This window comes from Mustelus asterias, chromosome 3 (genome assembly GCF_964213995.1).
Source record: "Mustelus asterias chromosome 3, sMusAst1.hap1.1, whole genome shotgun sequence".
Classification (NCBI taxonomy): domain Eukaryota; kingdom Metazoa; phylum Chordata; class Chondrichthyes; order Carcharhiniformes; family Triakidae; genus Mustelus; species Mustelus asterias.
Window position 1 is genome coordinate 48,183,233 of NC_135803.1, and position 121,896 is coordinate 48,305,128.

The following is a 121,896-nucleotide window of genomic DNA, read 5'->3' on the forward strand; positions in this document are numbered from 1 at the left end:
GTAAATGTTCCCGATCCCACGAGTTTTAATCTTGTGTGCTTTATTGAATGTGTTCTGAAAGAACAAATATATTACATCCATTGATTCCTCTTTACTCACCTTGTTAGATACAACTTTTTAAAACTCTAATAGATACCATTTCATGAAATCATGGGCTGGATTTTTCAAGACAGCTGTGTTCACCATTCCCCCATCTGAAAAATCCCTTGGGAAACTGCAGAAGAAAAGGCCGACAGCCCCACAGTTATTTTAGAGTTAGCAGAGTGCTCATTGGCTCAGGGTGAGACTTCTGCCCTAATCTGGGGAGCAATTCCCACTTTAGAGGGTTGCCAGCCAACCCAATTGGCAGATATCTCTGCCGTCCCAGCAACAGCAGGTCCAAGTGGTGGCTGCACTGCTCACACCACACGCAGTCCCTGAAAAAGAAGAGGTTATGGAGATCAGATTAATGTTAAGGCAAAGGTACCAACAGTGTCTGGCTGGCAGGCTCCCATCAGGGAGCTGAGGGGGTGGAGAGGCTGAGGTCTGGGTTTGAGAGGCTGGGGAAGGAGGGTCAAAGGGGGGGATGCCTCTGATGGGCATATGAGATCCTCAAAGAACCATCTGCCCATATGATGCACGTCAATCGAGCACAAGACACAAGGCTTCGGTAACTGAAGGCTTTTATTGTCTAACAATGGAACTATTAGAACACAAGTACACCACTCCAGACTGAAGGGGTCCCGCCCGAGCAGAGGGTCTTATACCTCTCCCAGGAGGCGGGGCCCGACTGGGATGTGCCACAACAGCAACAACCACAGGTGTATTAATCCCACCGTGTAAACCCCCTAGCCCAACAACAACATTAGAACAATCCCACAGTGTGAACACCCTAGCCCAACAACAACATTAGAACAACCCCACAGTGGTAACCAACGATGGTTCACCACATTCACCCCTCCTTTGAGAACAAAGGCCGGCGGGGTGCGAAAACAGACTATATAAAAAAAGTCAACAATCTACAAGTCCAGACGGTCTGGAGGACCGCACCGTCGTTGTGACCTCCTCAATACCGGCGGTGACACCGGAGCAGGTGCTTGCGGTGGCGTTCTCTCCAAAACAGCGTCCGGCTGTCCTCTCGCGGACTCACGGGTCGGTTGACCCTGATGAAGCGGTAGTGCAGGGAATCCCGGTACATTCTGCGATGGCGCCGATCTCCGAGTCTCAGGCAAGCTGTACAGTGGGGTATAACTGTTATGCACTGGTCCCGGTGCTGACCGCGCCACGTCCGGGGGAGAAATAAGAGATAGGGGATTCGTGACTGGGGGTATGGGAGCGACAGGAGTTGCTACGTCCCCTGCGGGCGCCAGGTCTCGGATCGAGACTGTGTCCTCTCGCCCGTCAGGATATGCCACATAGGCATACTGAGGGTTGGCGTGGAGGAGGTGGACCGGTTCGACCAAGGGGTCGGACTTGCGGGCCCTTACATGTCGCCGCAGAAGGACGGGTCCTGGGTACGTCAACCAGGCTGGTAAAGATATCCCCGAGGACGACTTCCGAGGGAATGAGAACATCCTCTCGTGGGGAGTAGCATTGGTTGCCGTACACAGGAGGGAGCGAATGGAGTGAAGCGCATTTGGGAGGACCTCCTGCCAATGGGAGACTGGAAGACCTTTGGACTTCAGCGCCAATAGGACAGCCTTCCAGACTGTAGCATTCTCTCTTTCCACCTGTCCATTGCCCCTAGGGTTGTAACTCGTGGTCCTACTAGAGGCAATCCCGTATGAGAGCAGGAATTGCCTCAAGTCATTACTCATGAACGATGAGCCCCTGTCGCTATGTATATAGCTGGGGTACCCGAACAGGGTAAAAAGATCACGGAATGCCTTGATCACCGTGGCAGTCGACGTGTCTGCACAGGGGACAACAAACGGGAACCGGGAGTACTCGTCTATGATGTTAAGAAAGTACACGTTCCGGTCTGTTGAGGGAAGGGGGCCCTTAAAATCCACACTCAGCCTCTCGAAGGGGCGAGTGGCCTTGACCAAATGTGCCCGGTCAGGTCGATAAAAGTGCGGTTTGCATTCCGCGCAAATCCGACAGCTCCTTGTCACTGACCTGACGTCCTCCACCGAGTAAGGCAGGTTGCGGGCTTTGATAAAGTGGTAGAGCCGAGTGACCCCAGGATGGCACAGGTCATTATGGAGGGCGTTCAAGCGGTCCTCCTGCATAGTAGCGCATGTTCCACGCGAGAGGGCATCCGAGGGCTCATTGAGTTTCCCTGGACGATACATAATATCGTAATTATAGGTGGAGAGCTCAATTCTCCACCGCAAGATCTTGTCATTCTTGATCTTGCCCCTCTGCGTGTTATTGAACATAAACGCCACGGACCGCTGGTCCGTGATCAGGGTGAACCGCTTCCCCGCCAGATAATGGCGCCAGTGTCTGACGGCCTCCACAATGGCCTGGGCCTCCTTTTCCACCGCTGAATGCCGAATTTCGGGACCTTGAAGGGTGCGGGAAAAAAACGCGACGGGCCTGCCTGCCTGGTTTAGTGTGGCGGCCAGGGCGAAATCAGATGCATCACTTTCCACCTGAAAAGGGATGGATTCGTCCACCGCGTGCATCGTGGCTTTCGCAATGTCGCGTTTCAAAGCCTTGAAGGCCAATTGGGCCTCTGGCGTGAGTGGGAAAGTCGTGGACTTAATAAGCGGACGGGCTTTGTCCGCGTAGTTGGGGACCCACTGCGCATAATAGGAGAAGAAGCCGAGGCATCTCCTCAGTGCTTTTGCGCTAGCGGGCAAGGGAAGTTCAGCAAGGGGGCGCATACGGTCGGGATCAGGGCCAATGACCCCGTTTTCCACTACGTATCCCAGGATGGCTAACCGGCGCGTACGGAATACACACTTCTCCCTGTTGTAGGTCAGATTCAGGCGAGATGCAGTGCGCAAAAAGTTCTGGAGATTTGTGTCATGGTCCTGCTGATCACGGCCGCAGATGGTGACATTATCCAGGTACGGGAAGGTAGCCCACAGCCCGTTCTGGTCCACCATTCGGTCCATAGCACGCTGGAAGACCGAGACCCCATTGGTGACACCAAATGGAACCCTAAGAAACTGATACAGACGACCATCCGCCTCAAAAGCCGAGTAATGTCGGTCCTCTGGGCGGATGGGGAGTTGGTGGTAGGCGGACTTAAGGTCTATGGTGGAGAACACCCGGTACTGCGCAATCTGATTGACCATATCAGATATGCACGGGAGAGGATACGCATCCAGCTGCGTATATCGATTAATGGTCTGACTGTAATCAATGACCATCCGGGGTTTGTTCCCGCTCTTAACCACCACGACCTGTGCTCTCCACGGACTAACGCTGGGCTGTATGATCCCTTCTTTGAGGAGCCGCTGAACCTCAGATCTGATGAAGATCCGATCTTCAGCGCTGTAACGCCTACTTTTAGTAGCGATGGGCTTGCAGCCTGGTACCAGATTCTTAAATAAAGAGGGTGTGGTGATCTTTAATGTGGAAAGATTGCATGCGGGGCGCTTTGGACAATTTGGAGGCTGCAGCTGGTCCCCTACTGTCAGCGAAGGGAGTGGCCCACCGTACTGTAGGATCACACTCTTCATGTGGGCCATAAAGTTTAGTCCGAGGAGAATTGGTGCGCAAAGATGCGGCAACACAAGGAGCCTGTATCGCTCGTAAATTGTGCCCTGCACTTTCAGAGTTACCACACAACGTCCTTGGATCGGTACAGATCGGGACCGTGATGCCATAGAAATTGTCTGTTTGGCAGGTAGAACCTGGAGTCCACACCTCTTTACAGTGTCAGGGTGAATAAAGCTCTCAGTGCTCCCGCTGTCAAACAGACAATAAACAGTACGACCATTTACCTTAATGTTCATCATTGAACAGTCAAGCCTGTGATGCTTAGCCTGGTTCAGGGTGATCGACGCCACCATTGGCCCTTGGACGTCACTGCAGGCAGCTGAGGTCGATGCTGAGGACCCCTGCTGGTCGCTCCTGGTCGTCATCGACCAAAATGGCCGCCCCCATGAATCGCACATGGTTGAGGGCGCCAAGTGTAGCGACTCCTGGTGGTCATCTCCCTTCGACTCCGCCGACCACAATGGCGTCGTCCTGGACTCGCACGTGGACGGACCTCGTGGGTACTTCGACGTCGATGGTGATGATCCCCGTTTTGGAGGGTCACAGGCTGCACTGCCGTTCTTGGGCTTCGATCTGCAGACTTTCGCGTAGTGCCCCTTTTTACCGCATTGATTACAGACCACCGCTTTAGCAGGACACTTTTGCCGTGGATGCTTGGCTCCTCCGCAGAAGTAGCACCACGGGCCGCCTGGGGCTGCCGCCGTCGTCGGGTCTATATGGGAGCACGAGCCCGTGGGGCGAGGAGGGATTTGTGACTGCTCCTGCCACGTTGTCTCCACGTGGTCCTCTGGACACAGGGCCAAGCTTTTCGACGCCGCCTCCAGCATTTCAGCCATCTCCATAGCTTGGGTCAGGTTGAGATTCCCCTTCTCCAACAGCTTGAGCCGGATGTACGAAGACCCTACCCCTGCCACAAACGCATCTCGGGCGAGGTCGTACATGTACTGCTCAGCCGACACAGCTTTGCAGTCACAGCCCCTGGCAAGCTGCAAGAGCTCATTGGCGTAATCCTCCATGGTTTCGCCCGACTGCCGACGTCGTGTAGCGAGGAGGTAACGAGCGTGGATCTCGTTGGGAGGTCTCGTGTAGCGCCTTTTTAAAAGCTCGAGGGCCCTCGGGTAAGTGGTGGCCGCACGGATCGCGAGGTAGACCGTGTCGCTTACCCTCACATGGAGGACCTGGAGTCTGTCGTCATCCGTGGTGACCGCTGCAGAGGCTGCCAGGTAGTCCTCGAAACACTTCAGCCAGTGGTCGAAGGTGTTAGAGGCGCCGACCGCACGTGGATCCAGCGTCAGACGCTCTGGCTTTAGCATTTGTTCCATACTCTCCTTTCCGTCGAGAGCTTAGTGTTAGACAATAAAATTGATGCACGTCAATCGAGCACAAGACGCAAGGCTTCGGTAACTGAAGGCTTTTATTGTCTAACAATGGAACTATTAGAACACAAGTACACCACTCCAGACTGAAGGGGTCCCGCCCAAGCAGAGGGTCTTATACCTCTCCCAGGAGGCGGGGCCCGACTGGGATGTGCCACAACAGCAACAACCACAGGTGTATTAATCCCACCGTGTAAACCCCCTAGCCCAACAACAACATTAGAACAATCCCACAGTGTGAACACCCTAGCCCAACAACAACATTAGAACAACCCCAAAGTGGTAACCAACGATGGTTCACCACACCATACCCCACATCAACCCATGCAGTAAAAGCTGTTGAGTTACTTGCTTGCTCCCTGCCACAGGTAAAATAGCAGTGGAGACAGGATAAAGCACTTAAGTGGCCATTTACTATTGACGCTGCCTAATTTTATTATGGTTTTCAAAATGCCTTATTACCACATCCTTAATAACTAGCATTTTCCCTACTACTGGTGTCAGCCTATCTGATCTATAGTTCCTTGATATCATTCTCCCTCCTTTCTTGAACATTAGTGTTACATTTGATACCTTCCTAACCATGGGGCGCATTGTTGAATGGAAGGAATTCAGAAAGAGCAAAAACCAATTCATCTGCTGTCTTTCCAAAGACCTGATAATCAGGTCTAGGGATTTGTTAACTTTTTGTTCTACTCGCTTCTCCAGTATTTTTCTTTTCACTTTAAGTTTCTCGTTATCTCTGGACCTTGGCTTGCCTGCAAATTCAAATATATTCTTTGTGTCTTCTACTGTGAAGATAAGCGCAAAATGCCTATTTTTCTTTGCAGGGTTGGGAAATTGATGCCAGGACAGTTTTTGGGTCCTGATCGCATTATACAGGGAATGCAGACATAGCCCTTGATTTCCAAGGAGGTGACCTGCTAATTGCCTGGAGAGCTGGTTCGATGCTCAATTAGTGGCCACAGAGTGGGGCAGGAGGAAAATAGGACAACAGTGCTTAACTCTCTCTCTCTTGTCCTTGCAGGATGCCATGAATATTTTTTTGAAAAAATATTTTTCAAAATCTTTAACTGAAATTCTGCAATTTGAAATGAGTCAGAACAAATTGCTTTTAAAACAAGGCCGACTTCCAAGGTGAAAGTGAGAAAGCCAAACAAGAACTGATAAAAATGGAGTGTAAAGAAAGACATTTCACATCTCAGTCAAAACCCATCTCCTGCTGATCGATATCTGAGAATGTGAAAATGGCCTGAGTTCAAATAAATCTAACTCTGGGACAAGAGACATTTCACTTGTTCCCTTTCAGAATACACAGGGAACTGGGATTAAAAAGCTCGCTGCAGCCCTGATCTGTGTGTCATTGTCTTGAATGTAATCATTAACTGAGAATCCACAGCTTTCTAGGGTAGAGAATTCTGAAGATTCACAACTTCACTCTAAGACAAGTATATCCTTAGGTAAAGAGACCAAAAGTGTGTACAGTAATCTAGGCATGATCTCACCAAACCCTATATAATTGCAGTAAGGTTTCCTTATACTTAAACTGCAATCCCTTTGCAATAAAGGATAACATACCATTTACCTTCCTAATTGCTTGTTGTGAGGGGGTGGAGGGGCTGAGGTCTGGGTTTGAGAGGCTGGGGAAGGAGGGTCAAAGGGGGAGATGCCTCTGATGGGCAGATGAGATCCTCAAAGAACCATCTGCCCATACCCCACATCAACCCATGCAGTAAAAGCTGTTGAGTTACTTGCTTGCTCTCTGCCACAGGTAAATCATGTTCATGATTTCTCTCTTAGTGTTGGACAGAAATGCCTACCCTGATGAAATTCAGCTTTTCTAGAATTGCCCAACTTAACAGAAGTAAGAAGAGACAGAAGACAGCCACCCCTGCAAGGGCAGCTTGCAGACAAAAAGGATCTCTCTCTCCCTCTGGTTCCAGAAGAAAGCTCAGCAAAAGCCAGAAGCTAAAGGAAATGAGAGAGCTTTTCAGCCATCCTGCAGACTGTCTCCAAACTAACTGCTCACCTGCCAAAGTCAACTCTACGAGTACCAAAAGAGAAAATGCTGGAAAATGGCCTACCCTGAAGACATACTGCTCTTCTCTCCAACAGGATTTCCGAATGTCCCCTCGCCCCCTCCTCCACCCTGCCCGTTCACCTTCACTGCTTTCCATTTCTCTCTTAGTGTTGGACCAGGAATGCCTTCCCTGAAGAAGTACTGCACTTCTCTCCGACAGGATTTCCATATCTCTCTACCCCTCTGTTCACCTTCACTGCTTTCCATTTCTTTTGATTTTGATTTGATTTATTATTGTCACATGTATTAGTACACAGTGAAAAGTATTGTTTCTTGTGCACTATACAGACAAAATATACCGTTCATAGAGAAGGAAAGGAGAGGGTGCAGAGTGTTACCATCATAGCTAGGGTGTAGAGAAAGATCAACATAGTGTGAGGTAGGTCCATTCAAAAGTCTAAAGGCAGCAGGGAAGAAGCTGTTCTTGAGTCGGTTGGTACCAGACCTCAGACTTTTGTATCTTTTTCCCAACAGAAGAAGGTGGAAGAGAGAATGTCCGGAGTGCGTAGGGTCCTTAATTATGCTGGCTGCTTTTCCAAGGCAGTGGGAAGTGTAGACAGAGTCATAAGAACATAAGAACATAAGAAATAGGAGCAGGAGTAGGCCATCTAGCCCCTCGAGCCTGCCCCCCCATTCAATAAGATCATGGCTGATCTGAAGTGGATCAGTTCCACTTACCCGTCTGATCCCTATAACCCCTAATTCCCTTACCGATCAGGAATCCATCTATCCGTGATTTAAACATATTCAACGAGGTAGCCTCCACCACTTCAGTGGGCAGAGAATTCCAGAGATTCACCACCCTCTGAGAGAAGAAGTTCCTCCTCAACTCTGTCCTAAACTGACCCCCCTTTATTTTGAGGCTGTGCCCTCTAGTTCTAGTTTCCTTTCCAAGTGGAAAGAATCTCTCCATCTCTACCCTATCCAGCCCCTTCATTATCTTATAGGTCTCTATAAGATCCCCCCTCAGCCTTCTAAATTCCAACGAATACAAACCCAATCTGTTCAGTCTCTCCTCATAATCAACACCCCTCATCTCTGGTATCAACCTGGTGAACCTTCTCTGCACTCCCTCCAAGGCCAATATATCCTTCCGCAAATAAGGGGACCAATACTGCACACAGTATTCCAGCTGCGGCCTCACCAATGCCCTGTACAGATGCAGCAAGACATCTCTGTTTTTATATTCTATCCCCCTTGCGATATAGGCCAACATCCCATTTGCCTTCTTGATCACCTGTTGCACCTGCAGACTGGGTTTTTGCGTCTCATGCACAAGGACCCCCAGGTCCCTCTGCACAGCAGCATGTTGTAATTTTTTTCCATTTAGATAATAATCCAATTTGCTATTATTTCTTCCAAAGTGAATAACCTCGCATTTGTTAACGTTATACTCCATCTGCCAGATCCTCGCCCACTCACTCAGCCTGTCCAAATCTCTCTGCAGACCTTCTACGCCGTCCACACGATTCACTTTTCCACTTATCTTTGTGTCGTCTGCAATGGATGGGAGTCAATGGATGGGAGGCTGGTTTGCGTGATGTATTGGGCTATGTTCATGATTTCTGTCTTAGTGTTGGACAGAAATGCCTACCCTGATGAAATTCAGCTTTTCTAGAATTGCCCAACTTAACAGCTGCAACATATCACCATCTGTGCTCACGGGCAATCCAAAGACTGATTCAATTAGTTTTTTACTTCTTGCTGAGCTTATAACTTCTCATCTAATCATTGCGTGAATGTGTGTTTTGCCTTTTTAAATTGTTTTTGGAATTTTTTTTAACTAATGAACTTACGTTGTCTTTGACTCAGAAGCTCTGATTAAATTGGCTCCTTCTAAAAAGTAAATACATTTGGATTGGGAAAAGGTAACCACAGGGGAAGGGTTTCCTCTTAAATTAACCTTATTGCAACCACTCAAGGGATTTTGAATAAAGAAAGGAGTCAGCTCATTCCTCCTCACCTGAGAGCACAACAAAATTGGGATCCAATTCGGGAAGTTAACAAATTAGGGGACCTCACCAAGGGACTGGTCGTAACAAGGAGGAAAGAGGTCTTAATGCCTGAGGAAAAGCAGACTGGAGCCATGTCTCATCTGTACATCATAATTGCCATGAACAATGGAGCCATAGAAATTGCCAGGGTGCCTGACCAGGAGCCAGTCAGGCAAAAAGAATTGGGCATTCCTTATGGAGACAGTGACTAGATATTACAATTTGCAGTTTCGGGACCGGAGGCTTCTGATCGCAAAGATTAGTCCTCATTATCTCTTCTTGTGTTTCCCAGAGGCCCACTTCATTTGGCACGCCTTGTAGTTCACTTACACCCTGCTCAGCGCGTTCAGTCACCTGGGCCATCTTTGTGGCTTTTTCCAAAGAGATTTTAGTCTCAGTGAGCAACTTTTTTTGTATTGTGAGGCTGTTGGTCTCAAAGACTAACTAGTCTCTTAATAATTCCCCTAAAGTTGGGTCGAATTTGCAGTGCTCTGCTAAACCTCTCAATCTGGCCCTGAGCCCCGAGACAGCCTACCTGGCTCCCTGACAGCAGGATGAAATTTATACTTCAACATTATGACTAAATGCTGGAGGTTAAAATTATCTTTGACTATTTCCACTATCTGGTCGAATAACATTGTGTCTGGAGCATCAGACAATGTTAGATTCCTCACTAGGCTGTAAGATTGTGGGCCACAGACTGTGAGTAATAAGACCTCTCATTTTTCCTCCGCTGTGATCTCATTAGCTATAAAGAAGAAATGCAGCTTTTCGATACATTGCCCCAGCTCTCAATTTCTGCATCCAATGGCACAATCTTCCCAATGAAAAGCATTTAAAGGCTTTTGTACCAGCCTCATCTTAGCTTCAATAATCACACTTCTCCCCCTCTAACAGCGCATTGTAATCTCTTGATGACTGATGTAGATTTTCCTCATTGCCAGTGTAGTAAGATCTTAGGTGATTCATTGTGGCTTCAACAATGAACAATTTATATATATATATATATTATATACAAGATAAGGGTCTGACAGAATGAATACACGTGTCTATTCTCTTCTCCTCCTTGCTTCCAATTGAGATCCCTCCCTGTTTCAGGATGCACAGCTTTGCTCCCAAGTGGCTTGGCTTCCTGTGCAGCCTCTCCATAGGGTCCAGCCTGATCACATGGCCCTCAATGGATCACTCCTTTAAAGGGGCCACATTTCAATAGTGTCCTTTTGACATTTATTTTAGTTACAATGTCTATCAGGGGCTGTCACGCCTGTCATTTTTGTTTAATTTATTGATTAAAGTATTGTGAGGTTGTTGATACCCCAGACCAAAAAGTCTCTTGACATTTCCTCGAAGGCTGGGCCGAATTTGCAATGCTCTGCTAATTCTCTCAATCTGGTTATGAACCCAGAAACGGTCACCCTTGGCTCCCTGATAGCAGTGCATGTGTGCGAGAGCATTCCCAAGAAACTTGCCAGTGCAGAAATTATGTATGTTTCCATTGTAAGAGGAAGTGTCATTTACAAGCATTTACAAGAATGAAGTAGGCAGGACAAAATGCACAAAAAAAACAGTTAGTTTAACACCATCCGCTAGTCTGCCTGTGTCTGCAAAGTTTTACCACATGTAAATCTAAGAATTCCTCACATTCCCCTTCCTATACTTGTGTTTTCATAGAATCATAGAATCCCTAGAGTGCAAAAGAAGGCCATTTGGCCCTTCGAGTCTGCACCAACCCACTTTTTATCTTACCCAGGCCCTATCCCCATAAACTCACATATTTACCCCACTAATCCCCTTAACCTACACATTTTGGTGTCCTAAGGGACAATTTAGCATGGCCAATCCACCTAACCTGCAATCTTCGGACTGTGGGAGGAAACCAGAGCACCTGGAGGAAACCCATGCAAACACAGGGAGAATGTGCAAACTGCACACAGAAGGTTATGTGAGGCTGGAATTGAACCCAGGTCGCTGGTGCTGTGAGGCAGCAGTGCTAAGCACTGTGCCACTATGCTGCTGTGCCACCCTTTCCTTCGAGGTGCCATTGTACCATGGAGAAAAAATTAGAACTCTTTGACACCATCTTCTAAACCTGTGGCCTTCACCATCAATGGTGATACATGGAGGCACCACCAGCTGCAAAAGTTCTCTCCAAGTTGTACACATCACCCTGACTTGGAAATGTGTTGCTGTTCATTGTTGTTGAGTCAAAATCCAGCACTTGCTCCCTAGCAACATTGTGAGTACACCTATATCATATAGACTTCAGCAGTTCAAAATGACAGCTCACCACTACTTTCTCTGGGGCAATTAGGGATTGATAATAAGTGATGACCTTACCAGTTATGCATACATCCTATGACTCACCTGATGAAGGAGTAGCGCTCCGAAAACTCATGCTACCAAATAAACTTATGTTGTGAGACTTCTTACTGTGCCCACCCCAGTCCAACGCTGGCATCTCCACATCATTACATCCTATGGATACATTAAAAAATAAATTCTTCTCCCTCTGTTATGTGTCAGAGTGTCACCAACTCACTCTTCAACTCAAACACTCTGAGCTAAGTTGGTTCAAGAAGCAAACATTTCCTATAGATTTATTAACTAGCACATTGGTCCCTGTCCACAAGCAATTACAGTCCCACCACATAACCAGCACTGCCATTCCTAGATTTTATTTATTATATTGATACTTACTTATTGATATAATAGAATTACTTGAAATATAAATTATATGCAGTCGAGGAATTTAATTTAATTTCAGGTTAATATGTAATTAATTTATTTTGTTTATTAACTCTGAGGAGACCAACCTGTTCTTCTTCAAAATACAGGTCAGTGCCAAGAGATCTTACACATCCTCCTGAGAGAACAGTTAGTGCCTGGATTGAACAACTCATCCAAAAATACAACTACCAAAAGGCAATGTTGCTCAATGCTACTCTGAAATGTCAGCCTAAGATAGGACTTAATTCAACCACACTGCACCACCATGGGGCCAAGGTTAATAACCAGTGTTGTCAAAACATTTTAAAATGGATCATTATCAGCATTAAAATGGCAACCAAGGCCAGAATTCTAACTCCCAAAAACACTTGGATTGGGGTTCTTCTTTGAGGTTAAATTGACAAAACTCTGAGACAGAAACTCAACGGGTCAGAATTCCACCCACTTCCAGTGTTAATGCAGGCAGATGAGGTGTAGGATTGGTCATCTAAAATCATTTGAAATGGTTGATCATTTAAAAATTATATTGAAGTTGTGTGCTTTCAGGTTAAAGGCATTTGGTTAAATAGGGCGGCAGGGTGGCACAGTGGCTAATACTGCTACCTCACAGCGCCAGGGACCTTGGTTCGATTCCCGGCTTGGGTCACTGCCTATGCGGAGTCTGCAGGTTCTCCCCGTGTCTGTGTGTGTTTCCTCCGGGTGCTCCAGTTTTCTTCCGCAGTCCGAAAGATGTGCAGGCTAGATAGATTGGCCATGCTAAATTGCCCCTTAGTGTCAGAGGGATTAGCTAGAGTAAATGCATGGGGTTGTGGAGATAGACCCTGGGTGGGATTGTGGTCAGTGCAGACTCGATGGGCCGAATGGCCTCCTTCTGCACTGCAGGATTCTATGACCTGAGTTAGTGAAATAGCAGACAGGCCTCCTTTGTTCTGCCTTTCCCAGCTGCATGTAATATTATGGTGGAGACAGCAGAAACAGACCCTTAGTGGGTCATCAATAGGGATAGGGGTAGATGGACTGGCTGGCACCTAACCTGCCTCCTGTATTAAGAGGCACAGCTTGTGGTTGGGCAGAAAGACAAGCCACTATTCTAAGTGGTCCTCCACCTGTAAATAGGTCAGCTTGGTGGCCATAAAGTCCAACCCATGAGTTAAGTGCTTTTACTGCACTGCTTGTGGGCAAGGAAGAGCAGAAGTGGTTCCTTCAGGTTCAATAAGCAACACAATTAAGACCCCGTCCTGGCAATCTGTCCACCTCTTTCCCATCCCCATTGCACTCCCTTAATCATCTTTGGACACTGACGTAGGGGGGCTAAATTAGGCTAATAAAACACATAGTCATGGTTTAAGAACACTAACACAATACTGACTTAAGAATGAATGATTTTAGACTACAGAGGGAGTGCTGACAAGAGTTGTCACTGTAAAAGTTAGTTCTAACTGAATAACATGTATTTCTCATTTAAAACATGGATTTTGAATTTATAAAGTGGATGCAGTTTGCTTTTAGAATACATTTTGTGAAACTTCAGCCAACAGCAAGATACAGCAGGGTTTGATGGGATGAGATAGTAGACAGAGCCTGCATTCTGTAGGACAATGGTTTTACTAACCACTTTATCAGCAGTTGTCAGGAACAAATTGGCTACCAATGCAAGTTTGATGAATAGAACTATACAGCTCAAAACTGATAACACAGGTGCAAGGCAGACATAAGGATTTTCTCAGGGTCGGACGCGTGTCACGTGGGTTTGAGTCTGTGGGACTCATTCTCCCATTTCACTGTCCAGTGTCCAGTTTTGCTGGGCAATCGAGGTAGGTAATATCTGAAATTAAAGACAAATAAGATCCCATGAGGTCAGGATGTAAATTGTTATTGGCTGGACTTGGTGACAGTGATGATAATTGACTGATCTATATTAATGTTTACTGGATTATGCCTACCTTATGGAAAAGTGGGAAATATGATTTTGAAAATGTATAATTGCCCTCGCGGAGGCATTGTTTTTCAGAGTGATATTGGGCTGCTTGCATTCTCTACCTGCAGACTTCTTTATATCATTCTCCCATTGTTTGGTCAATAAAGATCTTAAAATCAGTACACTGAGTTCATGAGTCTCTGTGTTTAGCTTAAATTTTAGCAATACACAGCTTCAAAAGAGAACCCCCATCAATCGACACCCCACAATTGTTTTCACCAAATTACCATCCACCCCTTCCCCACTTAAATACCCAACATAGCCCCAAGCCTGGCCTCCCTGGGATCAGTACTTCCCCCTTTCTCAATACCATGATTTCTCCTACTCCTTCAATGCACCCTACATGCTTTCTTGAGCTTTGACCCTGTGAAGTGGTGCTCCAACCAGAAGGCATCCAACCTATCAACCAGATTGCTTGCGGGCAGGAACCCCACAGAATAAAATGCAGTCCAGCTAAATTCAGAAGGTTTATTTGGGAAATCATTCATCAAGAGTTAACATACATATGAACGTACTAAGTAGGAGTAGGGGTAGGCCATCTCAAGCCTGCTTCACCATTCATTAAAAGCATAGCTATTCTGATTGTAACATCAACTTCGCATTCCTTCTGATCCCTGATAACTTTATATACCCTTAATTATTAAGAATCTATCCAGCTCTGCCTTGACAATGTTCAAAGAATCTGCTTCCACCACCTTTTGAGGAAGAATTCCAAAGACTCTGAGCCCTCTAAGAGAAATAAATTCTCCTAATCTCTGTCCTAAATGGACAACCCAACCTCACAGCAACTTCTCTCTCACCACCTCCACTCCACAACGCAGACAATACACATCCAGGCTTAAGTCCACAGGCCCAAGTTTCAAAATGCTATTTACACCTGGTACTGGTTGTTTTAGCTCAATTGGTTGGACAGTTGGTTAGTAATACAGAGCGAAGTTCAAACAGCATGGGTTCAGTTCCTGTACTGGTTGATGTTATTCATGAAGGCCCATCTTTGATTTGATTTGATTTATTATTGTCACATGTATTAACATACAGTGAAAAGTATTGTTTCTTGCGCGCTATACAGACAAAACATACCGTACATAGAGAAGGAAACAAGAGAGTGCAGAATGTAGTGTTACAGTCATAGCTAGGGCATAGAGAACAATCAACTTAATGCAAGGTAAGTCCATTCAAAAGTCTGATAGCAGCAGGGAAGAAGCTGCTCTTGAGTCGGTTGGTACGTGACCTCAGATTTTTGTATCTTTTTCCCGAAGGAAGAAGGTGGAAGAGAGAATGTCCGGGGTGCGTGGGGTCCTTAATTATGCTGGCTGCTTTGCCGAGGCAGCGGGAAGTGTAGACAGAGTCAATGGATGGGAGGCTGGTTTGCGTGATGGATTGGGCTACATTCATGACCTTTTGTAGTTCCTTGCGGTCTTGGGCAGAGTAGGAGCCATACCAAGCTGTGATACAACCAGAAAGAATGCTTTCCATGGTGCATCTGTAAAGGTTGGCGCGAGTCGTAGCTGACATGCCAAATTTCCTTAGTCTTCTGAGAAAGTAGAGGCATTGGTGGGCTTTCTTAACTGTAGTGTCAGCATGGGGCGACCAGGACAGGTTGTTGATGATCTGAACACCTAAAAACTTGAAGCTCTTGACCCTTTCTACTTTGTCCCCATTGATGTAGACAGGGGCATGTTCTCCTTTACACTTCCTGAAGTCGATGACAATCTCCTTCGTTTTGTTGACATTGAGGGAGAGATTATTGTTGCCGCACCAGTTCACCAGATTCTCTCTCTCATTCCTGTACTCTGTCTCGTCATTATTTGAGATCCGACCCACTATGGTGGTGTCATCAGCAAACTTGAAAATCGAATTGGATTGTCCCTTGCCTGAGGTGTGGTGATCCTCAGGTAAAATCATCACCAGTCAGTTCTCTGTCAAAGGGGAGAGCAGCCTCTGGTCATCAGTGACTTTACCTTTCATACCCAAATATAATCCTCCTCTCTCCTTACAGACACACATCTACATTTTCCAGCAGGGGTCACTGGAGGACAATAGTCAAGATGGAAAGTCTGGTAGTCAGGTGCAAGACTTCAGCTTGGGGATCAATTAGCCCAGCACAGAGGGATTAAAGGTGGGACTTCCCAGCTCTGTGTGAGTCACAAGGTAGCTTCATTCACCAACGCTAAGGCGCAATGCCCTTTTCACTATTTTTAAATGCTTTTCAAATAAAACGCCAACGATCAAGGGGAAATACGAGCAAATAAAAAAAAAATCTTTCCCACACTGCTACGAGAAGCAGCTGTTTCCTCAACACTTGAATAAGATTTTGCTTCAATGTCACTTTGACTCTGAGATGGCACAGGATGTGGTTGATGCTCTGAACCCCTGCCAATCACCAAAACTACAAGGAAGAATTAGCAGTCACTGCTGCTTGTAATCCAGGGCTTTGAGTTCATTTTGATGAAATAGGAACGTTTCTGGAATTGTGTGAGAGAGACAGAAAAACGACAAGTTTAACCATAAAGGAAAGGTTAGTGAACAGTATTCGGAGCGTTCTTCGGGTGCAGTGTACCGAAGCACGTTTCTTCCAGCTTCTGCTGACAGCAAACATGAGCAACATGACTAACTTCAATGAATCTCAATTCGTGAAGACATTTCAGTATGTGGTGCACATACCAACATTCATCCTGGGACTGATCATTAATTCGGTTGCCCTCTGGATTCTCTGCATCCGAATAAAGAAGTGGATGGAATCTACGATCTACATGACAAACCTGATTGTTTCTGACATATTTCTGCTGTTCTCCCTGCCTTTCAAGATCCACGCCTTCAAAGAGGGTGGAAAGTGGTACCTGGGACCAATATTCTGCAGGTTTGTGGAGTCTCTGTACTTTGTGAATACTTATGGGACAATCCTGTTAATAATGATGATCTCGTTGGATCGGTACATCGCTATCAAACATCCTTTCCTGGCAAGAACCTTCAGATCTCCAAAGAAAGCCACCATCGCCTGTACTGTGATGTGGGTTTGCATCTGGGCTGCCAGCATTCCAAACTACATCGAGGATGATAAACATGAAAACAATTGTTTCATACATTTTGAGAAGTTTTGGGTCAGAGGTATAATTCCCCTGACAATGGAAATAATCTTTGTAATCTCTGCCATTACTGTGATGTTCTGTAGTGTTCAGACAGTCAGAATACTACGAAGAGTGGAGGAAGAGAGAGGCGGTATGAGCATGAGGACGTCTATGAACATTATTTCTTCAAATCTGGTGACCTTCCTTCTCTGCTTTACACCATATCATGTGGCCATGCTGCTGTACCTTTTAGCAAGGCAGGGCTGCATAACAACTGATTACTGGGGACCCCTGCGAACCTTTCTCCAGATTTCTCAGTGTTTGGCAAATATAAACTGTTGTCTGGATGGAATGTATTACTATTCGATCATTAAGGAGTTTTGGAAAACAAAGATCAAGAAAACATACAGTTTGAACACATATTAGATGACCAGCAGAATCCATCTGGAGAACATAAGCCTGGATCAGATTCTAGTCATCCATTCTGACCTGAAGTGAAGAACACAGCATGTTGGTAATGAAACTAATCTCATGATGTGATTTCATAGAATGAAAATTGGCTTTCCAATACTTTGGATACATAATTTTAACCTTTGGAAAAGATTACTTTTACATTTGGGCAGTTACCCAAAGGTGACAGATTTATTTCATTGGGATCTTTAAAAAAAGTTAAAGTTTATTTATTAGTCACAAGTAGCCTCACATTCACACTGCAATGAAGTTACTGTGAAAATCCCCTAGTTGCCACACAAGAGCAACCCAAAGGAGATATTAACATTTGACAGCAACAGTCTAAATTATTTAGTCTAGGTTGACTGGAAATCCAAGCTTTGGACATGATTTTAGAGGTCATAGTGGTCATGGAGGTTTACAGCATGGAAACAGGCCCTTCGGCCCAACTTGTCTATGCCACCCAGTTTTTACCACTCAGCTAGTCCCAATTGCCCACATTTGGCCCATATCCCTCTATATCCATCTTACCCATGTAACTATCTAAATGCTTTTTAAAAGACAAAATTGTACCCGCCTCTACTACTGCCTCTGGCAGCTCTTTCCAGACACTCAACACCCTCTGTGTGAAAAAATTGCCTCTCTGGACCGTTTTGAATCTCTCCTCTTTCACCTTAAACCTATGCCTTCTAGTTTTAGACACCCCTACCTTTGGGAAAAGATGTTGACTATCTACATTATCTATGCCACTCATTATTTTATAGACCTCTATAAGATCACCTCTAGGCCTCCTATGCTCCAGGGGAAAAAAGTCTTAGTCTATCCAGCCTCTCCTTATAACTCAAACCATCAAGTCCTGGTAGCATCTTTCTTTGATTTACAGGTGGGATTTAGGCTGCATTTATACCGACGGTTCTATATTGTTACAAATTGTTTTGAAATGTGCATAAAGTCAAATATTGCCATACAACTGAAAACAGACAAGCCCATTTCATAATCAGTTTTATTTCACAAAAAATGTAGCCTAGATCTATGCGATGTAGATTAGATGCCCCAGAATGGAGGACATGTCAAAAGAGATACAAAACAAAAGGAAGTTTTAATTTAAAATAACAAATAATGCAATGTAAGAACTTTTTTAAAAATGGTAAGCAGAAGAAATTATACAAAACAAAAGATCAGATGGTCCGGTTTCCTCCCACAGTCCAAAGATGTGCGGGTTAGGTTGATTGGCCATGCTAAAATTGCCCCTTAGTGTCCTGGGATGCGTAGATTAGAGGGATTAGTGGGTAAAATATGTAGGGATATGGGGGTAGAGCCTGGGTGGGATTGTGGTCGGTGCAGACTCGATGGGCCGAATGGCCTCTTTCTGTACTGTAGGGTTTCTATGAAACAGATGGGGCAGCATGGTGGCACAGTAGTTAGCACTGCTGTCTCACAGCACCAGGGACCCAATTCCCAACTTGGGTCACTGTCTGTGCAGAATTTGCACATTCTCCCCATGTCTGCGTGGGTTTCCTCCAGGTGCTCTGGTTGAATGAGGGAAATGAAAGGAAATAACAAATTAAAACTTTTCATTCAAATTCTTCACAAAATATATTTTATATATTCATTCATTGAATCTTTGCTAAATTGTCTTGCGGGTTTGCAGGTAATTGCTGTCCTTGTTCATGGACACCAACTTACATTTATATAGCACCTTATTAGCACAGTGAAAGACCCTAACAGGCTTCACTGGAGTAATATGAAACAAAATTCACCACTGACATAAGAAAATAATGGGGAGGTATTAGGATAGTAAGAAAGGATAGATAAAACAGGGGAATTAAAGCAGAGTTTATCTAACCTTATCTGTAGGTGAACTCTTAGAATCCATCATTTAAAGACATAATTAGTAAACATTTAGAAATGCATAGGTTGATAGTGTTCATCATCTAATCTCCTTGCTGCTGTAGGCATTGCAAAAAAATGCCACTGCTATTCCAGTGGGGGCTCCTCATCCCATTATGACTTCAGATAAAATTACAGTTCATGCCATTTCTCTTGAGCATCTTCTAATCTTCCACCGAAGTTGTAGCAGGAGGGATTCATTATGGAAAATTGAAACAAAAGTGAAACCAAACAATGATGACAAGCAAGTTTTCATGGTCAGGAATTGCACACAGGTGTGAGATTATAAATGGATTTGTAACAACGCTGATTTTGTGGTGCCATTGACACTGAAACAGTTAGCATTCACTGTCATTATGTTGAACTGAAACTGACAGCAACTTGTGGAGTCTGCACATCTCCAGAAGAACAGTGCAATCCAGAAATTGATGTCAATGATTCTGGACTCATCTAAAGGATAGTGAAGGTCGACTGCAATCAATGGAAATCAATGAAATGACAAGAACACCCACTATTACATGTTAGTATCACTTTAAATACCCTTGAAAACTTACATCTTGTTGAATGAAGTGTGACTGAGGTTTTAAACAGCATAATAACTTCATAATTGCTGCTAGCTATCCTCACTAGCATCTGACAACCTTAATTTATAATTATTGAATATCACATTTCTTCAAAATGAAAAAACATTCCACGTATTATGTTCTTCTAACATTTGTTTTTTAGTTTAGATTACATCTTAATTCAATCAGAATCATATATTTAGCTATCTGGAATCTTAATTAACTACTTTCAACTTCTTGGTGCCTACCCACATGCTGATATCCCTGCTGCACATCAAGACATCCCCTTGACATGGTGCCAGACTTAAACTAGCATCAGGAAAGGGGATTTCCACACCATCGAGATTGCTAGATCTTAGTTTTCTTCAAGGTCATAGGAATCTGTCACTGTCTGCTCTACTTTTCAACAGCGATAAAGTGCACAGAAAATAGTAAACTCTTTTTTAAATTGGGCCTTTAAGTTACTTGCTCCACCGTTGCAGTATGTTTTGATGGAGATGCTTCTGTTATTGTGGTAGGTGGCGCAGGGCTAGCTGAGCAAAACAGCTGGGTGGGGGGTGAGTTAAAGAGGTTAAAGTGTCAGACAACCCAAACCCACCTCCAACTCTTCGGTGTCTAGTTTCAGCTGAAGTCGAACAGTGGAGAAGTAACAAACCCAATACAAAGATGCTGATAGCACAGTAAATTGCCAAATTAGATTTAACCTATTACTTTATGGATAGATTATACCTGGAAGGTCATCTGCCTTGTTCATGCGATGGCTATACTGAAAGAGTTTAAATAGAGTTATAGCTAGCTTTGGTGTGTGTAAGTTTGTTTTGTTTAATACGTTCAGCCAATTCTTAATGTCATGTGGAATGAATTGAATGGCTGGATATTGGCAATTATGTTGGTGGGAACTTGGAATGAAGCCAAAAATGATCACTTGGTAACTAACAATACAGGACAATCAATTGGATAAATAGGCCTTTTACCAAGCATTTGTTACCAGTATGATAAAAAGATAACATTCTAAGTTAAGACTGTGTACATATTTATATTTTGATTAGAGACAAGGTGGTTATTTTGGTAAGCGATCACTTTAAGTATGAGACAAAGTAAGTTATATTCCTGATCACACCCCCTGTTAATCAGACTATAGGATTTTTTAATGTTAGATCTTACCTCCATTTTGAAATAGTAAATGCCTCCGTTTTCAATCTCTTGTTGATAGCAGTTTGATGTGGTTCCTAATTCTTCACAAAATATACATTTTTCAAGCAATTACAATTAATCCAAGAAAGTAAACATGTACTTTTTAACTTTTACTTATTACATGACAGTGTTTTCACAAACATATTTTGCAAGGTATTAAGACAGTGTGTATTGATGTATATCATGATGAATATAATATTTTGTTCCCCTATTGTGTTTTGTGAATAACTTGAGTTGTAACATTTATGAAATAAAATTTAAATCCATCTTCCCACATGGTAAAAGATTTTGACATTGATCTTTAGTAAAATTGTATTTAAAATAACCAAAATGAGGGGCTTGCTTTCTATCAATGGGTATTCATAACCATCAGGTATCTAAATGGTCTTTGTGGGCTTTTAAAGCAACTGCCCAATGAGATGAGCCATCTTTTCTTCCCTGCTGCCTACTTTATATTCTTTTGTCCAGCTTTTATTCACTGCATCTTATTTATTGATTCCATTTTTGGGATTGTGGTCGGTGCAGACTCGATGGGCCGAATGGCCTCCTTCTGCACTGTAGGGTTTCTATGATTCTATGATTTATAGCTGAACTACTTTAAGAGTGGAACAGTTTCAAGATTTCGTCTTTCAACAGTATTCCCTGGTACTAAAAAGAGTTGGGGCGGGGTGGTATTACTACTGCACTCCACAATTCTTCAGAAACAAGAAGGAATGGATGACCTTGAAGTGTAAGCAGTGGAAAGGAAAATTTAAGATGTGTTTGGATATGGCAAAGAGGATGAATGCCTTGGAGTCTTTTAGGAAGTCTGGTACAGTCATGAAGAGAGATTAATAAATTGAAGGAAACTGCATTTACAGATTGGCAGTTAGAGGGGGTTGGGGTCAGGGTAAATGTGTCAGATATGCTGCACTAATGTGAGTAATGGCCAAAGTTAATATTAAGGCTAAACTTTTCAGAATGTTACTTACACCAACAATCAGGCAAGATTTATTAGCCTTCCTCTAAATCATTTTGAACTAACTGCAGTTTGCTCTTAATGACAGGAGTTAAAACTGACATTCTGAAGGTAAATTTATACATCTTCGCCCTGCTCAACTGAAGGAGCTAACTCTGTGATGCAGTACATTAAATTTCTAACTTGTGATTGAATCAGAAAAAAGATGGGTCTTTCTACACGAATGTCAGTGGGGTCATTTTATAACTTTGTGCTGGTGGTGGATGTGACTCATTGGATATTAATCAAGAGTAGCGACCTTGACTGAATCTGTTGTTTCCCTTATCGGAGGAACTGAGGTCAGTCATAAAGCCCTAGTACTGCAACTTCTGAAAATGCCTAATTCCAGGAAGGCTGGCAGCTCATTCTGGCAGTGAGTTTGGCCCCATTTACGTCCATGGAAAAGCAGTTGCACCCACTGGTGACAATCTGTTTGCATAATGAGTCAACTTATCTGCATTGGTGTCACTAGTTCTGTCCATATGCCAATTAGTGCCTGTAATGAGGCCTGTAAGGTCCAGCAACAGGGACAAGAACAAAATGAGCAGAGTGATAATCATGCTTCCTCTCAGGACCCCGCACCCCTTCTCAATCTCAGTGGTTCCATCTAATGAACAACATAAATTTAATGGAGTGCAACCACAATATTGGGAATGTAGAAGGTTATAAAAACAGCATAGCAATGGTTCTTCTCATCTTTCCTTCCACTGTGATGAAGGACCAATACTAAGCTCAGCATCTCCCCACATTGAGCAGCCGAGAACTGGGGAGCAAGAAATCAGAGGAAGACAGAAACAAACTTGATCTTTGCACTATCCCACAGATTGATGCTTCAATTAATCTGCTGCACCACCATACTGACCAACAGCATCACAGATGAAGACATCCACCTCATCCAGATAAATGAGAGGAGCAAAATTGAGGGGCGAATTTTCCCATTCCGCCCGCCACGGGAATTGTAGTGGGCAAAGGGCAGACCATGGAAAGGTCCATTGGCCCTGGGTTGGATTTTCCAGTTTTGGGGTGAATGTGGCTGGAAAATCCTGCCCTTGTGTTTGATTTCCTTCAATGTTGTAGTAATGAAAAAATACACTTTCTTTCTTTAACAGGATCATAAAATCCCTACAATGCAGATGGTGGCCAGTTGGCCCATCGAGCCTGCACCGACAACAATCCCACCCAGACCCTATCCCCATAACCACACGTTTTTAATCTGCTAATCCCCCTGACGTTAAGGGGAAATTTACCATGGCCATTCAACATAACCCGTACACCTTTCAGACTGTTTGGAGGAAACCGGGGCACCCGGATGAAACCCACGCAGACACGAGGAGAACGTGCAAACTCCACACTGCCACATGTGGCCAGAATTGAACCTAGGTCCTGGCACTGTCCAAAGATGTGCAAACCACTGTGCCACCCTGCCACCATGGTCATGTCAAGTATCCAAAAGTCAATACGTTAAAACATTATTTCCAACAGTAACCATGGCTATAAACTTTTTAAGTTCTTTATTGCTGAATATAGCCATCATCATGTTTGAAGTATGTTCTTAAGTCGGCACTGTGTATTTGGAAGCAGTTGTATGAAATTGCATTGGATAAACATGACTAACACTTTTTAGTTTTATTTTAGAATCCCTAAAGTGCAGAAAGAGGCTATTTGGCCCATTGAATCTGCACCCACCTTCCGAAAAACCATCCCACCCAGGCTCTCCCCTCTGCCCTATTACCGTAACCCCGTGCATTTAGCATGACCAATCCACCTAACCTTCATATCTTTGGACTGTGGGAGGAAACCAAAAATCCACAGGAAATCCACACAGAGAGAACAAGCAAACTTCACACAGACAGTCATCCAAGGCCAGAATCAAACCCCCGTCCCTGGCGCTGTGAGGCAACAGTGCTAACCAATGTGCCAGCGTGCCGCCCTAATGTCTAATATACTACAGTCTGAAATCTCTAATTAGATATGTCAATTCCTCCTTCATATCTCTTTGCACACTTTGACACCCCTTGGATGACCATTGATGTGAAGGGATTGATACCTCTGCTGAGTTCCGTCATAGCTGTGGCTTTATGCGATTATATTTTACAAGCACTTGTTTTCAAATTACTTCAGATGCTAATAATAAATGATGTGTAGTTCCACAATTCTTTCTAAAGGAGAGAACTTGATTACAGCTTTACATATTGCAGTCAGCTCTCTAAAACTCTATTCCTTTGCACGTAGAAGATCACTGTTTCAACCAGAACCCACATGCATCAGCAGCTAGGCTTTGACTAATGTTTGGCTGTTATGATAATAATGCAATATTAGTAACAGGAAAAAAAAGACCTCATTTTAATTTAACCTTGACACAGCACCTTGAAAACATAGTTTGATAAATTATCCACAATGGAATCGATCCATTTTGTAAAGGAAACAGGAAACGCTGGTTATGTTCCCTTTTGAACACGCAGTGCACAGCAAGCAACAGTCTGAAAATAGCTGGAGGAAGATGTTTCACGTGTGGTTCATGTGGGGCCAAGTCCTACTCGAACTTGAATAGAGAATGCAGACAGACACTGCAGTGTAATATTCAGGGGCGAGGCATTATTGCAGGTGCTGTCTTTCATCTGAGACATTAAAGCAAGGCACCACCTGTTCTCTTAGTTCAATGCAAATAACTAAATGGAGTATTTTGAAGCAGAGGAATTTAAGATATGCTTTCTTAAAAGCATTCATTTACATCATATCACAATATCCCTCACTAAAGGTTTACCCTTAGAGAATTAAAGTATTTTACATGACAGCAAACAAAAATGACATTGTGCAGCCAAATTTTCCAATCCCATTGGCAGCGGGTTTGTTCAAAGGCATGAGGAGAAAATATGGCGAGAAGACCAAAAATCAGTTTTACACTATCATGAAACCAGTTTGCGATTGTCTGCTTCACCCATCAATGGTGGGCTGCGTTTCCCTCTGTCCAACTTTAATGCATTTGCACCTGATCATTGTGCCTGCATGCTAAAATCTTCTCCCCATGTCACATTTACATCCCACAAAGCTACCACCAATCGGTCATTAAGAGTGCAGTGGAGAGGGGTGGGGTTTCAGGCAGCCATGAAGAGCACTACACACTGGCCCACACATTGGCCAGCACTCTCTGGTATGTGTGAAAGGCATGATGTGGAGATTCCGGCGTTGGACTGGGGTAAGCACAGTAAGAAGTCTCACAACACCAGGTTAAAGTCCAACAGGTTTATTTGGCAGCACTAGCTTTCGGAGCCTCAAGCTCCTTCTTCAGGTGGGTGAGGAATTGTGTTCACAAACAGGGCATATAAAGACTCAAACTCAATTTACAAGATAATGGTTGGAATGCGAGTCTTTACAGGTAATCAAGTCTTAAAGGTATAGACAATGTGAGTGGAGAGAGGGTTAAGCACAGGTTAAAGAGATGTGTGTTGTCTCCAGCCAGGACAGTTAGTGAGATTTTGCAAGCCCAGGCAAGTCGTGGGAGTTACAGATAGTCTACAGCAAACGCCGCAACCTGGAAACCAAGATAGAGTCCATATTCTCAACTTGTGCTCAGGACGCAGACCAGCTGCAAAATATTGCCAAGCAGACGGAACTACGCCATCTACATGCATACCAAGAACAGGAAACTTGAGAAACTCAGCATCATCACCAGCAGCAACCAAGCCTCCCCCGGTACCACAGTAGAAAACAGTACCACTACAGGGAAGTCCATTGTCAACTTGTCGGACTACACACTTCAACCAGATGAAATCGAAGTTCTCGGCCGAGGGCTCAATTTCTGCACCACCACTAAAATGGACCACATCGGTCTTGCAGCAGACACAGAGGAATTCATCAGGCAAATGAGGCTGCGGGAGTTCTTCCACAAACCCCAAGAGGCCAACAGCGAACACAATGAGACAGCCAATGAACCGGAACAGCCAACAGAGAGATCCGCAGTGCAACGACCGAAGAGGAAAGAGTCGAGTTGGCCTCCTCCGGAAGGCCGCTGCCCTCGACTCGACATGTATGCCCAAGCCATCAGGAGGTGCGTCAATGCCAGATTGGTTGGCCGCACTCACAAGACAGCCCCGAACGTCACCCAAGCACAACGCAACGCCATCCGCGCTCTCAAGACCAACCGCAACATTGTCATCAAACCAGCAGACAAAGGAGGGGCCATCGTCATACTGAACAGAATGGATTACTGCAAAGAAGTGTACCGACAACTGAACAACCAGGAACACTACAGACGGTTACCCGCAGATCCAACCAAGGAACACACCTGTCAACTCAACAGGCTGATCAAGACCTTTGATCAGGACCTTCAGAGCACCCTCGGTGCTCTCATCCCACGTGCTCCCCGTGTTGGAGATCTCTACTGCCTCCCGAAGATACACAAGGCCAATACACCCAGCTGTCCCATCGTATCAGGCAATGGGACCCTGTGCGAGAACCTCTCTGGCGACATCGAGGGCATCCTGAAACCCATTGTACAAAGAGCTTCTGTCGTGACACTACGGAATTCCTACAGAAACTCAGCACACATGGAGCAGTTGAACCAGGAGCACTCCTCGTCACAATGGATGTCTCGGGCACTCAACACCAGCATCCCCCACGACGACGGCATTGCTGCAGTTGCCTCAATACTCAACGCCGACAACTGCCAATCTCCAGATGCAATTCTACAACTCATCTGCTTCATCCTGGACCACAACGTCTTCACCTTCAACAACCAGTTCTTCACCCAGACACACGGAACAGTCATGGGGACCAAATTCGCACCTCAATATGCCAACATCTTTATGCACAGGTTCGAATAAGACCTCTTCACCGCACAGGACCTTCAACCAATGCTATACACTAGATACATGGATGACATTTTCTTCCTTTGGACTCATGGCGAACAATCATTGAAACAACTATATGATGACATCAACAAGTTCCATGCCACCATCAGACTCACCATGGACTGCTCTCTGGAATCAGTTGCATTCTTGGACACACGCATCTCCATCAAGGATGGTCACCTCAGCACTTCACTTTACCGCAAGCCCACAGATAACCTCACGATGCTCCACTTCTCCAGCTTCCACCCTAAACACGTTAAAGAAGCCATCCCCTATGGACAAGCCCTCCGTATACACAGGATCTGCTCAGATGAGGAGGATCGCAACAGACATCTACAGATGCTGAAAGATGCCCTCATAAGAACAGGATATGGGGTTCGACTCATCGATCGACAGTTCCGACGTGCCACAGCGAAAAACCGCACCGATCTCCTCAGAAGACAAACACGGGACACAGTGGACAGAGTACCCTTCCTTGTCCAGTACTTCCCCGGAGCGGAGAAGCTACGACATCTTTTCCGGAGCCTTCAACATGTCATTGATGAAGACAAACATCTCACCAAGGCCATCCCCACACCCCCACTTCTTGCCTTCAAACAACTGCACAACCTCAAACAGACCATTGTCCGCAGCAAACTACCCAGCCTTCAGGAGAACAGTGACCACGACATCACACAACACTGCCACAGCAACCTCTGCAAGACGTGCCGGATCATCGACATGGATGCCATCATCTCACGTGAGAACACCATCCACCAGGTACACGGTACATACTCTTGCGACTCGGCCAACGTTGTCTACCTGAAACGCTGCAGGAAAGGATGTCCCAAGGCATGGTACATTGGGGAAACCATGCAGACGCTACGACAACGAATGAATGAACACCACTCAACAATCACCAGGCAGGAGTGTTCCCTTCCAGTCGGGGAACACTTCAGCAGTCACGGGCATTCAGCCTTTGATCTTCGGGTAAGCGTTCTCCAAGGCGGCCTTCACGACACACGACAACGCAGAATCGCTGAGCAGAAACTGATAGCCAAGTTCTGCACATGTGAGGATGGCCTCAACCGGGATCTTGGGTTCATGTCACATTATCTGTAACCCCCACGACCTGCCTGGGCTTGCAAAATCTCACTAACTGTCCTGGCTGGAGACAATGCACATCTCTTTAACCTGTGCTTAACCCTCTCTCCACTCACATTGTCTGTACCTTTAAGACTTGATTACCTGTAAAGACTCGCATTCCAACCATTATCTTGTAAATTGAGTTTGTGTCTTTATATGCCCTGTTTGTGAACACAAGTCCTCACTCAGCTGAAGAAGGAGCTTGAGGCTCAGAAAGCTAGTGCTGCCAAATAAACCTGTTGGACTTTAACCTGGTGTCGTGAGACTTCTTAATGTGTGAAAGGGCCATGAGGCACAGCTGGTGCCAGAGAATTAACCAAAAGAGAAGCTTAGGAGGCATATTCGCTGGAATTCTACCGTTCGCCCACCACGGGAATCGGAGCAGGCGAGGGAAGGACAATGGGAAGGTCCATTGATCTCAAGAGGGATTTTCCAGCCTTCGATCGAGAGAGGCTGTAAAATCCCACCCCTTCTCACCCGCACATCTCTTTCTTTGGTCCTGCAGGAGGAGAACATTAGGTTTATGGAGCTTTATGGCTGATAGGGGGCAGAGAAGAAGGAGAAGAGTGTGATGGAGGCACCTGGCTTGCCAAAAGGAAGAGTATGGCTCTTAATGTGGAGGAGAGGCAGGGCCTCCAGCACATGGAGCTGAAAATCCACAGCGAGCTGCCATTCGTAGGCATATCGTAAACCCAGACAGCACTTGTCATTCCTGCAGATGACTGAAAATGGGTGTCACTGAAGACTGTGTCTAGGGAACTGGTGGTCAGATATACCATCTGCTGCTGGATTTGGTGCCACAGAAACTTGGAGGGCATCCACTGCCAGTGACCGTGAAGAGACCATGGTGCTCAAATTTAAAGCAGCGGCTCCTTCCAGTGCTCCATAGGTGACAAGCTTCCAGACACAAGTGCATCCAGGAGCTAATGGACGCCATCTTCATGGAGGTACACAATGTTCTGCTTTTTGACTGGTTCAGGCAATCCAAGAAGCACTATGATTTGGGCAGATTTCTAGTTTTCCACTGGGGTGCCATCGACTGAACTCATGTGGCACTTAGATCTCTGTGGCAACAAGCAGTCCAGTGTGTGAATCACAAGTGCTTCCATTTGCTACAAGTCCAGCTTGTCTGTGACTACCTCAAATGCATCCTGCAGGTCTGTACATGATGCCCAAGGAGAATCCACCAATCTTATATTCTCAGGAGGTCTCAGGGTCTTGCAGGGTCCACAGAGGCAGTAGGGTTGGCTTCTTCGGGACAAGACATACCCATGGAGAATGTGGCTGATGATGATCGCAGCAGCCTCACAATGCTAAAGAACAACAGTATAACAAAGCTTATGCCATGATCCGGATTTTGGTGGAGCAAACAACGTCTGGTGCCTCAACAAGTTTGGCAGAGCACTGCAATATAGCCCCCAGAGGGTGTCACTCATCAACATAACTTGCTGCACCCTACACAAACTGGCACTGTAACGGGGGAGGAACTGCCTGAGGAGGCGATGGAAGAGCTGCACCTCTCCTTTTTTGAGGAAGACATCGAAAAGGACGAGGGCGATGAGGTTCTCGAAGGTGAGTATGCCGGCCCTCGCAATGTCCAGATGAAGCAGGCACACTCCGGAGGCTCTAATATCCACAATTTATGCACAGGATGATGATGAGATGACGAGATGCAACAGTCCTGATATCTTCACAATATATCGGTGAATGTTTGACTCCATAGAATCCTTACAGTGCAGAATGTGGCCATTCAGCCCATCGGGCCTGCACAGACTCTCTGAAAGAACATCTTACCACGCCCATGGTCCACCCCCCTCCCCCCACTCCATCCTTTCCCCGTAACCCCACATATTTTACCAAGGCTCCTGTATTGCTGATGGCAGCATACATACCCTCAGTGCTCAGCCTCATGCCAAGATGACACAGCAGAGGCCCTAATAGTCTCAAGATTCCTGGAGGATGATGATGAAATGCAGTGAGAACAATCCATAGATCCTTACATTGCATTTGTAAACGTCTAAGTCCTGTGTGGCTGACGGCAGCTCACTTGTAGTCTGTGAACACGGTCATATCATGGAGATGCAACCGTGAAACTTAAAGTGCACCTGATCCTTTGGCAACCATCATCACCTGTACCCTTCAGAGTCACACGATGACCGCACACAGATGCTGAAGAAATGGGTGCCAGCCCCTAGATTCCATGTGTCATCAGCTGGGTGTTATGCTCAAAATCCCATCTGACGACATTCAGGTGGGCTAATTCATTACCTGCATACTGGTTATGGGCATCTTTTCTGAGCAGTGCATTAGCTACTCCTGGGAACATCGACAAGTGATGATTGGGCAGGTTTGACTGAGCTTCTCTGCCAAACTGTAATTCAGTATTGGCTATGAAATATGGCAAAAATGATGTACATTCCAAATGGGTGCCACTCAGCCTCTTAACTAATGATCTGCATTGCACAGTTAGGTGACCTTCTCCCAGCGTAGGCACAGGGTCTGCCATACCAAAACAACATCTACAAAATGTCTTAGCAGTGTCAGTGCAAAATTCCTTTCATGTCAATCACTGAAATGTCCTTGCAAACTGCTGGACCTGGGATCGCTGGAGCCACAAAGTTCACAACATAAAATATCTGGACCAGTTTGCATTGTTGCAATGACATTTGAATGCAATCAATCCTAGGGATTGTCATTCTATGCAATGAATTTGGCATTGGTTGAACCATCACATGCCACTTCTGTGGGTACACATATTTCAGTGACTGAGGTAGAAGGGTGTTTGCACCGACACTGGTAAGGCATTTTGCGGATCTTGTCTTGACACTGTTTGGTATGTTCTCCTGATTGGTTGCAATGCTGTACCTGTGTGGCATTTGTTTGTGGCTTCTTATGAGGTCAAACTACTGACTTTTCCCAGGTTAAGAATGGCCTGCTCCTGATCCTAATTCTTATGTTCCCAACTGGCGAAAGTCAGAAGGAGCTCAACAGCACCATCATGCAGTAACCTGTGACCAGCTAAGGCAGTGGCCACGAATGAAGTTGAAACTCATAACTAAATTTAGCTTAGTAGAGAGTTTAAAAAAAACTTGGATAGTTGTTCTGTTTCCTGTCCTAACCCAAATCTTTGTACATCAAAGCAGTGGATTTGGTGTGAAAATGACTGCAGGCCTTCAAAGATTAAAGCAAACTGTGAAAAATACCTTTTCTTTACTACAGAATTCTTCTGGCTGTTGTGAGTTATTAATTGATGGATTTTTCTTCCCAGCCCAGTTTTTTAACTTCCCCTGACCTCCTAAAGGGACAGCAATTAGCAGTAATGGAGTCTCACTCCACTAGGCACGTCGTAGCCTTCCGGTCTCAACATCAAAGTCAACATCTTCATATGATTAGCTCTACCCCTTTGTTTTCATTTTATTTAATTTTTGACTGTTCTCTACCTTTTATTTCTTTATTTTCTTTCTTTATTTTTCTTCCCCCACTCTTTCCCCCTATTTTATCCCCCCTTTCTTACCTTTTCTCCCCCTTTGCTTCTCCTTCTCCCCCATTTTTCTCAATTTTACCTCCTCCCACCCATCTCCCCCTTCCCCTCACATCTTTATCTGTCACATCTTACCCTTTGATTTCAGCTTCACTGCTGCTTGGCCATTCACACCTTCTCTCTATGGACAACCATTAGCCCCCTTTCCCTTTGTTTTTGTGGCTATGACTCATCTTTCATTCCCTCACACTGCAGTATAAATATCTCCCACTTTCTATGCCTTTTAGCTTTGACAAAGGGTCACCTGGACTTGAAACGTCAGCTCTTTTCTCTCCTTACAGATGCTGCCGGACTTGCTGAGATTTTCCAGCATTTTCTCTTTTGATAATGGAGTCTCATTAAGAGTTCTGCTTAAATTTAGACTTTCCAGAGTCTGCTATTTAATCTTGGTTCTTGCTTAAATTTCACAGCACGTAGGGTTAAAATGATTAAGCGCTCCCAAATTTAAACAACTTTATAGGGACCTGATGCTTGCTGGCTGGAGTGAGCTGAGCTGAGAATGAAGGTATAGTTTATAGGATTCCTTTGTAGCTACAGAATCACTTACACGCTGTGAGACTTGATAGTTGTTTGAATTATTTTCTTCCATTTGTGAAAGGTTGAGGCTTGTATATTTCTCAGTCAAATTTTCAACATTATGATGCCACAATGTTACATTCTTCTTTTTGATGTCAACATACCAATCATATGACATGGATTAGTAAAACAATAAATGGGATCCTTATTTTAAAATTGGGCTGTGTCCATACAGGGTTGACTGGGAGGCTACGTATAATATATCCGACTCCAACTCCTTCTGGTTATAGACTGAACACAAGTCATGGGACTTGATCAGTCACAGTCACAGATTGGGTCTGTACTCGTTGGAGTTTAGAAGGATGAGGGGTGATCTTATAGAGACATATAAGATAATGAAGGGGCTGGATAGGGTAGAGGTGGAGAGATTCTTTCCACTTAGAAGGGAAACCAGAACTAGAGGGCACAGCCTCAAAATAAGGGGGGGCCGGTTCAGAACAGAGTTGAGGGGGAACTTCTTCTCTCAGAGGGTAGTGAATCTCTGGAATTCTCTGCCCATTGAAGTGGTGGAGGCTTCCTCGTTGAATATGTTTAAATCACGGGTAGATAGTTTTCTGATCGATAAGGGAATTAGGGGATATGGGGAGCAGGCGGGTAAGTGGAACTGATTCGCTTCAGATCAGCCATGATCTTGTTGAATGGCGGGGCAGGCTCGAAGGGCCAGATGGCCTACTCCTGCTCCTATTTCTTATGTTCTTATGTTCTTATTCTGTCATGATTGTGATTGGTAGCAGTTTAAGATATGCTCTCTTCACACATGTCATATCACAACCCTGTGCACAGATTACTGTTGGTTTCTTACATTACAATGATGACTGCACTTCTGTTATGTATTATAAACTAATACATCTCTGATTAATTAGTCATGTGACATGTAGTGACAGGGGGACGAGAATGTTAAATATGTGGGGTTACAGGTATAGAGCCTGGGTGGGATTATTGTCAGTACAGGCTCAGATGGGCTGAATGGCCTCCTTCTGCACTGTACGGATTCTATGATTTTATGATTCTATGTCATCTGAGGCATAGAGTCATAGAAGTTTACAGCATGGAAACAAGCCCTTCGGCCCAACTTGTCCATGCCGCCCTTTTGTTTAACGACTAAGCGAGTCCCAATTGCCCAGGTTTGGCCCATATCCCTCATTAGTCATCTTACTCATGTAACTGTCTAAATTCTTTTTAAAAGATAAAATTGTATCCGCCTCTACATTTATGCGTGTTTCCCAGAACTTCACAAGATGAAATATCTGGTACTAGTGAAGAACAGACGAATGAGTGTATTGAAGATAAAATTCCAGGGCATCATACCATACCAAAGTGAAATTGATGTCCACCACAAGTGTTAGGGATAAGGCGGGAAAGTAGGGTTGAGTATTATAATATCAAATCAGTCATGATCTCATTTGAATGGTGGAGCAGACTCGATGGGACAAATGGCCTACTTCTGCTCCTACATCTTATGGTTTAATGCTCTATGGTCTTATGGAAGCCAGTACACCTTTACTCACTGAGCTTGTTGACTGTCACAAAATGCCCCAATTCCACTGAGACTCAGGAGTCAACATGTTTCCAGCCTCGGCTGAAGTAAAATCTCTCTCCATTCAGCCCTGCTGCAAAGTATGTGTTGAATGATGCCAGAGGAGCATTGTTGTACTATTTCAACTAATATTATGATCTAATAAAATAGCAGATTTACCACAAGTTTCATGATTTCTATCTTGTTTTAATAATAGAAAAAAATGTAAGACTTAAGGTCAACCCATTTTCTTTTAAGTTTTTCGGTAATCCAATTTTTAGCCCATGTTTTCTTTTAATCTACTTTTTACTAATGCTTGTAAAAGATGTTGCTTTCGGTACAATACTCATACTTGCAAATGGCATTTGGCAGTCCTGAATGCAGAGATGGACAAATGAATCAGAGGAAAACTGTGTAACCGAAGAGATGGAAAATAATTCAGTCCTTAATTGGACAAGGGTTGAAAATTATTTCCCTTATTGTTTAAAGGCAAAATTGCACATCTGTAAATCATTAGTCAATTGTGTAACATTTTCTCAAGGAGGAACTTTGTCTGCGCTTGACAAGACAAGAACTGAAACAGGGGAGTTAATGCACACAAAGGTTTCTGGCTCAAGGTCAGTTAAAATTGACTTAAGGTGGGTGAAACCCACAAGATGGACAAGGTCATGTGTAGGTGGGAGCAAAGGCGATTGGGAGGAACAAAGGGGACCTGCCCACAATACAACTGCCTAGCAACAAAACCCCATGAGAGGGGATTGGACAAATATGTGCCACTGTTATCCGACATCCTGAAGAAGGTGCCAGCATTGACGCGAGGGATATATTTCATATTGTAAGCACCGGGAACATAGGAGTGTCAGCACGATTGTCAGGAAGGTGTAACCTGATCAGTCAAGGAAGGTACAAAACCAGAAAATGCTGGAAAATCTCGGCAGATCTGACAGCATCTGTGGAGAGAGAATATTGGGCCCGGTTTTAGCATCACGTTGCACCTGTTTTCGGGCGCAGAAACTTGGTAAAGTAGCATGTAAGGCGCATAGCGTGATCCACACCCGCCTCCGCACCAGTTCCCCCTTTACCAGGACCCTTTTCTTTAACCCTTTTATCGGGACCGTGCCGGAAACGGGCACGACGGCAATTTAAATGCATTTACATGCATTTCAATTGACTTAATGGACTGCACACCCAACTTTACTGGCACTTCCCCCTTTACCACCACGCTTGCCCATCCAGAATCGGTACGAAACAGACATGCTCCAGTGAGGTTAGTAAGGAGGTAAGTGCCAAGCGTCCGACGGCTCTCTGCTTGAGATCGATTGGGTGGAGTGGGGGTGGGGGGGGGGGGGGGGGGTGGGGTGGGGGAGGTGGGTCCGACACCTCTCTGCTTGAAATCGGTGGGGGGCAGGGGGAAGGTGGGTCTGAAGGCTCTCTGCTTGAGATCAGTGGGGGAAGTGAAAGGGGGGTCTGCTGCCACTCTGCCTGTGATCAGTGGGGGTGAAAGGAGGTCCGCTGCCACTCTGCCTGTGATCAGTGGGGGGGAAGGGGGGTCCGCTGCCACTCTGCCTGTGATCAGTGAGGTGGAAGGGGGGTCCGCTGCCACTCTGTCTGTGATCAGTCATGGGGAAGGGTGGTCCACTGCCACTCTGCCTGTGATCAGTGGGAGGAAAGAGACATCCATTGCCACTCTGCCTGAGATCAGTGGGGGAAAGGGGAGTCTGCTGCCACGCTGCCTGTGATTGGTCTGGGTGGCGGGGGCATGGGGGGATAAGGGGGTCAGTAATGTTGTGGGGGTGGGGCAAATGTCTGTGGGGGCCAGGGGCAGGCATTATCCGGCCTGAGAGCGATGTGGCAGAGGAGCAGCATTCTACCATTTTTTAGTCTGCGCATGCACAGTTGGAGACGCTGATCGGAGCGGCAGGACTTTGAGCATGGTAAGCCCCGCCCACAGGCTTGTGCAGCGCGATTCGGACTCACTGAGATTTTTTCAGGCAGAGTGCGTATGGGGGGGCCTGAGAACAGATCTAAAAGTCGGATCTGAAACACTCCCAGTTTCAAGTCCGTCCAGCACTTAGAATCAAAATGGTAAAATAGGACCCAATGTTTCGAGTCTAGATGACCCTCACTATTGCCTGCTTTATTACTCTTGCAAAGTCTGGAAATGAAATTCTCATTTTGTCACCAAGAGTTGTTTAAAGAAAGGTTTTTAAAATTTCTACTCCGTCATAGGGTTCATCTGATGCTGCACCATTCTGTTTAAAATTGGCAGAAGTTGGTTACATTGTGGGACTAAAATTTCTCTCGGAGTAAGGATTCCTGATCATCCATTGTATCTTTAGCAAAAAAAAATCCATTGAAACCCCAGAGAAACAGTATAAAGGACTTTTACCATAATGGTCTCCATAGAAACCCAGTATTTCTAGAAATGATTTACCTCAAGATTTTGTTGTCACTCATTTTTTTTGCTTTGGGTTACTTTTTTGTTAATTACTTTTTACCACTTAATTTGTCTGTTGCTCTCACATCCGAAAAAAAACAGATTTTAAAATAAAATTCTATTTGCACATTTATTAAGTACAAATGTAATGCAATATAAGGTTGTAAATTCACAATATATAAGACAATTGTTTGACAGTGCGTTGACATCCAAGACATCAGAATGGTAAGGTTGTGTTAGCTACAGAGTTGCCTTGTTTTGTGAATGTAGTGTTGTTTTGTAACAATTTTCTGAACATCAGTTGATTGCTCTGTGATAAATTATCCATAGAAACTCAACATCAGGTCTCCAATTTCATCATTGCTACCATCACTCTGCCTGCATGCAGGTATAATGAAAGACAAAAACTACATTGCACAGCACCTTTCATGATGTCCCAAATCACTTTACAGCCAATTAAAAACTTTAGAATTCACTGGGATAATGTAGGCAATATTGTCAAATAATGGAGCAAACTCAAGGGGCCAAATCACCTATTTCTGCTCCTAATTCATATGTTTGTATGTCATTTTGGATGGGTGAGATGAGCTGGGATAGAGCCTTTGTCATCCATAATTATCTTGCAAATATAGGTTGGAATCATAGCTGGAGCTCTGCTTATTTTGTTCCCAAAAATATATTGTTGTGAGATGAAGAAATCAGACTTTCTGATCAAGAAAATACAGATATAACTGTGAACCATTCAGCCCTATCCTCTGGCCTCTTAAACGTTGTGTTGCACAGAGACATCTGAGAGCTCCAACATTTCTTACTGACATTGAAGACCTATGTTGCTGAGTCATTCCATTTTGTTGTTCAGGAATCATTTGTTATTTATACATCTGAAGTTACTGATAAAATAGAATGCAGTTACACCCCTTGTAGAAAATAATTATGATGAATAATATTATGCACAAGAAAATCTTCAACAATGTGGCACAGTGGTTAGCATTGCTGCCTCACAGTGCCAGGAAACCATGTTCAATTCTGGCCTTGGGTGACTGTGTGGAGTTTGCACATTCTCCCCGTGTCTATTTGGCTTTCCTCCGGGTGCTCCGGTTTCTTCCCACAGTCCAAAGATGTGTAGGTTAGATGCATTAGCCATGCTTAATTGCCTCTTAGTGTCCAAAGATGTGTGGGGTAGGAGCATTAGCCATGGTAAATATATGGGGATAGGGGGCGGTGGAGGGCCTGAGTGGGATGCTCTTTTGGAGAGTTGGTGCAGACTCGATGGGCCGGATAGCCTCTTTCTGCACTGGAGGGATTATATGGTTCTATGGTACTTCTAAAGAATGGAAAATACCTTGTGTAGTTTATCTGGGTTGCAAGAATAAAATCTTTCCCCAACTATGAACTTACTGTTATATAGTGGAATGTGTAGAAAATGTTAATGAAGGCTGAGGTAGTCACCAAAATCAATGTTATCATCTGCACAGTGTTATGGATAACTAATGGAATATTTTCTTGTCAAATTACCAATATTGCATGATGATATTAAAGTAAAAATGATCTAATAGCCATGGTGGGATATATAGGATGCACACATGTTGCATTGGTGCTGATCTTAATATTAATGACCAATGCTGCATATATGTATATCAGATAATATTTGTAACCAGATGCCAACAATGGGCGTTATAATTTTGTGGAGATGCCGGCGTTGGACTGGGGTAAACACAGTAAGAAGTTTAACAACACCAGGTTAAAGTCCAACAGGTTTATTTGGTAGCAAAAGCCACTAGCTTTCGGAGCCTTAAGCTCCTTCTTCAGGTGAGTGGGGATTCTGTTCACAAACAGGGCATATAAAGACACAAACTCAATTTACAGAATAATTGTTGGAATGAGAATACTTACACCTAATCAAGTCTTAAAGGTACAAACAATGTGTGTGGAGAGAGCATTAAGACAGGTTAAAGAGATGTGTATTGTCTCCAGACAGGACAGCCAGTGAGACTCTGCAGGTCCAGGCAAGCTGTGGGGATTACAGATAGTGTGACTTGAACCCAATATCCCGGTTGAGGCCGTCCTCATGTGTACGGAACTTGGCTATCAGTTTCTGCTCAGCGACTCTGCGCCATCGTGTGTCGTGAAGGCCGCCTTGGAGAACGCTTACCTGAATATCAGAGGCCGAATGCCCGTGACCGCTGAAGTGCTCCCCAACAGGAAGAGAACAGTCTTGCTAGTCTTGCCGGGACATATGATTGGATTAAATTCCATCCCACACTGTTCTGTGGACGTGTAGAATGCATTCATTGTTAAAAAATGGTACCACTCTTCTCTTACTTAAGGCTAAAAGTTAGCGAGCATGGCTGACTGAGCAACTGCAGAGTATTCACACCATTGTCAAAGTGGAATTACTTCAAAATAAACTTTATGAACAGTAATGTAGTTACAGATGACCAAATACTAAGTTTCAATGCCAGTGCAGCTGTGGTTATGCTGGGTTATGGGGGCTGTGTTATCAGCATCTTGCAGCCTGATCGTGAAACATGAGTGACTTACAGCTACCAGGAAAGGAAAGCAACAATTTTAACCTTCACTATTTTTGTATTCTCCTTACAAAATTAAAGCCGCTAAATACATTAGCACTTAACAAGTGAAATAACTCCTCGGATATTGGTGTCCCTTCACCAGATTCCCTTTATTTACAAACTCAATTCCACTCCTAAGAGTACTTCTGGTACAAAGTCAGAATCAGGAGTGTCAGTAGCCCAAATATTCCATTATATGTATATATATATATATACACAGGTGAGACTTCTTGATTGGGCAGGCAATCATTACCTCAATCAGGGAGCTCATACTCCAAGAGCCCAACCTGATGGCCTCGCTGAGGCAACTTCACTGCCTCGGACATGTTCACAGGCTGGAAGATGGTTGGATATGTTGGATATTCTCTGTGTCAAAGTATCCAAAGCCAGATGGCTAGTAGGATATTCAGAGATCTGTATCAAGGATGCTGCAAGTGTAACATGAAGACCCTGAATATCACATCTAATATCTAGGAGACACTAGTTGACAACAGAAGGAAATGGCAACATCAACTAGGGGACAGCATGTGCCACCATGATAATCATTGGCTACAGTGACTTAATTGGCAACAAACAGCACTGCACTGAAGTGAGTCCTGATACTGTGCTCAAGTGTTTAAAGGTAGAATTGAACCCACATCGTTCTGACTCACAGGTAAGAGTGATAGCACTGACGCAAGACACGAGTAAAAAAATAGCTTGACACATAAAGTTCGGTTTGGCAAGTCAAAATGCAAATCTCAAACAAATGTCAAATGCCAGAGGTCTGAATTGAAAAATTTGGAGTCATGTTAGCATATGTTTTGCATCGGTGCGACTTTTCTCAAAGTCAGACTGAGATATGTTTTTGCAAATGTTGAGCTAATTTAAATTGACAAAATGGTGATTAATTCCAATTCATGATGTGCTGATACATGAGCAGAACTGAGTTGTGTGCACAGGGGAAGCAGAGCATGTGGGCAACATGCTCCGGAGATGCAATTACACCACTTAGCAGTAATAGAATGACAGGCAAACATTCACTTCGTTCTTAGTCAATGTTCCCTCTGAGCACTGCAACGATTTGGCCATGCATCAACCCAAAAAGTCGCATGCAGGCAAAGTGAAACATCATCATAAATGGTCCCTGGGTGTGTTTAGTACTGGAAAACAGGGCCTCCAGAAACTTCCAAATATTAATCACATGTAACCATGTGCAGGAATAGATAAGCATGAGAAGCATCTTTCTCTGAGTTCCAGCAACATGCCATCTGACATTACTGATGAAGTGCATTAGCTTTTAGCATAATAGCTATTAAACCTTTATACTCCATCTCCCCGAAATCTATTCATTAAATATTTACACATCCTACATATATCCCCCCTCCTCACAATCCCTAACAGTCTCTTGTCCTTGTGGCATCAATCACTAACCATGTTCTCTATTCTCTAAGGGGATGTGTGGGTGTATGTTCTCTATATTCTTCCTGGAATGCAATTAAATCAGTAGATAGAAATTCCTGCTTCTGATGTCCAGTGAATAATTGATGAAAAGATGTTCTGTTTTGTACCCCAAATGTGCTGATTATTCATTCGCAATGGAATGTGACTCATTCAGATTCTGTTAAGATTTATAAAACTGTTGTCAGTCTGCAACCTTCTGAACCAGATTGCTATTATAAAATCTCACTTTGCTTAAGTACATTCAATGATTCCTGCGCCTAGAAAGGTATGTTCTGTAATCCCAATGTCTCATTTAAGGATTATTCTCAACTGTAGTTAACGATACTTTTGTTAATGGTGGGGGCCTTTTTTTTTCTACTTGGAGTTGTTTGGTACGTGCGCTTTTGACATCAGTGTGTATGTGCTGTTGACAAGGTATTGGCATCCTGAGAGCCTCAGCAGTCAAAGCAACATTCGGAATAGAGATGAATGTCGAGTGTTGTTCTGCTGCCTCCTCCAGATTCTGAGCAGTTACATCTGACATGTGTGTGAGATCAATAACTAGTATATTGGCAGCTTCGGTTTCTTCCTCTTCAGCCTTGGCATCAGGGTTTGGGAATCAACTTTGTGTTCTGCCATTATCTCTCTGGGCATTCTCAGAGCTTCTGTTCCTGGGTTCTCTTTCTGAAAGTTAGTGCTTGCTCCGGGTTGTCGAATGTCACCGGTGTCCTTACTCGAATAGTCAGGCAGATTGGCATCCTGGTCATTAATGGTTATTGTCCTCATCCACTCTTTCCAAAAAGTAGTGTGATGTCCAGAAGTCCTTCCTCTGGCTGCTCACCATCATGTGGAGATGCCGGCGTTGGACTGGGGTAAACACAGTAAGAAGTCTTACAACACCAGGTTAAAGTCCAACAGGTTTATTTGGTAGCACAAGCTACTAGCTTTCGGAAAGCTGCCTCTTCATCAGGTGAGTGGGATTTCAGTTCACAAACAGGACATATAAAGACACAAACTCAATTTACAAAATAATGGTTGGAATACGAATCTTTACAGGTAATCAAGTCTTAAAAGGTAGACAATGTGAGTGGAGAGAGGGTTAAGCACAGGTTAAAGAGGTGTGTATTGTCTCCAGCTAGGACAGTTAGTGAGATTTTGCAAACCCAGGCAAGTCGTGGGGGTTACAGGTAGTGTGACATGAACCCAAGATCCCAGTTGAGGCCGTCCTCATGTGTGCAGAACTTGGCTATCAGTCTCTGCTCAGCGACTCTGCATTGTCGTGTGTCGTGAAGGCCGCCTTGGAGAACGCTTACCCGAAGATCAGAGACTGAATGCCTGGGACCGCTGAAGTGTTCCCCAACAGGAAGATGCCTGGTGATTGTCAAGCGGTGTTCATTCATCCGTTGTCCAGGATGAAGCGTCTGCATGGTCTCCCCAATGTACCATGTCTCGGGACATCCTTTCCTGCAGCGTATCAGTTAGGCAACGTTGGCCGAGTAGCAAGAGTATGTACCGTGTACCTGGTGGATGGTGTTCTCATGTGAGATGATGGCATCCGTGTCGATGATCCGGCATATCTTGCAGAGGTTGCTGTGGCAGGGTTGCGTGGTGTCGTGGTCACTGTTCTCCTGAAGGCTGGGTAGTTTGCTGCGGACAATGGTCTGTTTGAAATTGTGCGGTTGTTTGAAGGCAAGAAGTGGGGATGTGGGGATGGCCTTGACGAGATGTTTGTCTTCATCAATGACACGTTGAAGGCTCTGGAGGAGATGTCGTGGCTTCTCCGCTCCGGGGAAGTACTGGACAACGAAGGGTACTCTGTCCGCTGTGTCCTGTGTCTGTCTTCTGAGGAGGTCAGTGCGGTTTTTTGCTGTGGCACGTCGGAACTGTCGATCGATGAGTCAAGCGCCATATCCTGTTCTTATGAGGGCCTCTTTCAGCATCTGGAGGTGTCTGTTGCGATCCTCCTCATCTGAGCAGATCCTGTGTATACGGAGGGCTTGTCCGTAGTGGATGGCTTCTTTAATGTGCTTAGGGTGGCAGCTGGAGAAGTGGAGCATCGTGAGGTTATTCGTGGGCTTGCGGTACAGTGAAGTGCTGAGGTGACTGTCCTTGGTGGAGATGTGTGTGTCCAAGAATGCAACCGATTCCGGAGAGTCGTCCATGGTGAGTCTGATGGTGGGATGGAACTTGTTGATGTCATCATATAGTTGTTTCAGTGATTGTTCACCATGAGTCCAAAGGAAAAAAATGTCATCGATGTATCTAGTGTATAGCATCGGTTGAAGGTCCTGTGCGGTGTAAGAGGTCTTGTTTGAACCTGGGCATGAAGATGTTGGCATATTGAGGTGCGAATTTGGTCCCCATGGCTGTTCCGTGTGTCTGGATGAAGAACTAGTTGTTGAAGGTGAAGACGTTGTGGTCCAGGATGAAGCAGATGAGTTGCAAAATTGCATTTGGAGATTGGCAGTTGTCGGCGTTGAGCACTGAGGCAGTTGCAGCAATGCCGTCGTCGTGGGGGATGCTGGTGTAGAGTGCCGAGACATCCATTGCGACGAGGAGTGCTCCTGGTTCAACTGCTCTATGTGTGTTGAGTTTCTGTAGGAAGTCTGTAGTGTCGCAACAAAAGCTGGGGGTTCTTTGTACAATGGGTTTCAGGATACCCTTGACGTAGCCGGAGAGTTCTCGCACAGGTTCCCATTGCCCGATACGATGGGACGGCCGGTGTGTTTGCCTTGTGTATCTTCGGGAGGCAGTAGAGATCTCCAAAGTGGGGATTACGTGGGATGAGAGCATGGAGGGTGCTCTGAAGGTCCGGATCAAATGTCTTGATCAATCTGTTGAGTTGACGGGTGTGTTCTTTGGTCGGATCTGCGGGTAACTGTCTGTAGTGTTCCTGGTTGTTCAGTTGTTGGTACACTTCTTTGCAGTAATCCATTCTGTTCAGTATGACGATGGCCCCTTCTTTGTCTGCAGGTTTGATGACAATGTTGCGGTTGGTCTCGAGAGTGCGGATGGCGTTGCGTTGTGCTTGGGTGATGTTCGGGCTGTCTTGTGAGTGTGGCTGAATCTGGCATTGATGCACCTCCTGACGGCTTGGGCATACATGCCAAGTCGAAGGCAGCAGCTTTCCGGGGGAGTCCAATTGGACTCCTTCCTCTTCGGTTGCTGCACCGCGAATCTCTCTGTTGGCTGTTCCGGTTCATTGGCTGTCTCATTGTGTTCGCTGTTGGCCTCTTGGGGTTTGTGGAAGAACTCCCGCAGCCTCATTCGCCTGATGAATTCCTCTGTGTCTGCTGCGAGACTGATGGGGTCTATTTTGGTGGTGGGGCAGAAATTGAGCCCTCGGCCAGAACATCTCTTTAACCTGTGCTTAATGCTCCCTCCACTCACATTGTCTGTACCTTTAAGACTTGATTAGCTGTAAAGACTCACATTCCAATCATTATTCATGTAAATTGAGTTTGTGTCTTTGTGCCCTGTTTGTGATCAGAACTCCCACCCACCTGATGAAGGAACAGCCTGTTCCAAAAACTAGTGGCTTTTGCTCCCAAATAAACCTGTTGGACTTTAACCTGGTGTTGTTAGACTTCTTACTGTGTTTACCCCAGTCCAATGCCAGCATCTCCACACACACGAGAGGTGCCAGAGGACTGGAGAACAGCCAATATGGTAGCAATATTCAAGAAGGGAGGAAAGAATAAACCAGGAAATTATAGCCCAGTCAGTTTAACCTCAGTGACGGGGAAGCTATTGAAGCAATTTTGAGAAACAAAACTAGTCTGCATTTGGAGAGACAGATTAATCAAGAACAGTCTGCATGGTTTTGTTAAGGAGAGGTCATGTCTGACCAACTTGATTTCATTTTTTGAAGTGATCAGGAGTGTAGATGAGGGCAATGTATTTGATATACTCTTCTTGGGCTTCAGCAAGGCCTTTGACAAGGTCCCACATGGGAGGATATAGATGAGCTGGTCAGATGGGCTGATCAATGGCAAATGGAATTCAATCCAGATAAGTGTAAGGTGCTGCATTTGGACAGGACAAACAAGGCAAGGGAATACATGAGAAATGGCAGGACCCTGAGAGGCACCAAGGATCTGAGGGACATTGGTGTGCATGTACACTTGTCCTTTAAGTAGTAGGATAGGTGGATAAAGTGGTTAAGCAGGCACATGTTATACTTGTCTTTATTAGCCAAGGCATAGAATTGAAGAACGGGGAGGTCATGCCGGAACTATATAAAATGTTGGTTAGGCCACAGCTAGAGTTTAGTGTGCAGTTCACATGACAGGACGGTTGTGATAGCACTGGAAAGGGTGCAGAGGTGATGCACCAGGATGTTGCTTGCACTGGAGAGTTTTAGTTACGAAGAGAGATTGGATAGACTGGGGTTGTTTTCCTTGGAGCAGAGGAAACTCTGGAGGACATGACTGAGGTGCATAAAATTATGAGGGGCAGAGGTAGAATAGACAGGAAGAGACCTTTCCCCTTGGTAGAGGGATCAATGCCCAAGGGGCATAGATTTAATGTAAGGAGCAGGAGGTTTAGAGGGCATGTAAGGGAAAAAAATTACCCAGAGGGTGGTGGAAGTTTTGAACTCACTGCCTGATAGGGTGGCAAAGACAGAGATTCTCATAGTATTTACAAAGTATTTAGGTGTGCATTTGTGATGCCAAGTTCTGGGAAGTGGGATTAGAACAGTTGGATGGTTTGTCTTTGACCGGCACAGATGTGATGGGCCAAAGAGACTTTTTCTATGCTGTAAACCTCTATGAGTCTATCAGTCCACCAGTCACATGGAGAGCTGAAAGAAATACATTCGATGAAACAGTAGCATTTTGAGTCTGAAAGTGTGATTATTTCTAACTTATGGGAACGATAAGACATAGCATGGTGGCAGCAGATGCCCAAACATTTCAAATAAATTAAATGCTCAATTAGATTAACAAATCAACTCAAATTAGGACAGAGAGAGAAAAACTGAGTGAATTGTTTGAAAACAAAATGGCCCCCGCCGCAATGAATGTACAGATCCATCCCGTGGTGAATTGACAGGCTGATGATGCTGTTGGGGCATTTGAGAAGTTTAGACAAAGGTTGGGATTGACAGTCAGTGGCTTTCTAAAGGAACCACTGAAGAGGAAAGTGTCAGCCACACCCTTTTTTTTGGGCAGGAGAGAAATGTTTACATTTGTTTAATAGCTGGGATATGAACCAAGACAACAGCAGAAACTCAGTCATAATGAATAATTCAAGATGGATCTCCACTAAAGTCAAATCCTCGAATCTATTGACATGGTTTCCAAGGCCTGAGGCAAGAACCAGGTGAGCCTGTTGAAAATTTCATGAGATGGAACAATGCAGCCAGAAATGCAAATACAAAGACCCAGATGGAAGGCTGCTTGGTCAGTTCATTTGTGATGTTATTTTGTCATATTATTCATAAAGATCTAGGAATAAATTGGTATGTGAATATATATCCCAGGTACTACATTCACTGCCACACTGCAGTCATGTGCCGAGAGACAATGGACGGGAGTTTCCAGCACCAGAAATTCCCGCTTGAAGTCAACTGACCTTTTGCTGGTCCAATTTTCCATCCTACTTATTATGATTTGCGAGGAGAGTGGGACTGGAAAATCCCACTAAATATATCAGTCTATCAGCCGCATGGAGAGCTGAAAGAAATATACCCGATGAAAACCCAGCATTTTGAATGTAATGTGTGATTTTCTTTCTAATTTATGGAAGAGATAACAAATGGGAATTGGTTGTCAATATTTCTTTTTTTGGTAAGAATCTTTTACTTTTTCTTCCCAACACCATGTGGAAACTTAGAATCCCTACAGTGCAGAAGGAGGCCATTCGACCCATTGAGTCTGCACCGACAGCAATCCCACCCAGGCCCTATCCCTGTAACCCCACATATTTACCCTGCTAATCCCCCGACACTAAGGGGCAATTTACCATGGCCAATTCACCTAACTGCACAACTTTGGACTGTGGGAGAAAACTGGAGCGCCCAGAAGAAACACACGCAGACACAAGGAGAACGTGCAAACTCCACACAGTCACCCGAGGTTGGAATTGAACCCAGGTCCCTGGCACTGTGAGGCATCAGTGCTAACCTGTAAGCCACCGTGCTGCCTGCCACGCTGCCACTTCTTCCTGCCATGCTGTTCTCACCATAATCCTATCCTAAGTTCTGGAACTGGGGTCATCGACATACAGAAAACAACATAGAATTCCGACAGTGCATTAGAGGGCCATTTGGCTCTTCAAGCCAGCAGCGACAACAATCCAAACCAGACCCTATCCCCATAACCCCATGCATTTACCCTGCTAATCCCCCTGACACTAAGGGACAATTTAGCATGGCCAATCCACCTAACCCACACATCTTTGGAGTAGAACTCTACCATTCCAAAAGAAGTTGCCACAAACTGAAGAATTAAAGTTGAATATTGTTATCTTCTGTGCCCAGGTCAAAGCAGCCTGAGATCAATAGTAATTTGAATCCCTTTATTGGGGCCCAGTTGAAGCAGAATCCCACATATGCCTACTTCCAGTATCTCCGACAGGATTTCTGGGAGAGCTGCAGGGCCCCTTTCTATCCCATTGAGACATGCTCCCAAACTGGCAGGAGGGAGGCATACGTGTCGGTGCAGGAGGAACACCACTCCACCTTATAATCAGCCATGGTTTCATCCAAGGGCAGGAGTCCTGGTATAGACACGTTACATCCCAACTTGTCACTCCTCTGCTTTCATTTATGTATAAAATTGCCAAATATAGTCTGATACCTCACAGGGAAAGTGACTGTAGTTGAAGCATTTCCCAAGTTTTCACCAGAACCGAGACAATATTAAAATAAAAGAGATCAATGAACACTAAGGAATCGAAGGAGGCGGTGGTATAGTGATATTGACACTGGACGAGTAAACCAGAGACCCAGGGTAAGGCAAGTTCAAATCCCACCATGGTAAATGGTGAAATTTGAATTCAATAAAAATCTGGAATTGAAAGTCTAATTATAAAACCCCTAAAGTGCAGAAGGAGACCATTTGGCCCATCTAGTCTGCACCGACTCTCTCTGAAAGAGCATCTTACCCAGGTAATACAGGTAATGAACACACAAAGGCTCTCTCTCCACAGGTTCCAGACAAGCATTGAGCCAGTTGCCAACTATCACAAAACGATGTCATACATTGGGCAAAATCTTACCAAAAACTGGCACAGTGTTGTTTCTGGCAAGAAAACTGGCATGTTTGTCTCCAGTAAACCAGTCAGTTTTCTCTCCACACCCTACCATGCTCTGCTAATTAAATCAAGGGGACGTGATTCACACTGTAATAGAGGTGGGCGAGCTGCTCAGAGATTGGGGCACCATCTTTAAAGGGTGCCCCGATCAGAACTCCGATAAACCTCCCCCCACCCCACTACTGAGGCCTCAGGGGCTGCCCTCCACATCCCCATTCGGAGCAAGCATTCAACCAACTCTCCCCTCCTCCAACCGCCCCCCCCCCCCAATAATTGGCCCTGTCTCTCTCCCTCCCCAACCCATGATCATAGGCCCCTCCCCCCCCCAAAGCTGGCACCGGCACCCCCCAAAAGCCCGCTATGGCCATCGCTGGCATATAGCATCCAATGCTCGTCGGACCACACTCGCCCACAAGCACGGCAGCATTAACACCCCCCCCCCCACCCACCATGACTCTCCACTGAGACCTGCCCTTTGACAGGTTGGCACTGCTAGGGTGGCATGGTGCCAAGTTGTGCCAAGGGGTATTGCTGCTACGGGCATGAACCTGATGATGTCACTGGCAAGGGATGGGGAATATCCGAAGTCACGTTCTCGCCAATGAGAATTACGACTTCCAAATCCTGAGCCCCCGCCGGCAGCCTCGCAGATGGCGAACGCGGGCTTGAGATTTTACATCTTCCTGCAGCACTTCAGTCGCCATCTCCTCCCAGACAAGCATAGAGATTGCTTGTTGTTTCAGCCATTGTGCTGCCCATCACACGGATGACTGGTGCACCTATTCGCTGCACTGAATAACAACAGCAGAATAATGTCACCACACTGCTGCTTTTTCCATAAGCAGCAAGATCATTATTGGCAGGTTTGTGGCCATCTTGAAACACATCCTTTGTTTCAGTATGTAACCATGAATCATGCAGGTGAGCTGTTAGAACGATTTTGTGTGTGTAGTCTTTCGGAATACAAGGTTTTCAATTGTAAATGCCAACTTAAATGTGTCTCCCTCCTGCTGGTGTCTGGGCATGATGAACAATACAGAAGGAAGATGAATGACGGGCCTGCTCTTTGGAATGTAAACATGCTGTGTACAAAATATGATTCACTGGAGTGTTTTGCATGTTTCAGCACAGTCGGGTTGAACAGGAAAAATCTCTCCAAGAATGCAACAATGGACATTTCTTCCACAACATGTCTGACAAACTGTCCTAATCTGAACTAAAAAAACAGAGACACAGACAGAGGCATGAAGGCAAATTTGAGTCCCCTTTTGATTCATTGATTTTATTCTTCCAAGCATGTCATTTACCTCTATGCTACATTTACAACATAAATATATGCAACACTCATTTTTGGCTCAGGTGTACATTTCTCTTTTCTCATTTTGGTTGGAATAGTAATGTTGTTACTTTGTCTTTTCAACTGAAACTTGCGAATAATGCTGTGAAATACATATCCCTAATTCAAATGTTCAACAGATACAGTCATGCAGTGTTTAAAGGTGGGAGAGAGGCAACCCTTTCTGTTTTGACTGGTTCATCAGCTGTCGGGAGTGCAAAAAGCAACTAACGCAATGTTAAAATGCAACTGTGACCACTTAATTAGCAGGATTGCAGAATCATCACAAAAAACATGAGCAAGAGTGCAGGAAACTAATATCGTTGATATTGTTGTGCAAGAATAACTTCAAGCAGCTGTGCCTTGAATAACATGGATACAGTGAGCCACTGGCTTTGTGACTTCAGGCCTTTTGGCAGATGGATGTTTCAACCACAAATACATTTACAAAATGTCGTATGCGTTGGCAGTTCATGATATCACGCTTCTCAATGGCTGCAACAGAAAGAGACACCATAACTGGTCCATTCTATAAATGCATACAGTCATAGAATCATAGAGGCTTACAGCATGGAAACAGGCCCTTTGGCCCAATCTGTTCATGCCGCCCAGTTTTTACCACTAAGCTAGTCCCAATTGCACACATTTAGCCTATATCCCTCTGTACACATCTTACCCATGTAAAGTCTAAATGCTTTGTAAATTACAAAATTGTACCTGACTTTGCTAATGTCTCTGGCAGCTCATTGCAGAAACTCACCACCCTCTGTGTGAAACAATTGTCTCTCTGGACCCTTTTGTATCTCTCCCTTCTCACCTTAAACCTATGCCCTTTAGTTTTAGACTCCCCTACCTTCGGGAAAAGATGGTGACTTATCTATGCATCTCAATATTTTATAGACTAACCCTACGCCTCCTATGCTACCGGGAAAATGTCCCGGTCTATCCAGCCTCTCCTTATAACTCAAACCATCAGGTCCCAGTCGCATCCTAGTAAATCTTTTCTGCACTCTTTCTCGTTTGACGACTGTTCAATGCGAATAGGAACATTAATTTTGCACTATCCTCATTCTTTCCCATAAATATGAGTCATGCTGAGGCAGCACAGGCTTGCTTTTGGCAGGAGTTATTTAGATCAGGAAATACAAATATATTGCAGCCCCCACTTAAAAATCTTACAGTTGCTCCATTCATTTATATTTTTATTTTAAATTTGTAGGTCCACATTTATAACGGAAACAATCTATGTAAAATTTCTTAATGTGGCTCTCTCACCAGCAATGGTGCTAGGGAAGAGTTTAACAAGATTGCATAGTCATTTTTCATGATAAATTTGGACATAGAAATTGATGAGGGAACAAGTTATCAGGAAGTACAGGTAAAGATAACATTTTATAGATATGTTATCCTGCTTCCATTTTTGAATAAGCAATTAAATTGTTTTCGCCTAGTAAGAAATGCCTTTTATAGTCCCCCTAAATTTGTCTTTGCGCATAAGGGCATGCTCATTTTGCAATTGTCATGACTATACTTTATATAATTATTTTGGTGTAACTAATTTAAAGGAACACTATCATCATAATAAATTTCCTTGTGGGATGGTTTATCACAGCTCCTATAGTAATATAATTAGCCCAAAACAGTATAATCTGCTCTGCCCATTGTCTTTAAAGAACAATTGTGTTGAAGCTCTACCAGATTTTATTTGTTTATGTGTAGTCAGAGCAACAAGGTGATTTGATGATGCAAACCAGACCAAGAACTATTTTTACATGTGACCTTGCTGTTGGATAACACAATATCTTTCATTGTCTTTTCATAGACCCTTGAATTTAGCCTTAAGCAATGACTTTTCACAAATCATTTGATATGTATCAGCTTCTTTCAGTGTTATTGCAAGAATATTTATTCACTTGGGGGTTCAAACCAGTCTGTCTGATGAGTATTTATAGGTCACATTCTGTATCAGATCCCAAGTGTAGTACTGTCCCTATTAGGTAGTCAAGCTTCAACCAGTTTCACTTCTCTACTGGTCAATATTTCCAATTCTGGGCTTTCATAGTGGAGCTCGATTCTAAGGTTTTAGTCAAAATGCACCTCTTTCCAATCACAGCCTTGTAACCTGACATTGAATCAGAATGGTGGATGGTATTTTCAGATCTGTTGACTGTAATGAGTTTCAGCAGATTTTGCAATTACTTGTGGTGTTATTACTATGTCAGAGAAAAAGTCTAAAATTAAAGCCCTTAGCTCCTTAAAGAAATTCTGTTGTTAGAGGACTTCAGATCAACTCTCGGGTCTCAGAGAAGCAACATTCATTTTGGTTCAGATGGAAAACCCACAAACATCACTTACCTCTCTTCTCATCCCTGCGTTTCAGCTTGTACATTTCTTTTCCATTGCACAGCCGGTGGATAAAGGCACCCAGTTGCTGCATGTTGCTGATTTGTTCTGTGACTTCCATCTCCTCCTGAATAACATACGTCTGTGGCAGGTAGGTCCCCTTCTGTGAGGATTAATAATCTGATTGTTAACTCAAAAAAAAATGAGATCTACCCATTAGGGCAGTTTGTTCTGCAGTTCGTACATGGTTTTTTTATTTTCCAGGAGGGAAAGTGAAAAAAAAAGTGAAAGTTTATTTATTAGTCACAAGTAAGGCTTACATTAATGAAGTTATTGTGAAATTCCCCTAGTCGCCACGCTTCAGCGCCTGTTCGGGTCAACACACCTAACCAGCACACCTGGGACATGTGGGAGGAAACTGGAGCACCCGGAGAAAATCCACACAGAGACTGGGAGAACATGCAAACTCCACACAGGCAGTGACCCAAGCCGGGAATCGAATCCGGGTCCCTGGTGCTGTGGGGCAACAGCGCTAACCACTGTGTCACCCACGAGAAAGTCCTTTCACAATTTTACTGTTGATGAATTCTCTCATCCTGTGTTTGTCTCCACACGGGAGACACTGACAAGAAATCTCATCATAAGCATCATTTACTGTCAGAGCTGAAGAACCATAACAGATAACAGTAGTGAAATAATCTGGGAGTTTAAACTGCATTTAAAATAAATAGGTCAGTACCATTGTTAAAGCAATGAACAAAGGAAAATTTTAATCAAATGTATTAACATTTTGTTCTACAAATTACAGAGGACACTTTTAACCCTTTGATCTTCTGTAGATTTTCAACTTGCAGCCCAATGTAAATAGATCAGCTGTCATCATCGAACACATTAATTTTAAGTTCCATGCACCCAAGTTGAAAATCTATTCTACTATTACAAAATAGAATATTTCCCATTTATACAATATTCAAATTTAATAAATCTTAAAAGAACAAATTGGAAATTTGCTACACAAAAGCCCATTGCCACTAAGGAGGCTACGGAGGCTCATTTTCTACACAAAAGACACAAAATAAAAAGGTGACTTACCTTCACGTTGGCAAGCAGTTCCCAGAGATTGCGAGGTGGCATTACAATGGCAGTGTTCAGTTCAATTATGTAGCATTTATCCAGAGAGATGTCATGGTAAGCAGTCAACCTCTGTAAACAAAAACAAATGTGGTTTCTATTGTGGAAATTATTATCTCTCCCTTTCCCACATGGGAATCTGGACTCCACATTGGATTTAATTAGTTCATCCACCCCGTGCAGAACTCAATTATTGGACAGAAAATCCTTCCAGTGTTACCAGCCACCTAAAATCCTAACGCTTTCCTGAGATTCAAATCTCAACAACAGGAGCGCTATTTCCCAAGGTGCCTTGCACGTTATCACAAACCAAGGTAAGTGGACAACTACAGTTAGCATCTGTTTTTGTATTTTCAAGGAGGGAGGAATAATCCCTCGTAGTGTCACTTTAATGAGGTCTCTGCCTCAACCTGTGTGTTCCTCCATACGGGAAATATTGACAAGAAAACTCACCATAAGCCTCATCTGCTAACAAGGCTGAAGAATTAGAACAGGCCAGTCAGCAAGATGGTGTCCTCTGAGTGTTACCCTGAAACCAGCTTCTACTAGGTACTCTGGTGATTTTTCCCTTCCTCCGCATGAGGAAGGACCCGACGTTATGATTGAAAATGGTATATGTGCATCTGTGTCCATTCACTAAGACACAGAGTACTCATACCACCATTACTAACCCTAGAATCTGCCAGTGGGCAGAATTTTAACAAAATTTGTCAGCGTGTCAGGCTCCAGATGTACAGCCGGGTTTTCAGGCCAGATTTTCTGGCACTTAGTTCAAAATAAATCTGGGGCATGGTTTACACCGTCACTCTGGTGGGCTGAGAGGCCTGATCAAGCTGACGAGGCCAGCTCTGCAGAGATCAGACACGATCTTTAAAGGGCACCCCGATCTGAGCTAAAAATAATAAACTCCTCCCCATGCCCCAGCCACAACCTCCCCCCCCCACAGACACAGAGGGTCTCCCTACAAGCATCGAGGAATCTCCCTGCTGCTCCCACCTTCACCATGGAGGTATCAGGGGCACTCTTCCCTCTCACAAGTGTCGGGGCTCTTCCCCACCACGTCACATGTATTGGGGGCATTCTCTCCCACCTCCTCATAAGTATCAGCACTCCCAATACATAAGGGAACCTACCCCTACCCACCACCCCCTGCCCCCCCGGGCTCCCCAGAGAACTCAACCCTGGCAATAGCAAGGAGGCACTGCCAGGAGTAGTGCCAACCTGTGCCAAGGGGCAGCGCCAGGGGGCAGCGCCAAGGGGCAGGGTCTGGGCATGTCTCTCTCCTCCCAGGGGCTATACTTACTTTGGTGCCGCCAATGGCTTCCTCTCAACTGAATCTCAGTTTTAACTACCTGTTGTAAACATTGCCAACGTGATGTCATGTTAGAGAGCTATGAATTTTCAGTGAGGGAGAGTCAAGTGCCTGGGAAGGGCTTTAATAAGATGTAAATATATTAAAATATATGGAAATGAGACTTGTTCTGTCACTGACAAGGGATGGGGGGAAAGAAATCAGGCAACGAGATATCACCGATGAGAATCTCATGAGAGATTCAATGGGATTCTCGCCGCTGATATCTCATTTCTTGACTCTCATGGAACTTTGCACTCCATTGCTGTTTGTGCTGGTGGCGAACACGGGGGCAAAATCACCCCACCACCACCCGTGTTTGAATTCTGACACGTTACAGCACACAGAACAACAATAATGATTTAACTTCTGTTTTCTTGTTACAATTTGTAACCATTTTCTATTCGTATCCAGCTCAGTAACTCACCCGTTGGAAATCATGGATGATATCAGCGGCATCCCCTCCTTTGAATTGGGGCACAGGGACATTGATCAACTCAACCTCATCTTCCAGGTAAATCTCGACATCCTCTTCCAGTTGCATCCCGGTTCGGAATGGTGCGTAGGCCGAGTCTTCATCGTACAGGACCCTGCAGTGAAACATATTCTCTTGCGGATGCTATTAAAAGAGAGAAAATAATTAAAGTCTTCAACATAGTTAGCAACCATGAATATTACAGATGTTCACTTTGGAGTGTCATTTGCTCTCTAAACACTTTGAAGTCAATATATCATACAACCTTCCACTAATTTTCTTTGCAGTATAAGTGATCAACCATTTGTAGACTGAAGCCTTATGCACCTTGCTGCTTTTCAAATGGGCATATTACTAGGTTGAGGAAGGCCAATGCCTTGGCATATCAAGGCCCTATCCCAATTTGCACATGTGCCCTCTTGAGAGGCAAGACATTTTTACCTTGAGGAAAATTTGGTCTCCTCACATTCTGAAATTTAAAAGGCAACTTTGGCTGCTCAAAGGAAGAATTTGCACAAAACATTCTTTTTATCAGTAAAGAGCAATAGAAGCAAACTCAAATGGTAACAAAAATCGGAAGGAGTGTAAAATGTGTGGCTAATCAGATCCCATGCGTTTCCCATTGGACAGGTTAGGGCAAAATTATCCCCTAAGTGTTAGCATGTCAAAAAATACAGAATTCTTGAGTCATGCAGCATGAGCCAGAGACCAGCAGACTTCACAGATGCTTTATAATTTGCTCATGAATCCCACAAGGCACAAACTGCAATTGAAACCTCTTGTGATAAATCAAATGTCTAATCTTAGCCCAATTTTTAGCGAGTAAATCCTCTTCAGTGCAAAACTGCTCATAGGCCAGTAGCAATTAGTCTCGCTTAGAGGTATCTGAAAGATAACTCATGTTGGAGTCAGAAATGTCACACTGGTGCAGAAGAGAATCTTCTAAGGCTGAAGGAGTAAGAGTTTCACTTGTTCCTATTTATTAGCACCACTCTAAACATAGTGAAAAGATTCCAAAAGAATGGTTTTATGATCTTGGTAGGAATCGCTAAAGTAGGAAAATCTTTCCACTCTTTTGCTAAATTATACCATCAATATCAACTATATTATTGTTTGTGGAATCTTCCTGTGAACAAATTGGTTGCTGCAATTCCTACATTAGGACAATGGCTGCATTTCAGAAATACTTCATTGGCAGTAAAGCACTTTGGGAGGTGCAAGATCATGAAAAGGCATTATATAAATAAAAGCCTTTATTTTCTTTTTATTTATAATGCCACCAATTCTTAGCAACAGGGATACACAGCATGCTATAACTAACCACGGAATTTTTAAAGCTGATACTGTTGCCAAGAAATAGATGCATATCTGGATAAGTATGGAAGGCAACTCAACAGAGTACTACGAGGTACTGAGCTCGGGAATTTGATGAGTGAAGGTATTTGGCACTGTGAGGGAAGAGATGCTGTTTGGTCCTTTACAGAACAAGAAGTGGGCCAAGAGAGGGAGTGAGAGACATTGTGACCTGAGTCTCAGAGACAGTAGCCCATTATCTCTGAGCTCTGGGGTGTTCCCCCAAAGGTGTGCTGCCCCCTCCCACCCTGAAAGTTCGACATAAGGATTGCACAGCAAATGGCCTGGATATTCAAAGTTCCATTGTACAATTGCCCTGCAATGGGAACCATTCATAATGCTATTGAATTGCAAACTTTGGATGGTTCCAATTGTCTTACATCAATAGTTATCCAGAAAAAATTAGGAGAATTAAACCCACTTTGAACTTCTAGGAACTACTGTACTGATCTACCCTGACTCCTCACTACTGTCCCACTACTCCTTACCGCCCAACTACCCTTCCTGACTATCCCAAACCCCCCCACTCACTGACCATGAAATCTCCCCCACCACTGACCAATTGATCGACTTCTCCACTGATTACATGGTCCAGCCTCCACTGACAACCCAAATCCACCTCCTCACTACTGACCACCCAATACTCCCACTACCACCTGACCCACCCTCCCATTGACTACCCGATCTACCTCCCCACTAACCACCCAACACCAACCCCTCACAACCACCTGTCTCCCCCCCACCCTCCCCTTCCCTCTCCCCACACAATCCTGCTGACTCACCTTACATTCTTAGCTTTTCCCTGGCTTCTCAAAGTGGCTGGATCTTTGAACTCAGCCTTTTAATGGCAGCGAATGATGTTATTAAATGAGCATGGCTCACTTATCCTAGATTGAACCCCCTCCAACTATAGGCCTCGGGAACTGGCTGTGCTACATGGATTTCACCGGCCTCAGTCGCAAGGTCAAGCAAAATAGAAATGGCTGGATTTCCAGAAATTATAAGCGGAATGGCAATCTGACTCAATTGCCACCACACCGGAAGTTATGGACCGATTTGGCAAGCAGGGAATTGTTTGTTTGAGGAGTTTTAAAGTTCTTTTTTTTCTAAAGTAGGACAATAGTTTAAAATACTACCAGATAGTTATCATATTAAATTTATAACTTACCTATTTAAACCGCTGAATGTAACTACAATTTGTCATTGAGTGGTATTCTTAAACTTGAATACTTTGTTTATGTGACCAAGATTAATTCAATCGAAACTTAATAATGTATCATTCCCTTTGGAATATCTTATATAACACTAGTGCCCTTCCCTCCCAGAAGCCTTGTGCACTACAATTTAAACAAAGCTAATCTAAAAATTGCTTAATAACTGCAGCCTGGCAACAAAATGATTAAACAAATCTGCCTTGCAAAACTGCGACAATGTATCATTTCTGCAGTCAGCTTGATGAAGCAACCATTAATAACCACCTCAGTATCAGTCCACTTAGTTGCACATGATTTGCTATAACTGGTTGACTCTGTTGTGTTTAGATTTTGATTAAATCGACCCAGGGTAGCCCTGTGCACTAATCGCAGGCAATACTGCATGGTAACCACAGCTTGCTGTCTCCGAGATTGAAGTGCTTGCTTCTAAAGCAGTCCGGACTCAAATCACACTGACAATGATTTATCAGGTCTTTAATCTGGTGGCTGCATTTAAAAATATCAATTGTCAGACTTGGCTAGTGGTAAAAATTGGTCTGCTGGTTGACCCACTACAAGTAAATCTGATTTTGGTGTGGAGAAATATATGTTGCATTGATAAACAATTCCAAATCTTGGACAAGGTGTTGCTCCACTTAGCTGCAAATACTAACTATAATTAATTGATTCTACTGTTTTTGTTTTTTTTCTTAATCTACGAAGGGTAGCTCTATATATTAATGGAAGCCAATGCTGTTTACTTACTGCAATTTGGTACCTCAGTGATTAAAGTGTTTGCTTCAAAACCAGTTTGGCCTCAAACCTCTATGGTCGGTAATTAAGTCAGTCCTTGCGTAATCAATTTCCTGTCTCAGTACCTCTGCTGCTGAAACCCTCATCCATGACTTTGCTACACATGGATTCGATTGTTTCAACACACAGCTAGCTGGCTGTGTCACCCACGTTCTACCATCAGGAAATTTCAACTCATTTAAAACTCTGCTGCCCATGTCTTAACTGATGTGGAGATGCCGGCGTTGGACTGGGGTAAACACAGTAAGAAGTTTCACAACACCAGGTTAAAGTCCAACAGGTTTATTTGGTAGCAAAAGCCACACAAGCTTTCGAAGCTCTAAGCCCCTTCTTCAGGTGAGTGGGAATTCTGTTCACAAACAGAGTTTATAAAGACACAGACTCAATTTACATGAATAATGGTTGGAATGCAAATACTTACAACTAATCAAGTCTTTAAGAAACAAAACAATGGGAGTGGAGAGAGCATCAAGACAGGCTAAAAAGATGTGTATTGTCTCCAGACAAGACAGCCAGTGAAACTCTGCAGGTCCACGCAACTGTGGGCGTTACAAATAGTGTGACATGAACCCAATATCCCGGTTGAGGCCGTCCGCGTGTGTGCGGAACTTGGCTATCAGTTTCTGCTCAGCGACTCTGCGCTGTCGTGTGTCGCGAAGGCCGCGACATTATTCATTATTCATGTAAATTGAGTCTGTGTCTTTATAAACTCTGTTTGTGAACAGAATTCCCACTCACCTGAAGAAGGGGCTTAGAGCTTCGAAAGCTTGTGTGGCTTTTGCTACCAAATAAACCTGTTGGACTTTAACCTGGTGTTGTTAAACTTCTTACTGTGTTTACCCCAGTCCAACGCCGGCATCTCCACATCATGACTACGATCGACACCGCAAACTACCGGCTCCAAGTGGGGAGGATCGCCAAAAAGATCGCGCATATCGACACAGACATCAAGTTTCTACAAAGATGCAAGAAAGCAGACAAGATACCGAAAGGACTCCAGATCACGAACTCTGCAAGACGTGCCGGATCATCGACACAGATGCCATCATCTCACGTGAGAACACCATCCACCAGGTACACGGTACATACTCTTGCAACTCGGCCAACGTTGTCTACCTGATACGCTGCAAGAAAGGATGTCCCGAGGCATGGTACATTGGGGAAACTATGCAGACGCTGCGACAACGGATGAATGAACACCGCTCGACAATCACCAGGCAAGACTGTTCTCTTCCTGTTGGGGAGCACTTCAGCGGTCACGGGCATTCGGCCTCTGATATTCGGGTAAGCGTTCTCCAAGGCGGCCTTCGCGACACACGACAGCGCAGAGTCGCTGAGCAGAAACTGATAGCCAAGTTCCGCACACACGCGGACGGCCTCAACCGGGATATTGGGTTCATGTCACACTATTTGTAACGCCCACAGTTGCGTGGACCTGCAGAGTTTCACTGGCTGTCTTGTCTGGAGACAATACACATCTTTTTAGCCTGTCTTGATGCTCTCTCCACTCCCATTGTTTTGTTTCTTAAAGACTTGATTAGTTGTAAGTATTTGCATTCCAACCATTATTCATGTAAATTGAGTCTGTGTCTTTATAAACTCTGTTTGTGAACAGAATTCCCACTCACCTGAAGAAGGGGCTTAGAGCTTCGAAAGCTTGTGTGGCTTTTGCTACCAAATAAACCTGTTGGACTTTAACCTGGTGTTAAACTTCTTACCATGTCTTAACTCACAGCAACTCTCATTCCCTGTCGCAAATAGAATTTCCATGTTCTCTTACTGTCTGTGATCTGTATGTTTTGTGATGAAAGAGCTGTCCTTTCTTATCCTTGCAGTGTGGGTCCTAATTAAATAATTGCAGCAGCAAGCTTTTGTGAATTTAAAAATAAAGGTGGCCATTTATTCTCCCACACTTACCCCAAATTTAAATGCGGCTTCACACGCACTCTCATTCACAAAAAGATTAGATATAGGTGAAGGTAGGGTACTGTTACGATTTACAATTGTCTCAGTCTCTGGCTTCCACATGGCTGGCCAGTAGTTTCTTAAATGGTTTTGATGCTTTCAAGTTGAACCGCGAATTTTGTAAAGCAGACTGGTTTCTTTGACTGTAAAGTCAAAATTTAGAAGGTTGTTTCTCAGTGAATTTGAAGTTGAAACATTTTGGTGGAGCCCTCATCTCTGATGGGATCTCCCACTTACTAGACATTACTGTTAAATACTTGGCTGTTTGAATTCCTTGCAGCTCTTTTGAGGGCTTTTGGTGGAAATGCCTGTAAAAAGCCTCTAACTGATTTTTCAAAGAGAGAGGAAACATGGCTGTCTCATTCAATGGCTTGCTGAAAGTTTAAGCCCTTCCAAATAAGAGTGGTGTTCATGTTGATTCCAACATCTTGTGTTGCAGTTCGACCCTTGAGAGAGTCAATGGGCGGGATTATCCAGCCACGCTTGCCCTAAGGCCAGAAAATCCCGCCCAAGGTCAACAGACCTTTGCACGTCCGTGTCCCTCCTGCTACAATTCCTATGGCAGGCGGGACAGGAAAATTCCACCCAATGACTTTGTTTTTGAATGATCCATTCAATTTTGGTGATACCCCTTTGGATTAGTTTCAGGAAAGACTGTTGATTCACATGAGTCTGGAATGTACCTCAACTTCATTCTTGAGAAAGTGGAGTGGTTTCAATCCACAAAAGAAGTCAGGTGATCTTTGGGTAGCCAGCTTCTCAGCCTTTTATGCCCAGTTTTAAAATATATTTAGTTTGAAATTCAAAAGAGGAGATGTTGGCAGTGGACATGACAACCATGGTCACTACAATGCTCATTGACTCCCAAGTCAAGCTAAGTCTTGATTTTAAAGTTCTCGTCCTTGTTTTGAAAGCTCTCCAGGACCTTGCCCCCTGCCCCCCCATCCCCCCTTCTCTATAATCTCCTCCGATCCTCTAATTCCGGCCTCTGACATGGCCAGATACAAATGCTCCACCATTAGTGGTTGTGTCTTTATTCGCCGAGACTCCAAGCTCTGGGATTCCCTCCCTGTACTTGTTTACTCTATTTTCGCTTTTCTCCTTTAAGACCCTTCTTAAAACCTACCTCTTTCCCCAGGCATTTCATCATCTGACTTATTATTTCCTTCTGTGCTTGGTGTCATTCCTTTGTTTTATAATGCTTCTGTAAAGTGTCTTGGGATGCTTCATTAAATTAAACTATATGAGTTTTGATTGCTGCTGCTATTCAGGATACTTTGGTCCAGATCTTCTGCAAAACAGCAATCGTGTTGGATTGCCTCTCCACTCGAACTCATCCAAGCCTGGACACTGCTCCACATTTCTCAGCAGCCAATCAAGGCGCAAATTCCTCAGAAACACAGAGCACTGCACCCACTTTTTACAATACCAGCGACCCTAAGGTAAGCTTAAATGTCCAACTTGAAGGTTAGTGAATGGGTGAGTGGATGAATGTGTGACTGGGTCGGATGGTGGGGTAGGTAGATGGTGAGTGAGTGAATGGGTAGGATGGTAGGGTTGGTAGATGGGCGAGTGGGTAGAATGGCAGAAAGGTGAGATGGCAGGCGGGTCGAGTCACATGTGGCTGAGGTGGAAAGTGAGTAGGGTGGTCGTTGGGCGAGGCAGATGATGTGGTAGTATTGAGATGTTGGTGCGTAGGGTAGCTAATGGGTGAGGTGGCTAGTGGATGAGTTGGTAGGTGGGATCAGGGATAGTTGGATTGGATCAGGGGTGGGGGGGTGGTTATCAAGTCAGAGGCTAGTCAGGTCGGTTCAGGGTTTAGTTGGGTGGTGCAGGGTATTCAGGTCTGGTCAGAGGGATAGTTGGGTGGTCAGGTAGGCACGTAGTCAGGAGGATGAGTAGTCAGGTTGGGGTTCAAGGGTTGGCGGGGCTAGTCAGGTGGCTTGGAGACCATCGGGGAGTCAAAGTTTAGTCACGAAGTCAGGAGTTAGTTGGGTTTGAGGAGGGCATTGGGGCGGTGGGTGGCGGGGAGGGGGCGGTGGGTGGCGGGGGGGGAGGGTGGCGGTTGGTGTCAGTATGAGTGACTGGGGAGATATTTCTGTAGTTACCCATGAGTCAATTAAATTTTAAGCTGTCTAACATTTCCTGGGTGACTATTCAGATAAATCCCAAGGAACCATCTGTATAGTCTCTGACTCTAACTTATAAAGTCAGAAAATTTTGCAGAGGACCCCGGACAGCAGTGGGATTTCCCATTGAGGAAATTCAAACTGCCTGGGCAATTCCTACTGAGGTCAGTGTGTTAGGACTTCTTGTGAAGTCCTTGCATGCATCTTGTATTGTACATCTGGGCTGGAATGCTCCAGTCGTTCCAGCCCTGTTGCTGCTGCCAGCGAGAATGGAAATTTGTTACTCAGCCAAATCTGCGGGACTGGAGAATCCCAGCAGCGGACGAGTTTGGAAAATCCAGCGACTCGAATCCGACAATCTGGAGACTGAAGATCTGGGACAATGATTTGTTATTGGTTATTCAGATTTAGATTATCCATCTATCTGCAGAACCTGTTAAACTCTGTAATGGGATAATCACTGCTTGCAAAAGGACACAATCACTGGAGCTTCAGTGTGACAAGTAATAATTTAAATGATATATTTGTTCCAAAGCGCAGAGTTGAAAAAAATGAATAAATCTACTTAAATTTTCTTTATCTAGGTTTCAATCTTGGCTTGTGATTTATACTATTCCTGGTCACTTCTGATGTTTTAGATTATTACTATATGGCTTGATATATTTTGTAATAGTTTGGAATACGTTTAATATCCCATGGGATGTCATGTTCATGGTATAAATAACTATCTTGTGTTAGGTTTCATTTTGTCATGTGAGAAAGAAAGCAGTTAGAATCACTTCTGCTTTTCTAAATACAATGTATCATTGGATTTTGACTTATTTTCCTGTGATGTATTTTTATCTTAATTAGAACCATAGAACCATAGAAAATTACAGCTCAGAAACAGGCATTTTGGCCCTTCTTGTCTGTGCCGAACCATTTTATGCCTAGTCCCACTGACCTGCACTTGGACCATATCCCTCCACACCCCTCTCATCCATGAACCCGTCCAAGTTTTTCTTAAATGTTAAAAGTGACCCCACATTTACCACTTTATCTGGCAGCTCATTCCACACTTCCACCACTCTCTGCGTGAAGAAGCCCCCCCTAATATTCCCTTTAAACTTTTCTCCTTTCACCCTTAACCCATGCCCTCTGGTTTTTTTCTCCCCTAGCCTCAGCAGAAAAAGCCTGCTTGCATTCACTCTATCTATACCCATCAAAATCTTATACACCTCTATCAAATCTCCCCTCAATCTTCTACGTTCCAGGGAATAAAGTCCCAACCTATTCAATCTCTCTCTGTAACTCAGCTTCTCAAGTCCCGGCAACATCCTTGTGAACCTTCTCTGCACTCTTTCAATCTTATTTACATCCTTCCTGTAACTAGGTGACCAAAACTGTACACAATACTCCAAATTCGGCCTCACCAATGCCTTATATAACCTTACCATAACACTCCAAAATTGTAGGAATTAACTATCCACATTCTTCTGTGAATGTGGCTGGACATATGAAAGAAAAACCCAGTGCCCTTCAGATTAGTAATAGTCAATGCATGCATTGACTGGTAAGGTTCCAAATATTGTTTTTTAATTTACATTTGCTCTTGTAATGTTTCATAGTACAGACAGAGGAGCTCATTAGCCACATTGCAGTTTTACTTTCTTCATTTAACTTACATTATTCTCCCCAGCTTGTCTTTTGACAAAGCCTTTTATCTCCAATTGCTCCATTTTAGACAGGTTTCTCAGGTCTTGCAATTTGCTATCAACAACAATCCGCTGATTTGCTGATCTGCCAGAGCTGCTGAGTTTATCCAGCATTCTCTTCTTTTAATCAGCTCATTAACCTGCCATTGGTCAACCAGTGAATCATTTTGTTTTTGCCTCTAGGTGTTTACCATGCAGTCAGAAGACAAATAGTTGCATTTTGGCCAGAAAGGTTGGAGCCCAGGCTGATCTGGAAGCAAGCATTTCATTCTCTGGGGGCGATTCTCCCAAAAACGTTCTAAGTGCTGAGTTGGCGGGAAAACTGGTGTAAATCATGATTGTTTTTTCAGTGGAAGTTCAGACTCAAATCTCCCACACTCTGTGCAATGCAGAGGTCACAATCGGGAATATCATTAAAAGCTCGGGGGGCGGGGCCTATTCACGCCAGAGTCTGACAGTTCCGGACATCTGCACATGTGCAGTGGCCCTGAGCTGTCAGCCTGCAGTTTGCTGGCCAGCTCAATCGCTGGCCAGCTCGGGACCCTCGCAATACAGCCCCCCACAGCCCAATTGTGGCCTCCCCCCCATCTATTCACGGGCTAGCCCTGACCTCCCTCCATCCCAGAGCGTCCCGATCTCCAGGCCCCCCACCTCCCAGTAGTGACGATCCTCCCCCACCTCGGCAGACACCCCCCCCCCTCCTCATAGGAGGCAGTTCCCCCCACCCTGGCAAAACTCCACTCACGAGAGGCAGATCCCCCCGATCGACCATCCCCCCAGCCTGCCCGATCGCTGGACTCCCTCCAGTCCCGACCAATCCCCATGTAGAGTGGCACCGGGATCCCCCACTCACACCAATCGCCCTTACACCCCACCCGTAGGCCCCGCCTCCTAGGCTCCGTCCCTTGGCACTGCAAGATGCCCGGTGGGCTGTGCAAAAAAATCCCCTGGGCATGGACACTTTGCCCTTTGGGCAGTGCCAAGGGACACAGGCTGGCACTGCCAGGGTGCCCATGCCCAGGGACTACCGCCCGGCCCCCTGGGGGACCCTCCCTCGCTCCAGCAATGTCTCCAGCTAGTTCCTCAAAAATGTGGAGCTACTCTAAACCCCACCAGAGTGAAATTATACTGGCGGGGTGGGAGATGCTATCGGGTCCAGAGACTTCAGTCCTGGGCCCAATAATGACATTCAGATAACATTAAAATAGGATTAAAATTAGTTACCTGACATATCTCCATCGCTGGGAGATGTGCGCGCACGCGTGCGTGAATCCCGCGAATGGGTCCACACGTGATTCTCCCGGCCAGACCCACCAAAACATTTGCGGGTTGAGATGGGAGAATCACAGCCTCCGATTGTGGTCATTATGTAAATATCGTCTTCTATCAATGCACTGGACCACTCCGGGAAAGAGAGTGAGATCTTGTTATTTTAAATATTTCAAGGGGAATGCCATTTTATTAATTTTAGATTAATTCTAAATAAAATATTATGCATATATCCATATTAAATGTTGCTACTATAGAATTCTCTTTCAAATAAACAGTCAATTGGGAGCATTCAAAAGGAACATAGGGATATATATATATATATGATATAGGAGCAGTAGAAGGTCATTTGGTTCCAAAGCCTACTCCATCATTTAACTGGATCAAGGTCGATTTTCTACCTCAACACCATTTTTCTCACACTATCCCCAAACCCCTTGGTATCTTTAATATCTTGAAATCTATCGATCTCTGTCATGAACATATTCAATGACTGAGTCTCCACAGCTCTCGTGGATAGAGAACTCCAAAGATTCACCACCCTCAGTGAAACAAATCCTTTCATCACAGTCCGAAATGGTCTACCTCTTATTCTGAGATTGTGCCCCCTGATTCTAGACTTCAAAGCCAGGAGAAACATCCTACCAGCCCTTAAAGAATTATGTAGGCTTCAATAAGATCACCACTTTTTCTAAGCTCTACAGAATATAGGCTTGGTCTTTCCAATCGCTCCTCATAGGACAATCCTGCCATCCCAGGGAACTGTCCAGTGAACCTTTGTTGTACGTCCTGTATGGCAAGTATATCTTTCCTTAGGTAAAAGGCCAAAATAGTTCAAGTGCAGTTTCATCAAGACTCTATGCAATTGCAATAAGACTTCTTTACCCTTGTGTTGAAATCCTCTTACAATAAAAGGCCAACAACACAATTTGCCTTCCTAATTGCTTGCTGGCCTGCATGTTGGCTTTCAATGACTTATGAATAAGGCCACCCTTGTCCCTTTGGCATCAACACTTCCCAACCCTCCTTGTGCTGTTCAGTCTGAATTTTTTCACATTGTAGAGTTCAAGCTCACATTAGGAGAGAGATTATGGATTTTACATACAGTACTGCTGTATTCTCAGAGACACTGGACGGGATTTTCCAGTACTGCCCACAGCAGAAATAGCTGCGGCCAGGATGGAAAATTTGACAGAGCAGCTAACGGTCTGTTGAAAGAGAAAAGAACTAGTGCATTAAGTTTGGATGACTCTTCAGCTCTGACGAAGAGTCACCCACACTTGAAACGGTAGCTCTGTTCTCTCTCCACAGATGCTGTCAGACCTGCTGAGATTTTCCAACATTTTCTGTTTTTGTTTCAGATTCCAGCATCCGCAGTAACTTGCTTTTATACAAAGGTCTGTTGACTTTGGGTGGGACTCCTAAGGACCAGAAAATCTCAGCCACTGCTTAACATTAGGACATCTCAATTAAAAACAGAACAATTAAAAGGTATGAGTCTGATGAATAAAGAATCTCATCTGCTGCTACACTGCATATTTCATTTCTTTGTATAAAAAAAGCACTGCATGCCTTAGAAAAAAATTGGAGAGTCTCAAGTGATATGAAATGAAAGAAAATTAATATAATGAGCATCATTATAAAGCTGTTTGCCAAAGTTTTAACATTTTGGTGTACTACAGAATATGTGGAAAATTGATGTCAATGGGTTATTCATGAAAAAAATCATTGTTAATCATTTTCTGTTGAAATGTTTCCGTTCTTGAATCATAACTGCCTGCTGCAGTGGTAAGTAACTTCAGATGGAAACATACTGGAATTATTTCAACGGCTTTTCACATGCGGCGCTATTAAATTGCCCAGTGACTTCATCAGCAATAATCGCAGCCCTGGATATTCATTATGAGAGTCAAATCACTCTTTTCTAATGTTTTAATGACTTATAGAACTGTATTCATTTCTCAAAGCACAACTCGTGAGGTGTTGAAACCATACCGAAGTTGTAATAGACGCCAGTCTTCAAATTATTTTTCTGTTTGTAATTGTGTTTTTAATTGATCAATTTGCTGGATTTATTTTCATTGACTGGCAGAGTTTACGGAATCCAGCAGCACGGAACAAAAAGAGCCATAATCCTCTGCAGGTGTAGTTACTGATTAAATTGGTCGATCATTGTTGAAAATCAAAGAAGCAGAAAAGTAATGGGTACACAATCTAAAACACCAGTTAGCACAAATTGAAACATTTAACTGCTGTTCTACTTAATATTTAAACACCATTAAAAACAGCAATACCATTAAGACACTGACCAACAATTCCTCTCCGAATCAACTCGCACCGAATTAAGAGCTGTAGGTTGCAGAGTCTAACTGAGAGGTGCCGATTAGATGGTCAAAAAAAACAATGACATCCAAATGTAAGGAATTAAAAACAACTAAAACAAGATGGTAACAAGTAGTCAAAATAAAACTGGAATTTTTTAAAATGAAAAATGCACAAACAAATCAATGTTTTCCTAAATAATTAATGACAAGTTCATCAATTCCACCATATTCAGTTCTAAATACATGATTTCTAAAAAAGAGGTGTGCCTCTCAGACCTGAAGGGAAATTGCAACAGAAACATAATCCATTAATCATGTTTTGTTAAAGGAAGGTCTGAGTTACAGATGTAGATAATAATTACAACAGAACATAAACATTTTAACTGAAAGCTTATTTACAAATGTTTTCCTCTCAAAAAGGGTGGCATGAGTACATACAGCACCAGTTAACTGGACCGTTATTAAAGTTGCACTTGACTAGATGTGGGCAATTTTCCACTGGAGTAAAAATTGGGCAAGTAGCGAACGAGGATTACACTCTGCCCGCCCAACTTCACCAGTGGAAGGCCCAAACCATTTTCACTGCGGGCCTCATCTGCATAACTTTGGGGAGGAGCCATTGCTCAATGAGCACTGACAGACATCTTGTGGATTGGGGATGATCGGAATCGAGCAATTCATCTGTTGTTCTCAGATGGAAGTGCACAAAAGAATAAATGGGAGTTAGGCAATGGTGTTGCGATTGGGGAAGAAGAATATAAAAGAACTGAGTGTGGGCTCTTTATAGTTACAGAAAAATCAGAGGCAAAATGTTTATTATTGGGTGTTTGAGAGCAGATTCTAGCAAAACCTTTAGGGTGTTCTTTCAGTCAATAAAATATATACCATACCCGAGTAACAAAGTAATGCTTGTAGACATAGACTGCCCCCAAGATTAATCCAGATAGCAGAATAACCAATCCAAGTGTCAGACACCAGAAGCCACTGACAGTAGACCTCCGAGTTCTTGTTGGCACAGTATCCACATCCTGAAACGAGAGAAGTGAATTCTTAGTCATGAAAGGCTGTGTCTGTATCAGCTTTTTCACCTTTTGGTGGCACATGTGTTTACCAAGGATCCTTGTCAGTCACATATGAAGTTTGATTCCACATTCCCATTAAATTGCTCATATTGCAAGCTGCTGCATTTGTCCAGTCTTGGTCAAATTTAGAATTCATCGTTCAGCCAAGGAACAATGCGAACAGCAGCTCTTTCCAAACCAGTCACAATTTCAAACAACCACAATCCAACCGATCCATAAGAACAACGGGGCAAAACTTCTGCAGGCTCCTCCAGTTCTCACATTACCTTCACTGGAAGATGAGTGACAGCCCTGTAGAAAATGGTAACTATTCATACCATCTCTCCAATCTTCCCATCAATTTCCCATTGATGTGATACTGAGAAACTGGGTATAGTCTCATACGAATTACAAGCATTTAAACGCAAACAAAATGAATTATTTACCTTGGCTTCAAATGCTGGGGGTGGGTGGGCGCATAGTGGTGGACAAAGACTTACTGTAGCTCATAAACCAAGAGTTTAGACCTATTGTTAAAGAGAATCTCCTATTTAAGAAAGTTTATTTATGTGTCACAAGTAGCTTTACATTAACAATGCAATGAAGTTACTGTAAAAATCCCCTAGTCGTCACTCTCCGGCAGATTGTGAATAGTGTTACAGATTGTGCATAATGCAGTGTTGCTTGCATCAGAGATTGTATGTAACGCAATAGTACTTACATGATTCACATTTGAACTACTTACAGATATAATCATATTATTTAATCTGCACTTTATTAAGGCACATTAGAGGGTATATATTCAAACATAACAGGCTAACGTTAATTAAGGATCATTTTTGAACTGGGGATCTTGATTCACAATCTTAATATCATAAGAAATAGGAGCAGGAGTAGACTATTTGACTCAACGATTTTGCGCCACTGTTGAATAAGTTCATAGTTGATCTGGCTGAGGCCTTAACTCCAATTTTGCACCTATCCCCCCTTGACTCCTGTTGGAGTAAAAGTGAGACGCTGCCAGAGGGAATCCCGAAATTAGAAGATACAAGATGGTTACCTGGTACAATATGGACTCTGTGGAAAGACATTAAAACGTGCTGACTTAGGCATAGACATTGCACAACGAACTAACCTTTGAACTACATCCTGTTATTGTCTAATTACTACGGAACAGACAAAAAACCAGACCTTGAGGTCCGGATGATCAACTTAGCTTAAGATAAAGCGGAACCGAAATAATAAGTTTTGTTAATGAGGTCAGTCGTTGCTAGGGGGGGCATAATTGGCTAATGATGTGATAACTGCTAATGTCTGTACTTGTCGACTCTTTGAAATGTATAAAAGAAGCTCAGCTGCCATTTTTAAAATTGAGAAGGTGACTGCGAGCACTGCGGAGTGCCAAGCATTTCTCCCAAAGCTTTGTCCAATAAACTGCATTTTGAATCTTTAAATCTGACTCCGAGTGGTGATTTCCCACAACAAATTGGCATAGTCGGCAAGATCTTACTGCTGGTGAGTTGATCGGTTGGCCTCGATCGGCGAACTGGAGTAGAGATTATTGAACTGTGGGAGTCAGACTGAGCCAACAATGCAGTTAAAAACAGGTGAAAATTAGGGGAATTTATGGGACTATCGGATAGAAACAGGAATTGATTGCTTGTGCTGATCGACTAAGGACAAAGAGGTGCCTGTCTCAACAACCGGTCTAAGGCTGCGCGTTTAAGAGGGGAAATCCCCCACGTGAAGGTCAGGACCCTGAAGTGGGCGTAGAGACACCAAGGCACTTAGGATCATGAAGCACAAGCGATAGAAGGAATAATGCCAGAGCATAACCTGGCGCCAGTAACCTGGGGGGGGGGGGGGGGGGTACGGTCGCGCAGCCAACAGCACATTACAAACCATTCACCCCGGGCAAGAGACAACAGATAATGGCCTCCCTGGGTAAACTACAACCCAGAAGCGCAAATACGAAATTCTGGGCAGAACTAGACACAGTCTGGGTAGGACACCAACTGCACTTAAGGGATATACACCAACTAGTTAGGGCCGCATGCCCAGCGGACAAATGGAGGCAGGTAGCCAGAGGGCCCGCCGCCCAACCCGGAGAAGACTATAGTGGGGGGGCGTTGATCACATGCGGTAGCCCTAACGGCAGAGGTGGACGCCCAACAGGCACCCTTCGTCCTGTTTAAAAACGGAAGTACAGAAAGTTTTGGGGAATGCCCCTACCAATTGGAGTAAAATCACAACCAAGCAATAGAAAGGGGAAGGGGGGCCTCTGAATATGGGGAACGGTTGTTCCAAGTATACCAGGAATGCTCAGGGCAAGGAAACCCAGACCGTGGGGATCGAGCCTTCATCCAGGCTTTCAAGGATGGGCTCTCCGGCGCCCACCAAACCATCTTAAAAATGGGAGTGATCATGTCCCAGGATTATGGTGAACTGGTGGAACGGGCTAGCGGCGTACATGGAGGCAGGGAGGAGAAATCTCAGACGAGGATGAAACAGGAAAGAGTAGCCGCCTACGGTAGCGGGAGTGGAACTAAGCCCAAACTGACCTGTCACAATTGTGGCCGACAAGGGCACTTTGCAAAGGAGTGCCGGGTCCCAAGGAAAGGAAATAAATTTGGAAACAGTGAGAGACATTGTAATTATTGTAATAAAAATGGACACACGGAAGCAATATGTTGGGACAAACATGGGAGACCCCTGCCCCGATCTGTGTTCACAGCAGAATTAGAGAAACTAAGGAACCCATGAGATCAGCAAGACTGACGGCCTGCAGCCCCCATTCATAAGGGTAAGGAGGGGGGACGGATCTATGTGTCTGCACTAGTAGGGGGCAGGCAATGTGAGATGCTGGTGGACACAGAAGCATCCATATCTGTCACCGACCTACCCTTACCCACTACAAGTAAGATGATTTATCTAACAGGGATAGGAGGGAACAAAACACCCGCCTACCTGAGCGAGACCACGTTAGTAGAAATAAATAATTTGTATATACCTATGAGATTCTATGTATGTAAAAATAACGAGGGTACAATAATGGGAAATGATTTAATGAAGGAGTATGAAATTTTGATTGACTGTGGGAAGGGAGAGCTAATCTGGCCGAAACGGGACGGCCGGAAAACCGGAATGGGAAGACTCACGAGTCACCTCGAGACTATCAAGGTGGCCACAGCCACCACCAGGGATTGGCGACTAGAAACAAAGGGGTTTGGAACCATCTGTGCCTCTGTTCCCGGAGTATGGGCCGAAACGAAATTAGACACTGGCCTACCCAAAACTGACCCGATAAAGGTGCCCGGACCGGAGCATAAGCCCACCGACAGTACCCGATAAAACCGGAAGCAAAGGCAGCTGTAGTAGAAATAGTTAAAGGGTTAGTGGAGAAAGGAATCCTGAGGGAAACTACGAGTACCACTAACTCCCCTACCTGGCCAGTGAGCAAACCCGACGGAAGTTACAGACTCACAATAGACTACACTGCCCTCAATAAAGTCACGCCCAAATTACACCCCATTGTAGCAAGCCCCTTGACAATCCTGAATGGATTGTCACCGGAGCATAAAATCTTTACCGTATTGGATACAGCCAATGGATTCTGGTCCCTACCCATGGATCCCGAATCCCAAGGAAAATTCGCATTTACACTGGGAGACAAATAGTACACTTGGACACTCGCCTACTGCAGGGATTCCACAATAGCCCCGGCATCTTCCATCGAGTAATGAGTGACATCCTGAAAAGGGTAGAACTACCAAAGGGTAGCACGATTCTACAATACGTCGATGATATATTAATAGCCTCAGAATCTAAGTCAGGACATCAGGGAGCACTATATCTAGTGTTGAATGAACTGAAAACTGCAGGGTTAAAGGTGAGCCCCAAAAAGGCACAAATCAGGAAAGCACAAGTCCTGTACCTAAGACACTTAATATCACAAGAGCTTAAAGAGATGCCAACAGACCGAAAGAAGGCAGTACAACAAATGCCGCGGTCAGTCACCTTAAGAGGAGTCAGGAAGGTGCTGGGACTGTTTAACTATAGCCGAAGTTTTATCCCGGAATTCGCAAAATTGGCAGAGCCTATACAGAGACTAGTTAAAGGGGGAAAGCCAGCTTTAAACTCCATAGAATGGGGGCCTGAGCAAAAAGAGGCCTATAACAAGTTAAAGTCAGAACTGATATCAGCCCCGGACTGGGACTACCAGATTCCAACAAAGATTTCCACATACACTGTAACACTGTGTTCTACTCTGCAGTAGTAACGCAAGATCATTACGATAAACGGAGACCCATTACTATTCAACAGCAGAAGGGCCGGCAGTAACCGGACTGCCAAGGTGCATCGCTGCCTTAGATTGCGCCGCCTGGGCAGTAAAGGTTAGCGAACCGAAAGTAATGACAGGAAACATAATCCTCCACACCAAACACACCTTGGTGGAAATGCTAAATACAGGAAAGTTAAGGTCCATCTCGAACATGAGAAGGGCCAAATGGGAAGCCGTCCTCCTACCTCCCAGCAAATTAGTTAGAATAGTAAGGGACACAGGAGATAGCCCAGCAGAAGGAATTTTGGATACAGGAGAACCACATAACTGTGGAGACGTAGATATGGATATAGAAGAAGGTAGGATAAAGGATGTACCTTTAGCAACAGCTGAAGAGACCCTTTTTGTAGATGGCTCACGTAAATACGTGGAAGGATCACCCTGGACAGGGTGGGCAGTAGTAAATGACAGATTGGAAACGGTAAAGTCAGAAAAAGTGACGGAGGTCTATCCGCGCAGGTGGCGGAACTAGTGGCACTCACAAAGGCACTAGAATTGTCCGAAGGAAAGACGGTAAATATATATACCGATAGTAGGTACGCATTCGGGGTAGTACACGATTATATGACGGCATGGGGTAGGAGGGGGTTTGTAACCACGGGAGGAACTCCTATTAAACACCAGGATCGAGGCATTACTAAAGGCCAGCGAAAAACCCTGAGAAGCAGCAGTAATAAAAATCAAAGCACATCAGAAGGAACCAGAAAGGGATAACCCCGATTGGTTAAATTACAAAGGGACCCAAGCCGCAGATAGAGCAGCGCAATTAGCGTTAGAACAGGAGGCAGTTGGCGAGCTGCCAATAGCAGTAACGGGCCAGACAGGAGACAAAATAGATATTCGGGACTTACACGAAGGTACCTCGGAAGAGGAAAAGGGTAAGTGGGAGCACAGGGAGCGAGCAGAGGGACTGATAACATTTGGAGACGCAATGACAAGGTAATGGCGCCGGAGTGCATACAAAACACCCTCTTGGGACTACACCATGGACTCTCGCATGTGGGAAGAGAGGCCATGGCAACTAGTATAGGCAAAGAATGGTGGTGGAAAGGGATGGGGAGGGACATTGCCCAACACTGTCACCGATGCGTGACATTTCTTGAAAAGTGCTGTTATTGTGGCTTTGCAATCCACTGGGATCGTTTCAGATTCGAAACAATTTTGGAAGATTACAACCAACGCATCTGCTGTCTCTCTGCAGCCAATTCTTTTAAGACATTAGAATGCAGACCATTAAGTCCAAGGACAACCAGGAGCCAATATAGGACAGCGAACACAGGTGATATGCAAATTTGACTTGCTGAGAGTAAGGATATTGGCAGCAGAGTTTTAGATGACCTCAAGTTTACCAAGGGTTCAATGTTGAAAGCTGCCTTGGAGGGAGCTAGAATAGTCAATACTAGAAGTAACAAATGATGAATGAGGGTTTTAGCAGCAGATGAGCAGAGGCAGGGTCAAGGTCAGTCAAGTTAGAGATAGCAATAGTCGTTCTTAGTGATGGTGCAGGCATGTGGTGAGAAGCTTATCTCAAGCTTAAATATCATACTGAAGTTGTGAACAGTCCTGTTCAGACTCAGAAAGCTGCCAGAGAGAGGGCTAGAATCAGTTTCAAGGAAATGGCACTCTTAACGGGGACTCAAGCCAATGACTTTGGTGTTCCCAATGCTTAATTTGAGAAAATTTCCTCTGATCAAATACCAGATGACAGTGGAGGAACTGAAAGAGGTGACGGTGAGGTTTGATGTCACCATCTGGCCAGTTAGCAAACTCTCAGTGCATGGATGGCATGTCCATGCAAGTGCCTTTTCCGGCAAGGAGTGTCACATGGGGCATGCCAGTAGCATTGCTCAACCCCCACTTGGAAGACCTGAGGCTTCCGTAGCATGAGCTGCAGATGTGCTATGGAGACACATTTCTCAGACCAACAGACTTAAAGTAAGACGAGAAATGCAATGTTTCCCAAACTGTTGGCTAGCTATCTGTTTACGGTTGGTTATCAAAATGAAGGCAAAATAAATCAAATTCTGCATCATAGCAAATGGTTCCTGTGTTGTTAGGGCAACAGATGAGTCACCCATGGAAGGGAATTGGTTGGTATTTTGGATGTTAACATTCCGGATGTTTACCTGTGCTGAATGCCTCCCTTGGCAAACTGAAGTCACACTAATACATCACAGTACTCCATCGAATGGATTGTTTTACTTCCAGCAGTACAGTTAAAAAATCGTTTTCCCTAAAATATCACCATGCCAAATATACATAAAAAACATTGGAAGAAGAGCGAGTGGCACCACAACATATTGCAAACTGGCAATTTATATTAAAGCTCATTGGTTACATATAAAGTATGAATTCAGCACAGAAAGCATATTCCAGAATGTGCAGCAGAAATGACAGAACTGTCAGGGCACACTGTCATTAATATGTAAAATTGACAGCAACTTCTGCCATCCACACATGCACAACTAAATGTCGAAATCCAGATGCTACTGATTCTCCAATCCTCCATAGGCAATCTGCTATTGCAGATTTTAGTCAGCGATTTGATCTTCAACTATCCTCCCTGGAAGAACCATTGAAAATGCTATGCCTCATTGAATGAAATGATGGTAAAGGAGCACCAAATCAAAATTATTGCTGAAGAACCTCCCTATACCTGGAAAACTATTTTCTTTACAAGTGTGGAGTCTCATTCACACATAATAACATGTAAAAATGCCATAGCTTTATATTTTTCATTCTGTTTAACGGTTCTGATATTTTAGTATCTATCTTAATTACATGTGTACGTTCCCATCTTTATTTTGCTTTTTGTAAAATGATTAAAAAATAAGTTGGAATCTGTGCTTTTTACTTCACACTCTGAGAATTCTTCAAGCTGATTGGCTGAGCCGCCAGCTTGATCGCTTCACTGGTACTGGACATTGCTGGTGGAATTCTCCCATGCCCCCGTCGGCAGGTTCAATGAGGCAGGAGTGAAAAAATTTGGTGGGAGGCCTGAAAGGGTTAAAAAGTCACAAGTTTAAAAATCACATAAGCTGCAAGCTGAATCTCAGTGACACTGGGAAAGCAATATGCAAATGACAGGTTTTGATTAAGGTAACGCTCAAGGACTATCTAATCAAATGATGTACAGCTGCAGTTCATGTCTGCCCATTAGAACAATGAACAATGGAAAGAAAGATTGAGATACCATTGGTCAGAGATACAGCTGTCATCTTGATGATATAACATGCACAAGTTTTAATTGGACATTACACTCTTGTGTATGCATGATGTACCATAACTATGATTGGATAGTGAAACTAATTTGCATCCCGCTAATGGGATGCAGGTGAAAGCCTGGCCATCCACGCTCAATTTTCCAATGTCAGCGGGAGAACACACCACTATGAAACGTGGTGTGCAGATGCCAGGACCCACCTGAGCTGCCTCCGGAGTTCAGGATGGAGGTTGATGGCAACACTGGACCCCAGAATACCACAGCAGTGTGGGGGTGGTGGGGGAGTGAAGCATCTGCAGATGAAGCTTGCAGATTCAGTATTCTGGAGGGGGTCCATCTTCCAGCCTCAGAATGTTCGAAGAGTTCCACTTTCTTTCTCAGGAGGTCCATGTTCTGGCCTCAGAGTCCTCCTGGAGATCTATCTTCACTTTCAGGAGGTCTTCTTTCTTCAATGCTGGGTCAATGATGTTGGGTGCCTTTTCAATATGGCGCTCAGATAGGACAGCAGACTACACGCCATCAGGCCTGCCCCGCCATGGAAAATGGTGCAAAAACCCCAGGTGTTTACTGAATGAGGTCGGTGCCTGAAGATTTGGCTTGGGAAACTCTCCACATTTCTGCCCTGCCATGGGATTCGGTCCCAGCATGGGAGAATTTGCACCCTACAGATCCCATGTAGGTGGTCCCTGACCCACTAAAATTTTGTGGTCAGCTTTTCTCAAGGTCAGCGGCAAGCACTATTCCTTCAGCACTGACCACAAATTCCAGACAAGCAAGTGGAGTGGTACGACGCCAAGAATTGTTAATTTTTAGGGTTTAATGTAAACTGTATCCGATGAGTAACAGCACTAAACTTTCAACAAACCTCATTAAAAACTGCATTATCATCTCCAGAAATGTAGTCAATTCCCTCACATCGCCACTGTAACTTCAGCAGGATCTCTGTTTAAGTATATATCCAGGGTGACCGTCAAAACCGTGGTGGTGGAGTAAGAGAAGCTTCAAGAAAATTCAATCCATATACACTCACGAGCTCATTGTTATTCAAGCAACTGCTTTTGAAGGACAATAAATAAATTGGACAGGAGCCAAGAGTAGCTTAAGAAAAAAAAGTGTGTCATTGTTATTGAAGTCAATGTGTTTCTGTATCTGATCTGACTGCCATCTGTTCAAACATTCGACCAGCTTGTAAGCAATGGGAAACTAACAGCATGGAATGAGAGCTGTTGGCAACTTCTAACACCCCACACTGAAAGCTTGCACAGTAGCAAAATATTTGTATATCCTTCTATATCCTTTGTTTTATTCCTTCATGGGGTGTGGGTATCATTGGCTAGGCGAACATTATAGCCCATTCCTAACTGCCCTAAAGGGGGCATTTAGGAGTCAACCACATTGATGTGGGTCTGGAGTCACATGTAGGCCAGACCAGGTAAGGATGGCAGATTTCCTTCCCTAAAGGATATTGGTGAACCAGATGGGTTTTTTATGACAATCGACAATGATTTCATGGGGATCATCAGATTTTTTATTCCAATTTTTAAAATCTGATTGAGACTGTCGTGGTGGGATTTGAACCCAGGTCTCCAACGTATTACCCTGGGGTGAAATTTTAAGAGATTTTTTTCCTAAGTGTTCAGCTAGCGTGAAAACGGGAGAGTTCCTGATCTGTTTTTTGGGTGAGTTTTCACTTCCAATCTTATGCACTTAGTCATTGAAAAAATGGGCCAGACCATTTCTAGCCACTCGAGGTAGTGGGTGGGACAGACTCACCAGACAGCCTGCAGCTCCGACTGGAGCCACAAACTGGGCATGTGCAGAAAAAGCTCATAAACAGCAGTTATCGTAAAAGAATCCCCCCCCCCCCCCCCCCACCACCACAGGTACAACTTTCCCTCCCCCCAGGAAAATAAGGAACTCCCACAACATTACTGACCCCTTTACATCCCCCCCAAACACCTGCCCCCTTCAGTATATGGCCCCCTCATCACCCCTCAGCCCTGATTGCTGAGAGCATGACCCTCTCTCTTCCCTGCCCCCCGATCATCACAGAGGCACATTCCACCCCCCCTTCCCCCACTGGGAGAGCTTCATAAAAACCCCAAGGATAAACAGAGAGGCAGGCAGTGCAGGAAGACATGGTCTTAAGGAAGACAGCCCCCAGGTAGCAGAGTGGTTGGCACTGCTGCTTCACAGCTCCAGGGACCTGGGTTCGATTCCCGGCTTGGGTCACTGTGCAAACTCCACACACACATTCTCCTCGTGTCTGCGTGGGTTTCCTCCGGGCGCTCCGGTTTCCTCCCACAGTCCACAGATGTGCGGGTTAGGTTGATTGGCCAGGTTAAAAATTGCCCCTTAGAGTCCTTCGAGGGATGAGCGGGGTAAATATATGGGGGTAGGGCCTGGGTGGGATTCTGGTCGGTGCAGACTCGATGGGCCGAATGGCCTCCTTCTGCACTGTAGGGTTTCTAAAAAAAAATGCCAGGTTGCTGGAGGCGGTGGAGGCAAGATGGGACACCCTCTTCCCCCCAGCAGGACACTGCCCCAGAGAAAGGAATGGAAATGCAGCCTACGAGATGGTGGCAGCATGTGTTAGTGCCAGGGCACTGGCCAGGAGGACTGGAAATCAGTGCCCTCGGTAGCACAGTGGTTAGCACTGCTGCTTCACAGCTCCAGGGACCTGGGTTCGATTCCCGGCTTGGGTCACTGTCTGTGTGGAGTTTGCACATTCTCCTCGTGTCTGCGTGCGTTTCCTCCGGGTGCTCCGGTTTCCTCCCACAGTCCAAAAATGTGTGGGTTAGGTTGATTGGCCATGCTAAAAATTGCCCTTAGTGTCCTGAGATGCGTAGGTTAGAGGGATTAGTGGGTAAATATGTAGGGATATGGGGGTAGGGCCTGGGTGGGATTGTGGTCGGTGCAGACTCGATGGGCCGAATGGCCTCTTTCTGTACTGTAGGGTTTCTATGATTCTTTCTATGAAGAAACTGAATGACCTCATTGGGGAGCAAGGCTGAGTGTTTAATCTCATCTAGCATCTTCCCCCTAAAGGTCCTCCAGATTCCCCCCATTCCCAGCACCCTGCATGCTTCCAGCCCCTGACCCCCAAGCACCCACCACCCCCAAGAGTATCACAACCCTTGCCCTCTGATGGCCACCCCCTGATACCTTTCTGTCCCCACAGGAGAAAAATACCTATAATCGCCGGGAGAGGGCAAAGACAGGTGATGATGTGCCTGAGATCCAGGTCTTCACTCCCTTTAGGAGTGGGCACTGGAGATTGTGGGAGAAGTGACAGCATGATCAGGCTGGAGCATTGAAGTAAGCACCTGCCAATCCTCCACTTGTTGGAGATATCTCAAGTAAGTTGATTCCTCTCTAGGTTCCTCCAAGTCCAGATTCCTCTCTCTCCCTTGCACTTAACCTTCTGTTCTGTGTTGCAGGAAGGGACCCCAACGCACCTGGACCACCTGGCCTCACGGCCCCCAGTGCTGCTCCCACCCATCCTGCCCCTGACAGCTCGGAAGACTCCTCAGAGGAAGCCGATGATGGGATCTCTGAGGCTGGCACCAGTTTCACGTCAGTTTCCACCTCGCAGTTCACATCCCAGAGACTCTCACATTGGTGGGTCAAGTTAGCAGCGAGCATCTGGGTCACTCTCTGGTGCGCATGGCACATCTGCTGATGTACATCGTGTGGAGGAGGGGACGTCTGAGGCCTCTGGCAAGCGGGGGCCTGCCAGAGGCGAGGACTCAGCTGGCCCCGGGCTACATGCTGGGCCTCTGCAATCACTTCTCCCTCAGCTGCTGGACATCCAGCAACAGAGCCAGGGTTGCAGTGGAAAGCCTGGGGCAGAAAATCTTCACCATGAATGGCAGGCTCCAAGCTGTGGCCCATGGCTGAGAGGCTTGAGAGCTTGCAAGTGACCCAGAAGGGCAGTGCCGTGATCCAACGGGCTATGGCAGCAGCCTTTGAGAACGTGGCCAACTCACAGAGGATCATGGCTGAGGGGCTGCAGAGCATGGCGCAGTCTCAGAGGACACTTCAAGTTGACATTGACAGAGGCCTGCAACTCAGAGGGCCATCGCCAAGGGCTTGCCTCCCATGGCACGAATGCAGGTGGTCCTCCAGGATGCGAAAAGGGGCGCCATTCCCGCTAGTCAGATCACTCCCGATTGTCAATCATTGATTGTCTCCACTTCCACCATTCTCACAATGAGTTCCAGGTTATTACCACTCGCCATGTAAATAAAGATTCTTCCTCACATCGACTCCTGCATCCCTTGCCAATACCTGTGCCCTTGTGTCCCTGAGTTTTTGTCACATTCAATAAAGGGAACAACTTTTTTTTTGTCTACCTTATCGTAACCTGTCATAATCTTGTACAAATTGCCCCCAACCTCCTTTGCTCCAAGGACAACAATCCCAACTTCTCCAACAGTCTTGCAGCCACAATCCCTCACCCGTGGAATCACCTCAGTAAATCACCTCTGCACCTTCTCCAGGATCCCCAAATTCTTCCTAGTGTGGTTAGCAGAACTGCATGCAATATTCTAACTGTGGCCTAGCCAGAGTTTTACAAAGATTCATTCTAACTTCAATGCTTTATACTCGATACCTCTATTTACGAAGCCTAAGCTTTGTTAACTACTCTGTCAATATGTTCTGTCACCTTCAAAGATCTATGAACATGGAGCCCAAATCCACTTGTCCCTGCACACTCTTTAGAACTGTGTCATTTAGTATATACTGTCTCTTCTTGTCTGCCAAAATGTATTATCTCACTTCTCTGTATTAATCTGCCACTTGTCTGCCCATTTTGCTAGCCTAACTATTTCCCCTTCTCACTGTTTGCCACATCCCCAAGTTTGGCATCATCAGAAAATATATAAATTTTACTCTATTCCAATATTCAAGTCATTTGTAGATATCAAAATATCTGTAGTTTTAGCACTGATGCTCGGAGAACACTGCTGTCTGCCATACTCCAGTCTGAAAAACAATTCACCGCGACTCACTGTTTTCTGTTCCGATGCCATTTTTTAATCAAAGCTGACACGAACCCTCCTATTCCTGAGTTTCAATATAGTTGACCAGCCTTGGATGTGATATCCTTATACACAACATTCACACATTCCCCTCATTAACCTGCTTTATTGATTCATCAAATCGTTCAACTACAATAGTCAAATATGATTTGCCTTTTCCAAATCTGCACTGTAAATCTTTAATCAAATCAAACCTCTCCAAATGCCAGTTAATGTTTTTCCTTGATTACTGAGTGGGAGATCTGAAACAGGTGTCGTCAGAATCTGGACAGGTGTCAAGCCAGGCTATGCGGTAGTCCCCAAATGATAGTCCCCAACTGATTTACACATTATCTGAAGTTGATTATTCACTTCAAAATCAACTGCTCTCTGGTGTCAGTAATAAATACCATCTAGATGGAAAACTCTTTAACCTCAGTCGCCTCTGTGCCAAAACTAAACTTGCCCCATAAATATGCATGATCTACAGGTTGCGGATGACTGCAGTGTTGGTGTCCACTCATCACCAGATCTGAAAGCCACTCTTGAATCACTTCAATTCGGCAGACAAGAGATCTGACCTGTCGTTGAATGTCACTAAAACAAAACTCAAGCCACACCTAGTCAGCCAAATATTCCACCTCTGATATACTTCTCGCACCTTCGCAGTCACCTGTCTCAAAAGATCACCATTGAGACGGGGATCCAACACTGGGTCCACTGCACCAGCAATGAGTGTTTCACAACAACAACCTCCACAAGTCAACACAAGTATTAGTGTACAAAGCAGCTGTCTTCACCACAATCATATACTACAGTGAGGCCTGGACTGTGTATGAGTGACACATAAGAGAGCTAGAGAAATTCTATCAGCAATGTCTCTGCCACAGCCTCTGGATTCTAGGGACGACCACTGAACAAACACTTGCATCCTTCTTCAAGCCAAGTCCACAAACATTGAGACAAAAGTCCTGCAAAAATCAACTGGCCACAATGTCCACATGGCTGAAAGTCACCACCCCATCAGGTCCTACTCTTTCAATTTTTATACAGCCAATCTTCCAGGGAAGGGCAGAGAAAATGCTTCAAAGACTCTGAATCTCTCCAGGAGGTGCAGAAGTATTGACCTTAATGACAGGGAGGAGCCTGCTGCCAATCGCTCAAGGTGATGACAATTTGTCCATCAGTCTGCCATGCTGAGTCCCAACACCTTAATGATGAGGCAGAGTGACAACAGGGAAAGAAAGAAAATCTTGCACTTTGGATCCCACTACCTTACGTGACATCCTTCCACCTGTGCCCAAAGATCTATGGGGTTGAAAATTGGCCAGTCAGTCACACGGCTAAAGCCCAGGAGCTTATTCTGAAATCAAACCACAACCAACGGCATTTCAGTTCCAGGTTTCTACCTTCCCTTTTAAGCTAACTGACGTTCTGTTATCATACTTCTTCTTTGCCAAACTTTCTTACTATTCATTTCCCCTTTCAACTTTGGCCTGGTTCTTGCTTCAAGAATTCATAGGATCCCTACAGTGCAGAAGGAGGACATTCAACCCATCAAGCCTGCACTGACAACAATCCCACCCATGCTCTAACCCGTAACCCCATGTATTTACCCTGCTAAGTCCCCCTGACGCTAAGGGTTAATTTAGCATGGCCAAACAACCTAACCCACACATCTTTGGACAATGGGAGGAAACCGGAGTACCTGCAGGAAACCCATCAGACACGGGGAGAACGTGCAAACTCCACACTGACAGTGACTCAAGGCCGGAATTGAACCTGGGTCCCTGGCACTGTGAGGCAGCAGTGCTAACCACTGTGTCACCGTGCCACCCAATATGCGTCATGGGCCGCCTTTTCATTTTGTAATATCCTTTCCCTGGTCATTCGAAGAGTCCTGGCCTTGGTTCCCTCCCTTTCTGTCTTGTTGGAATGTACCTGACCTGTAGCCCATAGACCACAATCAGTAAGGATAGGCAACAACACCTCCTCTACGATCATCCTCAACGCTGGTGGCCCAAAAGGCTGTGTTCTCAGCCCCCTACTATACGACTTATACATCTATGACTGTGTGGCCAAATTCCCCTCCAACTCGATTTTCAAGTTTGCTGATGACAGCAGTGTAGTGAATCGGATCTCAAACAATGATGAGACAGAGTACAGGAGTGAGATAGAGAATCTGGTGAACTGGTGTGACGACAATAATCTCTCCCTCAATATTAACAAAACAAAGGAAATTGTCATCGACTTCAGGAAGCATAGTGGAGAACATGCCCCTGTCTACATCGATGGGGACAAAGTAGAAATGGTCGAAAGCTTCAAGTTTTTAGGCATCCAGATCACCAACAACCTGTCCTGGAACCCCAATGTCAACGCTATAGTTAAGAAAGCCCACCAATGCCTCGACTTTCTCTGAAGACGAAGGAAATTTGGCATGTCAAAAACAACTCTCACCAACTTTTACAGATGCACCAGAGAAAGCATTCTTTCTAGTTGTGTCACAACTTGGTATGGCTCCTGCTCTGCCCAAGACTGCAAGAAACTGCAAAAGATCGTGAATGTAGCCCAATCCATCACGCAAACCAACCTCCCATCCATTGACTGTCTACACTTCCCGCTGCCTCGGCAAAGCAGCCAGCATAATTAAGGACCCCACGCACCCCGGACATTCTCTCTTCCACCTTCTTCCGTCAGGAAAAAGATACGAAAGTCTGAGGTACGTACCAACTGACTCAAGAACAGCTTCTTCCCTGCTGCCATCAGACTTTTGAATGGACCTACTTCACATTGTTGATCTTTCTCCACACCCTAGCTATGACTGTAACATTACATTCTGCACTCTCTACTTTCCTTCTCTATGTATGGTATGCTTTGCTTGTACAGTGCGCAAGAAACAATACTTTTCACTGTATACTAATACATGTGACAACAAATCAAATTAAACCTGAAACATCACCTTAAAAATCACCCATTGTTCGACTGTAGATTTTCCTGTCAGTCTTTTTAACACAAAAATCTAAAACATACTAATTAGGATACATTACATCCAGGTCATTTTATCAAGCTTAGAATCCATTTTAATAGCACCTTGTTTACATTTGGTTTAATTTCATGTTGACTATGTCAACAGAATGATTTCTTAGATTCTTTTAACAGTATCTGAAAATACTTACCTCTGTAGTAAACGTATTTGTTTCATCGTCAAGAACCACTTTGAAATGACATCCCATTTTACTCTGCATTCCATATGTTTAAAAAGTTTTGAGTAGATTATGTTAAACTATTGATTAGTTTGTAAAGGCTATGTGTTATATCACATATAAGATTTCAACAGATGTTAACTCTTTACTGCAGGGACCAGATCAAGTGATCAAAGCACATTTATGTCTATACTTATATAGTCAACTCCAGGTGTATGTAGATTTGATGTCATGCTGGTAAGGTATGTCATGCTTTTAATTAATAGATAATATGACTAAATATTTGTTCCAACTAATTCAACTACCAGCACATTAACCTATTTCACTTGGATTCACACTGAAACAAGAAATAGCTATTCAATAAAAAAATAGTTTGAGACATCAAATAAAATGCAAAATAAAATGTGTTATTTAAAACAACAATGAAGTTAAGTCAAGCATACTCAACTCAGAGCTAAATATTTTCATGGACTATTCTAACAATGTTAATTATTCTGTCATGGAATCCATATGGCTAAATCATACATGAAAGAAATGTTAACAAACTGGGCATTAGAAACAGATTAAAATTTGTATTTTCAAGTATGTTTAGAACATTTTTGTGCTACATTTTAGGTGTCTTTTTTTTAATATAGAGTTTATTTGATTTTAAAATGTTTTTGGTTTGGCACAGAAATTATTTCCTGAAGTGAAAGGTTCTGGGTTCACCATGAATTCCTCACGCCAACATTTCTGGCCTAGTAGATTTAAACAGTGTGTCAACCTTTTGTTTCTTGTACACACCCTTGCAGCCATACAGTTACCGGGCAATAGTGACAAATTCTTGAAGGGGAGGGAATTGCAGGGGTATGGGAAAAAAACAGTGGCATATGATTACCTTCAAAGAGCCAGCAAACACAATGATGGGCTAAATAGCCTCCCTTAGTGCTGTAAAATTCAATGTCAGAGAAATGGTGCTTGTGCCATAACTGACAAAAAAAACTGACTTTCAAATTAGGATAAATGTAAGATAAATGCATATACTTTTTAAAGTTGCTAATGGTTCAACAATATTACATGAAGTGAACGTGGTTCTATATATTCTGCATTATTAATGATCTATTGAGATTGCTGTCTGATGCACTCAGATGTTTCCAAGGATAACCATAGCTTCAGGCCATTATAACATGGCCTGCAGGCATAAGCTGCGTTGAAATATAGTAGTTGGCTTGAAAATTGCTCCTGTGTATAAGCCAACGTATTACTTATCTTTTTAATGTACGATAGATCTTAACCATGTAACTATTTATTTTATATTATTGACTATAAATCAGCTGTGGTGTGACCATATGTGCAGACTTTGTCTCATGGTGGGAATATGGAATATTGAGGTGAAAGAAGAAGCTCGAGATCAAAGACGGCTTAGGGACTATGTAGTATGGGCATGGAGGAATGCACAATGGGTCATAGGCATGATTAGCCGAGGCAGAATCTTGCTAGGATCAGCAAGTTTTGAAAAACAGACTGAAAACTGCAGAAGTGCTTGCCTCAGACTATGAGAAAGACAAACCCTTTTTGCTAATAAACCTGTCCTCTGCTGGCCCTTAGGGACTGATAACAGTTCAGAAGATAACAAGTGAAGCCAAATTGCTATGATTATTCAAGCGTGAGCCTTGAAATTTCTTCAAAGGGGACTAATCAGAAGATGTCTGGAGAAAGCATGGAAAAGGACAGTGATATAATTGAAAACCAATTAAATGGGCTGAAAACAGATACTGTCTTTTGTGACACAAGGTTGGAGCAAAATCAATATAAAGAAAGAACGCACACAAAGGGTCATCTGGACTTGGAACGTCAGCTCTTTTGTCTCCTTACAGATGCTGCCAGACCTGCTGAAATTTTCCAATATTTTCTCTTTTGGTTTCAGATTCTAGCATCCGCTGTAATTTGCTTACATCATGGTGCATCGGTTAGAGTGGCCTGGTTTAGAAGCCTTGAATGAAGGGTTCACCAGCAGATTGATCACCAACGTGGACTCTGGCTCATAGGGAAACAGCATTATCGTGAGCATGTACTGTTGTTTAGTGGTTCATTAAGGTGAATCACATTTAGTGGAACAATAGCCAAGTTGTTCTGTGCCACTGATACCCAGAATAGAGGCTGGCCAAGAGGAGTGTTGCATCTATATACTACCAAACAACCTCAAAAATCTACACTATCAAAAAGTAAGACAACTCAGTCCGGCTCAAGTCCTAATGTCGGATATGACGAAATTAATCTCCAAACGGAAATAATCTAATTGTCAAATTATCTATCTCAAGACAATGTGGAACAATAATCTCATTGGTCTTTGAAATACATTGGTCTTTATGCTAAATATTTAATAAAGTTAGCAATACATAGTTTCAGAATTTATAAAAGGTAGCTGTAAATTAGTCTATACCTTCATTTTCTAATTCGCAAAGAGTTTTTTGGCAAAACGGCACTATACTATATTTTTTCACTATAAACTTCATTTTCTGCATCAATTTTGAGCTATAGTCTAATGTTCGATTACTACACAAAATTACAACACTATCAACCATATTTGTTCCATCTACGTTTTAAAGCATCTTGTCAGAAAGGACTGAAGGACTACACAATGCTAAAGCAGCATAATTAAATGTACAGTTTTCAATCTTAGCAAAAAGGTTAGTGGCTTCTCTTTCTTGCTTGGATAAACAAAAAATATTATTCAGCAAACCTGTCATCTTAGCTCCTCAGAGAACGACTCCAATAATCTGCCTTTTGTCCTGAAGTGTTATATTAAATATTATTTTATGTCCTCAGCCGGAGATACATGTGTCTTGAATTTTTTGAAAAGCACACTTTCCTTGAACAAAGGACACTGACTACAGCAGCTTCTATGTTCCATTTGCAAAGGACACAAACCACATTTATGAAGTTACAGGTTTACAGAGTTCTGAGAGAGGTCACGTGATCCAGCTCGTGGTTATAAAAACAATACCAGATTTTTGAATATTCAAAGAGAGACTGTCAGAAGGGCAACAGCCTTACCCCATCTCTCATTCTTCTGAAACGTTTCTCGTCAAAGCAGAACTACCTGTGATTTTAAAAACCCACCAGAAGACCTCATTGCTGCAAGCTGAGAGTTCCGCATCAATATCACTGGCTGGAATTTTCTGGCTATTCTCACTGGCGGGATCTTCCGGTTCCACCAACAGCGGACCACTGCCACAGGTTTCCTGAGGTAGGGGGTGCATAGAACAGGAAACCCCACTGACAGCGATGAGATCTTCTGAACCCACCGCCATCTAATGTCCGTTTGCCACCGTAAAACACACTGCAGGGGCAAAGTAAAATCCTGCCCGCTGTCTGCAGTGAGAAAGCCCAAGAACTAGTAGCTACTGTGGAAAGGAACTCTTCAGCTGTAAAGCACCTGGACACTCAACAAGCATTTTTATTCCTGACTTTATTTGTTACTTGGCCAAGTTTTGAATATCTGATACTCTGTAGAGTTCTCTGTCTTATTTTTGAATGTTTTGATGCTTTGGAAGGATAGCTGGGGTGGTTTGGGGGTTGCATTCTGTGTGTGTTATATTTGCATTAGCGGGTAGTTAGACATATTTGTACATTTTAAATCTTTTGTTAATAATTTCAGCATCTTTACCTGATTGAATTTTAGCAATAAAACAAACTCTTCACTTGTTAACTTAAGGAACATGACTGGCCTACTTATTGCACCAAGCTATACACAGTTAAATATTTGTTAAGTTGTCAATATCACCTCTCTTGTAATTTCAAACTCTTTTATAACCAGGAGTGAGACAAAGAGAGGAGTTAGCTCACACCTACTGAGTTGTTCATAACACTGCATGCGTTCCTTAAGGTACTGGGGTTTGGCATCCTTGTGTGAAAAGTACACTCCTGGCCATTCTGGCTTCCAGCAGCAGATGGAGTACCAGTGGGAAACTCCTTGTTACTAATTTAGAATGTTCTTTCAACTGAAGCACTAGAACCACATGGCTAACTATCCTCTGTCATGTCCGTGGGTGTAAAATGGTGATGTTGAGCTGTGTGCTGAAATCCTTAACCAAGCAAAAAACATTTTCTTGGCAAATGCAATAAAAAATCCAACAGGGATTATTTCAGAAGAGTGAGAAAATTCTAAATCAAGAGCACCTGAAGTCATGCGATAGGAGGGAAATAAAAATGAGACTTTGTCAGTAACTATAATCTCTTTTTCCACAGAACATGCTTAAATGGTAAGCATGGACAGCATCAAATGTAACTTCAATGAAAGTTCCTTTCATCCCATGTTGTACTTAGACTTTTCTTCCCTACAAGGCACACTGCATGCTGTGTAAAGTAATTGTTACTAAGAAACAACGCCTGTCCTCTTATTTTATTGCCCAGGGCCCTGCTATAATACATATTGAGAGGCTAGTTGGCACACAAGAGACGCAGATTGATTGTATTAAGTACAGGGATTTGCTGAGTCGCTATGGTGCTGAACCATTCCTCTGCCATCCCTACCTGCAAATCCTTGATAAGAAGATCGGCAGGCATCCAAAACTACATCAGCATATATAAACTGTTAAAGAAAATAGCATCTACAGTCCAGATATATACCGGAGCAGAAGTGGGCACAGCAAGCTTCACAATTGACAACTAATTTGCAAGCAGCAACCTTCAGAATACCATGATACATTAATTAATTTTAAAGAAGTTAATTCCCCATGTGCATAATACCTGCATTGTTAGATCATCACTTTGAAAGCCTCCAGTGGAGTCCCTAAGTGCAAAAGGTTTGCGGAGGCAAGATTTTCTTCAGAATAGCAGATAAGATGGAACAGACTTAAGTAATTGTTCCAAAAGCCCTATGATTCTCAAATTAGCTACAATGAGGTCCTCTTAAAGTAAATAGATGTGAAGAGGGCAGGTGCCTTTGTATCTAAGAGCATAGTCCTTATAGCGGTCCAAAATTGGGGAAGGTGGCACACTAGGTCAATACAGTTAACCCCAAAGGTCATGGTTTCAAGCATGTTAGAAGTTATGACATCTCAACCATTCATCTCAGCCTTTGAAATGTGTAATGAGAACCTGTTTGCATGAGACTTAATCATTACCAATAGTTTTCTTTCCTTTTCCTGGTTGTGGAATAGGAATGATTTCACCAAGGCAATACCCCAGATCCACCAACATCTCATTATCTCACATCATCAATCATTCCTAATCAGGCAGAGGATCTTAGCATGTGGAAACTGACGGAGCTTGCAATGAAACATAAGTGGATGTTTGCATGTGGCCCAGTTCTGTCACAACCTCGCTAGAAAAGCTGAACCCTTCTAGGATAATGTGCCTCAACCAAAAGGAGGTATCATCCTCTCAGTTGACATGTGTGTCTTGGGAGGAGAGTTGGTGATGTGATAAATGTGCCAATGATGTGATCTGAACAGATGATATCCTTTTCACTCCTCCTCTACAAGGCATATATACACACATGCAATACCTTGCAGAAACTCACTCTGGTAGTTTGAATGTACCTGGAGTAATCAAATCCAAATCGCATATTAACCCCTCTTAGCTTCTGAAGGGCGCACACATGAAAAGTGGACATTTGCACATCTTCTAAAATTAGCCAATTTTTCGAGAGCATTCCCCGATGCAAATCCTAGATGCATTTCTGCCACCCTCAGCAGCTCATTACAATACAAAAAAAACAGCATCTCTCTGGTGTCCAGCGAAAACTGCCTAGTGCTGATAATATGCCTAACTGGAAGTGGTCAGATCAAACAAAATGTGGAGGGAATCAACATTCCCATTTCACTATTTATATTTTCAGGTTGCAATGCTGACTTTATGTCACCACTCATGGCATAAAGAAAAATTTTGATTCACTAGCACCCATTCTGCATTACTGTCCTACACCAATTTCAACCCCAGCATGCTGTCCATGTGCTACCAGCAATTAAACTCCAATTTGTCATCAATTGGCATTAGATAATAAAATATGGACAACATTTTACATGCCCCCTGTACTCAAAACCTTATAACTGTCATTCTTGAAACCAATGCAAGACAATACAAAGATATTCCGTTCCAAACAGCCATTAAAATACACGAGAACCCTGGGGCAAGTACACGGAGTCTCTCAATGGCAGTGATTTATGTTGAATTTAGCTTCTGGTATTCCCAAAGTATGCACACAGCTGCTGACTACATTTGCTTTACATGGCACAAATGTTTTTGCACATCATAGCAACACGAAACATCAATTATTAGTCCATTAGGATTGATTTCAATCCTGCTAAGGCAGGCTCATTTTTCTTACACCGATATAATAAGAGTTTTGTCTGCAGACACACATTGAAACTCGTAGTGAGTGCAGGCAATCACATCATCACTAACCACCCGGGAGTCAAGGGTTATGCGGGCAAGAAGGAAAATGGAGTGAAGGCCACAGTCAGATCATCAATGATCTTATTGAATAGCAGAGCAGACTCGAGAAACCAAATGGCCTATCCCTGCTCCTATTTATTACCTTATGTTCCGATGGCAATTCTCAGCAGGATCTGACAAGTTTTGATGAGTTACAGTCTGTTAAATTCTGCTTGGCGACTTTGCAGGGACCAGCACCGCAGTAGTCAATGATCACCTCAGTTGTGATCTGGGCAGGATGTCATGCCCCATTGTGCTATCTTAAAGTGCAGCATTTCAGTTTAACAAACCCAAATCAAGAGGCATGACTGCAGAGAAGCACGCAAACTAGCTGGCTTCCAAGCATTCTTTGAAATGTGTTCGAGGGCATCATGACTTGATTGTAAATACCCCTCATGAGACAGGATGCATTTCCCTGCACTGTTAACATGCATTTGGCATTGCCACAATTTTAAACAAGAAAATATAGACAGTTGCTCAAAGAATTGACTGACATTCACCAACAAATATGAAAAGGCTGTTGTCATATGGCAGTACATTTGTACACATGCTTTCACTGGGGACTTTAGGACAGGCAATTTGAGTGAACGACAGTGACAATGCTTGAGTTAATCCTGTCTATCATTAGTTACCCGTTATAGCATTATGCATGGGAGCACTGCTGAATAATTGGTTTCCTTTTTTTAATATTATTCAGGAATTATCAGCAAGTAGACAGCTTAATAAGGACTCTTCAATGATTTACTAATTCAAGTAGCTGACTGGGTGTGTGCAATGTAATTATTTACCTTAACCACTGCTGTATCTGGTAAAAAAAAATCTACCAAATGTATTCCTCATTTCCTTTATTCTCTTTACAATTGAATATCTCTTCTCCATCATAAGCTAAAGCCTTTGAGATTTAGGGAGATACTAGCATAGGACAGCAGGAGAAAAGGTATTTTGTGAAGTAGTAATTGCAGGAGGAGAAAGAGAGAGAAGAGGGCCCAAAATATATTGAGGAAAACAGAAGTAGTGGGCTAGGGCCAGTGTAGCAGAAGGGATGCACGCACAACTAGATGCAGAGGAAATCTGAGTTTTATAAATATGACAGAAAACAATATTAGGTAGAGATAAGTTTTAGACTGAAGGCAAAGAGGAGAGAAAATAATCAAGTCCAAGATGGAAGAGTTGCAATGGAACCCAAAGATGGGGAAGATAATATGTCAAGAGTTGTCCTGGAGCAAGAGTATCTATCAAAATATTAGTGGAAGTTGATCCAAAAAGGTCAGTGGATTCAGGGACAGATAATCAGCCAGGAATCAATGAGATGGGTGCAGAGAAATGGTGGAGAAGGAAAGATTGATACAAGGACCTGAGAAATATCAATAAGGGAGCAGAAGTCAAATCCAGAAACTGGGAGCACTACTTGGGAGAAGCTGAAAGTAAAATGAAGTTTAGGTTGGAAGGAAAGAACATTAGAGATTTGGGCAAAAGGCATTTTCATGGGTGATTGTAACATTTTTTCCTCTTTGTTCAGTCCTTTAATACTACATTTTTCTTTATTTCTCTCTCGCTGTATGAAGATTGTGTCCTAGTGCTAAGCAGAAGAAGTACATCTTGAGAATGAACTGGTGAGGGGAAAAATAATCTTTTAGAGTACGGAAGAGCTCACCATCAATAGACCATGACATTGGGTCACAGCAAAACAAACAAAATTTGGGCCCTGATGCAATATTACTCCAAGGGAAAATCTTTAAAGATTTTCCTTTTAAAAATTAAGTTTCTGATTGCCAAACATAGTGTGCCAGCACATACGGATATGAACACAGATCGGGGGTGGTTAGAAATAGACTGGGACAGCCTAAGAAGAGCTGAAGACAGATTCTCACAGTCACAATCCTCAATGACAGCAATAAGGCACTGAGCTCAAAAATCACCAAGAACAGCATCAAATAAAACAATTCAGCAGACTAAAGACAATGGGATAGACATGATTGAAATCCACATGTGGGACTTCCTTGTGGCTGAGATGACATCTTGAAGGTCCATCAGTACAATAAAAGAATATATGACTTCTCAGAAATATTTTAAAACAACTGAAGTCCTGACACTTGCAGTAGTTGGCAATAATTACTGTATCTTGGACCATGTCAGCTTAATGAGAAGCTCTTAAATAAGAACGACAGTCTATCGACTCCCTTCAGAACAAAAAAAAGGGACCTGAAGAAGTTAGGCTGCCAGCTTGATTATTTCAAGTAAAGAAGGTATAGATATATATTTTTTAAAAGATAGTTATGAAATTATTCAAAATCAGCAAGGCTTCCTTTGCACTGGCTGCAGGAGTAGTGACTAAGAATCCCATTGTCCCAAACAAAAAAGACTATGAAAGGCTGGCTACTTGTCTTCAGCTCTCTTACCAACTAATTACCAGAGTGGACAACATGACCTGCTTGATTCAACAATTTGTCCCTGGCTTCATCTTGTAAATAATAGTGAAAAACATTTTATTCTTCTCAGAACATGGCTGCTTTTAATATTAAGATTGGGAATAATATATGTTCCCATGCTATGAAATTAAACTTGCTCCACTGTACCATTGACAAAGATAACTACCAAAGCTGTGCATCTCCAAAGACTGCAATTCTGCACCATAATGAAAAATACAGTACAAAATTATCTCAGCTTTGTAAAGACTATAATCAGGAAAGTAATGTTCTTTGCTTTAATTATACAGTCATTCCGTTAGGTGGGTGTTAAAACTGCAGCAGGGAGATCATTTTAGTTCTTATTGAAAAATGGATATCTTGTAATCATAAGAAATATAGTCTTTGCCAAGAATTATCACCAAGGAATCAGATTATCCATAATGGACTGTCCCTTTCATTTTTCCTTTTACAAAATCTTTTACTAACTACCTTTTACTAATACCCTAATTATGCTTGACAAAAGATATTTCAATAACAATATTGATCATTCAGGCCAGTCTGCTGAAATCCCTCTGTCAACCCTCTCGCTGGGTGAAGTACTGTGAAAAATATGATGGTGAGCTGTTTACACATCGCTGCTTGAAATGTACAACCAGGGATATCATAGTTCCGTCAAGTTCAAACCAGTGAGCCTGCTGAGGCAGCTGTACTAGTTATATTTTAAAATTGTAATATTGGTATTAATTGTTGCTGGCCAAATTAAACAGGGGAGATGATGACGGCATGATAATGTCACTAGATGAGTCATCAAAAGCCCAGGCCAGTGTTTGGGGACATGGGTTCAAATCCCACCATAGCAGCTGATAAAATTTTAACTCAATTAATAAATCTGCAATAGAAAACTAGTCTCAATAATGGTGACCGTGATAGATCTCATTGATTGCTGCAAAAAGCCATCTGGTTCACTAATGAGGAGAAATTGAGTCAGTTAGAACATAGAACATTACGCGCAGTACAGGCCCTTCGGCCCTCAATGTTGCGCCGACCAGTGAAACCAATCTAAAGCCCCTCTAATCTACACTATTCCAATATCATCCATATGTTTATCCAATAACCACTTGAATGCTCTAAATGTTGATGAGTCCACTACTGCTGCAGGCAGGGCATTCCACGCCCTTACGACTCTCTGAGTAAAGAACCTACCTCTAACATCTGTCCTATATCTCTCACCCCTCAATTTAAAGCTATGTCCCCTCGTGCTAGCCATCACCATTAGGATTATGTTAGGATTATATTTGCTGGAGTTTAGAGTGGATGTTTGCAGGAAGGATGTTCCCGATAGTGGGGGTGTACAGAACCAGGGGTCATAGTCTATGGATATGGGGTAAACCTTTTAAGACTGACATGAGGAGAAATTTCTTCACCCAGAGAGTGATAAGCCTGTGGAATGCATTACTACAGCAAGCCAAAACATTGAATGTTTTCAAGAAAGAGTTAGATATCGCTTTTGGGACGAAGGGGATCAGAGGATATGGAGCAGACAGGATCAGGCTATTGAGCTGCATGATCAGCCATGATCATAATGAATGGTGCAGCAGGCTCAAAGGACCAAATGGCCTACTCCTGCTCCTATTTTCTATGTTTCTATGTCTTTGAGGGATGGGAATCTGGCATCTTTATCTGATCAGGCCTACATGTGACTCCTGACCCACAGCAATGTAATTTACTCTTAAATCGTCTTGCAAGCCATTCAATTCAAGGGCAACCAGGGATGAGCAACAAATTCCAGCAATGCTCAAATCCCATGAAAGGATTTTAAAATTTTAACAAATATGCCAATGAAGACATATACAACCCTCAAAACTTTTAACAGCATGCAGACTCTGCTCTGAAAAAGTCATACAGACTTGAAACATTAACTCTATTTTCTCTCTCCACAGATTCTGTCAGACCTGCTGAGATTTTCAGCATTTTCTGTTTTATTTCAGACTTCCAGCGTCTGCAGTATTTTGCTTTTATTAAGGAGAGTCGGAAAATGCTGCAGGGTCAAAAAGAGTAGCTTTTTGTTCGTACTAACAGAAAATTTACAGCACAGAAGGAGCACATTCGGCTTATCATCCCCGTGCCAGCCAAAAAGCTATCCAACGTAAACCTACTTTCCAATTTAGTCTGTAGCCCTTTAGGTTACTGCATGAGTGCATATCCAAGTATTTTTTTAAACGTGATGAGCACTTCTGCCTCTATCAGGCAATGAATTCCAGATTCCCACCCCCATATGAGTGAAAAACCATTCTCCTCAAATCCCCCTCTAATCCTTCCTCCAATTAGTTTAAATATGCACCCCGTGACAATTACCCCTCTGCTAAAGGAAATAGATCCTCCCTATCCATTTTCTCACCCCTCATAAGTTTACAGTCTATTCTGAGAGGTTTTTTTTATTCGCTTCATTTATTGCCCAACCCTAATTGCCATTGAACTGAGTGGCTTGTTAAGCCATTTCAGCAGGCATTTTAAGAGTCAACCATATTGCTGTGGATCTGGAGTCATATGTAGGCCAGACGAGGTAAGGGTGGCAGATTTCCTGCTCTAATGGGCATCAGTGAACCAGATACAAGAATGATCATTATTTGATTAATACTTCCAGATTTTTATTGAATTCAAATTTCACCATCTGCCGTGGTGGGATTTGAACCAAGATTCCTGAAACTCTCTGGGGGAATAGTCAGTGACAATACCACTTCGCCGCCGGCCTTCCCAAAAAAGCATTCTGTTGATGTTTTTATTCTGGTGTTGAAATCTTCCTTCAATTCTCAAATGCTTGCAACACAACAGTGGTGCATTGCATCATCACCAAGGGCTTTAACATAACATAGGTGCTTGCATCATCACCAAGGGCTTTAACATAACATAGGTGCATTGCATCATCACCAAGGGCTTTAACATAACATAGGTGCATTGCATCATCATCAAGGGCTTTAATATGCAACCTTTGTTGTGCAATTGCAGCTATTTGTAGAAATAAAGAAATACTGTATATATGTACTCTACAAAGAAGTCAGTGATATTTACTGAAGGATGCAAATGGAATCTTTCAGCTAACCTATTTCTTTTCAATTTTCCTCTATGATTCAAATAAAAGCTGCATGTCAATGCTTGGAACAGGATCGACAACATTTTGGTGATTTTTTTCTCCTAATTTCCCTCTGTTCAGTTTCCAATCACCAAATATTAAACTGATCTTTCTCTACACCCTAGCTATGACTGTAATACTGTAGTCTGCACCCTCTCCTTTCCTTCTCCCCTATGTACTCTAAGAATGATATGCTCTGTCTGTATAGCATGCAAGAAACAATACTTTTCACTGTATACCAATACATGTGACAATAATAAAACAAATTTTTTAAAAGTATCTGCATTTTAACCAGAGAAAGTTAAGATTTAAAGGAAATCATGTAGGGATTGTTCACATATGAGGGACAACCCAGTGGGATGGGGAAGATGTGCGACAAATGATGAAGCATCATATGCAGGCAAGGAAATTATTGGGAAAATAACAAGGTGCTGGCGAAGCAAGGAGAATATCTCATTCTTGGTGCTTTGTTTATTGAGGATGTATGTTATCAAGTAAAAGCTCTTTCTTTGTCAATATGTGAGATGTCAGTAGTTAAGCACCAATACTGCTAAGTAAGTCTATTACTGATAATTGCGACACTTTCCAATCATTATAGGACTTGCTTAAATAAAAGATTCCTGAATGATACCAGAGTGATATCCTAACTTGGGTATGGATAAGAATAAAGGATCCTTGCGCATCCAACACCGGAACATGATTTCAATTAAGGGTTTGGCCTCTCAATAGGATGCAAGTTTGTTGTTCTTACACAGACCAGCAATGCGGGAGATAAAACTGGATTCAGCAGCCCTTAGATTAGAAAGTTAGAAAAAAATAATCAAAGTCTATACTCCTATTTGCTTTTCCTGTTGGAAGTTTGTGCATGCCTCTTTCTGTACTGTAGGGTTTCTATGATTTCTATGTGAACATTTGAGCGAGAATAGAATTGTGCTCAGTGTAATACCCTTCATACTCTAATAATCTGTTAACTGTCCAGGTACACTCTGATTAATATCTAGGTGTACTTGGGTGAAGTATCATACTCTATACCTCAGAAGATCAGGGAAGAGAAATTTGGGGAAGGAGTGGGATAGAGCAAATGGTGAGAAATCATATAGGGAGGTATTGTATATCTCATGAGGATATCCTGAATGACATACCTAAAGATAGAGACGCAGAATTGTTACAGCACAGAAGGAGGCCACTCGGTCCATCATGTCATGCTGGCTCTCTGGAAAGACGACTCGCCTGGTTCCATCCCCCCACCTTCTCCCCGTAGCCTTGTAAGTTTTTTTTTCTGTTCAGGAAATCATCCAGCTCCCTTTTGAAAACCCACAATCGAATCAGTGCTTTCCAGATCCCAACCACGTGCTGCATAAAGAAAGCTTTCCTCATGTCCCTGTTGCTTCTTTGCCAATCACATTAAATTGGACCCCCACCCCCAGATCATCCTACTGCACAGTTTCTCCCTGACCAACGTGTCTTTCAGATGCTAAAGAGATAACATTATGCCCACTCAAGGTTCCGGAAAGAATGGTGTCCATTGTAAACGTGTATCTATATTATACAATTTTCTTGATGCCCATGTTTTGTAAAAATAATTTCTTCTGATAAAATTAGTCTGAAAGTGATGCGTTGTTGCTTGAAAAACAGGGAGATTCTGTGGAAGTATAAGATAAATCACGTAACTAAAATGCAATTCTCAATCAGGGTTTCAAGTTTGAAGGTGAAGGCTCAGCACTCTCAAGTCTTAACAATTGTGACGTGCCATGAAATCTAAGCTAGATGACCCAAATAGCTTATGGTTAGAAAAGGCATATAAACAGAACATGAATCTACACTATAGTTCACATTATGTGCTTCCAATGGTTATAATTACCCGAACTGAACTGAACTAAAAAGCCAACACCAATACATTGAGAAACAGCAACTTTTGTAACATTAGATGTAAAATAATGTACTTGCTAAATCTGATGGAATGTTTGAATTATCCAATAAAATTTACCACTTTCCCATTACAATTTTCCAGTACTCTGGGTTTCAGTGCAAACCTCCATCACTGTCAATGACAAGCACATAAAATCTCCCAAGGGCTCTTAGTTTAATAATCAGCGGTAAGATATATTCTTTTACTATATCATAAAGCTGAAAAGCTGGGCGGCACAGTGGTTAGCCCTGTTGCCTCACAGCACCAGGGACCCGGGTTAGATTCCCGGCTTGGGTCACTGTCTGTGTGGAGTTTGCATGTTCTCCCCGTGTCTGTGTGGGTTTCCTTCGGGTGCTCCGGTTTCCTCCCACAGTCTGAAAGATGTGAATTGACTCGAACAGCTGCCGAAGTATGGCGACTAGGGGAATTTCACAGTAACTTCATTGCAGTGTTAATGTAAGCCTTTGTGACTAATAAGTAAACTTTAAAAACTTTTAAGTCTACATTATTATAACACATATTTAGTGCTGATTGCTACAAGGTAGAAGATAAAGTGCATTGAACATAATCTGGAACTAGTGCTGAGAACTCTTCCAAGACCATTCACAGCAGCAACTTGTGGTTATGTAGCACCTTTAAAGGAATAAGTCATCCCAAGGTGCTTCCTAAAAACATTATAAAGATTGACACTATGCCACATAAAAAATGTTAGGTCAGATGACAAAAAAATTGGTAAAAGAGGTGGGTTGTAGGGAGTTTCTCGAAGGAAGAAAGAGAGGAAGAGAGGTGGAGGTGTAGGGAGGGCATTCTTGAGTTTAGGCCTACCCAACTGAAGGTTCAGCTACTGTTAGTGTAGCAATTAAAAATCAGGGATGCTCAAGAGGCCAGATTAGAGGCATGTGTTGTCAAGGCTAGAGGTTACTAAGGCATAGGCAACAGATGAACTGAAATGGGGTGAAGTTAGGCGATGTTACGAAGGTGGAAATAAGGGTCTTAGTAATGGTGTGAACATACACTTGGAAGCTCACCTCAGAGCCAAATGTGACACCAAGGTTGCAAACAGACTGACTCAATTTCAGAAGAGGGATGGAATGAGTAGCTAGGGAACAAAGTTTGGAGCCGGACTGAAAACAATACCTTTAGTCCTCCCAATAGTTAAGTTACAGTCATTTAAAATGTGTAAACTTGCCGGTCTTCCAATGCAGAGAATTGTCCACGGCTGAGTGTTGCAGACTGGCACATTCCAGCAGTGTAACCCAGAGGACCTGGCTGCAGTACAGAGAGATATTTAATGAACCCACCCAAGTGGACGGTTGGTCAGTGGGCAGAATTTAATGCCCCACATTCAGAGGTTGGGGTGCCATTTGATCAGGTGGGAGGGTGCAGATTTCAAATCTGATGAAAGGTTGGCACTATTCTCCCTCCACAGATGCTGTCAGATCTGCTAAGTTTCTCCACCAGTTTCTGATTTTGTTTCAGACTGGCCATGGTAAATTGCCCCTTGGTGTCCCAAAATGTGTAGGTTGGGGGATTAGTAGGGTAAATGTATGAGGTTGCGGGACCTGGGTGGGATTGCTGTCAGAGAGTCAGTACAGATTCGACAGGTCCAATAGCCTCTTTCTCCACCGTAGGGATTCAATGACCAGCGGCAGCTGCTGCGTCCCTGAACCTGTTGCAAACTTGGCTTCATGTCCCAGTAAAATCCTGGCATGGTACAGGGTGTCCGCCAGGACCGTTGAGTACAGGTGGCCGATGTGAGGAGTCGCATTCACGTGGAAGATGGGGGTGGTGATGAGGGAAGGGCCGCAGTGACTGGCCGCAGACCCACTTTTACCTAAGTGCCAATCTGAGAGTGGCTGATGATTCCTGTAAATAGTGGTGGGGATGGGGGGAGGTGGCTTCCTGCTGCTGAATGCAATGCCCAGCTTTGTGTGCTAAGAGAGGAGGGCAGCGAGGTCAAAAATGGCAGTGCTGGTGTTAAATCAGTGTTACACACTGGTGAACGTCATGAACGTTGGTGCATACTTCTGACACCTGCTCCTAATGCTCATACCAAAATGGTGTCAGATGTGTGATCCCGCAGCACAGTGGCATTTTTGTGCCAAAATGACACCCATTGCACTGAAACCACAAGCGCTGCAGGAACTGAATTTTACATTCCTATTTGGTTGAGCAACCAACTGCCTGTTTAATATTTATAGATTATAATTCAACAGATTAAAAAAGGTCAGACTCAGTCAACATGTTAAACAGAAAGCTGCATGGACAACAACCATTTGCCTGATTCAGAAGATTGTCATACAGGAGAGTAATTAGAAGTTAATTTGTTTAAGTGAAGCAATATGATCCACTGTTGTAAGGAATCTGAAGCTATTCATTATTTTGTACATGAAGACAAGTTGTACTGTTTGAATTCAATGAAGCTAATTTTAACCACAGATTAGTATCTTTTTCTTGCTCAGAAATAAGCAGCTTAACAATTCCACTCTGGCCTCATCTTGCTAAGTGTTTGCTCCATAACCTTCCAAAATGATTGCAGAGGTATACATGGGGGCATATGTGAAATATACAAACATTCAATTGGATCCTCAGTGAATACTGTTGTCATATCCATGGTCTCTGCTATTTGATAGTTAGACATTATGGACATGCTCTTAAATATAAGATGCTCAGATCACTTGGGAGGACTTAGCAACCCTTGCATTCAAGATGAAAACCTAAACTTTTAACAGGACCCCTCGCCAGATGCTGGCTGACCAAAATATATTTGCCACATTTTCTGTCTATAATTCTACATTTTTATCCAATTTATTTTTTATGAGGTCTGGTGTGATCCATCCTGTGTCTTTTTCTCTGCCTTCTACCTCCCTTTCGATGCTTTGTAAAACTCCCTCTTTAGACATTTGGTCATCTGCCCTTAAGTGGTTCTATACAAAATTTTTTAAGGTGAAAAAAAATTCTTCTACGAATGTGAGTATTTCAGCAAGGCCAACATTTTTTGCCCATTCCTAGCTGCCCTTAAGCAGGCCTTGGTGAGCTGCCCACAGATGCATGGTTTGTTAGGCTCTTTCAGCGGGCAGTTAAAAGCCAAACACATTGACTTGGTTGTGGAGTCACAAGTAGGCCAGACCTGATAAGGATGCCAGATTTCCTCCCCTGAGGTACGGTAAACCAGATGGGTTTTTGCTACAATTTGGCGGTTTCATAGTTTGTTAGTCCAGGTTAATTAAATGAATTTAAAATCCTCCAGGGTGGGATTGTCTTCAGAGCATTAGTCCAGTAACAATACCACAATGCTGCTTTCCCCCATTACACTGTGCTGCAATACGGATGCCATAGAAATGCAAGTTGTTGCTGATCCTGCAGATTGTAGGTTTGTGCACATTAAACAGTGTGTACATGAGGAAATTGCTCAAGTATATTTCCTTCTGTACAGTTGTGCAGAGATCTTCCAAGTAGTGGTTTGCCGTACAACACTTCTAATTATACCGCACCTCAGCTTCAGAAGCTGTAGAAAGCAGTTAAAATCTATTTAACAAATTGAACATCATCAGAACCATACATGAAAGTAGAGGCATTATCTTGATAAAGAAAAAAGGCTATAATTAATCTGTTTTACAGATCAGTACATGAAAAAGAATGATGAACAGTTATTCTGTGGTGGCTGCACAGGAACACTGTATTGGATGCACCCACTTCTTAGTGACTGTTGTCAATAGTTCAATCTAACCTTTAAGTGAAACAGGGTCATTTTTATGATAACGTGTGCACTTTTATAAACTAGCACAGTAATTAAGATCAGATAAATTAAAAACCTACCTGTGTTGCAAACTGACATGAATCTGCAGCACAGCTGTAGTAACTGGGGATAAATGGTACAGAATTATTCAGGCTGATTTTATTTCTGATTTTAAAAAATCTCCTGTTTCTTCTACAAAGCTGACTCCCAGATATCCAGCTGACATCATGGAGTCATACCGAGCACAAAGGAAGATGGTTGTGTTGGTTGAAGGTCAATTATCTCAGCTCCAGGACATCATTGCAGAAGTTCCTCAGGGTAGTATTCTAGGCCCAACCATCTTCAGTTGCTTCATCAATGGCCTTCCTTCCATCATAAAGTCAGAAGTGGGGATGTTCAAAGATGATTGCACAATGTTCAGCACAATTCGTGACTCGTCAGATATTGAGGCAGTTCATGTTCAAATGCAACGAGATCTGGACAATATCCAGACTTGGGCTGACAAGTGGCAAGTAACATTCGTGCCACACAAGTGCCAGGCAATGGCCATCTCCAACGAGAGAGGATCTAACCATAGCTCCTTGACAGTCAATGGCAATACCATCACTGAAACCCCCCCCACTATCAACATCCTGACCAGAGACTGAACTGGACTAGCTATATAAATAATGTGAGCAGGTCAAAGGCAAAGAATCCTGCGGTGAGTAACTCACCTCCTGATCCCCCCAAAGCCTGTCCACCATCTACAAGGCACAATTCAGGAGTGTCATGGAAAATGGAGGTCATTCATGAAGGTAACAACCCTCCATTGAATGACCGGTCCTCAGTAGCGGCTTTTTTAATATTCATTTACGGGATGTTACTGGCTCAGCCAGCATTTATTGCCCACCCACAATTGCCCTCGAGAAGGTAGTGGTGAGCTGCCTTCTTAAACCACTGCAGCCCATGTGTAGGTACACCCACAGTGCTGTTACTGAGGGAGTATTTTGACCCAACAACAGTGAAGAAACAGCGATATATTTCCAAGTCAGGATGCTAAGTGACTTGGAGGGGAACATCTAGGTGGTGGTGTTCCCAGGCATCTGTAGTAATTGGGATAAACGGTAAGAGAATTATTCAGGCTGAACAACTGGATCTTATTTCTTTTCTAATGGTGACAAACTGGATCCTAATTAAGTGCAAGAAATTTATGACGGGGGTTCATTCTTAATAAATTGGCTGAAGCAGAAGCAGTTCATCAAATGCTGCACTTTTTGTTAAAGTCATTTAATAATTTATCATGAATTTCAAGTCAATTTTACTTTGCAACTGAACTGCACGTCCTAAACTTTCAATTGCAAGCAAGTGTCACATTCAGTCCCAATTGATAAAGTACAAACAGGCAGCATTATATCAGCAGGAGCATTAATAGAAACTGCATTCTGAAGATACAGCAGTTCATTTTGAATGCCCTGAATCTCAGGAAACCTACATGTGTATTCTATGAGGGTACTGATTAATTTAGTCGTTTAAAACGGTAAACAATCACAGTGTAGAATACCTTTTAGATATTTTGAGTAAGCTATTTCATAACAACCTGCTCCGAATCCTCCTCAGGGATTAACATTGTACCAAACTTCATTGAATTGGTGCTTGAAGTAGTTCAATCATTATTTTTCTTTCACTATTTCCCCCCCACAGATGGGACCGCAAGCTTTTAAGCAATTTGAAAACTGCACTGGCATTTGGCACATGGTGGTTGCACATTTTATGTGCATCTGTACTGGTTGATACAAGATATGGTGTATTATCTATCATAGTTTCTGAAACAAATCTTGTCCAAGTCACGTGTGGCATCCTACATGACTTTGACCTTGATAAATGCTCCGCCCTTGGCCTTCCCGACCTTCCAGCAGCCGTAGACGTAACTGACCATGCCATCCTTCTCCAACATCTCTCCTCCATCATCCAGCCCTGGTGAGACTACTTTTATCTGGTTCTATATTCATCAATATGGCAGAAACTTCCCCCAAATATTGGAAGACCAAAGACACTTTCTTTAGTCCCCACCACAAACTCCATTTATTAACCACCGACTCCTTCCCTCTCCCTGGCAACTTTTGAGGCCAATCCAGACTGTTCACACCGTTGGTATTATATTTAATTCCAAGATGAGTATCCAACCAGGCAACCACAATTGCAAGTCATCACTAATACCACCTATTTCCACCTCAGTAACATTGTCCAACTGCCTTGCCTCAGCTTATCTGTTGCTGAAATTCTCATCCATGTCTTTGTTCCCTCTATCCTTGACTACACCAACTCATCCCTGCCCTCCATAAATTATTGCTTCATCAAAACTCTGCTGACTGCATACTAATCCACAAGTTCCACTCACTTATTATCCCTGTGTTCAGTGACCCAAGTTGACTGTTTAGTTAAGCAATACGTCGACTTTAATGTTTTAATATTTTTTTATGGATGGCACAGTGGTTAGCACTGCTGCCTCACAGCGCCAGGGGCCTGGGTTCGACTCCCGGCTTGGGTCACTGTCTGTGCAGCGTCTGCACGTTCTTGCCGTGTCTGCATGGGATTCCTCCGGGTGCTCCGGTTTCCTCCCACAGTCCAAAGATGTGCGGGTTAGGTGGATTGGCCATGTTAAATTGCCCCTTAATTTCAGAGGGACTAGGTAGGGCAAATGGGGTTATGGGGATAGGGCCTGCGTGGGATTGAGGTCGGTGCAGACTCGATGGGCCGAATGTCCTCCTTCATCACTGTAGGATTCTATGATTTTTATCCTTGTTTCCAAATCTTTCCATGGCCTTTCCTTCCCTATTTCTGTAAACTCCAGTTCTACAACTCTCCAACATTTCTGCACTTCTCCAACTCCAGCCTCGTGTGCATTTCAAATTTTAGTCATTCTACCACTGCTAGCCATGCCTTCAGCTGCCAATGTCCCAAGCACTGCAAATTCCCTCCCTAAAACCACTCATTTTCTTTATCGGTCTAATCTCTTTCCTCTTTAAGACTCAACTCTGTGACCAAGTTGTTGAGCCAGTTCCGCTTAAAACCAAATATCTCCAGACCATTCTCACTCTCACATGATCTCCTACTCCAGAAAAGTCTTTTTGAAAAATGTTAGGCATCTGGCTTTTGAGCAAAAAGAACATAATTAAATTTGAGAAAAAAAATGCTCATTATATAATGTTTCGAAAGAAGCTGTAAATGGGGATAGGGCCCAAGTGGGATTGGGGTCAGTGCAAACTCGATGGGCCGAATGGCCTCTTTCTGTACTGTAGGGTTTCTATGATTTCTATGAAATGGAGGGTTTTTGAGCTATCAAGAGGTTCAATGAAATATGGAATCCCTCTTTCACAGCAAGGCATACTACATATGAATCCAATATTTCAGCACAAGGTTCATACTTGACAATGAAAATACATTATAGCTGGTTCACTATGTCTTAAAGGCAACTCGGAATGGGCAATAAATGTGGACCTTGTTGACAATGCTACATCTCAAGAATTTTAAAAATCACAATGCCTCTTTGGTAAAGCTATGACAAATAGGAGACTAGGACTTGAGTTCGATCCAGTGGTCAGCAGATCACTGCCTCAAGTTCTTAATTGAGAACAATGAGTTCTTCCTTTAAACTTCTGGTTCCTTTGCCCAAACAGTGCTCCATAGCGATTGTCATGGGAAAGACTCTGACCCTCAATGGTAGCACTCACCTCTGAATCAGACGGTTGTGAATTCAAGTTTTACTCCAGAAACAGAATTGAGGTGGAAACTTCACTTGAAAATGGAAAGAATGTTGCACAGTCAGAGGTACAGTCTTTCAGATGAGCTACAAAACTAAGATTTGCCTAAGCTTTAAGGTGAAGATAAAAGATTCCATGACGCCATTCAAAGGAGAGCAGGGAAATTCTCTTGGATGTCCCTGCCAATATTTAACCTTCAACAATATCATTAAAACTGATTCTGATGAAAGGTCATTAACCTGACATATTATCGCTATTTTCTTTCCACTAATTTCCTATTTTCAAGAAGGGGAATCGGGATAGCCCAGGAAATTACCGACCGGTGAGTCTAACCTCAGTGGTTGGTAAGCTGATGCAGAAGATCCTGAGGGACAAGATTTATGAGCATTTAGAGAGGTTTAGTATGCTCAAGAATACTTAGCATGGCTTTGTCAAAGGCAGATCGTGCCTTATGAGCCTGGTGAAATTCTTCGAAAATATGACTAAACACATTGATGAAGGGAAAGCGGTAGATGTGGTTTATATGGATTTTAGCAAGGCGTTCGATAAGGTCCCCCATGCAAGGCTTCTAGAAAAAGTGAGAGGGCATGGGATCCAAGGGGCTGCTGCCCTGTGGATCCAGAACTGGCTTGCCCAAAAGATGTGGAGATGCCGGCGTTGGCAGAGAGTGGGTATAAATGGGTCTTTTTCTAAACGGAGGTCGGTCACCAGTGGTGTGCCCCAGGGATCTGTTCTGGGACCCTTGCTGTTTGTCATTTTCATAAATAACCTGGATGAGGAAGTGGAGGGATGGGTTGGTAAGTTTGCCGACGACACGAAGGTTGGTGGGGTTGTGGATAGTCTGGAGGGATGTCAGAAGTTACAGAGGGACATAGATAGGATGCAAGGCTGGGCGGAGAAGTGGCAGATGGACTTCAACCCAGATAAATGCGTAGTGGTCCATTTTGACAGGTCAAATGGGATGAAGGAGTACAATATAAAGGGAAAGATTCTTAGTACTGTAGAGGATCAGAAGGACCTTGGGGTCCGGGTCCATAGGACTCTAAAATCGGCCCCGCAGGTGGAGGAGGTGGTTAAGAAGGCGTATGGTGTGCTGGCCTTTATCAATCGAGGGATTGAGTTTAGGAGTCCGGGGATAATGATGCAGCTATATAAGACCCTCGTCAGACCCCACTTGGCGTACTGTGTTCAGTTCTGGTCGCCTCATTACAGGAAGGATGTGGAAAAGATTGAAAGGGTGCAGAGGAGATTTACAAGGATGTTGCCTGGATTGAGTGGCATGCCTTACGAGGATAGGCTGAGGGAGCTCGGTCTTTTCTCCTTGGAGAGACGTAGGATGAGAGGAGACCTAATAGAGGTATACAAGATGTTGAGAGGCATAGATCGGGTGGACTCTCAGAGGCTTTTTCTAGAAGCCTTGCATGGGGGACCTTATCGAACGCCTTGCTAAAATCCATATAAACCACATCTACTGCTTTCCCTTCGTCAATGTGTTTAGTCACATTTTCGAAGAACTCCACCAGGCTCGTAAGGCACGATCTGCCTTTGACAAAGCCATGTTGAGTATTCTTGATCATACTAAACCTCTCTAAATGCTCATAAATCTTGTCCCTCAGGATCTTCTCCATCAGCTTACCAACCACTGAGGTTAGACTCACCGGTCGGTAATTTCCTATCCCTATTTCCAGGGTGGAAATGGCTGCTACGAGAGGACACAGGTTTAAGGTGCTGCGGGATAGGTACAGGGGAGATGCTAGGGGTAAGTTTTTCACACAGAGGGTGGTGGGCGAGTGGAATTGGCTGCCGTCATTGGTGGTGGAGGCAAACTCAATAGGGTCTTTTAAGAGACTCCTGGATGAGTACATGGGACTTAATAGGATGGAGGGTTATAGGTAGGCCTAAAAGGTGGGGATATGTTCAGCACAACCTGTGGGACCGAAGGACCTGTTTTGTGCTGTAGACGAAAAAAAAATATTGCTTAATCTTCTGAACATTTTCCAGCAGTTTCTGTTTTTATTTTGCTAAATTTACCTGCCCTTTGCGGCACGGTGGCACAGTGGTTAGTACTGCTGCCTCACAGCACCAAGGACCCAAGATCAATTGCGGCCTCAGGTGATGACCTGTGTGGAGTTTGCACATTCTCCCCGTGTCTGCGTGGGTTTCCTCTGGGTGCTCCGGTTTTCTCCCACAGCCAAAGATGTGTTGGGTAGCTGGATTGGCCTTGCTAAATAGCCCCTTAATGTACCAAGGTGTGTAGGTTAGGTGGATTAACGGGGTAAATGTGTGGGGTTATGGGATAGGGCAGGTGTTGGGCCTGAGTAAGATGCTTTGTCGGAAGTTTGGTGCAGACTCGATGGGCTGAATGGCCTCTTTTGCACTGTAGGAATTCTATTGTTGGAGTAAAAGTGAGACACTGCCAGAGGGAATCCCGAAATTAGAAGATACAAGATGGTTACCTGGTACAAAATGGACTCTGTGGAAAGACATTAAAATGTGCTGACTTAGGCATAGACATTGCACAACGAACTAACCTTTGACCTACATCCTGTTATTGTCTAATTACTACAGAACAGACAAAAAACCAGACTTTGAGGTCCAGATAAAAGAACAAAGAACAGTACAGCACAGAAAAACAGGCCCTTCGGCCCTCCAAGCCTGTGCCGCTCATTGGTCCAACTAGACCATTCGTTTGTATCCCTCCATTCCCAGACTGCTCATGTGACTATCCAGGTAAGTCTTAAACGATGCCAGCGTGTCTGCCTCCACCACCCCACTTGGCAGCGCATTCCAGGCCCCCACCACTCTGTGTAAAAAACGTCCCTCTGATATCTGAGTTATACCTCGCCCCTCTCACCTTGAGCCCGTGACCCCTCGTGATCGTCACCTCCGACCTGGGAAAAAGCTTCCCACTATTCACCCTATCTATAACCTTCATAACTTTTTACACCTCTATTAGGTCTCCCCTCATTCTCTGTCTTTCCAGGGAGAACAAGCCCAGTTTACCCAATCTCTCCTCATAGCTACAACCCTCCATACCAGGCAACATCCTGGTAGACCTTCTCTGCACTCTCTCGAAAGCCTCCACGTCCTTCTGGTAGTGCGGCGACCAGAACTGGACGCAATACTCCAAATGTGGCCTAACCAGCGTTCTATACAACTGCAACATCAGACTCCAGCTTTTATACTCTATACCCCGTCCTATAAAGGCAAGCATACCATATGCCTTCTTCACCACCTTCTCCACCTGTGCTGCCACCTTCAAGGGTTTGTGGACTTGCACACCTAGGTCCCTCTGTGTTTCTATACTCTTGATGGCTCTGCCATTTATTGTATAACGCCCCCCTACATTAGTTCTTCCAAAATGCATCACTTCGCATTTATCTGGATTAAATTCCATCTGCCATTTCTCCGCCCAATTTTCCAGCCTATCTATATCCTGCTGTATTGCCCGACAATGTTCATCGCTATCCGCAAGTCCAGCCATCTTCGTGTCATCCGCAAACTTGCTGATAACACCAGTTACACCTTCTTCCAAATCATTTATATATATCACAAATAGCAGAGGTCCCAGTACAGAGCCCTGCAGAACACCACTGTTCACAGACCTCCAGCCGGAAAAAGACCCTTCAACTGTTACCCTCTGTCTGCTGTGGCCAAGCCAGTTTTCTACCCATCTAGCCACCTCTCCTTGAATCCCATGAGCCTTAACCTTCTTAACCAACCTGCCATGAGTGACTTTGTCAAATGCCTTACTGAAATCCATATAGATGACATCCACCGCCCTTCCTTCGTCAACCGTTTTTGTCACTTCCTCAAAAACCTCCACCAAATTTGTAAGGCACTTGTAAGGCCCTCTTACAAAACCATGCTGTCTGTCACTAATGAGATTGTTCCGTTCTAAATGCGCATACATCCTGTCTCTAAGAATCCTCTCCAACAACTTCCACATCACGGACGTCAAGCTCACTGGCCTATATTTACCCGGGTTATCCCTGCTACCCTTCTTAAATAACGGTACCACATTCGCTATTCTCCAATCCTCAGGGACCTCACCTGTGTCCAATGAAGACACAAAGATTTCCATCAGAGGCCCAGCAATTACATCTCTTGTCTCCCTGAGCAGTCTAGGATAGATGCCATCAGGCCCTGGGGATTTGTCAGTTTTAATGTTACCTAAAAAACCTAACACTTCCTCCCTTGTAATGGAGATTCTCTCTAACGGGTCAACACCTTCCTCTGAGACACTCCCAGTCAACAAGTCCCTCTCCTTTGTGAATACCGATGCAAAGTATTCATTTAGGATCTCCCCTATTCCCTTGGGTTCTAAGCATAATTCCCCTCCATTGTCCCTGAGAGGTCCGACTTTTTCCCTGACAACTCTTTTGTTCCTAACATATGAATAAAATGCCTTAGGATTCTCCTTAATCCTATCTGCCAAGAACATTTCGTGACCTCTTTTTGCCCTTCTAACTCCCTGTTTGAGTTCTTTCCTACTCTCTCTGTATTCCTCCAGAGCTGCAGCTGTTTTCAGTTGCCTGGACCTAACGTACGCCTATCTTTTCTTTGTGATCAGACCCTCAATTTCCCTGGTTATCCACGGCTCTCGAATCCTACCTTTCCTATTCTTCCTTTTTACAAGATGATCAACTTAGCTTAAGATAAAGCGAAACCGAAACAATAAGTTTTGTTAACGAGGTCAGTCGTTGCTAGGGGGGGGCATAATTGGCTAATGATGTGATAACTGCTAGTGTCTGTACTTGTCGACTCTTTGAAATGTATAAAAGAAGGTCAGCTGCCATTTTTTAAATTGAGAAGGTGACTGCAAGCACTGCGGAGTGCCAAGTGCTTCTCCCAAAGCTTTGTCCAATAAACTGCATGTTGAATCTTTAAATCTGACTTCAAGTGGTGATTTCCCACAACACTATGATTGCTGTCTGTGGGGGGACTTTGCCATCCGTAATTTGGATATCATTATTTCAACAACTTTTCTATTGCCAAATTCTCCTGTCCGAACAATACTGTGGGTGTCCCCAACAAGACATGGAATGCAGCGGTTCAAAAAGACAGCACACCACCACCTTCTCAAGGGCAATTATGGATGGGCAATAAATGCTGGCCTAGCGAGCAATGACCACATACTAAGAATTAATTTTTAAAAATAAGTTTATTATGAGTATTCAACCAGTACACTAAATCCTTAGCTTATCTACATAAAATGACAATTTTTCCAACAGTCAACTTGGAATTCTCTTTCACAGAAGTCCAGTGATAGAAATCATTTAGCATGGATATTTGCCTACTGGAGTCATGCCCCATGTACCGCAGCTAAATGGAAGTTGGACTTTCCTCTATAGGAATGGATTCCTTCTGGTTACTTTCCAGCATGTCGCCTTATACAGCAAACCAATAGAGACTACCTAAAAACTGAGTAGATTAAAGAAATGTTTTCAACACAGTCTATGGTCAGTGTTCAAACTTGTCCCCTCAGTATAGACAATTGAATCATAGAATCATTACAACACAGCAGGCCATTCAGCCCATTGGGCCTGTGCCAGCTCGCTGAAAGAGTCATTTAGCTAGTCCCACTCCTCTGCCCTTCCCACGTGATCTGCCTTCTATTTTTCTCTTCAGGTGCTTATTCGATCCCTTTGTGAAAGCCATAATTGAGACAGTCTGCAGCACACTCTCAGGTCATTCAATTCCAAATGCTAGCCATGCTCTGAGTAAAAAGGTTTTTCTTCATGACACCTTTGATTCTTTTACCAGTCACCATAAACCGGTGTTCTCAATCCTTCTGCAAAAGGAATAGTCTCTCCCTGTCTATTTTGTCTTGAACCTTTATGATTTTGAACACCTCTATCAAATCTCCTCTTAACCTTCTCTTCTCCCAGGCAAATACTCTCAGCTTCCCCAACTTGCCCAATTGCTGGAACTGAAGTTCCCATTCTCATAAACCTTTTCGCCGCCCTCCCTCCCTTGAAGTCTTCCCATCCTTCCGGAAACGCTGTGTCCAAAATACTTCAGCTCAGGCCACCGAATGTTTTATCAAGCTTAGAAACTTAGAAACCCTACAGCACAGAAAGAGGCCATTCGGCCCATCGAGTCTGCACCAACCACAATCCCACCCAGGCTCTACCCCCATATCCCTACATATTTATCCACTAATCCCTCTAACCTACGCATCCCAGGACACTAAGGGCAATTTTAGCATGGCCAATCAACCTAACCCGCACATCTTTGGTCTGTGGGAGGAAACCGGAGCACCCGGAGGAAACCCACGCAGACATGAGGAGAATGTGCAAACTCCACACAGACAGTGACCCAAGCCGGGAATCGAACCCAGGTCCCTGGAGCTGTGAAGCAGCAGTGCTAACCACTGTGCTACCGTGCCGCCCAATCATCATAACTTGTGTGAAATACTGGATGCCCTTTGGATTTTCTTAATCCCTCTGAGAAATCAAGAAAATATCTGAACAGTGCAGCAAAATAGATTAAGTGCAGATATCAGAATCTCAGTACATCTTTTGCAGGGCATGATACTTGGATTTCAATAAAATTAAAATATTGTCGAACTGTAAATCTCCATTGTCAGTGACAGTCACCAAATCTGTAATTCAACACTTGTGTTTACAATTCTTTCCATTGTGTAATATTTAAAACTGAAATTAGCATCTGAACATTTTGAGAACTAAAAGATGGAACAATGCTTTGGTTAGGTTTTGATTTGAGATGTATTACATTGCAGTAGAACTTGCCAGAATGGGATGAAAGGTAAATAGTCTGACAGATTGGTATCCACTAGAATGATCACAAAATGCATTTATTCTAAGTTTGTGACTAGCTATTTTTTTAAATGTCACTTTTAAAATGAAAGAGACAGCGATGAACATTATTGCAAAAGTATTGATACGTGAAGAATGGGCTTTCTCGCTGTATTTCCTTTGGATATTGCACCGTGTCCCTTCCTCCCACGCATGTTTTAGCCTCTGCCTCCCGTCTCCAACTTGAACATAGTTTTGAACAGCTCCAACTATAAACATTGTTGTCATTGCTTTGCAACATAATGCGACCCAGAAAGGGATTTCGGGTGAAATAACCCCATTAACTGCTCCGCGAAGGGTGAATGGAACGTAAATAATGAGTATTAAAAATAAAAGTACATATTTCTGTTCTGCTAAAACCAACCTATTTTCAATACACCCAAAATGTAATTTCTAAAATAAAAACGCAGCAGAAATTTGCTGGAATAAAATTCCCCCATTCGACGACTCTTTTTTTAACTGTGACATTCTCGAAATCGAAATTCACCATTTTGTGCGATGTTATCAGTTTTCAGCAAAATAAACCTTCCTCCCAAAGGCGGTAGGGATTGGGGGGGGGGGGGGGGGCGGTGGTGGTCAGTGTGCGAAAAGCGTAACCCAGAGGGTCCAAATTGCCCCAGTTCACCCTTTTGTCCAAATGCAGAGGGAGGGGAGGGGAGGGGGGCACAAGCTGAGTGATGTGTGCTGCCAACGCGCTTCATTCATTCCCCATCCTCACTGCCCCTGTTCCCGGGGTCTCAATGCCAATTACAGACCCAGCTTGTGTGGCTGGCGGTCGGCGGAAACATTCCGGACTCGGAAACGTAGCGATGTTCGCGGCTGTGACGCCGTTGTCAAGCGATTGATCAAAAACAGACTTACATCCTGGGGGATGAGGATCTCGGTTTTATCCGCTTCGCTCTCTGCCTTTTCCGGCTTCTGCCCCAGAGCTGCGGGGAGAGAGATTTTCACCATTTTCTCCTTTTAGAGCGAAGGGGGAAATATATATTTATAAAAACTCTCTCGCTCGTTCTTCAAATCTTATTTTTTTTCCCCAAAATAAATGAACAATGTCGCCAGTTGTCTGCGCTTCCTGCTTCTGACCTTTCGGTTTCCCTCCTTTGGTTTCCGGAAGTTTCAGTGTTTGTGTGCGTGGAAGGGGAACGCCTTTTGTGTTCATTCTCTTAGCTTGTCATGAGACAGAAGGTGCTGAAAGCACGATTCATTTAATCGTAAGGCAAAAGCAACTTGCTTTTCTCCCCTTTAGTTGCTTTAATATATATTTAAGAGCATTAGAACGTGCTTTTTTTTGCAAATGTCACTTTTATTTCAGACAACATAAAGCAGTATTAAATTTCAAAACATCCTTGTGTGCTCAAGGTGGAAGATGCGAGTGGTGGGAAATAGGTTTTCAAACAGAGGTGCTAACATTTGTTGATTTGGAAATATTGAATACGTATTACAGTTTGCAGTATTAGTCCACCATATCAGGTGTTGTTTTAATGGGTTATCAGTTTAGGTACAATATTGAAACAAGAAGATCAAAGCAGCCTGTTAGCATGGAAAACGCTATAGCGTTTAACGCATTTGGGTGTCTGGAGAAGCAGAATGAGCCCAAGCACAGGCAGCCCCGAATGCATAGGGGCAAGGAGAGACTTCACCTGTGCGCAATTTCAGTGATAGCCTTTTGCTTTTAATTCATTGTTCTGCCTCTTATATATTCACATCTGTAAGCTGCATCCCTAATTGTGATAGTTTTTCCATTGCATTGCGATAAATAGCTTTTTTTTCATTGGTTTCTCGCCAGTCCAGAGTACACCTCTTCCTGTGGCTTAAGTTGGATGGAGAATTCTACCAGTTCCACAAAAACGACCAGCCCCATGGGTGGTACAAACGCCTTTATTCATGAATGATTGTGGAGTCTGTCCCTTTAAGACAGCACAGCAGAAAAGGGTCACCTGGCTTGAGGGACCAATGACACCAGAAGGTGCAGTCCTCTCTCATGCAGAATCATCCAACAATCATTTAGTAAGCATGTAAGAACTGGAGCACTGGAACAAGGCAGCCTTGGCCACAATCCCCTGTAACTGATTTCTCTTTATCAATACTTTTTGTTCCCAACAAAACCTGCAGTGTTTTGACAGCACCCGAGTGGTAGGTAGCATATGCTAGTACAGCCCCCTCCTCCTCCCTTGTCAACATTATCTTGAACTGAATAATTCTTGAAAAGAGGGGACCTTGGAAAACACAGACATCTACAACCGCACACGGCAGTAGCATAGGAAGTATATGAACCCAGCAAAGAAAAATGAACAGAGAAATAGTGACCAAGAAAAGTAACTTGACCTGCTACTAGAGGCAGCATGACATGCGTAGTTATTAATTTGTGAATTGAGCCAAGATATACTATAAATGTGATTGCAAAAATCATCTTGACTTGTTTTTGGCCTAATCTAAAGTTTAAAAAAAAGATTGTAGTGGCTACAAGATTAGAACATCCAGTTCACATACCAAATGATACTATTACAAAACCCAGTCATGCACAAAACCCAATATGCCTGAACATTGAGTAACAGTGGTAGACTGACCATAACACAGTTTGCTTGAGAGAGTTATCAGTGATGTTGAATTTGAAATCTAAAGCAGATAGAAATTTCTAACAAGTCAGGACAAAATTTCTGTGGCGTGGTCACATGAACTGGTTAAACTAGCTGAGATGACAATGCTTTTTTCTCTGTGAATGCTTTGGTGAAGAATTATCAGATTGGAGCTGGGGATATCTGGCTGACACAGTAAGATATCTGTATTGAGTGTTGAGTTTCAATGTTATGAACAAACATCAGAAAACAACCATGAGTCAGCTTACGTACTCAAATATAATTGAACCAGAGGTGAAACCACCAATTTTTCCAAAAGGTTAATTAATTTAATTATTCATTCATTTAATTCAAAGGTTAACTAGGATTTCTATTCAGAAGGCTGAACATTACAAGCTACAAAGAAAATGGGGTCAAATTGTACTGGAACAATACATGGTTGCCAATGCATAAAGCAACTAGCAAATTCAGGGATGAAATGTTACAAGGTTAATTGCCAATCTCCAGAATTTGCTGGTGTTAAAGGCATTCTCTTGACCTTAGTCACCCTATGATTTTTCGGACATGCTGGATTTCCACAAATTAACCATTAAAATTAGGGTTGAATTAATAGCACAAATACCCCAATGATGTGTTAATTGTTAGTACAATGCCATTAGGCTGTATCAGTTGCCAATGTTACACTTGTGCAGTTGTATGCATGGCTGTCATCTTTATAGCAGACAGTGTGCAGCAGGGCACATGTATGGCCATTACAGTCTGGAAATGCAAACATTACAGCACGAGGCTGCATGAGGTTAATACCTTCTACTGAAGAGAAAGAGTCTCTTTAATGTTTGCAGTTGTGGTTAACCTGCAGTTTCTGTATCTCCAGCTCCAGAGCCTCTTCCTCTTAATCCAGGTCAGTAACCAGGAACAAGCAATGGAGCTGCAAAACAGAATTACATTATAAAACTAAATTCACCACTGAGCCAGAGGGGATATTAGGTCAGATGATGAAAAGCTTAGTCAAAGATGTTGATTTAAAGAATGACTTAAAAAGGAGGAAAGCAAGGTAGAGGAGCTGTAGAGAGGGAATTCCAGATGCTTAGGGCCTAACGACTGAAGGCATAATCACAAATGGTGGATGAATTAAAATCACGATACAGAAGAGGCCAGAACTAGACGAGCACAGATATGTTTGTTAACTCTGTTTCTCTCTGCAGATGCCTGCGGGCTAGCTCAGCATTTCCAGCATTCTGTTTTTATTTCAGATTTTCAACATTAGTGCTTTGCTTTTGGAACAATTTAAACTATTCCCTTTCATTCCTGCTTGTAGTTAATTCTTAGAGATCTAAAAATAAACACATTAAATATTTATCTTTTGTCTTTTCCTCTCAAAGAATTTGTTGTCAAAATAAGTGAATGAATGGTGGCTGATCATTATTTATATCTTAATACAACTTAAAGCAAAGGGTAGATGTACAGTTAAATGCCAATATCTCAGTCTTGTGTTGCACCACTCCACCCATTAGCTTTGTAAAAATGGCATTTTGCTGCCTGGCTCACCGTCAGCATGTACTGAACATGATGGGAACAGCAGTGTTTGCGCAGTATATACAAAGACAACATTCATTGACAAACGAAAGAGGCATGATTCAATAGTTAGAACAGTAGGAAATTTTAATTATCCAAAAACAAATCAGTAGAGAATGTGTTGAGAAAGGATTTTCTTGGATAAAAGTTTATTACTCCCAACAGGGAAGCACAAACTGACTAAGGTCTGGGTAATTAGACAGCAAATGTAAGGGAGCATGTGGAAGCAGAGACCACTACATAATGCAAATTGAGAAAAAGGAAAGAATGTTTGATTTGGAAAAAATATATACCGTGATGAAAAGAGGCATTGCCCAAATTAAGTGGAAAAAAAACTGGGAAATAGAATTGTACATGATTGAGATATTTAAACAGAGGCTTAACCCATAGAAATTACATGTTCCAATTACAAAATATTTTGAAGGCCAGGATCTGACGGATCAATAGGTGGATTCGATCAAATCTTAAACAGAAAAAGTGCTTGCAGTGCAGATAATGAAAGTAGTAAAAATACAGAAAGCGACAAAAAAGGTTAGCAGGGCTAAGAGCAAGTATGAGAGAAAATAAGCAAAATCCATTAAAAAGGTTTTCTATGGGCATTTTAGTACCGTGATAGTATCTCCACTCTTACCATTACTAACAGATTAGTGACAAAGCATGCAATGGAAAAATGAGGTGGAAACAGATACAAGTATTTTGCCTCAACATTCACAGATGAGGTAGATATTTAAATTGTAAAACAATTAAAAGTGGGTGTCAAGAATAGCTGGTTAAGAATACAGTCCAAAAACAATTATTTCAAGAAGTTACACACAATAGTTAAAACAAATCGCTACAGCCTAATGGCTTGCAACCAGTTATCCTGAGAAGATGCAGCAGCTCCAACAATAATTTTCCAAAATTCTGTAGGTAGGAAAATTGTTTCAGAGAACTGTAGGCTTAAAATGTGACTTCCCTTTTCAAAAACAAGCAGTATAGGCCAGTTCGCCTTATTTCAGTTATTGGTAAATGACTAATCGCTAAAAACAGGATGAAATTACTCAGCAACTGGAGCCACAAGCACTATTCAGGACAAAGAACAAAGAACAGTACAGCACAGGAAACAGGCCCTTCGGCCCTCCAAGCCTGTGCCGCTCCTTGGTCCAACTAGACCAATCGTTTGTATCCCTCCATTCCCAGGCTGCTCATGTGACTATCCAGGTAAGTCTTAAACGATGTCAGCGTGCCTGCCTCCACCACCCTACTTGGCAGCGCATTCCAGGCCCCCACCACCCTCTGTGTAAAAAACGTCCCTCTGATGTCTGAGTTATACTTCGCCCCTCTCAGCTTGAGCCAGTGACCCCTCGTGATCGTCACCTCCGACCTGGGAAAAAGCTTCCCACTGTTCACCCTATCTATACCCTTCATAATCTTGTACACCTCTATTAGATCTCCCCTCATTCTCCGTCTTTCCAAGGAGAACAACCCCAGTCTACCCAATCTCTCCTCATAGCTAAGACCCTCCATACCAGGCAACATCCTGGTAAACCTTCTCTGCACTCTCTCCAATGCCTCCACGTCCTTCTGGTAGTGCGGCGACCAGAACTGGATGCAGTACTCCAAATGTGGCCTAACCAGCGTTCTATACAGCTGCATCAGCAGACTCCAGCTTTTATACTCTATACCCCGTCCTATAAAGGCAAGCATACCATATGCCGCCTTCACCACCTTCTCGGATTTGTGGACTTGCACACCTAGGTCCCTCTTTGTTTCTATACTCCTGATGACTCTGCCATTTATTGTATAACTCCTCCCTATATTATTTCTTCCAAAATGCATCACTTCGCATTTATCCGGATTAAACTCCATCTGCCACCTCTCCGCCCAATTTTCCAGCCTGTCTATATCCTGCTGTATTGCCTGACAATGCTCTTCGCTATCCGCAATTCCAGCCATCTTCGTGTCATCCGCAAACTTGCTGATTACACCAGTTACACCTTCTTCCAAATCATTTATATATATCACAAATAGCAGAGGTCCTAGTACAGAGCCCTGTGGAACACCACTGGTCACAGACCTCCAGCCGGAAAAAGACCCTTCGACCACTACCCTCTGTCTCCTATGGCCAAGCCAGTTCTCCACCCATCTAGCCACTTCTCCTTGTATCCCATGAGCCTTAACCTTCTTAACCAACCTGCCATGTGGGACTTTGTCAAATGCCTTACTGAAATCCATATAGACGACATCCACGGCCCTTCCTTCATCAAGCTAGAACATTTACTTTGAACCTTTGTTTAGATTGTATAGTGTGCTGAGTTGCTGAAAGATGTGAAGATAGGAATTATTGAAAATAGAAACAACACTGCAACTTTAAATTAACACAAGGACTCCTTCCTCTGGAAGCTGTGGTCTTCAGCTGATAATCAAGCTTCATAAGCAGATTGGTAACAAGCACAGCATTTGATTATTTTTTAAAACAACTTGCATTTTTATAGCACCTTTTAACATAGAAAATGTCTCAAGGCAATATGGAGGTACAAGAGTAGGTAAAGTCAGAATTTTATTTTTATCATCTTAATGGAAATCTAATATTTGGTCTCTTTTTGGTCTGATACCAGAATGTGAATGGTTTCATCAGAAACAGGAGAGAAAACCTGACTGGCCAGAGGATTGAATTGATGTCACAAAATCCCAACAAGCCCTTTGAGATTGAAGTTAACTTAACTTTTAGCATAAATGTAATTATTCAACATTTAATATACTAGAACAGTATTGAAATTATTGCATCACCTCCCCCCCAAAAACATGATATTCAATGTCACTTTAGCACAAATTCAATAGGACAAAATGGAAATTATATAGGCATGACAGTAAAAAGAAAAGATGCTCCTTAGACCCCAAGTAGAGCCAATCATTCTACTTGCCATTATACTTTTGTCATGCTTTGTATGAAAGAAAAACCTGCTACCTGCTGGGCTCTTTTGCCTCACTCCTTTTATGAAACCCCAGATTCTCTTTTTTTGAAAGGTATCCCTTTAAACCCCAAAAGAAACGAACAATTTTCGAAAGGGGTGGGGAGGTATTAATTGATATTCTTGGATATGACATAATTTCAGTAGTTACGATTGGCTGAAGTTGCTATGTTGAAGAAAACTGGTGGTATCCAGTCTGAACAGATCGTTTAGAACAAAGAATGTGTAGATCCATCTTCTATTTGGCAATAAGAATAAAATACAACACCAGACACTCGTAAATCTATGTGCAAGCGAGCTTAGAGACTGACTTCTGAAAGCAATGTGAATAGCTCAGGCATGCTAAAGAGCTGTGTGTTTGAACCGAGGGCCAGACCATGAACAATGTGTAGAGGTTGGCCAGTTAAAAAGGAACTCTGGAAATCTGCATCTTGAGGCCTGTTACGAGCAATGAGAGGGAGTTCAAAGATATGAGCCTGGTGAGCATCAACTCTATAGAATATGCGTGCCAGTGGAAGGTTTAAGGTGAGAGGGGAGAAATACAAAAGTGTCCAGAGGGGCAATTTTTTCCACTGAGGGTGGTGTGTCTGGAACAAGCTGCCAGAGGCAGTAGTAGAGGCGGGTACAATGTCTTTTAAAAAACATTTAGATACAGGGGAAGGTGTGTATAGAGGGATATTGGGACTAGCTTAGGGGTTAAAAAAAAGAGGCGGCATGGACAAGTTGGGCCGAAGGGCCTGTTTCCATGCTGTGAACTTCTATGACTAAGTGACTCGAGGGCCATACCCATTGAGTGGAAAAGTGAGAGATCCTTAATAGAGAGTTGGAAAGACAGATTGCACATGGTGCCACATTTGTGCAGGAAGTGACAAATGTATTTGTAACTACACAAGACAGCTTTGTTGCTCAGTAAGTCTTGTTTAACCTTGCCCTATTTAATGTTGCCCTCTTTTTAGGTCGCGCTTTAACATTAACTTCCCCAATGGGTGCCTGTAATCTCAATGAAGTGCTCACCCCAAAGCCCCTTCCCAACTGCAGCCTCTCCTTCCCCCACCGCCCCCAGAACCTGGACTTCCAAGTTGTAGCCTCCTGTCCTCCACTCCCTTACCCACCCTCTGACCAAACCTTCCACTTCCTGACCCACCCTCTCCTCACTTTCCTCTCCTGAACCTAGGTTCCCATTTGAAGATCCAAATCCAAGTCAAAGCTGCTGCTCCAATGTGAAGCACAGGTCTCGATAGTGCATTATTACCAAGCTGTGGCTGCTACAATCCATGTTTATTTCAAATACTCCTGCAATGCAGCTGATCTCCTTGTGGTCAGGAGTATTTAAAAAAATGGATTGTAGCAGCTCCAGTTTGGCACTTTTGCACCATTGGGACCAAACATCCATAACATTGGAGCTCCAGCTTTAAATCTTTCAATGGGAACACATGTGGATAGGGAAACAACAAGAGCGTCAGGGAAGGGAGATGCCACACCTTGGAGATTTTGGGGGAGGGCGGGGGGGTGCAGAGAAGAGGAGGCTACGCAGCAACCAAGAGGATCAGGGAGATGGTTCAGGAAGCAGGATGTACAGCAAACTGACAAAGGTTATTTCACTGACCAATGGAGGAAATTAGCAATGTAAAAAAAAACCTAGAAAAGTATAATAATGTTTTCTGATTTTAAAGTCCTTCAGAACCCAATTACAGTTTTAATAGATTCCTGTGGGAACCAAGGTTTCACAAAGTTGTTTCACTTGAGTTGTGATTTTCAGGAAATCAAACAACCGTAAGCGAGGAATTGGTTTGTTACAGGAAAAGTTTTAACAAGTGATATCTTGTCTATCGGTTTTCTTCCCACTCTTTGGAGATTCCTTACTTTTTGGTATCACTCTCTAGGCATCGAAAATTGGCCTATAGTGTACTAGGTTTGATGGTGAATTTTCTGAAACTTTTTACTGTCACGCAAAATTAATGGTATTTATTACAGTACACACTAGTCACCTTCTCAACCATATTTAGCACTGTGCCTATAATAGGCCTAGGTTCAGACAATTTAATGACAGATTGTAGCTGACTTCGAAAAAAATTGTGGAGGCTTTGTGGTTCTGCCATGAAGAAAAATATATTTTTTGTACAATGGTGCAAAGCGAGTCGAGTAATACTCCATTCTTAGGATTTTTTTTTCAGTGTTCTTATTCAGTACTAGCTTGGGGTCAGTTGAGAGAGTTATTGTGCAAATATAAACCTTGCATAATATAAACATTCATGTAGTTCAATGCTGCAGACTGAAGGAACCAAAATGCTTAGGTATCATGTACTTATCTTCTAATCCAATGCAGAAAATTAAATTATAAAAATATATAATTCTGTTAGCAGTGGAGAGACGGTGCACTCTGCACATTCCTGGGAAAAGGCACTTATCTTATGAAGGTTGAACAGGTTGGGCCTATACCCATTGGAGTTTGGGAAAAATGAGGCATGTGATCTTATTGAAACTTGCAAGATCCTGAGGAAACGTGATAGGGTGGGTACCAGGAAGCTTCCTTTTTTTTTAAAGGGAGACTAGAATGACAGGACTCACACAAGAGGTCTCCCTATTAAGACAGATGTGAAGGATTATTTTCTGAGGATTATTTGTATGTACAATTCTCTTGCCCAGAAAGCAGTGGAGGCTGGGTCATTGAATTTATTGAAGGCTAAACTGGATATATTTTGAATAGACAAGGGAGTCAAGGGCTATTGGGGAGGAGGGGAGAAAAGAAAGAGGTGGAGAAGACAAGAAAATAAAGAGACCATAACCAGATCATGAATTTATCGAATGGTGGAGTAGACTCAAAAGGCCAAATGGCCTCCTCCTGTTCCCAAGTCCTAAGCATCTATGAAAATAGTGGTCGAGATTTTGCAGTCAGTGGTAAAGGGACCATGCTTACCATTGACTTTGAAGAAAACTTCCACAAGGATTTAGCTAGCTTTAGGATATCAATTCCATTTTGATGCCACCGAAAGAGGATTTCTGACATCCATCCAGCAGGCTGAGCAGCCAGATTAAGAAGAGTTCTCAGACATCAAATTGTGACGTAAAAGCACTTTCACTTTTTAATCATTTTATATAAAATAATGATTGGTCCATACTCATGGGATTA

The 121,896-nt window shown here is 43.5% G+C and overlaps 2 protein-coding genes across 2 annotated transcripts; one reads left to right on the top strand and one right to left on the bottom strand.

The window, feature by feature from the left end:
* Positions 1–9,169: 9,169 nt before the first annotated feature.
* Positions 9,170–18,250, top strand: LOC144491809 (lysophosphatidic acid receptor 6-like). The gene is made up of 2 exons (XM_078210104.1): positions 9,170–9,308; positions 16,267–18,250. The coding sequence occupies exons 1-2, from the start codon at positions 9,170–9,172 to the stop codon at positions 17,301–17,303; spliced, it is 1,176 nt and encodes a 391-aa protein (XP_078066230.1). The 3' UTR covers positions 17,304–18,250.
* Positions 18,251–48,523: 30,273 nt separating this feature from the next.
* On the bottom strand, positions 48,524–112,785 carry LOC144490887 (integral membrane protein 2C-like). The gene is made up of 6 exons (XM_078208576.1): positions 112,526–112,785; positions 67,535–67,672; positions 53,857–54,048; positions 52,040–52,150; positions 50,960–51,110; positions 48,524–49,099 (listed from the first exon to the last, which is right to left on the bottom strand). Exons 1-6 carry the CDS (start codon positions 112,616–112,618, stop codon positions 49,008–49,010), a joined length of 777 nt encoding a protein of 258 aa, XP_078064702.1. The 5' UTR covers positions 112,619–112,785; the 3' UTR covers positions 48,524–49,007.
* Between the last annotated feature and the right edge of the window lie 9,111 nt (positions 112,786–121,896).

Bases quoted from the DNA above. Each gene is read 5' to 3' on its own strand.
- LOC144490887 (XM_078208576.1), bottom strand. From the start codon at position 112,618: ATGGTGAAAATCTCTCTCCCCGCAGCTCTGGGGCAGAAGCCGGAAAAG. The intron at 67,673-112,525 runs GTAAGTCTGTTT...CTCTCGTTTCAG, and splicing joins AGATCCTCATCCCCCAGGAT to GATGTGGATACTGTGCCAAC. The intron at 52,151-53,856 runs GTGAGTTACTGA...TTTTGTTTACAG, and splicing joins TCATCCATGATTTCCAACGG to AGGTTGACTGCTTACCATGA.
- LOC144491809 (XM_078210104.1), top strand. From the start codon at position 9,170: ATGCCTGAGGAAAAGCAGACTGGAGCCATGTCTCATCTGTACATCATA. The intron at 9,309-16,266 runs GTGACTAGATAT...TTGATGAAATAG, and splicing joins GGGCATTCCTTATGGAGACA to GAACGTTTCTGGAATTGTGT.